Here is a 128,866-nt window from a genome sequence, read left to right as displayed (position 1 = left end):
AAGTAGCTAGTTTATCACAGTGTGTTGTAGGGGGTGGGTGCGCTTACACACTAATCCTCACTATTGTTTTGGGGCAAAGAAATGTCCATCATATTACAAAACCAGAAAGTCTACCTCCCTGCCGGGGGATAACTAATAGCAATGGGAGGAAGCTAGCAAAGAAAAACATAGTTGAGACATCAGGAAATGCTTTCTAGTGAGACCTGTCCGACTGTGGCATAGCCTCCTAGGGGACATGGTGGCAACTCCACCATGTGGGACATTTAAACTTAGACTGGGCAGAGTACTGGAGCGTATAGCGTGCACAGTGATCCTGCTCTGAACACAGTGCAAACATAAATGTGTGAGGGGTGAATTTCAGTGGAGGAGCCAATAGGATTTTCACACCTTTAACATTATGATGCTACAGGGCACAGGGGGATGGGGAACATTAAGGGGATTGCTTGGAAATGTGCAATGGACAAATTCTACCCTAGCATAGAATCCTCCCTCCCATCTCCAGCAGGCTCTGGGGAAGCTGTATTTCTATTCCACAAATAGAGGAGGAAGGCACAGTGCAGTCAGGGCGCCCTTGTCTACTCTGGGAGCAGGTCTTCTGTTTGGACTTATGTGATGGGGTATACAAACCCCACACTGGAGAGCAGGGGGTTAAGGAACAGCTCTGGGCTCAGGCTGCCCCGCCCAGACACACCTGCAAAGCCTGCACAAGCTGGAGCAGGGTTTTAAAAAGAAGAGCAAAGCAGCTCAAAGGACAGACAGTGGAAGTGAGAAGACAGCTCCTCTAAGGGGATAGTGCTGCCTAGGAGCTCATTGCCTAGGACCTGACAACAAAGACTTGTGCAAACCCATAAGAGAGAAGCATGGGACAGAGTGTGCCACTCAGAGACCTGATCAGAGTGACGTACTCTGGGAAGTTAGAGGAGGCTGGGGTAGGAAGTGGTCTCCAGGGCAGTGGCTTTAGCACTCCAAGGTGCTGATTGGAGCTGCCCACCATTTAGGTCCTGGACTAGAGCCTGGCAAACAGGGAGGGCCTGAGCTCCCCTACCCATTCTGATACTGATAACACTACAACAAGAGCCTTCATCTCCAGTGATAGGCCAGCTGGAAAAGACTAACTGTCCAAGGGTCCAGCCCACAAAGCCCCTGTGCAAAAGGGAAGGACTGGAAACTATTGGGGGGTGATAGCTGAAAGATAGGGATATGCTTCAGCAGGGAGATGTCCCACCAACCAGTGCCTGACCATGAGGTAGCACTGTCAGTGGTTGTGCACCTTCTATAATCCATGTTACAGCAGCAGTACTGCTGGTGCCAACGAAGTTAGCTGGCAGCTACACAGCAGGCACAGCAATGGAAGGAATGCCGCCCCCTTCCGCCCCCCAGGAAACACAACACCATGTTCAACTTTTATAGTTCTCTGCAAACACACAGGGGTTTCATCCAGTACAGAAAGAAAAAAATACCCTTGCTCATGTATTTGAAGTGCACTGATAGTAGAGTCACTCCTGAAGTTACACAGTGGGAGCAGTTACTCTCTCCATGATTCCAGAGCCAATATGCTGCAAAAAGATGTTTGCTCTAGTGATCACTACTGCAAACCGCACTCAGGCTTTGAGGATCCAGCTGGGCTCTTCCAGTCCCTTACAACAGCAGCAATAGTCAGGGTTGTAACATCATCTTCTGTCATCCTATAGTGTCAACAGAGCTCTGGGATAGCAAACTGGATCCTATTCTATCCTCTGCATCAGTAACACAATCATTAGCTGTGCTCCAGTGGGAGAATTCTCACAGTTGTCAGGAAGCAGTCACTTTTCACGGCCAGATGCATCCTTTGCGATCAGAATATGGATGCAAAGGACGACAGTATGAAGTCAGCCTGCATAGGCCAATGGAATAGGCCTTTGCGTAAGATAAGGTTACAAGGGTGGTTGTGTTTCAGGACAAACTTACAGCACTCATGTCTATCATACCATTCCCACTGGCACTAGTCACTTAAAGAGACATGAGCATCTCCTCTACTAATACTGTGCTCTGAATTAACACACTCCGCACTAGAAAGGGCTAGCGTGAGACTTGAAGACACCTTTAAAAAAGGAGATGGAAAGTGTCAATCAATCACCCTCCCTGGGTGATTTTGTCCCTAGGAAGACTGCCTCCATGTGGAACACTCATTAGTACCAAAGTAAGCAATCCCAGAGCCCGGGTCACCTTTGGCAGCTTACTGTAAGGTGAAGAAGCGGTACAAATTCACCCTACAGTAAGCTGCCAAAGGCACATACACCAGGAGAGAGTAATTTGAAAAACCACTTTCATCACAGTCTGTTTGGGGGTGAAACAGGTTAAAGACACTTAGATTAGATTCCCAGCAAACACAGAGCTGTTCTCCACTCCCCCCGACCTCCCCACAACACACCCAAGCAACTCCTACTGTCTTGACGGGGAGTTATTTGTAGGCTGTAGCGGTTAGCTTCCAGTTCTCCCTAAGAGACATAAATGGAGGATACTCATCTTCCTTTTTCACTCTTTCTTGGCCTTCACAAAGGAGAAAAGGATGATCCTATGGGTAGGAATATGCACCAGGATATTCAAGTTCTATTGGTGGTTTGCCACTACCTCACTGTGACTCTGAGCAAGTAATTTCCCTTTTGGGTCTTTCTTTGCCCCGCAATACAATGAGGATATTATTTACCTTCCCGACAGAGCAGGTTAAGGTTTAATTACAGTACATAAAGTGCTTAAGATTCTTTGGTAGAGGTGGCTATAAGTTTACTGTATGCTTTCTACTAGAAAACAAAACCCTCAAAACACAGGCTAACAACAGAAACCACCAATAGAGACAGAAGTTTCTGGGAAGTGAGAGTGCACTGGGATTACTTCCAGTGTCTTGTTTCTGATGACTGCATGATGCTCAGTCTTTTGGATCAGCTTCAGGACAGAAGGGCTCTGACAAACGTGAAGGGCCCACTCTAGAGATGCTGTAGAGAACGAGTTCTCTCACTGAACCCATAGCTGTTAGAAGGGAGATCTGCTTCTCTACCTGCCTCTTCCCTAGCTTCCATTTTTAAGGTCCCTTACTTGTAAACAGACTCAACTCCCAGCTTGCACAAGCACCACTCAAAATTAAATTGTCAGTTTTTGTGCCAGCCAAAGGGTTTTGAATAACATCCGAGAAACTGACAAATGTCTTGTTAATTTCACCATGCTGCAAGCTTTGGAAAGCCCTGAGCCAGTAGATATAGTGAAACATGGGTGAAGATTCGGGAGGACAAAGGTAGCATTGTATCAGTTAACTGTGAGCGTATCTGAGCATCCATGAGGGCTATAAACTTATTTTTAGAAGCGTGTTGACTTAAGCCTCCCCACCTTGACATGGAAAGTTCCTAACTTTCCACAAGCTAGTGGATTTTTCAAGCAATGGTACAGAATTGCCAATGATTATTAAAATTGTTTCAGGAGATGTGGACAGCACAACATTAAGAGCAGCAGAATATGCTTCAATCTTAAGGGAAGTTCCTTGCAAAGAGCAACAGGTTTACAGGAGTGGATGCTCTGTCTTATCTGAGATACCGGTTATCCCTGCATAATAGGCAACAGCTACAAGCTTCAGCATCTCTGCTTTTGTTCACAATAGGATCTCTTATTGCTAGCATGATTTCCCCATCCACAGCAGTAAAGAGAAAAATGTCACTAGAAACCAGCATATTTTAATATGATTACAGCTATCACGGTTCTTATTCCAATGTGGACAGGGAAAGGAAAGGAGGAGAGCCATTAACCAATTGCTGCCCAATATACTACAGAAAAGGGTTTCGGTTAGAAGATGGGGGGATGTTTGCTTTAAAAATAAAACAGGGAATGAGCATTTTTAAATCCTTTATTAAGAGGAAAATATATCTCTATCAGCCAGTCAAGATCAGATAATGGAGGTGCCGCAGAGGCAATATACATATTTTTTTTATTAGAAATTCTTTATAAATAGATTTCTCATAAGTTTGTTCTTTGAAGTAGCTTACAGAAATAACTTAAAATTGTTCAGCCACCCGAGAAACCAGTCACCCAACAGCAAATCACCTAGAAGAAAAAGAATATTTCAAATAAGAGACAAGACTTCTACTAGACGTGACTAATAACAGTTCAATAGCTTCCAGTCATAAAGTCACTATGTGCAGCAATTTAAACACTAAACTAGTGACAGTCATTTACAGAGTTTCTCTGTTGTAGGAACTCTAAGAATACAATATGGTGTCTTTGTAATGATGGTGACACAACATAAGATGAAAGAAGGAAAGCTGAACTCCATATTTAAAGAAGGCACTGTCATTTTTCATCATTTAATACCCTCTCAAACTCCCCATTTATAACTCCCTCCAAATCTATGACAGGACATCTGTTCATAAGGGTTGGATTGTGCTTTGTCACTGTAGAATTACTTAACATAGATGCAGACTCCTAGCAGTTCTTTCACCACTGCAAATGCTCTGATATAGTGCCTTTTCAAACTGCGGGTCGCAACCCGGTACTGGGCTGTGGAATGTAAAACACTGGATCGTGGGAACTCTGGTCAGCATCACCAACCGGGCCATTAAAACTCCCATCAGCGATGCTGCCTGACTAAGGAAGGCTAGTCCCTACCTGTTCTGACATGGCGCTGCACCCCAGAAGCAGCCAGCAGCAGGTCTGGCTCCTAGGCCGAGGCATGCAAATGACTCCATGCAGCTCTTGCCCACAGGCACCACCCCCCCCGTCTCCCACTGGCCAGTTCCCAGCCAATGGGGCGGGGGTGGGGGGGGGGAGAGAAAGGGTGCCTGCAGGCAAGAGCTGCACAGAGTCACTTGTGTGACTCCGCCTAGGAGCCGGACCTGCTGCTGGATGCTTCTGGGGTGCAGCACGGTCCGCGGTGCCAGGACAGGCAGAAAGCCTGCCTTAACACTCTCACTGGGCTGTAGACCAGGAGCTGTCCGAGGTAAGCCCATGCTCCAATCCCCTGCCCTGAGCCCCCTCCTGCACCCCAAACCCCTCATCCCTGGCCCCACCCCATAGCTTGCACCCCCCAGCCCAGATCCCCCTGCACTCCAATCCCCTGCCCCAGCCCTGAGCCCCCAAAAACCCTTCAGCCCCAGCCCAGAGCCTGCACCTGCAGCCTAGAGCCCTGACCCCCTCCTGTACCCCAACCTCTGCCCCAGCTCTGAGCCCCACCAAACCCAGAGGCCCCTCCTGCACCCCAAACTCCTCATCCCCAGCCCCACCCTGCAGCCCTCATCCCAACTCTCTGCCCCAGCCCTGAGCCCCTCCCACAGCCCAAGCCCTTCATCCCCAGCTCCATTGGGTCGCAGGCATCAACAATTTTCATCAACTGGGTCACCAGAAAAAATGTTTGAAAACTACTGTTCTAAGAGGCTAGCAGCAGATACCTTGAGCCAGTGAGGCCAGCAGCAGATACCTGCCTTCTCTTCTTCATCCTAAAGCACCACCTTTCACATCTAAGGAGGTGTTGTGCTGGTAGTCCAGGCCTAGTAGTGACATCTACTGAGTTCTCAGGGCCACTGCAGAGGCAGAGACCAAGTGATGAACATGGCCCCACAGTCTATACTCACCATGCTGCTCATCTCGCTCATACTTTAAACCCCAAGGCTCTCATGCACTCCTTGTGAGCCTCAATAAGGGGCCCGCAGTGCTCCTCCCCTTTCTCAATGATGCTGCAAGGCAAAGAGATTTCCCTGGTTAGCTAGCAAAACGGACACCATGTAATCCTCAGATTTGCAGGACCAAGGGACTCTCACAGGTGAAGGGAAGAAATTGTATAACAGATTTCATAGTAAGCAGGCCGTAAAATAATCTGATTTAATATTCGGCTGCCCTTAAACTCAGCTGATTTGTTTGACTTTCCCTGCTTGTTTTTAAATATTTTAAATTGAAAAAGACAGTAGTTTCAAATTAATTTGCTGTACAGTTTACCTCAGAGAGAATTAACTGGCTTATTTCAGAGAGCTTATCCTCATCTAGTCACTGCATGTGGAAATGAGAGGACACCTAGTAAAGATATTGACTGTCTCCCATCCTTCCCCATAGGAATGAAGCCACAGGCTCCTCTCAGATAAGATGGCTGTCATTTCCCTATAGCCTTTTCAAGTGGAAGAGAGGCTACTCTAAGTAAAGAAGGCCATTGTCTCTCACAGCTTGCAATGGAAGCCAAGCTGACTTTGAGGAAGATAGCCGCCAGCTGGGCTCTATGCTCAGAGAACCTGGACAATACAAGGAGACAACAAGGGAATGTTAACATTACAGGCATACTCATTAATCTTTTCATTTTTGCTGCACAGTTCCAAACTCACTTGATACCAATGAGTTAAACTTTTGCCTGTGTTATACCCAAGGCAGTACTTTTTTTTTTTCCAGGAGTCTGTGCTATTTTTTTTTTTTTTTAAATGAAAAGAGGTTCTGAAAAAAGGTAAAACTTCAAATCGGGTTGAGGGGAGTGAAGGCGGTTTTGAAAACTTGAGCTTAACAATGAGGGGGACACACGCTTTGTAGCTTGTGTAGGCCACATGCATTGTACCCATCAGGGGCTCCTTGAATCCCCTCACAACCTCCCTGTGTGCCCCTCTATTTACTTCGTGCAACTCTCCCACAGCTCCACCACATGCCAGGGTATCATTTTCTAGGTCCCCGCATTCCTCATCAACACTCCCCATGTGTCCATTCTCTTGCAGGTCCCTACTTCACTCCCCTGCCCCCACAATCACAAAGTAGATTCTCCCTGTCCCCAGTCTTCTCTGGGTCCTGGCTTCTCCCTGACCACAGTCCTCTCTGGGTCCCTGCTTCCTCGCAGCTCCACCTCTACTTTTCTCTTCCACTCTGGGTTGCTGTTTCCCACACCCCCACTGCTCCACTCCCCCCATGTCCTCACTATCACTGGTCCCCATTCACTGCACACACTCCAAACCCTCCCTGTAAGGCTCTTATTTTTGTAGAATCCAGGCTACAGACAACTCCCTGTGCCGATAGTTAAGCTGCATAATCTGACAAGTGTAGGCAGCAGCAAGGGGTGGCAGAGAAATCCTTTCGCCTGCAGTACCAGGCAGTTTGGGGGCCCTGATTTTTCTGTGAGTTAGGCTTTTCCAGTGCCTGAGTTGCATCAAAATCTTTTGGGCCCATTGATACCTAGAACATCCCTGAAATTTTGGAATTGATCAAATATAGCATTCCAAAGTTATCACGTTACTGACAATCAGAAATGCCACTGAGTTGATCTGAGCGTTAAACCTTGAGTCACTTGGCCAACTACAGAACTTCAGAACACAAGACTACATTAGAAAATTAAAACATATTCAGATATATACTTTTACTTTCCTCCAAAAGTATTCAAGTTTGTCACCTTCCAGGTCTGTGCAAAGTTCCCATTAAATGGAAAATCCTGGAAGAATTTTGAACAATGGAGCTACTTTTGGCATCTCCCTGTTAGGGTAGAACATTTGTAGCTGTAAGGGGTGGTAACAGCAGCTACATGGCCATAAATATGATTAAGAATAGTTATCAAGTTGAAACCTAAAGAGACTTCAAGTAATACATTGTGTTATTTGGGAAAAATGTGTGGGTTAATGATTCCAGTGATGTAGAACAAGCACACCTCATGTTCATGTTTGCACCAAAGTACTTTACACACACAAAAAATAGTTCTCTAACTCACAGCATGATGTTAGGTAAGTCATTTAGGTCATAATTTTTAGTCACTACACACCTGTGCCTTAATTTGTCCTCTAAAATATAGGTCTGATACTGAAACACCTCAGTGGAGGACTACGAGTAAGGATATGATTAGTCACAGAGATCACACATTCCGTGACCTCACCGGACCTCGGTGACTTCTTCGGCTTCAGCCCCTGCCACAGCAGTTGCGGCTGCCCACTGCCAGAGCTGTCACCCCATCCCATGGCAGTGGCCAGAGCTATCATCAGCCAGAGCTGTCTATCCATGACCCCTCTCCAATGGCTAGGGCAGAAGCTCTCCCCCATTCTTTCCCATATGGCCAGGGATGGAGTTGAAGCTGTCTCCTTCTCCTTGCAGTGGCAGGGGCTGTCAGTCCCATCCCCCCAGTCCCCTGGGCAGTCACACACATACACCCCAGGTTATTTTTAGTAAAAGTCACAGACAAGTCACAGGCTTCTGTGAATTTTTGTTTATTGGCCGTAACCCATTCGTGACTTTTACTAAAAATAATTGTGACAAAATCTTAACCTTAGCTATGAGACTTTAATTAGGGCCCGTAAAATGCTAAGAAGTGGCAAGTGTAAGACAGGAACCTAGTCTGTTGCAGAGCTTGCTTTGATTTTCTAACACCACCATTTTCCCACAGGAAGATGAAGGGTATTTCCTGCTACAGCTGTTCCACTCATAATCCTGAGAAAATTAAGATTTGATGCTAATTTATCAGACAGTGTTAGGCTCAGAAAACAGGATTCGGAGCACAAGAGTTCCCCATTAAAGAAGCAACACATCTCAAAGTAAAGCATAAAGCCGAATGCTACATAAATTCTCCCGAGGGCAAAGTGCAAAGAAACTCAGAATTCCATCACCAATACATGATGAATTAGCCATTATAAGACAAGTGGGAGACATTATCCTATTGCCTCTGAATTGGCTTATTTCCATTCTTTCAGCATTTTATTATCACAGAAATTGGAAATGGAAGAACCCTATTAAGTATGAGATCCTCTCTCCTCCATCCTTGTCCAGGGCAGAATTATGTCATGCAGTGCAGTGCTTTGTCTAGAGAGGACCCCAAACCTAAAAATTACGGGGAAGTTCAGAAATGAACTCCACATATCAGGTCCTTCTCTAGACTGGAATAACCCAACCATAATGAAAGTTTAAATTCCTTCAGTTAGTGACTGGGTTATGTCCTTAAGCAGTAGGTTTTATATTCATTCTACAAAATAAACTTTTTATACTGTCTAATGTAACAGAGGATGGTCTCATTATCTACATTAAATGCCTAAACTTTTTTCATATCCTAAGAACGTATTCTCAAGGATATCTAGTGGCAGTTAGTGCTACTCGATAATTATCTGTTGTGTAAAACAGCCTAGTTTTAAAATATCTAATGGAAGGGAGTACCTGCCTTTTCCCTTGAGGAAGTATTCCATGGCCTACCATGCCCCACAATAAGGAAGTTATCTTGATGTTTAGGCTATACTGTCATTATTTTAATTTTTAACTACCCAGGACAGAAAACCAAGTAACATATACCACTTAGTATCACCCTAAATAATTCCTGTCTCCAACTGTGGGGTTTATATTTTGTGACCATAGATTGTTATTATTCATTTAAGAGCCACTGATTTACTGACTTGCAAACCAACAGAGTCCCTGCCCCAAAGAGGACCAGCAAGCTCTCCATGGACCATTAGAGACCTACTTCACTATAGCATTTTCACTCAACTCAAAAAATGTTGAAATGATGAAAAGTAAATTGGTTTCTGAAATTCTACTGCAATAATCTAAAGTGCTATTAGTAACAATTAAAGACATTAAAATGGGTATATATTATTTTTAACCCATGTATCTAATTATTGTTGCTATTCTCTCCCCTCTAAAGGGGAGAATGCCACTTAGTGAGATACAACTTCCCCAGTGAGGCCAAGGTTCATTATGAGATGCTAAACATCATTCCACTCTACAAGTATGCAGACAAATAGTAGTAAAAACTTCACAAATTAGGATTTAACTTGTACTAAAAGTCTTTAAAGTCTGAAGCAACGAGAGTCTGTTGCATGGGTCATAAGAACGTGTAGAGAGCTAGTCAGTTTAAGTTAATAGTTTCTGATACTGTGTGTGTCCTGAAACCACTTACCAATTTTGGTGTTTTAAAAAAGGTAAATTAAGTGTTTTTCTGACTCACCACTATGTGCAAATCCCAAAAGCAACAAGAGAAACTGATGATACAGAAAGTGCAGTGAAAGACACGCTACAGAAGACAGAAGACAACTATAGGGAACTGACTATACGGGAAGGGTTGTCATATGCGTAAATAAAACATAACATTGAGACGTGTTCCTCTCTGTTACTTGTAATGACAGTAGAAAAACAATTTTCAGGTGGAAGTGAGATTTTTAATTTGGTATATGCATTTAATATCCCCACCCAAACACAAACTTCCTTATCTTGTGAACTTGCAGTGTCACAAGAGTCTAGGTGTATTATTTCTCAAGAGGGAGTGCTAGGAGGCTGGTAGCTGGCTACACAGAAAGGAGATACTTGTAGATGATTTGCACTCACAAGTGAAAACACTGAGGGGAAAAAAAAGGAAACGTGTAGGGAGGTCCAAAGTGATAATTAACAGGATAAAACTTAATTAAGAAAAATTAGGATGCATATTAAGAAGAGTCCTTTAGCAGCGTGAGCTATTAAGGTTTGTCTACACTTACCGGAGGATCGATGCTGTGACAGGTCCTGCTAAATCGACTGCCGATTGCTCTCCCGTTGACTCCCTTACTCTTCTCAATCAGGTGGAGTACAGGAGTCGACGGGAGAGCATCTCCCATCAACGTTGTGCAGTGTGGACCCCGGCGTAAGTAGATCTAAGCTATGTCGATTTGAGTTATGCTATTCACGTAAATTGAATTGTGTAGCTTAGATCTATTTTTCCCTTTAGTGTAGGCAAGACCTGAGACCATGGATTACTCTCTTAAGGGAAGTAAAGCAAGTCCCAGCACCTGAGACATGTCAACTAGAAAGGGCGAAACATACTACAGTGTACCATCCTGTGACAGTTGAGAAGATTAACTAATTCTGACCTAACAGGTAACTCCCTCCACCTCCAACCCAGTACGAATTTCTGATGGTACTGGTATATAAAAACTAAACAAATGCTTAGCAGACTGGGCCTTTTAGCTTTGCTCTCTGAAACTCCCTCCCCCATAAGATATTTATTTGGCTGGAGTACCTCAAAAGGCAGAAAGCTAATTTATAATCACACTAAGACAATATATTAAGAAAAATAAGAGTAATTATTAGACCCCATAGACCTGAACACACACTGGATTTTTCTGGAGAGTTATTTCTGCATCACCACCGGTGATGGCATTTTAAACATCAACACAATGGACTAAAGTAGTTTCCTAATAATTTAAAGATAACTCATATCATTTTTATCAATTGGTGATGCTGCCAAAACAAATCCCAAACAGTAAGTAATCACTGCCTGAAAAAGGCAGGTGATCCCCTGGGAACTAAAATATCATCTACAGGGAAGTTAGTTATTTGTTTTTGAGAGACTGGACTAATGTATAATTAAAATGGAGAAAAGTTTCAGACAGAGTTCTGGCAACTGAAAACCCTTACAAGGCAAAGGCAATAAAGGCAATGACTGAGGACGCTCCCCCAGCACCACTGCAAGTCCTTGGCTGCATCCCAGAAGCATTCCAGGCTGGATGAGGGGATGGATCAGTTCATAATTGCCCTGTTTGTTCCCTCTGAAGCAACTGGCACCAGCCACCGCTGGACAACAGGCTATTGGGCTAGACAGTCCATTGGCTGTACTGGATGAGACTATTCTTATAAGGCTCAATTTCCATTCCCTATCAGTCACTAGCCTACACCTAGGCTAGGAGAGGGAACTGATTAGTGGGCGTTATAATGGTGATTTTGGCAGGGGGTCATCTGTCCCCTGGGAACCAGCCTGAGGCTCCAGCTACACTTAAAACTGGTATGGGCAACGCTATGTTGGTCAGGGTGTGGGGCCAGAGAAAGCCACATCGGGGTGACACAGCCATGCTGACAACACCCCTGATGAAAGAAGAAGGCGTCTTGTGACACAGTCCCGCTCTACACTTCCCGTTTAGCCGGACCCAGCTGTGTCACTCAGAGGCGTGAGCAAAGTCACAGCCCCGAGGGCTGCAGTGACGCCGACCTGACCTAGCGCCCCCCGTACACACAACCAGGCTGACGGAGGAATGTATCTGGGGGCTCGGGGAGGCGGAGTCACTGCAGCCTGCGCCAGGGCAAAGCCCGTGTGCTGCCGCAGGAAGCGTCACCCTCCCGGGCCCGCCCGCCCGCGCCAGGCCCGAGCAGCCCGGTTACTGGGCCCCGCGGGGGGGGCGGCGCCCGCCGGTTACCAGGCATCTCGCGCCTTCTTGGTCTCGGGGCAGGCGCAACAGGGCTTCAGCGGCTTCTTCTCCTGCGGCTCCGCGCCCGGGGGCTCGCAGCTGGCGGACCCCAGGCTCGACATCTTCAGCGGCGGCGGCTTGGCAGGATCCCTGCGGACACACGAGGCCGGTCAGAGCCCGGCCGGTGCACCCGCCCCCGCGGGAGCCTCGGCACAGACCGACCCCTCCGCCCAGCTCACATGCGCAACCCTCCCACGCTCCTACCAGGGTCCGCGCACGGATCGTCAATGCGCATGCGCCGGCCGGGACGGGACTTCTTCCTGGCAGCGGTCCCCCCGTGACCCGACACTTACTGCGCCTGCGCGCCCATTCAGGGGCACGCCGGGAAATGGAGTTCTGCGTAGACACCCGCCATTGCCGCCTGCTTTTGCTCGCCCCACGCGTGTTCCCCTTACCGACTCGTGTCCATTCCCCCCTCTCCCCGTGCCCGCCCCCACTTGCCCCTCCCATCCCCCGTTGCTCTGCACCCCCCAGCCCGCCCCTCAGGCTGGGGGGGTGCAGGAGCCCCATGGCGTAGCGAGGCTGCTGGCCTCCGAGGAAACGCGCTTCACTGTGTGTTTGGTAGCGCGGCCGCCCTCAGGCGGGAGCAGTGGAGGGTGGAACACGCCCCATACTGTGTGATCCACCCTTACAGACCCTTCAGCTACCAAGGCCAAGGGGAGGAGTGGGACTGCTACGACCTGCCCCTTACAGACCCATCTCCTACTAGGGCCGAGTGCAGGGCACTGCAGCCTCTTCCTATGGCTGAGCCTGAGCAGAGAGCAGATATCTCTTCCTTGCATCTGCCCCAACAACTTGTTCTGGGAGCAGGTAGCAGTGTCTGGGTGAGGAAGAGGGAGGCTGACCTTGACAAGCTGCTGGGGCTACCCCGCGCTGTGAGACAGTGTTAGCCCTTTCAACCTCAGCAAGTGGGAGCTTGGCTGCAATGAAGCAGTGTGACAAGTCCCTGACTCTACCTTGCCAGCAAACTGCTCAGGGGTTTCCCAGCCCCAGCCTTGCTTAGCAGGTAACAATCAGTGAACTCCAGCCCCGAAGCTTTTCAGAGATGGCTTTCTGCAATGCACGGCCTATCACTGTACATTCACAGAAAATATTAAATTTGCTGTTCCTTTACAGAGACAAAAACAGCAACTTGTTATCTTGACTGGAGTTAACAGGCACCTCAGTTCAATCAAAACACTGGATTGGTTTAGATCAAAAGTAAAACTAGGTTAATTCAATCAACAATGGGTTTTAAGTGAGTTCAACTATAAACAATACAAGATGGAAGGTTATAAACAAACTGAAGTAAAAATATGCTTTCTAATGGCTAAGGCTTAACTTAACAAGTTACAGTCTTTGTTCAAGGTAGTTTTCTCACCAATCTTTGTTTTCCAGCAATGACAGACTAGCTCTTAGTCAGGATCCCCATAGAGTCCATGATGCTGATTTTCCTTGTCTCCCCAGGTGACAGGATAACTTAGGTGTTCTTTGCCCCTCTCTTTATAATTCAGTAAGCTTTTGAAATGTATTCTGAAATGTAGCCCCAGATAAAGTTCCTAATGCCAGAAAACTTCCCCCAAACAAGTGTTATTGGACCTAAGAACCTGCGAAAACTGTCCCGAAAAAGCATGCAACGAGGGCTGCATTTGGGTATCATGATGCTGGGTGGGATTTGCATCATGAAACTGGTGGCATTTGCAGCAAAATGTCCTGATGTTGGGCGGGATTTGAGGCAAAAAATGCAGGGGGGCACCGTTCAAGAAAAAGGAAAGAGGACCTGAGAGACACGTTTACCTACATGCCATGACTGACTGAAAACAGCCACCCAATGCCACACAAACAAGCAAAAGTAGCTTATAATAAGCTGAAGTGGGCTGTGATCTCTTCCTGCAACCTCTGATACAAATGAATATCCCATTGAATTTGGCCAAACCTGGTTTAAGGTGTTGGCTTCTTTCCTTTGTCTGAAGAAAACCTACTTATCAATTCCCTGACAGGCCTGGTTTAAACACATTTTAGTTATAATTGCAGCCAGGGGCAGCTCTAGACATTTCGCCGCCCCAAGCACAGCGGCATGTCGCAGGGAGCGTTCTGCTAATCGCTGGTACCGCGGCTCTGGTGGAGGGTCCGCTGGTCCCGCGGCTTCAGTGGACCTCCCACAGGTGTGCCGCCGAAGGCAGCCTGCTTGCCGCCCTCCCGGCGACCGGCAGAGCTCCCCCCGCGGCATGCTGCCCCAAGCACACGCTTGGTGTGCTGGAGCCTGGAGCTGCCCCTGATTGCAGCACATCTGTATAAGCTTTTGTGGGTTGACCATACATCATGCTAGATTATTTATGATCAGTAACTTTTCCAATGACATATTGTATGACATCTTTTAGATACAGATTATAACGATAATGAGTTGGGGTCAGGCCAGCTGAAACTCTCTGCTAGATACCAGGGAGCCCCTTGCCTTCGGGCATAGGGATGCTCTTTTAGTGTCACTCTGCTATACACTGGCATCCACCCTTACAAAGGAGCCCACATATACTCTCCTAGTTGGGTTTTGTGTACCGCTCTCTTCACACCACCACTACAATGCATTTAAGCCTCATAAATTACACTGCTCCTCGTATATAACCATACAGTCCAACACCTTTCAGAAGAGTAAACTCCACAGTTTATGGCTGTCTGGTTGTACTCTGCTATTGGTTCACATCTCGTGTACTGTCTAGTATACTCTCAGCATAGTGGAGTCCTAAATTTGTTGTACAAGTAAATGGAGTCTCAATCTGGTGATATTCTGACAAACACACATCAAGAGATAAATAGTGAGTAGGGAAATGACTTTGCCCAAAGTCATCCATAGAATCAGGAACAGAACTCATGTCTCCTGACTCCCACATTAGGACCCTATCAACTAGACTCTGCTGGTTTTGGATTATAGTTTGTCTTTTTCCTCCCTATGTGATTGCAGGAAATTCTGTGTTGTCTTCATGTTTGGGGTCAGTGTACTTACCCTTTTCACCATTCCCATTGACCTAGCTTTTGGAGAGGAACTAAACAATCTATATGGGATGTTTATTTTCAGTCTGGTCTCAAATGAACTCTTTCTCATCGACCTTATCTTGAATTTCAGATTAGGAGTTATTACTGGAGAAAGCAAGGTAAGAGAAAGCACTGGGGATAGGGACAAGGACTTACTGATACCTAGCAAATGCCTTACACTATCCTGTAAGTTTGAGAAAATGCTTATATTCTTAGGGATTTCTTTCATCAGTATTTTCTCTCCATTTTATGACTAGCTAGCAAGCTTGGATCTAAAATTTATTCGGAAGGCCTACCTCACATCCTGATTTGTCCCGGACTTTCTCTCTGCGCTTCCTACAGATCTCATTATAATCATCTTAAAGGTAAAAGACAGAGAGAAGTTCCTCCTTTCCCCTCTCCCATATATCTCTGCTTTTGAAGAAACAGCATAATAGAAGGTAACATAAGACACACCTGCGCTCCACTTCATTGTCTTTCCATTCATTTTCAGGTGGTATTTGAATATAGAACTTCATTCCCTTGTCTATGTCATTTACTTTTTTCCTCCCTCGTGTTTAATTTTTATTCCACAAAGCATTTCAGAAAACACTTTCTGTGAAAGACTGCAAAATAAATACAATAGGTTTTCACAAGGAAATTTATTATAGCAGGTATGTGTCTACAAGATACTGGTACATTAGGTAAAGTTGTATTACACTTACATATTATTAACTATTTTTATGGACTGATCATTGCTATATTGGCATTCCATTGTGCATGTTCATTGTGGCTCCATTATACTTTATTTATGCACAGTACTGTACCCTTTATTCTTTCATTTGTGGGTTTTTGTAAATCTGGAAAACTTTGCAAATAAATACAGAGGGAAAATGGGGAAAAGAAAAACACCTTCCAATTACTAACCACCACTTTTTTTTTAACCTACCCTCATATGTCTGGCTTTGCTAAAAAAACAAGTGCTCAGATACTACTCAGATGGCCACAGTATGACAGTGTGGATAGATTATACTGTGTTTGTTTGAGTTGAACAATACATAGCAAACTATCCTTCTCACAAGAAAGTTGCATGATCAGTTGCATATCTTTTGTTACCAGTTGTCTGGACATCAAGATCAGTTCAACAGGAAAAAGAGTTTTTAGTGGTCAGCCAGATATGGACAAGAATTTTAATATAAAGATTAGTATTACAGCTTTGTCACTTCCATCATCCTGTTACATGTTTGTCCTGAGGTAGAGTTCAACAATTCAGCATAACTATGACAGACAAGTTATAATGAAAGTGATTCAAGTTGTCTTAATTGCCCGTGTTCTGAAACTCTTGCCGTTGTAAGAATGAAGAGGTACATTGAAGAGTGGGATCAGGTCAGTGTACTTGCCAACTTATCAGCATTTTTGTGAGATTTCTGATTATGAGGGCAACAAAAATTATTAGGGGTATGGAACAGCTTCCATATGAGGAGAGATCAGTAAGGCTGGGACTTTTGAGCTTGGAAAAGAGACGACTAAGGGGGGGATATGAAAGCAGTCTATAAAATTATGATTGGTATTGAGAAAGTAAATAAGGAAGTGTTATTTACTCCTTCTCATAACACAAGAACTAGGGGGTCACCAAGTGAAATTAATAGGCAGCAGGTTTAAAACAAATAAAAGGAAGTATTTCTTCACATAACGAACAGTCAACCTATGGAACTCTTTGCCAGAGGATGTTGTGAAGGCCAAGACTATAACAGGGTTTTTTAAAAAAGTCTAGGTAAATTAATAGTGGATAGGTCCATCAATGGCTAGATAGGTTGGGCAGGGATGGTGTCCCTGGCCTCTGTTTGCCAAAAGCTGGGAATGGGTGACAGGAGATGGATCATTTGATGACTACCTGTTCTGTTCATTCCCCCGGGGCACCTGGCATTGGCGACTGTCGGAAGACAGGATACTGGGCTCTGTGGACCTTTGGTCTGACCCAGTATGGCCATTTTTATGTTCTTAAAGTCAGGTCCCCAAAACTTTGCCCAGCTGATAGCCACATTTGGTAACAGGAACCAGTTTCAAGTTGTCCTCATTTTAATATAGCTTTGTGATCATTCAGGACCAAAGATCCCAGCAGACTATACTCCATGTGAAAATGGAGATCAAGAGCATCATATACTGGGACCTGTAGCCTCTGTTGTGTTGAAGATGAGCAGGGTTTCTGGAAGCATTATAGAACACCATGTGCTGTACTTTGACTATTCCAGAATACAATAAAGGAGGAGTCAAAAAAACTTAGGTAGTCCAGTAACATCAGATTCCTTTCTTTTTATCATTCTATCCATATTTTGTTCCTACAGTTTGACAGTTTAATGTCTGATGAAAATAACTGGCTACCACTGATATGCAAGAGCATAGGAATGGTCATACTGGATCCTTTCTTTGGACATATAGCTTCAACAGTGGCACCTCTTCAGTAACCACTCCAGGGTGCCTGAAAGAATTAAGCAATTCAGCCCCATGGGCTGGATGTATGGAGATCTGAAGATCATTTTCAGGGGTTAGAGTTCTTTGATCCTTGTTGTGTTGAGCTTGGGACATCATGATGGGAAGAGAGCATCCAGACAAAAACTGGATGATACTCATCCCGTCTGGGATCTCATCTTGGGAACATATGCCATCAGCTGCCAGGGATTCTGCTCTTCACTGTTCAGTCCAAGAACAGCAATTTAATAAATTAATAAATCACCATCCATGATTTGCTTATATAACTGAGACCTGGCTGGATAATGCTGCAGGGCCCTTAGCCTGAAGCATTTTCAGTCAAGTATTTGGTTTAGCATGAGCAGAGAAAGGCTATTGTAGTTGTGTTGCTAGCATCTGATGTCAAATGTATGAAGTGCCTGACTCAAAACATTGATTTGTTTGGTGATTGTCATAAACAGATTGCTAAGGGTTAATGTTTCTTTCACCTGTAAAGGGTTAACAAAGAGAACCAAACACCTGACCAGAGGACCAATCAGGAAACCGGATTTTTCAAAGCTTAAGGGAGGGAATTTGGGGGTTTTTCCTGGTCTTGGGTTTTTGTCTGTTCTGTGCTCTCTCAGCTATGAAGGATCTATTTCCAATCATTCTTGATCTGCGTTCCCAGTTGTAAGTACAAGGTAGCAAAGTATAGTCTTTAATTGTTTTGCTGTATTGCACTGTGTATCTGCTGTGGAAGTCTATGTGTAGTTTGGCTATAAGTACTTTAAATTGTATTGTTTTGGTTAAGGCGTGTTATCCTTTCCTATTGTTTACATTTCTATAAGGAGCCCTGTATCTAACATCTAGGTACAAGAATTGTCTATTCTTTCTTTCTTCTTTTTTTATGAAAAGTTTGCTTTTAAGACCTTTGAGTTTTTTGTTTCTAGTTGACGCCACCAGGAAATGGTGGGAGAACGAGAAGACAGGGGGTGGAGGGGAAAAGCTGCTCTGTGTTTTAATTCTCCTAGTGTCCCAGGGCGGAAGTAAGCTACGGGGGAAGAGAGATAGAATCGTTTCTGTTTCCTTGTCTTGGGTTTGTTCTTTGTGGAAGAGAGGAGAACACACTCTTGTGATTGTTGATGTAAAGAGGTTGCATCAGTCATCCTAGTAGCCCAGAGGGAAATTCTGGGTGGAGAGAGTGGGGGGGGAAGGTTTATTTCCTTTGTGGTAAGATCAAGCCTCGGTCTTGGGGTCCCCCAGGGAAAGTTTCGGGGAGACCAGAGTGAGCCAAGACACTGGAAATTCTTGGCTGGTGGCAGCGAGATCAGATCTAAGCTGGTAAAAGCTTAGAGGGGTTCATGCTAGCTTCTCAGTTTTTGAACGCTAAGGTTCAAATCTGAGTAGGAAGCTATGATAGTGATATTCACCTGTGATTAAATTAGGAATAGCTATGATGTACAGGCTTTTGCACTTCTACACTTCAGACTCCCAAATGCATTGATCAAATATTTATCTGGTTTGGCCTTGGGTTGACACGCTTCTTATCTTCAGTGACTTCTGTGTCCACATGGATAATGGTGCTTCAGAGTTAGCTCATGAGCTCATGGCTGCCTTGACAATCATGAGCCTGTGGTGATTTCTGACTCAATGCATGTGGGAGAACACATTTTGGATCTTGATTTTGAACTGGGATGAATGATTTGGGGTGGACAGTATACCTTGTTCTGATTGTTACCTTCTTCTGTTTGAAGACAGGGCTCAATGTACTTTATGTGGGGTTTGTAGACCTATTTTATTGGTGACTGGCCAAGACCAGGGTTTGACGGGGATGAGTAAATTGCAGCTAAATCCAGGTAAGATGGAAGTGATACTAGCTGTTTGGGGAAAGCATCACAAAAATATGGCAGGTTAGCATCAGCCCCTAATACTGAGCTTGCTCTTGTCCTCCTGTAAACTTGTAGCTTCCATAGAAGGAAGTATAACCATTGGCATTTGCTCCTTTAGTTAACAGATCTGATAGAGAACACTTGCTAGATCATTTTTGAGATTGTTCTCCAGTTTGGAATACTCTATATGGTAGTTCACTGGAACGCCTGCATCCAGTTCTACACTGAGAACTTACTTCAATTTCCAGTTAACTCTTGGGTTTACCAGCAGAACTTCACGGTAAGTAGAAACCAGGGACAGGAGAAGCTCAGAGATTTATAAATGCTTTCACACATTTTATAATGTTTTTATGTAATAGGTTTTGGCCTGTAATCACACCATCTTGTTCTGGGATTCCATCAGCTCTCACCAGGTCAAGTGGGGTGTTACACCAATTTTTCTATTGTCTATAAAGAAATTATAAAATAAATACATAAAAATTAAGTGCTTAGAAAGCTAGTAGAATGTCAGCTAAGTAACATTTAATCCCCTCTGTTTGTGTTTGATATTAGAATGCCTGGTGGCTGGAACAGTATTCCTTTAGCGTATTCCGTGCCCTGTCACACATCTTTAGCATAGGTTATGGCTCTGCTAACCTGCCTTCAGGTAACCATTCTGATATTTCTTGAGGTCTGTTGATGGTATTGTTATAGCCCAGATAATTATTTTTCTGGTTTTACTTTGTTCCATTTGAACACTGTGATAGTGACAACTCTTGTACAGTATTCAGGCCTGCAAGGGACAGGTACTCTTTTGACAATCCTAGTGGTAGTAATAATTCCAGCAATAGCTCTCAGTTGCTTTGTCCAGCAACAACTTTAAATGATGCCGGTGTGACAGGTTGGATCACAGAACCCACCTTGGGATCTTCCACCCGATGTGCCAAGACTACTTCTGCCCCTGCTTTCCCTGCCAGCTCAAGACCCCAGCACTCTGTCTTGCTGAGCCAGACACGCCCGTCTGCTCCAGCACAGACCCAGGGTCTGAATTACTTGCCCTAAAGCTTCAGGCTTGACTGAAAACAGTTTACAGAAGTGTTCTTATCTCTAACACTCAGATGCCCAACTCTCAATGGGGTCTAAACCCAAATAAATCTGTTTTACCCTGTATAAAGCTTATACAGGTTAAACTCATAAATTGTTTGCCCTCTATAATACTGATAGAGAGATATGCACAGCTGTTTGCCCACCCAGGTATTAACACATGCAAATCTATGTCTAATCAAACTGAATACAGATAATCTCACCTTTAGAGATGCTTCAGTAAGTTTTTTCCTCAGACTGGACACCTTGCAGGCCTGGGCACAATTCTTTCCCCTGGTACAGCTCTTGTTCCAGCTCAGGTGGTAGCTAAGGGATTCTTCATGATGGTCCTCCCCTTTGTTTTGTTCTACCCCTTTATATATTTTTTGCATAAGGCGGGAATCCTTTGTCCCTCTCTGGGTTCCCACCCCCTCCTTCTCAATGGAAAGACACCAAGTTAAAGATGGATTCCAGTTCAGGTGACATGATCACATGTCACTGCAAGACTTCATTGCCCGCTTGCCAGCACACACATATACTGGAAGACTTACAGGTAAAACACACCCGTCTGCAGATAATTGTCCTGATTGATGGGAGTCGTCAAGATTCCAAACCACCATTAATAGCCCACTCTTTGCATAATTACAATAGGCCCTCAGAGTTATATTTCATATTTCTAGGTTCAGATACAAGAGTGGTACATTTATACAAATAGGATGATCACACTCAATAGATTATAAGCTTACAAGATACCTTACAAGAGACCTTTTGCATAAAACATATTCCAGTTACATTAGCATATTTTCAAAAAATCATATCGAGTGCAATGTCACAGCCAGGGCTAAGGCTGGCCTATGAATCGAGGAGCTGTAACCAACTACCTAGTCGCCTTCCTTTCTCTCCTGTACTGAGCCTCTTGAATCTTGCCTCTAGTTTTTGGATCAATTGTGCAAATTATAGATAGCAATAGAAATGAATTATCAGAGGAGAGAAAATATGTACATATGCAGTCAGATACTATGGTGATATGGACCATTTAGGTACATTGTAGATTTAAGGCATTGCAAGCATTGGTGTGTTGGTGAGTAGGGCTGCATGCTGGCAGGCACAACACCTCTGAGAGCTCTGGGGAGAAGGAAAGAGAGTGCACACTGTGACAGCATCTGCTATATCTTTTAACAAGATTTAACCAGATTTAAAGAGGGATTAGACATTTATAAGAATAATAAAACACTCAGAATTATAATAATTAGTGCTAAAAAGAGTTTTAGAAGGGATAACAAGCCTCACGCATCAGGGTTTAAGCCAATTTCTAACTAGGGGTTAGGACAAAGGTGGGCAAACTATGGTCCGCGGGCCACATCCGGCCCGTGGGACCCTCCTGTCCAGCCCCTGAGCTCGTGGCCTGGGAAACTAGCCCCTGGTCCCTTCCCCGCTGTTCTCCTTCCCCCTCAACCTCAGCTTGCCCCACTGCTGGCACAATGCTTTGGGTGCTGTAGCACTGGCAGCCACTGGTGCTTCAGGCAGCACGGTAAGGGGGCAGGGAGTGGGGAGGGGAGATTGGAGAAAGGGCAGGGGAGTTCAGGTGGGTGGTCAGGGGGCGGGGTGGTCAGAGAGCGGGGAACAGGGGGTTGAATGGGGGCAGGGGTCCCAGGGGGCGCAGTCAGGAAGGAGGGGGCTTGGATGGGGAAGGGGTCTCACAGTGGAGGATCTCTGGGGACTAAGCAGGGAGTAGGGCTGTCAACTGCCCGCCCTCGTCCGATGCTGGCGTTCGCGGAGCATGGCTCTAAATACTAGCAGGAGGGGCACGAGATCTACAATCCTCTGAAGTCAAGCGAGCTGTCAGGCCGATCACACTTAACTATCTTTTCGCGAACATATCCTCGCAAGTATGCCAGACGCATCTCGCGAGCTTGGTCCATAAATTTGCTGAACTCATCCGGATACACATAGACGTAAATTCTAGCGGCATTTAATCACACGGCCGCTCGTCTCTCCGAATCTCGCCGGTATCGGGCAGCCGGCCTGCCGCTAAATGCTCGTATCAGTAGCACACATCGGCAATTTAGCCTGGAACGAGTTGATGTGTTAGAAGTCCCAGGAGGCAGTCAGGAAGAGGGAGGTCTGGATGGGTGGAGGGTCAGTCAGAGCTGGGAGAAGAGAGGTGGTGATGGAAAGAGTCTCGGTGGGCAGTCAGGAAGGTGTGGGGATTTGGACTGGGGCTGGCTGGGGGCAGGCAGGGGCAGCCTTCCTGGGAAGTTGGGACAGGACAAAGAAGGACTGGCTGGACGGGGCGGGACTCCGAGGGGGCCATCAGACAATGAGAGGAGGGGTTGGATGGGGTGGCAGGCGAGGGAGGCAGGACAGGAAAACAGGGTGGTGATGCAGTGGGGCTAGGAGTCCGGGGGGGGTGTGTCAAGGAAAGGGGGGGTTGGATGGGGCAGGAGTCCTGGAAGAGGCATGTCCCCCTTCCCCTAACCAGCCCTCCATACATTTACGAAACCAATGCAGCCCTCAGGCCAAAAAAGTTTTGCATCCCCCGCTTAGTATGAGAGCTTCACAGAAGGCTGTTTATTCTACAACGGCTATACAGTGGGTTGTTAGCGTTGCACACTCCATATGCTTTATGATGATATGCTGTATGATGTGAATATGATGTAACTGAAATATGCTTTAGCAGAAGGTCTTTGTATCATTACAAAGCTTATAATCTACTGAGTGCTGTTCGTCCTATTTGTATGACACAATGTATACGTTTTAATATCTGAAAATAGAATATGAAGAATAACTATCTGAGTCCTATTGTAATTATGCAAAGTGTGGCATTAATGGTGGTTTAGATCCTCTTGATGACTTCCATTGACTAGGACAATTGGTTGTGGATGGTTTATTAACCTGTAAGTCTTCCTGTGGTTCTGCCAGCCCGTGGTAATGATAGTGAAATCCATCTTAAATCTGTTTACTTTTCCATTAAAGAAGGAGGTGGGGGGACCCAGAGAGAAGACAAAAGATTCCGGCTTGTGCCAAAGCTATAAAAGGGGTGGCAGCAGGATAAAAGGTGCTGCAGTCATGGAAGGGGAAAGCCCCTGCTTTTCCACCTTAAATGTCTGCAGGGAACTAATAAGGACTGTACCAGGGGAACGCATGGCCCGATAGGAAGGAGTCTAGTCTGTGAAGAAGCTTATTGGTAACTCTTGAGGTGAGATTTTACCTGTAATAATCAGTTTCTTAATGTATTAGGCTTAGACTTGTGTGTTTTTGCTTTATTTTGCTTGGTGACTTACTTTGTTCTGTCTGTTATTACTTGGAACCACTTAAATTCTACTTTTTATACTTAATAAAATCACTTTTGTTTATTAATGAACCCAGAGTAACTGATTAATATTTGGGGGAGCAAACAGCTGTGCATATCTCTCTATCAGTGTTACAGAGGGCGGACAATTTATGAGTTTACCTTGTATAAGCCTTATACAGAGTAAAACGGATTTATTTAGGGTTTGGATCCCATTGGGACCTGGGTGTCAGGGTGCTGGAGGCAGGTAACCTGCTAAGCTGTTTTCAGTTAAGTCTGCAGCTTTGGAGGCGTGGCTCAGACCCTGAGTCAGTGTTGCAGCAGGCTAGCATGTCTGGCTTAACAAGGCAAGGTTCTGGAGTCCCAAGCTGGCAGGGAAAACGGGCTCAGAGGTAATTCCAGCACATCAGGTGATAGTCCCAACAGGGTCTCTGTGACCAAACCCATCACAGGGGTTCCTTGCATCTCCCTCACAGATGGATACTGGACTAGATGGGTATGATCCAGTATAGCAGTTCTTATGTAAGGTGTAGCATGCTGGCACAAGGGAAGACAAGAACACCCCTCCAGCCTCCCATAGGGTTTCTAAAGCCATCATTGGCATTAGAGTCCCTGAGTCCTTGCCTGCTGAAAGTGCAAGGACACTGACTGTGTATGGCCACTGCACAGACTTGAAGGTTTTGTGTGACCTCTTCTCCAATCTCTGCACACACCCAGGCAGAGGTAGGCACAATCTAACCCACAATTTATTTAATAATTATTTATTTAACTTGCTAGAAATGTGTATTAAAAGAATTCATCAGTACAGTTTTCTTTTTTAACTTTTCAGGAGTTGCAGAAGTGTGGCTTACAATCACCAGTGCGGATTCTGGATATTTGCTGTATATGTCTGTAATAGCAAATGCAGCTGCCCCGATATCCAGTGCTGACCCAACAGCAAATGCCTACAGGGATAAGGTATTTTTATAGTGAGATATAAACCAACATGTTTTTATCCCATTTGATTTGTGATTAAAAATCCATTAACAGTGCCTGCTATAAAAGAGGTTACCTACTCTCAGTATCAGAGAAGCAGCCAAAGCAGGGACTGCTGCACTGGGGGGAGGGTATAAAATGGGGCCCAGCTGGAAGCACCCCTCCTCCCATCACCTCTTGGGAGCCAGAGCTGTACAGGGGCACTAGGGACCCAGGTGTTGTCTCCCCTCCCCCTGCCATACCTATGTAGACACAGCGCAGGTGGAACTGGGAATGAAATGCTTCTTCCCTACTTTAAAACATCCAGTATATCATGCACTAGATAAGATTCAACTGAGCAGCTTGGATCATGCTGCAGATGTTGAGCTTATGGCTCTGGTGGCACAAAGGGGACTGAAAGCTGCTCTAAAAAGGAAGCTGGGTTGGGTATTCCCCTGGCATAGAGGAGACCTCAAGTGACATAAAGCCAGCATAGCCAATGCTACACCACCAACTACCATAACACTGTCAGTGTCCATTGTTTGTTCATATCACCGCTCTCCAGCAATGCATTATAATTAGGTTTTAAAAATATATCTACTGTGACAGACCCAGAGCAGTGGGGTACAGGAATCTGGTGGAGGGCAAATATACTGGTCACTGGATGAGTAGTTTTCTGTTCCCTGAGTGACCAGTGCAGGGGCTGCACTAGAGTAATCAGGAACCTGCTAGAACCAATTAAGGCAGACAGGCTGATTAGATCACCCTGCAGCCAGTCAAGGCAGGCTAATTCAGCGGTACCTGGCTTTAAAAAGAAGCTCACTCCAGTCAGAGTGAGGAGGAGCCAGGAGAGAGGTAATGTGTGTGAGGAGCTGGGAGCAAAGAGGCACAAGGAGCTGAGAGTGAGAGGGTGTGCTGGCTGGAGGAGCTAAGGAGTACACGCTATTAATCAGACTCCAGGAGTGAGGTCCGTGTGGTGAGGATAAAGAAGTGTTTTGCAGCACGAGCCATGGGGAAGTACGCCAGGGTGTAGCTGTCATGGCAGCTGGTTACAAAAGCCACTATAGACAGCTGCCAATCTACCAAGGCCCTGGCTGTAACCCAGAGTGAGGGGCGAGCCGGGTTTCCCACAAACCTGCCAAGCCTGATCCAGACACAGGAGGAGTTGACCCAGACTGTGGGGAAGATCACTGAGGTGAGCAAATCTGCCAATAAGCACAGGACCCACCAAGGTAGAGGAGGAACTTTGTCACACTACTTAAATGTTTTACATTTCAAACTACCTGGATTTTTTTCTCTTCCTGGAGTTTTGGACCATAGGCGTGCACAGCACATTTCATTACGGAATTTTTTTTTTTAAAGGCAAACATTTATTGAATACTCAATCATAAAGGACATTATTTTTATTCATCAAACAAACTAAAGAAACTAAAACTTAACTAAACTTAATTTTTTTTAAATTAACAACTAAACTTTACTTACATTAAAACACAAAGCCACTTGTCTTTTTTGGAGACATTAGGGTGTGGGCACACCTGGCACACCCCATATGCATGCCTATATCTTAGACTCCACTAAAGTGCTTTTACTGACCCTACCTCAGGGCCTCCCGCACAAGAGCTTGAACCTACTCCCTGAGGGTCCTCCATCCTGCATGAGCATCCTGCCTTCTCTGCAGTCTCTCCCTCACTGAGTTCCCCACTACTCTGTTTGTATAATCTTTTCCTAACACTTTCACAGCTGGGATCACTAATTATCATTAAGTTGCCATGTCACCTCAGCTGGGGCTAGCTGCTAGATCACAGGCAAGATTGAGCCTAGTTTACCTTAGAGGGCTAGCCAGCCTGTGACAGAGGTGTAAAACATTTGTTCCATTTTGTATGAAAACTGCATTCTGCTTTAATGGTATTCTATCATTCGCTGCCTGTCTTTTCTATAATGGCAGATAAATGACATGCAGGAATATATACAAGTACCAGTTGTTAACTTTAGAAGCCAGTGTAGAACTGGTTCCTAAAGGGGCGGGTGGGCAAACTCTGGTCCGCGGGCCATATATGGGACCGTCCTGTCTGGCCCACCTGAGCTCCCAGCTGGGGAGGCTCCCCCAGCCCCTCCCCCACTCGGAGCCCTGGGGGAAGTGGCGGGATTCCAGTGGCTATTTAAAGGACCGGGATGGCAGAGGCAGCTAGAGCCCCAGCCCTTTAAATAGCCCCTGGACTCCACACTACTGCAGGGCTCTGGGCCCATACTTACCGCACAGTTCCCTACCAGTTCTTTGGTGGCACTTTGGCGGCAGGCCCTCCACTTGCTCCGGGTGAAGGACCTACCACCAAAATGCCGCAGAAAACCCGGAGCAAGTGAAGATCCCCCTGCCGCCGAAGTGCCGCCAAGGACCTGGTAGGGAACCCGTTCCTAGGATTTTGGGAGCTCATCACTGGCCACAGGTATTTCTCAAGTCTCCCCATTACAGTCCCAGTTAAAATTGTGACCAAAAGAATAAAGACAGGAAGCCAATCCTATGCCTGTCCATTTTTCTGTCTTCCTCCACCCTTTAACCAAGTCCCTCCCCATTTGTCTGGCCCATTGTCTTCATGCCCCTGGCCAGCCTCTTTCCATTTGCCACTCTGAAACGTGTCCCCAGGTGCAGGTTCCAAAGCTGGGCCCAGAGGCAGAAGGCCATGGAGAGGCTTTCGCTAGGGCAAGCCAGCGGGGGTGTCCTTGCAAGGTTATTATCTCTCTGGAGGTGAAAATCAGCAGTGTGGGATGTGAACAGAAATTTTCCTAGAAGAAGAATGCAAGGCATGTGCTGGTCAGACCAGGCATTTCTTTGTCCCGCATTCAAAAGGGGTCACCCTCCCCATTGGGAAATTGAACCCCAGTCTCCCGTGTGACAGGCGGGGATACTCACCACTATACTAAAGAAGAAAGGGGTATGCTGAGTGCACACAGCTCCAAGAGACCACCTATGATCAGCGTACACCATAGCATGGGCCCCACCAGGCAACACCACCCCTTGCCCTCTTCTGCTTCCTAAAGGCTTTGGCTGCAGCAACAGCCCTGGCCCTCCTCACATGCCCTTGCCCAGCATGCCACCTTTTGGGGGCTACACAGCTCCTCACACAACACCCACCTGGGACTTTGCCTTCACCTACCAGCTGATCAGCACCTTTTTCCTCTCAAAACCGGGTCTTTCGACCCTCCCCCTTCCACACTTCAGACTCACGCCCCACAGACTCATACCATCACAAACTCACCCATGGTCCCTTTGGCTTTTGAAGCGCCTCTGGAGAGACGCAGCTTCCCAAGCACACAGATCCTTCCTTTCACCGTGCATTGGACAGATGTTCGAAACACAGCGGTTTCCAGGAAGAAATGCGCTGCTTTTGGACCCTGGCACCCAGGAAGAATTCCTCTTCATCTTTTTCTGATGGATGGACCCTTCTGACTTTCCTTTACCAAGCACAAACTAGAGACTAGCTGCCGGCTCTCTTTGCAAATGGACACAATCAGCCTGAGCCACTAGGCGTGTGGCAGGATATACCCTCACCAAAAAACGATGCCAGGACCCCAATTCAAACCGAGGTTGCTGCAGCCATGGCGCAGAGTACTAACCACTATATGATCATGGCCAGTTGTTTGTGGAGGCAACAGCTGAGTGGAAAATGCTCAGCTCTGCGCTCTCGGGGCGGCCACTTACCTCACCGGCGGCCACGGGTATTTCTCAAGTCTCCCCATTACAGTCCCAGTTAAAAATCATGACCAAAGGAAAAAAGACAGGAAGCCAATCCCATGCCTGTCTGTTTTTCTGTCTTCCTCCACCCCTTGACCAAGTCTCTCCCCGTTTGTCTGGGCCATTGTCCTCATGCCCCTGGCTGGTGTCTTTCCCTTTGTGACTCTGAAGCGTTCCCCCAGATGCAGGTTCCGAAGCTGGGCCCAGAGGCAGAAGGCCATGGAGAGGCTTTCGCTAGGGCAAGCAGGTGGGAGTGCCCTTACGAGGTAATTGCCTCTCTGGAGGTGAAAATCAGCAGTGCAGGGTGTGAACAGAAGTTGCCCTAGAAGGAGAATGCAAGGCATGTGCTGGTCAGGCCAGGCCTTTCTTTGTCCCCCATTTGAAAGGGGTCATTCTCCTCATCAGGGAATCGAACCTCGGTCTCCCGCATGAGAGGCAGGGTTACTCACCACGATACTAATGAGGAAATGGACTTGCTGACTGCACACATCTCCAAGAGACCAGCTATGGTCATCGTACACCAGAGCATGGGCCCCACCATATTGGGACAGAGGTGTACACACACACACACACACACACACACACACACACACACCCCTTACCTGAGCTGAGACCAGCCATACCTCGCGGTGTATTCCAGTATCTTAAACAGAACATATCTTGTGTATCTCTCTGGGATGGAAGCTCTGTAGCCAGTCTATATCTAGTGCAAGAGCCTGACCAGCTAGTAGCAGTCCTGCAACCTATATGTACATGGTGTCAGAAGTAAAGGCAGCCTAACTTGTGCGAGAGGAGAACAGAAACAGAAAGAAGATAGCAAGAAAGATTGCAAGCAGAAGGGGGTTTAAAAAAAGCAAGAAAGGCTGCAGAATGGGTCACATCAACATGCCTCTCTTCAGTGCCCCAGAGAACTTCAGACTGGAAGCAAGAGTTTGCATTGCTATTAAACTCCACGAGGAAACTGGAGATATAAAGCTATCATCTTTTATTTATGCTATGGGGAAGCAGGCAGAGCATATCTTTAAATCCTTTGCCTTTACTGACAACAGTCACTAATATAACTGTGATAGAGTTCTGGCTATGTTTGATGCATACTTTATATCTCAGAGAAATATGGTTTATGAAAAGGCCATTTCACCAGAAAATTCAGGAAACAAGGAAACCTGTTTGAATCTTTTGTCAGGGCTTTGAAGGCATTGGCAGAAAACTGATTTTGGAACTGCAAAACATTTAAATATGAAAATAGATTGACTATTGGCCATGTAGCCAAAAGTCACTCACAGCAGCTCCAGTTAAAAACAGACTTAACCCACACACAGCTATTCAAATAACAAATCAGTCTGAACTTATGAAACAGCAAAACAAACTCAACAAACCTGAAAAACCATCTGTAAACAGGCACAGCATGAATTCTAAAAGTTATTATACCACCCGCGAGGCAAGGAGAGAGAACTCTCAGGTTAACCGCAAAGGCTTTCAGACTAAATGCCCAAGAGATGTATGTGCAGCCAAAGGTGCAAGATGTAATAAATACACAAACTATGGACATTTTGCAGCTGTTTCTCACATTAAGGTAGCCAAGGATCCATTGTTTCTGGGACCTGTCATGTGTGATAATGCAGAGCCTGCCTGGAGTCTTTCAAGGAAAGACTATTGACTTTAAAATTGACTCAGGAGCAGACTCAGAAGGGAGTTACAATCACCTTCAACCCTTCCCAGAGCTGAAATCACTAGACACAGCCCTGACTAGCCCTGGAGGTATTCTGAACTGCATGAGCCTGTTCACCACAGAAACGACCTACACAGACAAAATCTTTGCACTCAGGGTGTATGTGACGTGGAAACAGGGTTAAAGGATTTAAATATAGGCCTCTCAGTTGTAAGAAACAAAGTAATGTCATGTTAAGTCTTAGCCTAATATCGCAGGACCTGTAGAAGCAGGGCTCACATCAGAAGCGGGTGGAAAAACAGCAGAGTCAAGTCAGCGTGACCCAGCCTTGAGATAGCAATGTTTTAAAACAAAAGTAAAAAAATACAGAAATGGGCAGGACATAAGATTAACAAATTGCAGATGTTTTTAATTAATGCATGCCATTAAAATGTATAAATGCTTATGTAATATTGTTTGTACTTTGAAGAAACTAAGGCAGAGATGCTCTCTGTCAGCTGTGTTCTTTCCTTGCAGTTGCATGTCCTGAATAAAGCTGTCCCTGATTTTGTTGCTTCCAACCTAAGAGTGGAGTTTCTTTCTTCCATAGTGATCAAAGGATCAAAACCCCACACCTTCACGGCTGCAACTTGACAGCCACGATGGGCCTAGTGAGAAAGATGGAAGAATTCGATGAAGCAGTTGATGATATTGAGCTATTGAAAGGAGATCCATTACAAATAACCTTAAGGGACAATGCTGAACTATACAGTGTACATATATCTGGCAGGATTCTGATCCTGTTGCTTCGTAAAGTGGAAACTGAGTTAAAGAGAATGGAACAGATTGGCATAACCAAGATCATCTCTGAGCCAGCAGCATGGTGGGCCCCATTAGTACTCATACAGAAAAATATGAATCTGTGTGGATCTTAAAAGACTTAATGAAGCAGTTATGAGAGAAAAATATATCCTCCCAATACTGAATGACTTCATCCACAACGAGAAAGGAGCTACAGCATTTTCCAAGATGGATGCTTCAAGCAGATTCTGGCAAATTCCTGTAGCCAAAGAGAGTGCTAAACTGATTACGTTTCTTTGGGAGATTTTGCTTTTAAAGATTACCTTTCAGGATTAACAGTGCACCTGGATACTGTCCAAAGAAAGATGGCAGAACTGTTAATGAACATAAATGCAGTTGTTGTCTTCATGGATGATATTTTGATATATCCAGCCAATGAGGTTCTAAGTGTATCAGTCAGTCTAGGCCAGGGGTGAGCAAACTATGGCCCGGGGGCCGCATCTGGTCTGTCAGACCTTTTAATCTGGCCCTCGAGCTCCATTGCCCCACTCCGGCTGGAGAGTGCGGTCAGGGGCTTGTGTGACAGGCGTGAGGGCACACATGTTACTCCGGCTGCACAACCCGAACTTACCTCACGCGCCATCAGAGCCTGGAACGTGCAATCCCATGTGCCTGCTACTTGTTGGTTTAGGTGACTCAGACATTTTAGTAGTGTTCATTTTCCATTGTTGAGGATGAAACAAGGAGTAGTTGGCCAGGGAATGCTCAATGGCAGTTTTCAAAGTTGTGGGCTGTTGAGACCTACGTGGGAGAAGATTTCTGAGAGCAGTGGGCTGATGAATCTCAATTAATTCCAATGACTGGAAGCTGACACTTGACAAATCCAGGCTAGAGAGAAAGGGCGTGGAAAGGGGGTAAGTTTGGTTTAATTATTGTAATACATTGTTATGATGGTATATTTTCACTTGTAAGTATGGTTTTATGTTTATTTCCACTAAAATGTATCTTTGTTAAATAAACTTTATTTAATAATCTCTGAAATGTTAATTTTGTGAGCATTCATGTCCCGTCATACAATTTCCATACCCAGATGTGGGCCTCATGCCAAAAACTTTGCCCACCCCCAGTCTAGAATGAAGCTAAACAGGAAAGAACATTTTCCACCTACCACAAATAGTGTTTGGGACTGACAAGAAACAAAGATGGAATCAATCCTAGCCCTGAGAAAGTAAAACTAATTTGAGAATTGAATGCACCAACTAATGTACCAAAACTGAGACATATATTGAGGATGGTAAATTACCTTGGTTGAAACCTACAAGACACTTTTACAGTGACAAAAAATACTGAATAAACTATTAAAGTCCAACAGATTGTGGCTATAGGGACCAAATCAAGAAATTGCCTTCAGAAAGATAAATGAAATTATCTCAACAGCTCCAGTTCTCAAGTACTATGATGTGAACAAACTACAATGGTGAGTGTGGATGCAAGCAGCTTTGCCTAGGTGGTGTATGGTTACAACAACACAGCTCTGAGTGGAAGCCCAGTTGCATTTTGCTCTCGCACACTCACAGAAGCAGAAAAATGACATGCACAGATTGAAAAGGAGTGCCTGGCAAGCGTATGGGCATGTGAGAACTTTTACAGATATCTGTGATTCTTTTACACTGATAACAGACCATAAACAGCTTGTGACTCTCATCGGTAGAAAAGACCTGGATGAAGCACCGCCCAGATGCCAGTGTCTATTGATAAGGTTAATGCAATTCAACCCAATTGTTAAATGTGTTCCTGGGAAAATCTGGTAGTAGCAGATACTGTCATGAATCCCAGCATCATACTTGACTACCCATGAGCTCAAAGATGATGTACAGGCATATGTGGATGCTGTGGACATATAGAGACCAGTGTCAGAAAGGAGACTACTCCAACTACTAAAAGCAACCTTGATAGACACACAGAACATTTTGAAGTTAAGTTACATAGGGCTGGCTGGCCCAAGTATCTAAAGGACACAAAAGAAGTGAAGAGAGATTACTTTGCGGTATGTGGATAATTAAGTGAGTCAAATGGGCTCATAATTAAAGATGATTGCATCATAATTTCAAATGAAACGAGAGGAGAAATCCTAATCCTCATCCATGAAGGATATTAAGGATTAACTAAGGCCATGGCTACACTAGCAATTATGTAGGCAATACTTTTGTCACTCAGGGGTGTGGGGAAAAAAACACCTCGAGCAACGTAAGTTTTGCTGGCATAAGCCCTCGTGTGCACAGCGCTATGTCAGTGGGAGAGCTCTCTCCTGTCAGCATAATGCAGCTACACTAGCACTGTATGGGTACAGCTGTGCCACTTTAAGCTTGTAAATATAGACATTGCTGTAATGTCATGAACAGGCCACCCAGTCAGAGTAGTGGCCAGGTATCAGCAAGGACTTAAAGAACAAAGTGTCTGCATAGAACATTGCAGAGCTAACAGACCAACACTATGCAAAGAACCTGTAATAACAATAACCTCCACCAGACAGACCTTGGAAGAGATTAGCTGCAGGTTTATGCAAATTTAGAGGACATCATTATCTGGCTGTAGTGACCTATTTTTCCAAGTATATAGCAATAGTGAACTTAAAAGACATAATATGTTGCAGTATTATTGAGAAAATGAAGTACACTTTTTAAAGTTTCAGTATTCCAGAACTGGTGACACATAACAGTGGAAATTGTCATTCTGAGCAAAATATGATTTTGACCATATTACTAGCAGCCCACATTACCCACAAATGAGTATAGATGTTGAGAGAACTATATAAACAGCCAAGAAACTCCTACAGAAGGAAGAGCCATTCCTTGCTCTTCTGAGCTATGGATCAACAGCAATGGGGAGCTATTGGATGTAGTCCAGCATAACTCCTGATGGTTACTACTGTCCTGACTTTGGAAACTGCCAGATATGGTGTCTCTAAAGTGGCCAGACATGAAGTGAGTAGCCAAATCTGATAAAAAGGCAAAAAGAGCTTACAGATATTTTTGTAACAAATGTCACTCAGTTAAAGAATTGACGATTCAGAACCTGGTGACCATCTTTGTGTCAAACTGGATGGAGAAAAAGAAGGGACAGATCCAGCTGTTGCAAAGAAAAATAATTCATTGTCCCGATCATATGTGAGTGAGACTGATAGTGGAGAGTTCAACAGAAATTGTCAACATCTACAGTTTGTTCCTCAGAAGGAAAAAGCAATGAAGCAAACTCTACAGATGGTGGATGCAAAATGAGAAGAAGGTGCAAGGATTCCAAATGACCAGAGACAGCGAGACAAGCAAGTTTTTATGTGCTGGGTTGTGTAATTAGAAAACTAGTATGATTTAGAGACACTTAACGGAGTAATATGTACTGAACTTTAAAGATAATGTACATTTTGAAAACTTTTGGGGGGAGATGTAAAGGAATGCTAAACTGTATTATGCTGTCCAGCCACTAGGAGGTGTTGTGTGTAACATACCCTACCTGAGCTGAGAACAGTCATTCCTGGTAGTATCTTAAAGTGAACATGTCTCTTGTATCTCTCTGGGATGAAAGCTCTGTAGCTAGTCCATATCTAGGACAAGGGCCTGACCTACTAATAGCAGCCCTGCAACCTACCATGTACAAGGAGTATATGACAAGTGGGGCTTTTACAACCTACAGCTTCCTACATCTGCAGGTTTGGCAGCATTTTCTGAATCAGCCCTAGCATGAATATAGTTACTTCTATGAAACCAGAAGTTCTCAACCTTTCTAGACTGTTGTACTCCTTTCAGGAGTCTGATTTGTTTTGCACACCTCAGCTTTCACCTCACTTAAAAACGACTTGCTTACAAAATCAGACATAAAAATAAAGTGTCACAGTACATTATTACTGAAATTGCTTACTTTCTCCTTCTTACTATGTAATCCTAAAATAAATTGGAATATAAATATTATACTTACATTTCAATGTACCCGAAGCCCAAGCTCTGCCAACCAGGGCTGTAGCATGTAACTTAGCTTCATGGGGCCTCCTGTGGCTGCCCTGGGCAATAACTTTACTTGCCACTCCCTAATATCGGCTCTGCACTTGTGACCCCCCGCCAAACCCAACCTGCAACCCCCCTGGGGGTCGTGACTCTCAGGTTGAGAAACACTGAACTAGGCAAATATATAGATGAGTTGATGTACTCCCTGGAAGACCTCTGCATACCCCCAGGGATACACATACCTCTGGTTGAGAACCACTGCATTAAACCCTTCAGTAAACGTCTTTTTGTCTGAATGGAGATGTATGTAAAGTATAGTCAAGTAATCAGACTGACAATCAGGGTTCATTCACCTCAAGGGGAGGACAGAAGGTTTAAATCCCCCAAACGAGCAGTTGAACCAATTCATTGCAGTCTAATAGCCTAAATAATAAATAGCCTAAATAATAAGTAATATACTATATTCCAAACCATAAAAAAACAGTTAAAATACTTACAAAAAGGCTAAAGTCAGGGGTGCTTAGATCCATATTGGTCACCGCTAACTGGGTCAGACAGGTGTTAGCAATGAACCCTCCAAGAATTCACCGTTTTATACCCTTTAACAAACAGGTGATGTTATTGCCTCTTACTAACTTAGCTAACTAAACAGGTTTTGGCTGGTTTGGGAACATTGCTGGTTCATGGTGCACAATCCTTTCTCATTATTAACTACCCCTGACAATTGGGGATGCTTCTTCCTTCTATTTTATCAATTACCTTTCAGGTTCAGCATTCCCAATTAAGCCATTTTCTTTCAAGGCCTTCCCATGACTGCTAACAGACCCACACTCAGGGTCATCCTTACCCATACGCAAAGTACACAGCTGCATAGGGCACCAGGGAATTTGGGGCACTACATTTCCTGGTGCCCTGCGCAGCTGCGTACTGCTCCAGCCCCTGCCTCTTCCCCATGGCCCCACCCCCACTCCACCCCTTCCCCAAAGCCTCTGCCCTGCTCCGCCCTTGCCCCACCTTGCCTCTTCCTGCCCCTTCTCCACCCCAGCCCTGCCTCCACTCCCCTGAGGACTGCTGCAGGGGATGGGCCTGCACTCACCGTATGGTAAGTAATGTGACCCGCCCCAGCCTGCTCCACTCCCCTGGCTCCCAGTTGCACCACTGGTGAATGCTGCGGGGCAATTCCCCTCTTCCCCCCAAGACTGGGAGCCAGGGAGTAAAGTGGAGCAGGTTGGGGCCAGGGGGGCGGTTTTCCCCTTGCCCCCCAGCCCTCTTTCCGCAAAGACCTGGGGCCAGCCTACCCCCCCCCCCAACAGAGGCTTGGGGCCAGCCCTTCATGGAGGCCTGGGGCCCCCCACAGTCCCCCTACTGGGGGCTGCATAGGGCCCCAAAATGGCTAGGGACAGCTCTGCCTGCACTTTACATGGCCTTACAGAAACATGCATTTTTTACATTTCAAACTAACTTAACCCTTTATTTCCTACACTATCTGACCATTTGCTTTTGCATTATCTATTCAGGAGGTGAAGCACCATCTCTGTGCCAGGCTGGTAAAGAAAGTGCCACTGTTCCATCACTGTGATCTGAACTTCCTGAATGCAGTGATTATGCATCTCAGTATTGAACTGTTCCAGCCTAGAGAGGTTATCATAGCAGAGGGCTCCTGTGGAGGTAGGATAAACTTCCTTGAATATGAGAGAGTCCTCATAGAGAGCAAGTCCATGACAAAAGAATTGAAGGCTGGAGATTACTTTGGAGGTTTTTCTGCCTGTTTTGATAATAGTTTTCCTAGCATTAGTCTAGAGCAAACGAGACATCCAAATTCTGCCCAGTCATTGGCCATGTTTTCAATTTATCAGAAGCCCAAGGGAAGCAGCTAATATGCAGGTGCACCTTCATTTTAAAATAGAGATGCTGCCCTCCAAGATTTCTGCCTATAATATTCCATTTCGAACAGAAAGGCTTTACTCTTGGATCATGGTGCATTGCAATGCTGGGACCAGTATTCTGAGGTCTACAACCCCCCACATGAGGACGTCTTTGGGCCATAATGTAGGTCTCCTCATCTGCCTTTGCCCTGCAATGGGGCAGAGACTGCTTGGCCTCATTACTTATTGACCCTAGAATCCTAAATAGATGCACATAAGTCACTACATTGCTCTAGACAGAGAAAACAGTCTTGAGCTTAAAGGGGCAATGCCAACTGAAATCTAGTAAATTACAAAATAATTAGTTAGAGGGAGTTTTAGGTTTTATTCCTGTCCCTGAATCCCTTGGTCAATTATTGTGATTTTTTTTAGTTTCAGCAAAAATGGTTCAGCTATTCCACAAATGGGATTTGGGAAAATATGTTGCTTTGACCATGTTAACAAAACCATTGTAAGAACCCTTTTTTTTTTTAAGACACTCTAACATCTTCATGCTTTGGAGCAGGGACTTGAAATTTGGCAAGAGAGGTCACCCTAGTGTTAGAGATGTGCCTTTGCTGGACCCATGAAAACTGATACAAATTTGGCCAAGTTTTGAGCCTTCTGAAAAATTGCAATTTGCATATGCTCAATAGAGACTTGTTAGAGTTTGGCTGCTACATTGATTCCTTCTCCACTGAGCTGCTTCAGCCTCTCACAGCCCCTAGTGCCTACCAGACTGCACATGCACCATCCCCACAATGCTACTCAGCATGCACCATCCCAGGGCTGCACATGTGGGCTGAGCAGGACTTTCCCTGTAGTTACTGCTCCAGATTGCTGTTGTGCCAGGTACAGAACTGAGAACAGGGAGAACCTTAACTCCTTCCTCACATCTTTCTGTGCAGAGCTCTTCCTGTTTAAGGAGTGTGCGCGGAGTATGACTGTCACAGCTCTCACCATGTGCCGTTTGTTCTCACTGTCTGGTGATGAATTGAAGGAGTTGCTGGAGACATATCCAGAGATAGGAGAGGAGATTACAAAGTGCACCATCCATAACTGTGAAAGCCTGATTGGTGAGTCTTGTGTCTGAGCTCCCTGTCAATAGAAACGGGGAGGAAATAGTGTTAGGGCCCATCTGTCTGTCGCCCCCCACCTTTTTGGTGGGGAGTAACTCCTTAAGGGTGCTAGATTCCAATAAGTCAATACTTTTTACAAGGCTGAGCTGTGTAGCTTTCCCACTCCAACACTGGGCCTTCAGGCTCCAGCACCTCTCACCGTGAGCTCTCACAGCATGTCCATCTTAGGCCATCTCTACACTACCATTTATGTTGGCAAAACGTATGTTGTTCAGGGGGTTGAAAAAACACCCCTGAGTGACATAAATTTTGCTGGCCACTCATTGAGGTGGTTTTATGATGTCAACGGGAGAGATTTCTCGCATCGGCACAGAGCAACTACACGAGCAATCTTACAGCAGCGCAGCTACATCAGTTTGCTCAGTACAGAACTACCACTCCCATCAGCCCAGTTCCCACTGCCCTTCCCTTTCCTCTGGGCAGGTAAGGGGAAAGGTCCTGAGCCAGAAGTGGCCAGGCTCTGTTTGGAAGGGTAGCGCATGGCAAGGGGAGCTGCAGGGAAGCTGAAGCAGCAATCGCATGGGATCAGGAGAGAGCAGGGGCAGCTCCAGGCCCCAGCATGCCATGCGCATGCTTGGGGCAGCAAGCCGCGGGGGGCGCTCTGCCGGCGCCGTGACAGCAGCAGGCAGGCTGCCTCCGGCGGTTTGCCTGTGGAGGGTCCGCTGGTCCCGCAGCTTTGGCAGACCTCCCGCAGGCATGCCTGCGGGAGGTCCTCTGAAGCCGCGGGACCAGCGGACCCTCTACAGGCAAACTGCCGGAGGCAGCCTGCCTGCCCTGCTTGGGGTGGCAAAATCCCTAGAGCCTCCCCTGGGAGAGAGGCTTGATACAGGAATGAATGCAGAGCAACGTGGGAAACAGGTTGTGACTGCTAGACATCACAGCTAGGTGCAGCTCAGTATGGGATTTATGGGGGAGCAGCAGCAGCTGGTCAGGGAACCGCCGCAGTGGGGCCTGGTGAAAGGTACTAACTGAGCCTGGTTTGGAAATCTGCAAAACTCCAATTTGCTTTGAACAGAGACTAGACTCGATAGGGCACCCTGGGCAGTAGCCCTGAACAGCCCTGACTCTCAGTCAGACTGCCACAGGGATCCAAACAGGAACCACTGTTGCACATTTAGAACAGTAACTGTTCAAGCCGCTGTACCTAAGGTATTTGTAACCTTTCCCTTAGCCATGTCTCAGAGTGGCTATTGGGACCCACCAGCCTACAAGGCCTAGCTGCCGAAGCATCTACAGTGCTTGCCTCTGAGTTGCAGTACACCTGGCAAGCTATTGGCACCCTAAGGATTTGGTGTACTCAGGCACAGAACCTCAGCAGTAAGTACACATGCTCCTGAGAGAGGCTTTACCTTCTCTGGGACCAATGCAACCCAGCAAGTATCTGCAGCAACACAGATACCTTTTCAAAACAAGGCAGCATTTATTAGTCAACTGGAAATCAGCACCAGAGAAAACTTTAGGTTTGCATGGAGAAGCAAAGGTTAAGACAGAGTGCATGCTGGCAGACGCAATTGCCTCCTTATTCCACATCTTCCTCAAATCCATCCTGTCTCCCTGGCTCTATGGGCTACGGGTGCTACAGCGGCACAGCTGCAGTGCTTCAATTATGCCGTTGTGGTACTGTAGTGTAGTACCACATCAATGGAAGGGGTCTTTCCGTTGTAGGTAATCCACCTCCCCAAGTGGCAGTAGCTAGGTCAACAGAAGAATGTTTCCCTCAACCTAGCTACCTTCACTTGGGGAGGTAGAGCTTCTACACTGACGGAAACACCCTTCTGTCTCTGTACTCTGCACTTACACAGTGGAGGTGACAGTGGCATAGCTATGCGGCTGTAGCCTCTGTCGAGTGTAGAAGTGGTCTGAGGCAGACACATGGATTCTAAATGTACTACTAAAATTCCCACATTCATCATTTCATCCAGGCTAAAGGTACAACTATGTTCAGTAACCAGTGTGTGACACACTCATTTGAGCCAGGTTCAACAAACACAGCTGAATTTTGCCCACACAGCAGCTTTTTCACAACACAAACATGTGCCAGACAACTTTGTGCATCCCGCCAACCATGGTGCCAGGCCACATTTCTTTTAGTGCATTCTGGGATATCTGGGCAGCTAGCATATAGTGCCTTGCCAGGGGATAGAGTTACCAGAGGACGTGCTTGCAGAGCAGAACCAACATCACAGACTGCTAGAAGGGGGGAAGGCTGGGGGTCCCATCTACACTACAACCAGCTGAACTGGTTACATCCAGACAGCTGTGTATCCTCCTAGGTTACTAACATGGTGAAACACTGAGCTCCTATGTTTACTGAGTATTAACTCTGTTGTGTGACAGAGCTGAGTGGTTACAACTTCTGTTAAAAGCTATCATGCCAAAAGGGGCCTTGTGTTTTTAACTGAAGGTATTGCATGTGACTGCCCTGGAAGCAGCTGGCTGTACAGAGGAAAGTTTTGCTGTCATCAGTAGTTTCTATGACTTGGCATTGGCTAAGTCAGCACACGGTTCACAGTTCCTCTGAAATAGAGAAGTGGACACAGGAAATCTGTTGGTTTTCCCCCTTTAGTATCTTGAAAGAATAAGAGTTTCAGGCTACTGCAACTCTTCTGGTAAGGGCAGGAGCTGTGAAGTGAATTAACCACAAAATGATCAGACAGCTGTGGTGCCTATTAATTTTACCATTGCATTATATGAGCATGTACACCAAAAGACTGCTTTTCCCCCAGGTACTGTACTAACTCAGCAACATTTCTTCCTCTGGACTCAACACTAATTCTTGCCTTGTAAGATAAGCAGAGTCACACCTGGTCAGTTTTTAAAAGGGAGACTTCCATATAAAACCCCAGGTAACACAAAAATTATTGTTGGTGATGCCAGGGATGGCAACCTTCCCCCTGAGTACTAATCTAATGGTCCTAACTGATGATCTTTGATTAGAGGTCCCACAGACGGCAAAAGGTCCCTGCCAATAAAATAGGGAATGGTCCTTTCAGAACCTAAACTCATGGTTCCTGGGTAAAGATCACCAGAGTTAAGTATCTAATCCCATTTTATAGCATGTGATACCATTTGTGTCCATGTCCATTTTTAACTTAAATCTTAATTAGATGCATTCTGCTGTAAACCAGGCAGTGCTTTTATAGAACTGTGATCTAAAGTGGCTCTGAGGGTTATGGTTCAAGGTTGCCATCTGCCAGCTGAAAAGAGGGATAATTCCAGGTCCTGTTCTTTATTGTTCTTGTTAGATTTATCTGTTTTCCCATTATGGATTCCACACCAGATGATTTTATTCTACCAGTTACAATATCATGGCTAGTAGCAATCTTGGGGCTGGTGTCATGGCTAGTAGCAATCTTGGCATGTGTACGTGAAGGGTGTCAAACCAGATTGATTTGATGCACGTTATTTAACACACACCAAGTAACCTGCACTAATAGCATGCACGTGGGATAGCTATGCCTCTTTCAGTTTGCATTGTTGTGTTCACATGGTAGCAGCTTGCTGCTTAGAGAGTATCCTGTGGTCCTTTGCTTCACTGCTGCGCACTGTGCATTCTGGGATTTTTCTCACTTTGCGTTGTGGAATGCATAGCAGAAGCCAGGAGTGTTCACATTTTTAAAAATCCCAGGTTTCCGCTGTCTCCACCCCATGCTTCCTTTCTAGGCAGACTAATAACATTTTTGAATTGCTGTTGGTCAGCATGGACCCAGCAGTGCCCCACGGCACTGTGCTGACAACCATAAATACACAGAGACTTTCAACACTCAAAGTCGGATGAAATTCAGCATTGGACTTCACCCAACACACCACCAAGCAGATGACATTATAGTAGGGTGACCAAATAGCAAGTGTGAAAAATCAGGACAGGGGTTTGTGGGGGGAAAATAGACACCTATATAAGAAAAAGCCCCAATATCGGGACTATCCCTATAAAATCGGGACATCTGGTCACCCTACATTGTCATGGCAGCCACTCTTCCAGCAGCTTCAGCAGCAGTGGAAGGACAAGGACAAGGAAGAAGAGGAGAACACCAAGCAACTGATACTAGAGGAGCGGTTCCTGGATGAACTACATGGTGTTCAGTGTTGTTCTTCTTCAAGTGATTACACATATCTGTTCCACTGTCAATGCGTGCTCGCCTAGTGCGGTTATTAGATATTTTTCCCTCAGCAGTACCCATCAGGGCAGCGTGAGTGTCCTCTACTGCCTCACACCACTGCATGCAGATATAAAGGCAGAGTCACCCCGTTCCCCCTCAGTTCCTTTCTACCACCCATGATGTTGGAGCTGCTTTCCTTGCATTTGCAGTCCCACCCTCTTTGGTGTAGTACCTGTTCTATTAGTTTTAGCCTCTGTGACAAAGTTCCTCCTCTGCCTTGGTGGGTCCTGCACTTATTGGTGGATTTGCTTGCCTCAGAGATTCACGGCAGCCCTCAGTTTGGCCACTCTTGCCATTGGCTCAAACCTGCCATTCACTCAGTTAACCTCATCACTGGCCAGCATGGGGAAAAGGAAGAGAACAGTCTCTGCAGACCCCCCTAGTGGGTCGGGGGACAGGCCAGAGACCTTCCCCTCTGTTGGGACCCACAGTTCAGGTCAACTCCTCTTATATCCAATGGAGGGGGGGGTGTGGGATGGGGGGAATCCAGGCCTGCCCTCTACTCTGGGTTCCAGCCCAGGGCCCTGTGGATTGCAGCTGTCTACAGTGTCTCCTGTAACAGCTGTGTGACAGCTACACTTTCCTGGGCTACTTCTCCATGGCCTCCTCCCAACACCTTCTTTATCCTCACCACAGGACCTTCCTCCTGGTGTCTGATAACGCTTGTACTCCTCAGTCCTCCAGCCCTATGCCTTCTCACTCTCAGCTCCTTGCATGCCTCTTGCTCCCAGCTCCTCACATGCACCTTACTAACAGGTTGAGGTCCTTTTTAAACCAGGTGCCCTGATTAGCCTGCCTGTCTTAATTGATTCTAGCATCTTCTTAATTGGATCCAGGTGTCCTAATTAGCCTGTGTGCCATAATTGGTTCCAGCAACTTCCTGATTGTTCTGGAACAGACCATTATCTTACTCAGGGAAAAGGGACCTGCTTAATCTGGGGCTAATATATCTACCTTCTATCACTCTTCTGTAGCCAACTAGCCTGACCCTGTCACACCTTGTTTAGAGTTTCTGTGCATAATTTAAGATATAAGATCAAGTTTAAATTAGTATTTAGTAGCATTGATTTGCCAGTTCCCATTTTGGGTACCAGTACCAAACTCATGCCTCGTTCTCCAGGCTTCAAGTCTTGTCACTCATGTAACAAGTCCATGCCAGTGAGCGACCCACACCCCAGCTGCCTAAGTGTGAGGCAGATCTGAGTGACAAACGTCACATTTGTAGGGGATTCAAACCTCTCTCAAAGACAGTGCAATCATACTGAAGTGTCTGCTGATGGAGTCTGTGCTCCTCCCACCATCACAGCCTTCCCATTTAGAGCAGATACCGACGACGTCCACGGCTGTTAGGAGTGCTCCTCCTGATCTGACGGAGCTGAGAGGCAGATCTTCATCGCCAGAACTGAAGAAAAAGCAACATAACTCTCCTAAAACTGAGTACTGGAGTCTTTGAAATCTGTGGTGAGAACACCAAGTGGAGACAAGGACACAAAGTGCGCTCAACGAAGAGGCACTCCCAGGCACCATGCTTAAAAGCCAAGGGGGGTGGTTGATTCTGGAGCCTAGGACGGGCCCATTGACACCGATCCCTGAAATACCTATTGCATCAGCAGCAGCACAGCTTTCGGTACCGCAGAGCCAAGAGCCTTTTCCAGTACCGTCTATGCCCAAAGCTTATGAAGCAGCTCAGGTATTGTTGAAACTGTCGGTATCATTTTCCCCAGCTATTCAAGACTCTTACCCAGTACTGGGGTCTAATATACATGTTTCAACTTTTCTAGCCCCAGCCTTGATGTACCATTCGGTGTTGGCAGCAGTACCGTTACTGCACCTCTCAAAACGTCTCCCTTTAGATGGAAGCTAGCAATGATCTTGCTGGTACCTCCATCTCCAGGCTCAGAACTGATCTGACAGAGTCAGCTCTCCCTTCATTAGAGGAGGCAGATCTTGGGGGTGGGTGAAGCTTTGCCTCAGGAAGGCTAGCTCCCTGTCCCGCCTCTTCTGCCCATGGCCCCACCCACACTCCATCCCTGCTCCACCTGTCCCTCCTCTCCTCCACACCCCTTCTTCCTCTTGTTGCCAGCACAAAGTGCCAGAGGCTAAGCAACAGTGGTTTGTGGCCCGGAGTGCATAGCGCCAATGACCACACCAGGGTGAAGAAGCAAAACACAAGTTTATTTGAGCTCAAATAAGGTGCGAGGGAGAATGCAATCTCAAATCCTGCACCCCTAAAACAAGCAGTTTCTTCCTTTTATATCCCAGTTGTTTACTACAAAACTTTTTCTTGCTGACTAACTGATCTTTCACTCCCCCCTCCTTTCCCATCCAGCTGCAGTATCTTTTCTCACTCAATCTTTTTGTCTTCCCCCTCCCTCTCCCCTTTCTGCTGCAGAGACATGTATGCTATATCTAAGAGTGGCCTTGAAACTTGCTTCAATTTAGCTCCAGTGTATTACAGCAGGGAACTGGCTGTTACAATCAGAAAACTAACTACTGACATTACATTTTACAGCTATTAACACATTGGGTTACACTAGGTTACACAAAGTGTTAAACATGGAGGAACAATGGTTCATTGAGGCCTGAGCAGGAGGGCTTCATCGGCACTTGTGATCTTCCACCCTCCTGAGCTACCTAGATTTATGCCTAGTGACACCAACACTCTGAGTCTCTGCCACCTGCTGGGATGCAGTGAGCAGCTGGCAGAAGTGGGGGTTCCTGGGGGAGGGGGTGGAGGAGAGGAGGTACATGGTGGGCGGGGCAGCCTTGGGGGATGGAAGAGAGGAGGGATGTGGGCAGCGAAGGCCTCACGAGGAGGGGGGTTGAGTGGAGGAAAGCAAGGACTTAGCAAGGCAGCGGGGGGTGGTGGAGGCCTCAGGGAAGGGGAAGAGCAGGAAAGAGAAGAGACAGAATGCAGGCGGGGCCACCATGTTCCAGGTGTCTGGCAGCAGGTCGGAAGCAGCAGTGAGTGGCCTGTTATACTCACCGCCCCTGATAAGATTTCAGGTTTGACCATGATAAGTTCAACAGACCTTGTCATGTTCTTTTGTACCAGAAATGGACTGGCTAAAGAACTTGCTTACTAATGTGTACCCGCTGCCTAGGCGTACATCATTAGATCCTTTAATGCTCTGCTGGGCATAGCTGAGGTTGTTAAAGAAGGTATTTTGCACTCAGTGCCACCTCGTGGCTGAACAATGTAATGCAGTTTATCGTTCCATTACAGCCCCCCGGGGTGCCTGTCCACTGTGGTACCAGCCACAGACTCAGAATTCCAAAGACCAATGGCCCGGCATAACTGAGGCCCACCATTATATCAATGGCCCTTTTGGAATCCATGGGGTTTCCCTCCACCATTTAAAGCATCTCCGCTCCCTTCCCACCCTTCTACTTCAGCTAGGTGTTGGGAGCATTTACAACAGGGTCACTATCTGCCCACCCCTGGTACTGGAACTGGTCCTGTGCACAGGTGGGGTTGTGCTCTGTATTCTCCTGTGGAGAAATTGGAGGAGGGTCCACCTCAAACAGCCCCTTTTCTGCTTCATTCCCTGACGATGACGATGATTATAGAGCTCATCAGGACTTGTTGATCAGGGTGGCTACAGCTCTGGATATCCACGTGGAAAAGGTGCAGGAAAAGTCACACAGACTGGTGAACATTTTGGCTTCAGTGAGACTCTTTAGGGTAGCCCTCCCTATTAATGAGGCTATCCTAGAGCCTGTCAGTGCCCCATGGCAGACTCCATCTTCCCTGCTTCCCACTGCACAAACAGTAGAGAGAAATATTGCGTCCCTTCGCAAACATTCAGACATTTTTATAACTCTCCTCCTCCAGGCTTCCTGGTAGTCTCTGCTACTAACGAAAAGGAGAGGGAAGGACACCAAGCCTCAACACCAAAACAGAAGGAAGCAAAGAAGCTGGACCTATTCCAAAGGAGGCTTTATTCTACAGGAGGTTTACAGGTTAGAATCATGAACCTCCAGACTCCATTGTTGGTACAGTTTTAGCCTGTGGGATAATGTCTTGAAACTTAAGGACAGGCTTCCAGATGAGGTAAAGTAGGAGTGCACTTCTTTGGTGGAGGAGGACAAATTAGTTGCCAGAATGGCCTTGCAGGCAAGTCTAGATAAAGTGAACTGTGTTTCTTAACCTCTGACTTCCGCCATCACTATGCAGTACTCCTCCTGGCTGCAGTTGTCAGATCTTCCCCCTGAGGTTCAACAAACCATCCAAGAGTTCCCATTTGAAGGCCCCTCAATCTTTTCTGAAAAGGCTGATGAGAGGCTACATAGTCTTAAGGATTCAAGGGCAACCCTTAAGTCTCTGGGGATTTATATATCAGCAGCAAAAAGAAAACTTTCCACCCGTAGCAGTGCCAGCAGTTTTCACCTTTCATGCCTCGTACCCAGGACCTGTGCAGAAACAGGAGAAGTTATAAGAGGCATCCTCCTCATCTTCTGCAGCTGCCAGTTCATCTAGGGAAGTTGGGCTCTCTAAACAAATATTTGGACCTGTTCATCAAGAGCAGCCTACCTCTCCCCAGGGTAACGTCTTTCTCCACCCCACTATTTGCTGTCCAACTGTCTCACTTCCTAAGTGTTTGGTCCTGCATCACCATGGATCAGTGGGTCTTAAGCATGGTGGAATTGGGATAGACTCTTCAATTTGTTTCTATCCGTCTTCCCCATCCCTTTTTAGGGACCACTTTCAAAAACAGGTTATGAGGCAAGCAATGTTGTTTTTCCATCGATGCTGTTTTGATGAGATGTGAGTTAGTTCAGTCTATGGTTTGTGTTCAGGCAAAGCTGCTGCACACTGCTTTAGCAGTTCTCCAACTGCTATCCCACACAGCTTTGCAGCCAGCCATTAGTGACCTGTCTATTTACCTGCATGCCCTCAACTGCTCTGATATCAAGTTGACTGGAAGTCCCCTCCCCCATTTAAAAACTGCAGTGCAGCCAAAACTGGCCCATTGCTCCTGGATTTGAGTATTTCAGCATTGCTGCAATAGTACTCCAGAAGCCAACATACCTCAAGCAGCCCCTTGGAGCCATCCTGAGACCCCAGATCTTCATCATCATCTGCTGAGAAGCAGCAGTGCAGGAAGCTCTTGTGGCCAGACAATGGAATAAAGTTATTTTGTGAACATTGTTAAGCAGAGGTCTACAAGGGTAGCCACAGCCAGGATGCTGACCAATGCAGGATAAAGAGCAAACAGCTTGTGAGAATGTACATTGAAACCTAGGAAAAATAGAAATGGGAGATGCAGACGCAACTCCTGGAGACAATACAAAGCCGGAATGCTCTGCTCAGGCCAGTGAGAACAACTGCACCTGGGACCCCAGCTCTTTTCAGCCATCTAATGTCTCTGATAACTTTGAGCCTCGCCAGTCAACACCAGAAGGCCTAAGAACACGAAGAGGCAGTATCTAGGCATATACTCACCTGTGACTTGAATCCCCCCCTCCTCTTGTTGTGTTCTACCCTCCACTGCTCTGTGTCACTTTGAATTTTTGCTTCATTATTGTTTTAATTAAAGGATTCTTTCTGACAACTACATAATTGACCATTTAATAGAAACAATTAAAAATTCTTTCATAGTCATCAATGCATTTTACACAGAAAATTTATAAATTTTAAATAATTCAGAGGGTTTTACAAAAGCATCTAGGCAGGACACAAGGTAAAATAAGGACTGACACAATGTTCCACTCCCTCCACCCAGGAACAAGACTTCACTGCTAATAATCCATCCCAACTCTCCTGCATGGTTTAAAAGCAGGATGTCCAGCTGCATATTTTCAGGCCTGGTGTAATAAACAGATAAGAAAAGTTAATAGCAAAGAAGTGCTTTATATCTCTTTGACTATAAAGGGTTAACAAGTTCAGTAAGCCTGGCTGTCACCTGATCAGAGAACCAATCAGGAGACAGTTAAGAATACTTCAATATATTTTTGGGAAGGTTGTTCTGGTGCTAGTTAGTTTGTAGATTGTCACTCTGAGGCTCAGGGTACCCACGGCAACCGGTTCTCTCATATCTCCTGATACAGGCTCTTATAAGTTCAACATAGTGAGTATAGATAGATAAAGCGAGTTAGGCTTATGTTTTTTTCTTTATTTGCAAATGTGCATTTGTCGTGTCATAAAACATCGCTTGCCTCATACCTAGTCGTGCAGAACGCAATGCATCCAGCCTCAGAAACACTGCTGACATTATAATCAACAGAGGGATAAAGGAGTGCTGTCATGTCATCAGATAGAGACAGGTTAGACTACCAAAAGGAGGCTGCCAGCAACTCTCCAAGTACCAAAATTCTCACGCACTTCCCTCAGATTCCACTGGGAATACACCTAAGAACTGCACCATCTACTCAGAGACACTCCCTATAACCGAATACCAGAAAAATCAACATACCCTCAGAGCCCGACCAGGGTATTCCTATCTAACTAACGCAAGATCCAAACACCAGAAATCCTGGACGACCCGCTCAATCTCGGGCATTGGCATTCTCACTGAAGGACTGTTAGATTGTGGTCTCTCTGCTCAACCCTTGCCACCCCACTCCAGTATCTCTGTGACACCATGATTCTCCTAGGACAACTACAGCATTGGTACCTCAGAAAACACTGTCTAGACCAATGGATGTAGAGCTCGCTACAAAACATCCACACCAGAATGGAATACAAGCGTCAGAAATATCCCTGATGATTGCCACAGCACAACTGTTGCTGAGCTCTGGCCTTTATCCTCCCAACAAATATTTTGAATATGATGACCATTATATCTCAGATCAGCAAAAAAATGACAACGCTATAGACCGCATGGCCCCACAATATGCCAACATTTCTATGACTGACCCTGAACCTAACGCTTCCTCACTCTCGTCCACTCACGCCTTCTCTACCTACGGCTACATGATTACATCTTCATCATCTGGACCCATGGGAAGGAGACTCTAAATTTCATCACATTTCAACAGCTCCAACCCACCGTCAGCCTCAGCCTAGACAATCTACACGGGAGGTCACTTCTTAACCCACTGTACAAAATAAAATTGATGTCACCATTAACACCACCCTATACCGAAAACCTACGAGCCGCTATGCCTACCTCATGCCTTTTCCCGGGGGCTTTTTTTTCCCATTTTTTTTTTTTTCCCCCCCGGGGGGCCAAACAAAAAAACCCCCCCCCAAAAACACGACTCCATTGTCTACAGCCAACACTGAGTACAACCCATCTCTCTAACCCCCAGACAGAGATCAACCTCCTACAAAATCGCCACCAAGCATCTTCAAAACTACAATCCCGCACGAAGAAATAAGAAACAGATCAACAGAGCCAGACGTGTACCCAGAAGCCTCCTACTGCAAGACAAACTCAAGAAAGAAACCAAACAGACTCCACTGTCCATCACATACAAGTCCCCAGCGAAAAACCCTCCAATGCAGTCCTTGCAGGATCTACAACTCATCCTGGCAATATCCCACACTTACACAGCCTGTGGCAGGCAGTCTCGCCCACAGAACAATCTGCCAAACTTGAAGCATTTCTCACCAGTAACTGCACAACCGCACCATAGTAACTCTAACTCAGAAACCAATCATGCAACAAACCCGATGCCAACTCTGCCCACATATCTACACCACGACACCATCTACAGGACCTAACCCGATTCTGCCACACCATCACCGGTTCATTCACCTGCACGGGTCCACCCAATGTAATTCGCATTCATGTGCAGCAATCCCCTCTGCTATGTACATCGCCAAACTGGACAGTCTCTACAGAAAAGGATAAATGGGACACAATCAATATAAGAACGGCAAATACAAAACCTGTAGGAGAAACACTTCAGCCTCCCTGCCCCTATAGCAGATCTTAGGTGCCATCCTGCAGCAAAACACTTCAGGACCCAGACTTCAAGAGAAACTGCTGAGCTTCAGTTCATCTGCAAATTTGACACCATCAGCTCAGGATAAACAAAGACTGTAATGGCTTGCCAACTACAAAACCAGTTCCCTCCTTGTTTTTACCACCTCGCTGCTAGAAGAGGGCCTCATCCTCCCTGATTGAACTAACCTCGTTATCTCCAGCCTGCTTCTTGCTTGCATATATATATCTGCCCCTGGAATTTCCACTACATGCATCCGACTAAGTGGGTATTCACCCACGAAAGCTCATGCTCCAAAACTTCTGTTAGTCTATAAGGTGCCACAGGACTCTTTGCTGCTTTCGTCAAATTTAGTTCACTTTGAAACAGGATTCCAGAGTTCATGATAAATATGGAGTTAATGTACCAGAATAAATTGTATTATGTGTAAGCAAGCGTTAGCATAGTTATTAGTCCAGTCAACTTAGTCTAGTTTAAACACCCTGTGTAGACAAACTCTTGGTTTGCTTGAGTGTCTTAAAATCTCTCTTGATCATGTTTTGCAGAACTTAAAGTTATGCAACAGAATAAAATGTAACAGCCACGACAAACTGTAGGAGCTGAAGATGAAACCATTCCACTGCTGATATGTCACAGATTTCAGCTGCTGGGATGTGTGAAGGAATGAACCAGTGCGTCTCACGTCTCAAAGGTTTTTGAGATTTAGTCAGTCTCTGGAAAGAATTCTCTTCTGAGTTCAGCTCTGCAAGCTGATTATCCTCATGCATCTCTGTTGCCTTTCTGCGTTTGTTCAGCACATGCAGATGTGTTATCCACTGAGCAATTTGGAGAGGAGAATTAAGCAATGGAGCAGAAAACAGAGCTCTTTTTAGGCAGTTTCTTTCAGCTCAAGTCAGGTCAGGTTCTAACTTACTATCTTCAAAATACCTAATCACTTTGCCTTTGTCTTCCCTACTGACATTTATATAGATAGACCCTATCATCCTTTCAGTACTGAACTAAGGATACAATTTTCAGAAGTACCTAAGGGAGTTGGGGAGCCTAACTCCCATTTTCAAAAGTGATGTATGTGTTTGAAAGTCAATGGGACTTAAGTTCCTAAGGGCCAGAGTTTTATAGGTATTTAGGCATCTAAAGATACAGATGGGTGCTTCTCAGGGAGTTAGGTGCCTCAGCACTTGTGAAAATCCCACTAAATGTCTATCTGTATCTTTAGGTGCCTGAATGCCTTTACAAAGCTGGTCTTGACTCACTTTTGAAAAATGTACCCTAAAATCATAGAATCATAGAATATCAGGGTTGGAAGGGACCTCAGGAGGTCATCTAGTCCAACACTCTGCTCAAAGCAGGACCTAATCCCCAACTAAATCATCCCAGCCAAGGCTTTGTCAAGCCTGACCTTAAAAACCTCTAAGGAAGGAGATTCCACCATCTCCCTAGGTAACCCAGTCCAGTGCTTCACCACCCTCCTAGTGAAAAAGTTTTTCCTAATATCCAACCTAAACGTCCCCCACTGCAACTTGAGACCATTACTCCTTGTTCTGACATCAGGTACCACTGAGAACAGTCTAGATCCATCCTTTTGGAACCCCCTTTCAGGTAGTTGAAAGCAGCTCTCAAAATCCCCCCCTCATTCTTTTCTTCTGCAGACTAAACAATCCCAGTTCCCTCCGCCTTTCAACATAAGTCATGTGCTCCAGCCCCCTAATCATTTTTGTTGCCCTCCGCTGGACTCTTTCCAATTTTTCCACATCCTTCTTGTAGTGTGGGGCCCAAAATTGGACACAGTACACCAGATGAGGCCTCACCAATGTCGAATAGAGAGGAATGATCACGTCCCTCAATCTGCTGGCAATGCGCCTACTTATACAGCCCAAAATGCAGTTAGCCTTCTTGGCAACAGGGCACACTGTTGACTCATATCCAGCTTCTCGTCCACTGTAACCCCTAGGTCCTTTTCTGCAGAACTGCTTCCTAGCCATTCGGTTCCTAGTCTGTAAGAATGATTGGGATTCTTCTGTCCTAAGTGCAGGACTCTGCACTTGTCCTTGTTGAACCTCATCAGGTTTGTTTTGGCCCAGTCCTCTAATTTGTCTAGGTCCCTCTGTATCCTATCCTTACCCTCCAGCATATCTACCACTCCTCTCAGTTTAGTGTCATCTGCAAACTTGCCGAGGGTGCAGTCAAAGCCATCCTCCAGATCATTCATGAAGATATTGAACAAAACCAGCCCCAGGATCAACCCTTGGGGCACCCCGCTTGAAATCAGTTGCCAACTAGACATGGAGCCATTGATCACTACCCGTTGAGCCCGACGATCTAGCCAGCTTTCTATCCACCTTATAGTCCATTCATCTAGCCCATACTTTAACTTGCTGGGAAGAATACTGTGGGAGACCATATCAAAAGCTTTGCTAAAGTCAAGGAATAACACATCCACTGTTTTCCCGTCTTCCACAGACCCAGTTATCTCCTCATAGAAGGCAATTAAGTTACTCAGGCATGATTTGCCCTTGGTGAATCCATGCTGACTATTCCTGGTCACTTTCCTCTCCTCTAAGTGCTTCAGAATTGATTCCTTGAGGACCTGCTCCATGATTTTTCCAGGGACTGAGGTGAGGCCGACTGGCCTGTAGTTCCCTGGATCCTCCTCCTTCCCTTTTTTAAAGATGGGCACTACATTAGCCTTTTTCCAGTCACCCAGGACCTCCCCTGATTGCCACGAGTTTTCAAAGATAATGGCCAGTGGCTCTGCAATCACGTCTACTAACTCCTTTAGCACCCTCGATTGCAGCACATCCAGCCCCATGGACTTGTGCTCGTCCAGTTTTTCTAAATAGTCCCGAACCACTTCTTTCTCTACAGAGGGCTGGTCACCTCCTCCCCATATTGTGCTGCCCCATGCAGTAGTCTGGGAGCTGACCTTTTTCATGAAGACAGAGGCAAAAAAATCATTGAGCACATTAACTTTTTCAACATCCTCTGTCACTAGGTTGCCTCCATCATTCAGTAAGGGGCCCACACTTTCCTTGACTTTCTTCTTGTTGCTAACATACCTGAAGAAACCCTTCTTGTTACTCTTTGTCTCTTGCGTAGCTGCAAATTTCCAAGGTGATTTGGCCTCCTGATTTCACTCCTGCATGCCTGAGCATATATTTTTATACTCCTCCTGGTATTTGTCCAATCTATCCACTTCTTGTAAGCTTCTTTTTGCATTTAAGAATCAGCAAGGATTCATGTTAAGCAAGCTGGCTGCCTGCATATTACTGTTCTTTCTATACATCAAGGATGTTTCTTCCTGCAACCTCAATAAGGATCTTTAAAATATAGTCGCTCTCCTGAACTCCTTTCACGCTCATGTTATTTTCCCAGGCGGATCCTGCCATCAGTTACCTGAGGGAGTCAAGGTCTGCTTTTCTGAGAGTCCAGGGTCCGTATTCTGCTGCTCACTCCTTCTCTTCATGTTCAGGCAGGGGCGGCTCCAGCCCAGCATTGCCAAGCGCAGCGCTTGGGGTGGCAAGCTGCAGGGAGCAACTCTGCGGCGCGCCAAGGGCGCAGGCAGGCTCCCTCGGTGGCTGCCTGCAGAAGGTGCTGGTCCCGCGGCTTCGGTGGACCTCCCACCGATAGCTGCCTGCAGAGGGTCCGCTGGTCCTCAGCTCTCGAGTAGCGCCGAGCTAGCGGACCCTCTGCAGGCACGCCTGCAGGAGATCCACCGAAGCGTGGGACTAGCGTACTCTCCGCAGGCAAACAGCCGAAGGAGCCTGCTTGGGGCGGCAAAAGCGCCTAGAGCCGCCTGGTGTCAGGATCCTGAACTCGACCATCTCATGGTCACTGCCTCCCAGGTTCCCATCCACTTTTGCTTCCCTACTAAACTTCTCTGTTGTGAGCAGCAGGTCAAGAGAGCTCTGCCCTAGTTGGTTCCTCCAGCACTTGCACCAGGAAATTGTCCCCTACACTTCCCAAAAACTTCCTGGATTGTCTGTGCACTGCTGTATTGCTCTCCCAGCAGATATGCAGGTGGATAAATCTCCCATGAGAACCAGGGCCTGCGATCTAGTAACTTCTGCTAATTGCCGGAAGAAAGCCTCATCCACTTTATCCCCCAGGTCTGGTGGTCTATAGCAGATTCCCACTACAACATCACCCTTGTTGCTCACACTTTTAAACTTAATCCAGAGACTCTCAGGTTTTTCTGCAGTTTCATACCAGAGCTTTGAGCAGTCATGCTGCTCTCTTACATACAATGCAACTCCCCCACCTTTTCTGCCCTGCCTGTCCTTCCTGAATAGTTTATGTCCATCCATGACAGTGCTCCAGTCATGTGAGTTATCCCACCAAGTCTCTGTTATTCCAATCACATCATAGTTCTTTGACTGTGCCAGGATTTCCAGTTCTCCCTGCTTGTTTCCCATGCTTCTTGCATTTGTGTATAGGCACTTAAGATAACTCGCTGATTGTCCCGCTTTCTCAGTCTGATACAGGAGTCCTACCCTCTTGCACTCTCCTTCAACTCAGGCCCGTACCCAGATTATTTTGTGTTGGATTTTAAATACCAGTGCCCAGTGTACTATTTCCTCCAATTACTGAAAACTTGTTGAATTCGTTTTTTCCTATATGTGGTTAACTCCTCAAAGTTCATGAATGCAGGGGGAAAATCCTTTAGTCAAATTCTGCTGTATGGACCAGAGAACACTGAATTTTGCCTGGAATTTGTGTGAAGCTCTCAGAGCCACAGAAAGAACTCCAAACTTTGCAGCGCGGTGGCCAGAGAGTGAGAATGCTCATTGTCTCTGTGTGGTGGAAGGTGATGTGACTGAGATTCGTGAAGCTTCTGAAATGGATGTTTCACAGCATGTTCTGTGTTATTGTATCTATGGTGTTACTAGAAACAAAAATATTTTTGTATTGACTATAACTAATTCAAATAAAATATAAGGTTTAAGTAAATATCAGAGTCCATCTAGATCCCTGAAAGATCAACAGTAAAAATTAGCTCTTTGTAACATATCAGAAAAAGTAACTAGATGAATGAAAAGTGATGGGATGCAGGGTTGGGGGGCAGGGTTGTGTCTATCTGAAGCTGTTCCATACACCTAATAATTTTTGTTTCCCCTTCTCTGTACCTTTCCAATTCTACCATATCCTTTTTGAGATGGGGTAAATTGCAATGACTGGGCTCTGGGAGGTCAGGCTTGGTGGTCAGAGCTGGAGACAGCTCCTAGTGCCAAGCCAGGGATCAGAGTCAGAGACAGCATCAGGGCAAAGGCATCGGAGTGGAGACCTGGAGTAAGCCAGGCAAGCAGGAACTGGGAATAGATGGGGGTCTGATAGAAAGAAGCTAGGAACCAGGCTCAGGAGCCAGGTAACTGGTACATAATAGCAGCCAACCAGGTGCTCAGACAGATTCCTGTGTTACTTCATGCCCATGACTGCTTAGTTTGCTGAACAGCCTTTGATGAGAGACATTGTCAAAAGCTTTCGGAAAGTCCAAGAGCATGATTTCCACTGGCTCACCCTTTTCCGCATACTTGTTGATCCCCCTCAGAGAATTCTAATAGATTGGCGAAGCCATGTTGATTCTTCCACAACATAATGTGTTCATCTATAGGTATGTCTACACTACGGGATTATTCCGATTTGAAAGAAACCGATTTTTGGAAACAGATTGTACACAGTCGAGTGCATGCAGCCACATTAAGCACATTAATTCGGCAGTGTGCCTCCATGTACCGAGGCTAGCGTCAACTTCCAGAGCATTGCACTGTGGGTAGCTATCCCATAGCTATCCCATAGTTCTCACAGTCTCCCCCGCCCATTGGAATTCTCCCCATACAGAAATCAGATCCAGTATCTCCCGTACGGCCCATGCTGGAGCTTTTTTTTGATTCTGGGACTGCATGGTCTCCTGTGCTGATCATCACTCCACACTGGGCAAACATGAAATGAAATTCAAAAGTTCACGGAGCTTTTCCTGTCTACCTGGCCAGTGCATCCGAGTTCAGATTACTTTCCAGAGCGGTCACAGTGGTGTACTGTGGGATAGCTCCCGGAGGCCAATACCATCAAATTTCGGCCACACTAACCCTAATTCGAAATGGCAATGTCGATTTCAGCACTACTCCCCTCATGGAGGAGGAGTACAGAAATCAATTTTAAGAGCCCTTTATATCAAAGTAAAGGGCTTCGTTGTGTGGATGGGTGCAGGGTTAATTCAATTTAACGCTGTTAAATTTGAGATAAACTCATAGTGTAGAGCAGGCCTTTGTATCTGATAATTTTGTTCTTTACTCAGGGGTGAAAGTAGAAATAGGGACTTACCAGTACAGGGCTGGGTTAGGGCCGGCTCTGGCCCCTGGAAGGGGTGGGGTCTTGGGCAGAAGGGGTGGGGATGTGGGGGTCAGAGCCAGCCCCGGCCTGCCCCATACCGGTAAGTGCCCTCCCCCTCTCCCGCTGAGGTAGCAGCGGCAGCCAGGGATTCCAGCAGCAGTTTAAAGGACACAGGGCTCAGGCAATGCTACCACCCCAGGCCCTTTAAACCATTGCTGGAGCCCCCAGCTGCCATTGCCACTCCAGGGGCTATTTAAAGGGCCTGGGGCTCCAGGGCTATTTAAAGGGCCTGGGGCTCTATCATAAGCATTCCCTAATCTGGACCTTAGCGTCCAGAAATCTGGGTGCCTGCATGAACCCCTCTAAACTTAATTACCAGCTCAGATTTGATCTCGCTGCCACCAGCCAAAACCAGGGTTTGGCTCCCTCTGGGTCTCCCCCAAACCTTCCCTGGGAACCCAAGACACAGAAGCCCACTGAGGTCGTACCACAAGGGAATACCCACTTCCTTCTCCCCTCTCTCTCCACCCAGACTTTCCTCTCTGGGCTACTTGAGAGTTACTGATGCAATCTCTTTACATCACAATACCAAGAAGATGTCTCTCATTCCACAAGAGACAAACCAAATACAAGGAAAAGAAAAGATTCTCCTCTCTTCCCCCTTAGCTTCTCCTCCACCAAATTTCCTGGTACTGCAGAGATTTAACCGTCCGGTAGATCTAACACAAAGAGAACTTCCCTCCCCTTCGTCCTGAGCCTACTCAGAGGGAAAAAAACTCACAAGTCTTAAAAAGAAACTTTATATAAAAAAAGAAAGCAAAAGAATGAATATTAATCTCTGCATTAAGGTGACAATACACAGGGCTATTTCTTAAAGAAACATATGAATAAAGCTTATTCAAAAAGAGATGACAATTAAACATTCTAGGCCAAACTACACACATGTAAATACAAAAAAAAACAATAAGGCCTATTGTTTTCTACCTTTGTACTTACAACTGAACTGAGATAGAAAGCTTACAGATAGAAAAAGATCCCCTCTCATAGCTGAGAGCCATGCAAAGACAAAGTACCAAACATCTCCTCCCCTGCAGCTTTTAAAAAATCCGGTTTCCTGATTGGTCCTCTGGTCAGGTGTTTGGTTCTCTTTGTTAACCCTTTACAGGTGAAAGAAACATTAACCCTTAGCTATCTATTTATGACAGGGTCCCCTGCTTCTACCACCCTAGGCCCTTTAAATAGCCCCCAGAGCGCTGCTGCTGCTTCTCCAGGGCTCTAGCAGTGGGGCTTTGGCGGCAGTTTAAAGGGCCAGGGGCTCCAGCTGCTGCTGGGAGCCCCAGACCCTTTAAATTGCTGCCTGGGGAAGCTGGGCAGCCCAGGTATGGTGCACTGGCTCTTGCCGGTACCGGGGCGTACCAGCTTACTTTCACCTCTGTCTAATTTCAACCAGTTTGCCTGGTACTGAAGTTAGGCTTATTGGCCTATAATTGCCAGGATTGCCTCCAAAGCATTTTTAAAAATCTGCCTTACATTAGCTACCGTCCAGTCATCTGGTATAGAGGCTGATGTAACAGGTGAGTAGTATCACCTGTTAGTAGTTCTGCAATTTCATATCTGAGTTCCTTCCGAACTTTTGGATGAATACCATCTGGTCCTAGGGTCTTATTACTGTCTAATTTATCAATTTGTTCTAAAACCTCCTCTACTGACACCTCAATCTGGGACAGTTCCTCAGATTTGTCACCAAAAAGAATGACTTGGGTGTGGGAATCTCCCCCACATCCTTTGTAGTGAAGACCAATGCAAAGAATTAATTTAGCTTATTTGCAACCGCCTTTTCTTCCTTGAGTGCTCCTTTAGCACCTCCGTCGTCCAGTGGTCCACTGACTGTTTGGCAGCTTCCTGATTCTCATATTGCTATTAGTTTTTGTGTCTTTAGCTAGTTGCTCTTCAAATTCTTTCTTGTCCTGCCTTATTATACTTTTACCTTGACTTGCTAGAGTTTATGTTCCTTTCTAATTTTCCACACTAGGATTTGACTTCCTGTTTTTTTTAAAGGATGCCTTTTTGCCTCTGCTACTTTTACTCTGCTGTTTAATCCTGGTGGCATTATTATTTTTATTTTTATTTTTTGGTCGTCTTAATTTTTTTGTAATTTGGAGTATAAATTTGTTTTGATCCTCTCTTTTGGTGTTTTTAAATAGTTTACATGCACTTTACAGGAATTTCCCCCTTGTGACTGCATTTTAACTTCCATTTAACTAGCTTCCTCATTTTTGTGTACTTCTACTTTTTGAGGTTAAATGCAAGTGTGGTGGGTTTCTTTGGCATTTTCTCCCTGATGGGGATGTCAAATTTAATTATATTATGATCTCTATTACCGAGTGGTTCAGTCATGTGCACAGCTTGGACCAGATCCTGTTCTCCACTTAGGACTAAATCAAGAATTGCCTCTCCCAATTCCAGGACAAGCTGTTCCAAGAAGCCGTATTTTACGGTGTCTAGAAATTTTATTCATAAAAAGTCTACAGTACATTTTAATTCATTTAAGATGTTCACTTTCTTTGACTCTGTGCTTTCTTTCACATACAGTACTACTACTCCAACGTGACCTACTCTGTCATTCCTATTTATTTTGTACCCGGGTACTACATTGATTCCACCTAGCTTCCACCGTGCCTATTATATCGATGTCCTCATTTAATGCCAGCCACCATAGTTCACCCCTCTTAGTAAGTAGACTTCTAGCATTTTGAAATAAGCATTTGTACAATTTGTCAATATTCAGTTGCCTGCCTTCATGAGTTACATTTATAGGGGACTCTATTTCGTTTGACTATTCCTCTGTAGCTCCTCCCTGCACTTTACCAACTTCGTTCCTATCTTCTTTCCTAGAATATAGAGTCCCCTTTAATAAATTCATCCCTAAGGGATGTCTGTCCCCAAACCATGTGCTTCTCCACACCTGTTGTCTTTTTCCCAGTCCTTAGTTTAAAAAAAATCTTCTACAACCTTTTTAATTTTATATGTCACCAGTCTGATTCTGTTTTGGTTTAGGTGGAGCCCATCCTTCCCGTATGGAATACTCATTTCCCAAGAGGTTCTCCAGCTCCTAATAAACCTAAAGCCCTCGTCCTTACACCATCGTGTCATCAACCAATTGAGACCCTGCAGTTCTGCCTGTCTTTCTGGCCCTGAATGTGGAACTGGAAATATTCCAGAGAATGTTACCATGGAAATCCTGGACTTTAATCTTTTCCCTTGCAAGCTAAATTTTACCTCCAGGCAAGACCGGTGCCAGGGTTTCTCGCGCCCTAGGTGCACGGCCATTTTGCCACCCCACGCACCACTCCCGTGGCTCCAGTGGAGCTGCCACAGCCATTTCTGCAGAATGTCTGTTGGTCCGTGGCTCCGGTGGAGCTGCCGCAGCCGTGCCTGCGGCAGGTTCACCCGAGCCACGCAGGACCAGTGGACCATCCGCAGGCATGCCTGCGGCAGCTCCCCCAGAGCCACGGACCAATGGACCCTCCGTAGACATGACTGCAGCAGGTCCACCAGAACCGCCTGCCGCCCCTTCCGAAAAAATGCCACCCCCTAATAATGCTGACGCCCTAGGCGATTGCCTAAGCCGCCTAAATGCAAGCACCAGCCTTGCCTCTAGGACCTCTCACCTACCATTCAGCAGTAGGGTGGCCTCTGCTTTATTTAAGCAAAGTAAGCTGTCATGAGATAAAAGGGAAAGTCCTCTCAGGGACTGGTAACTGGTTAAAAGATAGGAAACAAATAGTAGGAATAAATGGTCAGCTTTCAGAATGGAGAGAGGTAAATAATGGTGTCTGCCAGGGGTCTGTACTGGGACCTGCACATTCAACATATTCATAAAAGATCTGGAAAAAACGTAAACAGTGAGATGGCAAAATTTGCAGATGATACAGAATTACTCAAAATCATTAATCCAAAGCAGACTGCAAAGAGCTACAAAGGGATCTCACAAAACTGGGTGACTGGGCAGCAAAATGGCAGATGAAATTCAGTGTTGATAAATGAAGTAATCATAAATGAAGTGAACATAGTCCCAACTATACATATAAAAAATGGGGTCTAAATTAGCTGTTACCACTCAAAAGAGAGATCTTGGAGTCATTGTGGATAGTTCTCTGAAAACATCCACTCAATGTGCAGCGGCAGTCAAAAAAGCTAACAGAATATTGGGAATCATCAAGAAAGGGGTAGATAATAAGACAGAACATATCATATTACCTCTATATAAATCCATGGTATGCCCACATCTTGAATACTGCATGCAGATGTGGTCACCCTGTCTCAAAAAAGATATATTGGACCTGGAAAAGTTTTCAGAAAAAGTCAACAAAAATGATTTGGGGTATGGAACAGCTGTCTGAGAAGAGATTAATAAAATTGGGACTTTTCATCTTAGAAAAGAGACAACTAAGGGGGATATGACAGAGGTCTATACAATCATGACGAATGTGGAGAAAGTAAATAAGGAAGTGGTGGGATCTCTGCTCCACTGGGCCAGGACCACAGCTCCCCTACATCTTGCATCCAGGTGTCCTGAGCCCGTTGGCCATGCAGGGAGCCCTCTGCAGCCCCGTTGTCAGTACAGGAAACCCCTTCAGCCCTGCTGACTGCACTGCCCTAACCCTAACCCCATTAGTTTCCTGCACCTGTAAAAATTAACATAATTAAAAACCTGAAAAAAAATCTATATTAATCATCAAAATTGTGAAAAAATAAAACTCAAATTTTGCCAAACCTAGCTATATGTAACATATCTAGGAACAAATAATGAAGGCCATAGAGAGAGAGAAAGACAGAGAGAGAAAAGAATAAATATAACAGGGAAAGAAAAGGATAAAGTCTCACATCCCAGGTGGTGGTTGGCATTTAGCCAGAGGTTGTGGTGTCATATATATTTATTATAAAGTTTAAGGCTAGAAGGGACCATTTGATCATCTAGTCTCACCTCCTGTGTAACACAGGCCACAGAATTTCATTCAAGTTTGCCAGGTCTCAGAGTGGCTGATAAGACCAGGTGCTGTGGCTGTATTTTTCATCCATTTTCTGCTGTATTGAGCCTAATGCCTTGTGTTTGACTAAAGTATCTTCCAGGAATACATCTAGTCTTGATGAGTTCAAGAGAGAAGGAATCTGCATCACTCTCACTGACTGATTCCCAGTGCTTACTACCAACTACAGGGGGCATAATTCAGGTTGTGTTGTGGGGGCAGCATGTACCTTAACTTTGCATTTCCTAGTTTTCAGAGAAATATGGGGCTGGAAGGTCCCTAAAGGAGTCTGTTCCATTCCCCCAGACTGAAGCAGGATGAAGCCTACCTAGACCAGCCTTGACAGCTGTTTGGCTAACCTGTTCTTAAAAACCTCCAGTGACGGGGATTCTGCAGCTTCCCCTAACATGTTGCTATGCTTAGCTATCCTTGCAGTTAGAAAGCTTTTTTCTAATATGCAACCTAAATCTCCCTTGCTGCAGATTAAACTAGTTACTACTTGCCCTACTGTCTGTGGGCATGGAGAACAATTGGTCACCATCCTTTTTATAACCTTTTACATATTTGAAGGCTGTTATCCTGTGTCCACTAAGTCTTCTCTTGTCTAGACTAAATATGCCCAAATCTTTAAACCTTTCTTCATAGTTCATGTTTTCTAAACTTCTTGACATTTTTGTTGGTGTCCTTGGGAAGTTCTCCAATTTGTCCATGTTTTTCTTAAAAGTGTAGCACCCAAAACTGGACACACTGCTGCAGTTGAAGCCTCTAGTGCACAGTAAAACAGAACAGTGCGTGCTTCTGTGTACGCATACACATATGGAGTGTTGGTAAGGATGTGGTGCATGTTTGGTGTTTGTGTTCATGTAAGAAGTACATGTGTGATGCACGCGTTGCGTCCATGGCTGCATGAGTGAAGTGTGTGTGATGTCTGTGTGGAAGGGTGTGTGCATGAGTCTAAGTTCCAGTCATACAGTTTTGCAGTAAACTGCCAGCAGGAAGCAAACGCAATGAGGTAACAAGACCTAGAGATCAGCTCAGAAATATTTGCTTCTCCCTGTCTCTGCTGCGCATGTATCTGCTTCCCACATAGAGCAGGAAACAGTTGCTTCACGCTGACTCAGGACAAGTCTATACTACAAAGTTAAGTCGACCTAAGTTACGTCAACAACAGCCAACACAGTAATTATATTGCTTTTGCATGTCCACACTATGCTCATGTCGATGGTGCGCACCCTTGCCAGGAACGCTTGTACTAACTTAACTGCCAGTGTGGGGCATTGTGGGATGGCTTCTGAAAGGCAACAACAGTCGATGTAAGCAACACAGTGTCTGCACCAGTCTACACTGACACTGCGTCAACCTAACTACATCAACTAGGGTTGCCAACCCTCCCACTTTTCCAGGAGTCTCCTGTATCTCCCGGAGGCTACTGAAGCCAAATCAGGAGATTTTTAGGTCCTAAAAGTCCGGTGGCGCAGCATGGCTAAGGCAGGCTCCCTGCTTGCCCCGGCTCCGTGCCTCTCCCGGAAGTGGCCGGCACATCCCTGAGGCCTCTAGGTGTGTGGGGGGGGGGCGGGTCTCTGCATGCTGCCCCTGCCCTGTGCACCAACTCTGCAGCTCCCATTGGCCAGGAACTTCAGCCAATGGGAGCTGCAGGGACGGCTGCATGCGTGGGCAGCACGGAACCCCCTGTTCCCCCAGTGGCTGCAAGGACATGCCAGCCACTTCCAGGAGTGGCGTGGGGCCAGGGCAGGTAGGCAAGGAGTCTGCCTTAGCCACACTGCACAGCCAACTGGGAGCCACCTGAGATAAGCACCTCCCAGCCAGAGTCTGCAGCCTTCACCCTCTCCTGCACCCCAACCCCCTACCTCAGCCCTGAGCCCCTTCCTGCACCCAAACTCCCTCCCAGAGCTTGCATCCCACAGCCTCTCCTGCACCCAACCCCCTGCCTCATGCTCAGCCCAGAGCCCCCTCCCACATTCCAAACCCTTTGGCCTCAGCCCAGAGCCTGCACCCCCTCCTACACCAGAACCCCCCTGCCCCAGCCCGGTAAAAGTGAGTGATGGAGACCATGGAGTATTCCTTCTTGTCTGAAAACCCCAAGATCCAAATTTAGAGAGCAAGCGACTGATGGAAGAGGAATGGAGTGAGCAGGGCGGGGCCTCTGGCAAGGGTTGTGGCAGGAGGCGGGGCGAGGGTGTTTGGGTTTGTGTGATTAGACAGTTGGCAACCCTAACATTGACCTAATCACTACGCCTCTCCTGGAAGTAGAGTTATTAAGTCAGTGTAGCGGGCAAGTTACATCAGTGGGAGCTACATTTTAGTGTAGACACTTACAGAGTTCGGTCAACGTAAGCTGCCTTATTTCGACCTAACTCGGTAGTACAGATCAAGCCTCAGTCTCCTTTCCTGGTCAGAAATAGGGCATATGATATGTCTGCAGGCTCTGCTTGGCTGATGGGAAGTCCTGAGAGCCCACTAACCAGGCCAAGCAGCAGGAATGGCCAATGGCAGCTGCAATCCAAATTGCACTGCTGAACCTTTCACCCCTCCAATATTGCCCAGTACTACTAGGGTGACCAGACAGCAAAAATCAGGATGGGGGGTGAGGGGTAATAGGCACCTATATAAGACAAAACCCCAAATATCGAGACTGTCTATATAAAATCGGGACATCTGGTCACCCTACCCAGTACACCTCTGGGAAATGAGACTCATTATATTCAGTAGCTGGCAGAGCTACAGAAGAGTAGACTGTGAATAGAAGTAGCACTGAGCTTCCATCCTAGGCCAAATTCACCCTGATGTAACTTAACTGACTGCAGTGGAGTTACACCAAGGTTGAATTGGCCCCAGAACATGTTTTTCTGTCTTATCACTGCAGGCTCCTGTTGCTGTAATGGCCCTAGTTGAAAAATGGGTAGAACGACTGAGACACACAGTGGCAAGACTGGAATATGACAAGTTCCTTCTGCCTTTCCTATGTTATGGTTCTATTCGTAGTGTACTGATTTTACACAATGGTATTTAGCATTTGTATAGCACCTTAAATACTACTAATCACAAAAAAAATATGTTAGGCTGCTGATGCATGGATCCCACTTCCTTTCACGCTAATACTGTCTCATTGTTTCCTTATACACCCCTATCTGTATCTGTTGTCTCATTTTATATTTAGATGTGAGCTCCTTGGGGCAGAGACTGTCTTTTTAGTCTGCTTGTACAGTCCTGGTCCACGACTGGGGCTAATAATGTTAAAAGAACACTATTAAGGCTGCAAAGTCAGGCACCCAATGGCTAGGAAATGCCAGACGTAAGGTTGCCTGTCCATCCTCATTGAGCCTCGATCTCAGAAATGATTAAGCCAGGACTGAGGCAGACATCTGACATGTAAAATTTCAGCTCAAATGGCTAAAGTTTGTCAAAATTATAACCAGCTGAAAAGAGGGTCTTACGGTGGGAAGTGTTGTACAACCTTAGTAACAGGCAGCACTATCAGCCCCAGCTTAAGAGTGATAGGGACTTTACATTAGATTAGCTCTGTGTGGTGAGTGACAGACGACCTGGTGATCTTCAAAGAACTTCGCTAATTAATCCTCACAAATACCACCTGAGAACTGAGTAATAACGATGGGTAACAAACTAATGAGGTTTACAGATTACATTATAAACTCTTTGGAGTAGGTAGGGGCTGTGTCTATTTCAACTGAATGTAAACCACTTTGCACACATTGAGGCACTATAAATTAATAAATTATAATAATAAAGTCAATCTTTAATATTTAAGTCAATAAAGTAAATAATAATAAAGTTAATAAGCGATGTACTTGGATACCTGCCGCGCAGGGAGCTAGGTCTCAGCCCTATCCCCAGTGCTGCAGCAGGCGCATAGCACTGCACTTAAGGCTGCCCTGTCCCGTTTCGGCTGCTCCCAAGTCCCACTCCCTTCCTGCTGCAGGGGAGGGGAAGGATCCTCAATATAATGTATCTTGGGGGGGCAGAATGCGGAGCGGTGCTGGAGTAGACGGGGGAAAGGGCTGCAGGGTAAAGAGCAGGGAGGGAGGGATGTAGTGGGGGCAGGGTGAGAAGCGCCCGCTGCCTCGCCCGCTGCACGTGCGCAGAGCGAGCCCCGCCCCCTGCGTCCTAGCCCCGCCCCTCAGGCTGGAAGCCCCGCCTGGCCCCGTTGCCATGGGAACAGCGCCCAGCGCGCGGGCGCAGCGGTCGGGATGAGCAGCTACGCGGCGATCGGGACGGTGCAAGCCCCGCCGGGCGGCGGCGGCCCGAGCCCCGGGGGCCGGTACCGCTCGGGCATGGCCCCCAGCAGAGCCTTCGATTTCCTATACGGTACCGGCGAGCGGCCCGCAGCCGGCTGGGCCCAGAGACCGCGCGGGGGCGGTGCCAACCCCCAGGCCCCGCCCGGGCCGCAGCAGAGGGGGCGGGTTGGCGACAAGGCCCCGCAACCCCTGATAGGCCGGGCGGGCTCCTGGGGATCCGCCCCCTGCGCACGCACCCCGCGTGCGGCTCGCGGGTTTGGCATGGCCCGGCCTGGCGCGAGTCGCTCTAGCTGTGCGACAGGGGCTGGCGCCACCGCAGGTCCAGCGCCCCGCGCGGTGGGATGCAGCTCGGCCGGGCCCCGCGTGGTGCGATGCAGCCGGCGGACGCAGGAGGAGCCGCTGAGCCATCCTGGGCCGTGCTGCGGAGCCGTCAGTCGGTGCTGGGAGCCTAGGCTAGGAAAGCGGATCTGGAAGAGGAAAGGGGGGGGGGGCTGCTCCGAGTACGCGGGTGTGGGGGAAGAGCTGACATTAAAAGGCTGAAAGCAGCTTTAGGGGAAAAGGCGTGGGCAGAGCATGGAGTCACCTGCGGATGTGCAAGGCCATGCCTGGCGCTTCATTGCGTGGGGAAGCAGCAAACGCTGGCTGCCGCTGCTTCCATTCACCGCCGTGTACTTTAAAAATTATGAGCCTTTAATTTCTCCCCACCAGAGCCTCTGCTACTCAGTACAGCAGCAGCATGGAGGCTGACTTGGGGGTGGGGGCTCAGATGTGTATAAGGGTACTTGCTCGTTTTTATTTGTCTTGTTTATTCTGTGAAGTAGGAAAACTGTCTCCTTGTCAAGAGGAGCCTGGCCAATATTCCCTTCATTTTCTTTGAATCCATGTGATTGCTTATATTTCAGATCCCATGTATGAGTTATCAAGTGAGAAGGACCATGCAAAGGCAAATGTCCAGGCTCATCTCATGTCTGACAAGATGGTAGGTTGTTTCAGCCTAAGACATCTTCAGGAGAGGATTTTCCCACATTCTTCCTTATATTAAAGGAATATGACTATATATTGTGATAGACTCTGGCCAATTGGGTACAACAAAGTAGTAGAAGGCAGATATACTGGTCACTGGATTAGCAGTTTTCTGTTCCCTGACTGACCAGAGCAGGAGCTGCTATAAGACTGATGAGAACACCTGACTCCAATTAACCTGCAAAGAGTCAGGCGAGTCCATTAAGGTAATGTGAACACCTGACCTTAGTTAAGGCCCGTTTGATACTATAAAAGGGCTCACTCCAGTCAGTCTGGGGAGAGCCAGAGGAGAGGAAGTGGGGTTGAAGGGCTGGTTAATGAAGACACCCTCAAACCATTGTTAAGGGAGCTCTAAGGTAAGGGAGAAGCAGGAGAGCTGTGGGAAAGTAGCCCAGGGAAATGTAGCAACTCTGGCAGTGAAAGGTTGGCTGTCAACAGCTGCTACCGTTAGGGTCCCTGGGTCAGAACCCAGAATAGAGGGCGGGCCTGGGTTCCCCCCGAACTGCCACTACAGAAACACCTCCTGGGAAGGGAAGACAGGCCCCTATCAGGACAGGAGGCTAAACTGTTCTGAAATAAGCCCTAGAGACAACAGAAACTGTTGGAGTTTGCTCACCAACCTCCTTGCTGGCTTATGATGAAAAGGGCTCAGTAGACTGTAAGCCTGGCCCTAGAGAGAGAAGGGCTCTGTGGAGGGTCGCAGTGAGCCACTGAGGCTAGCATAAACCTCCTAGAAGGGTGGGACCCACAGGGACAAGGTCAGAGCTCTGCCACAATATGTAAAAAATGTGATTGCACTTGAGCAATCTTAACGTCCTTAGACCAGCACAAGCTCTGTAAAGCAAGGAAAACATTTATACCTAACACAAGAATAGTTTAATAACTGATGACCACCGCTGTCTTGGGTTGACTTTATACCAGTAGTCTAGAAACAAACAGTTCTCTGTTCTGTTCCTAAACCCCTAAGTCATGTATCAGTGTTTGAGAATGGGACACCGCTGGATACCTCTGACAACTAGTCTATGGCTCATTAAGGAAAGTTTTAGACACAATAGAAGAATTGGGTTATTGTGCTGTTTTTTTTTTTTAACAGAGCACTTGAACTGTAAGTAGTGTTTCACACAATGCCTCTTGCTTATCTTGATAGCTGCAGGTGAGCCATTTAGGCAGAATGCAAAAGAAAAAGGGATGTGATATAACTCCAGGGGTTGACAAACAAGGATCTTTGGTTTTGTCCTCCTGGGTTTATTCAGACTTTTTCTGAATGAGTAGGTTGGGAGGCATTAAACTCTTGATGCACAGCCCTTCTAAAGCAAGCTGATGCCTTCAGTGCAATGGAGCCAATAAAAATGTATTATTTAAAGCCTGTTTCCTGTCTCCTCCCTCCCACTTATCCTAAATGCTTTTTCTGTGAAGTTTTTCGATGTCCTCTATGGCTATGTCTACAGTACTAGCTAGCGGTGGGATTCTAGGGTTGACAGTTTTGGTTGGATGGATTCCTGGAGGTTTCATCACATGACATAATCTTTAATTCCTGGAGACTCCAGGACAATCCTAGAGGCAACTCTATGGGATTCCCACCTTGCCTACGTGTACTCACAGTACCTCTGGGGGTGGGATTCTCAGGTTGCCTAGATGTACTTACAGTAGCTTAATGAGACCTACTGGGAGTATAAATAGTTTACCTACAGTAGCGCAGGTACCACTGGCAGCACAGCTAAGCCATGCCGAGTATGTACCTACGGAGTTCAGCTGGGTTTGTACTCAACACAGCTAAGCTGTGCTGCTGCCCATGCTACCATGACTACACTAATATTTATATTCAGGCTAGCTCTAATTGATCTAGTGTGTGTCTGCCCCCATTACTATAGTATCTGTAAAAGCAGCAAAGAGTCCTGTGGCATCTTATAGACTAACAGAAGTTTTGGAGCATGAGCTTTCGTGGGTGAATACATGCATGCATCCGACGAAGTGAGTATTCACCCACGAAAGCTCATGCTCCAAAACTTCTGTTAGTCTATAAGATGCCACAGGACTCTTTGCTGCTTTTACAGGTCCGGACTCAGACGGCTATCCCTCTGATACTATAGTATCTGAGAGTCACATAATCTGTATTTATCCCCACAAACCCCTAATGAGGCAGGGAAACACTAGTATCCCCATTTTACAGATGGGCAGCTAAGGCATACAGAGAGTGATGTGACTTGCGCAAGGTCACGGATGTGTTTTCACTCAAGCTTTGTCTATCCTAGCACTTTTGTCAGGCAGGGATGTGAAAAAAACAAACCCTGACTAACATAATTTTCACTGACAAAAGTGCCAACATAGCTACTGCTGCTTGTTGGGGTGGTTTAGTTAAGCTGGTGGGAGAGCTCTCTCCTGCTGGTATAGAGTGGCTACGTGGGAGACCTTACAGCAGTGGCGCAGCTGCAGTGGTACAGTTGTGCTGGTGTAATGTATGTAGTGTAGACATTGCCTCAATCCCTGTAGGTCAAGGGGGTAAATGGCATGATAAGAATCTACGAGTTACACTGAGTTGTTGACCCTGTTGGACTCTGTTGTCACTATGGTTTCTGATATGGCTTCCGTGCCGGTAGCAGAGAGCATAGAAATACCCACAAGTCTTTCTGTCACTCCTAGCTCTGAGCGCATTTTTTTGTTCAAAATGTCTGATGATGCACCAGAAACACCAGATTTCTGAAAGGGAGCCCTTGTATATTGGCTGCTACATATCCAGCCTATGTATGGGGTATTCCCTCTTGTCTGAAAACCCCAGAATCCAATTTAGGCCCAAAGTGCATCACTTACTTGAAAATCTCCCCTTCATGTCAAAATCCCTGTTTAGCCAAATAAATTCCATGTTCCACCATCCTATTTATTTTTTCCTTTTGATTTGTTTAAAATGTGCTTATCCACAGCTCTGACCATCTGAATAAGCTGCTGTCTGGTATATAATACAAAACAAGATGGCTTTGAATTCTGGGGCTATAATGTCGTCTGATGGGATGAGGGTGATTGGGAAATGCTGTCATAAAGTTATCACAAGCTTTGAAAGTTGAGTCCTCCTTCAGGAAAATGAGACACATGGTGCCACCGTTCAACCTTGCCATCTATCGTTAAAGGCTTAGTCATAATGAGCCATCATATAGAGTAGATTGTGTAGATCTTCATAGTATGACACTTCCTTTCATACATACTTTTGATGAATAGTGAAATACAGATGCTCCCTGGGTTACGCAAGACCTGACGATGCAAATTCGCACTTACGGAAAAAGTTCCGTAAACCAGAAATAGGATTTTCGAGTTGTGGACATTTTTGCGTAATGTACAAGTATACGTTTTCGACTTGCGCAAAATTCGAGTTACACAAGGCTTTCCAGAACAGAACAATTGCATAAGTCAGGGGACCGTCTGTAGCACAATGTTGACATTTAGGCTACGTCTACACTACCCGCCGTATCGGCGGGTTACAATCGATTGCTCAGGGATCGATATATCGCTTCTCATCTAGACGCAATATATCGATCCCCGAGTGCGCTTATATCAATTCCGGAACTCCGCCAACCCCAACGGAGTTGCGGAATCGATAGGGGGAACTGGGGAGATCGATCCCGCGCGGTGAGGACAGGTGAGTAATCCGATCTTAGATATTTGACTTCAGCTACGTTATTCACGTAGCTGAAGTTGCGTATCTAAGATCGATTTTCCCCCGTAGTCTAGACCAGCCTTTAGCGTATGTCTGTACCGCAGTTGAGAAGTGTGATTCCCAGCATGAGTATAGAGCAGGGGTCAGCAACCTTTCAGAACTGGTGTGCCGAGTCTTCATTTATTCACTCTAATTTAAGGTTTTGCGTGCCAGTAATACATTTTAACGTTTTTAGGAGGTCTCTTTCTATAAGTCTAGAATATATAACTAAACTATTGTTGTATGTAAAGTAAATAAGGTTTTAAAAATGTTTAAGAAGCTTCATTTAAAATTAAATTAAAATGCAGAGCCCCCCGGCCCAGTGGCCAGGACCTGGGCAGTGTTAGTACCACTGAAAACCGGCTTGTGTGCCGCCTTCAGCACACATGCCGTAAGTTGCCTGCACCTGGTATAAAGACTTGTGCTATCTCTGCTTGAGCTAGCATGCTGAAAATAGCAGCGTGGATGTTGCAACACAGGCAGGAGTTCGGGCTAGTCTCCTGAGCTCAGACTCCAGTAGTCAGGTGGGCTTCGACTCTAGCAGCTAGCCAGGCCCACAGGGTCTGTTTACCTGCACTGGAAATCACACCTTCTAGCTGCAATGTAAGCATACCCTTACAATGCATTAATTAGGCTCCTAAGTTAGCACCCACTGAAATAAATGGGGCAATTCATATCTTAAAGCTGATTTCAGGCTTTCTGCCAACTAAAACAAATGTAGCTGCATCAGTTATACTTAGGCCACATTTTCAAGGATTTCTTTGCAGCTGCATAGGTTGATACTTAGCCTCTCAATGCTCCTACCTTTTAGTCCTGTATGTTCCTCATTTTGGGAAGCACTCTTTACTGATTGATGTCATTAGAGCTTGTCATCACCTCTACCACCCAGATTTATAGCTCTGTAATTCACAGTAACTTGTCTAATCTCTATATATTTCTCATGCCTTGTTTACATATAGACTCAAAAACACTAGTTGAAGCGATGATCTCTTTAGTGTTTCATGGAATTGCTAAATAACAGCTGCCATTTCTCTTGTCTACATATTAAAATTAGAAAAAGATGCCGATTTTTAAAACCATGTTTAGCAGCCTGATGCATTATCCCTGGTATAATCTGCGTTTGGAGGAAAGAAATCCTGTGCCCCCATTTATTGACCAAAGGTGGAGAGGCAGGGCCCAGCAGCGCCTAGAGGTTCTTCAGCAGCTTTCTAGGTAAGTGTCCTACCATTGGACTATATTTTAAATATATAATTTTTTTTAAAGCTCTTGTTTTCAATGTGAGCTGTAAAAACTTCAGTGATCCAGGCTGGAGCTACTTAAGTGATAGTCTTTATCCTTTGTCCCTCCCAGGCTGAAGCTGACTGGATTGTCCTTGCTGTGCAGCCCAAGGGTTTATTTGGACTGGACTAGGGCAGGGCAGGGCCACCCAGAGGTGGGGACAAGTGGGGCAATTTGCCCCGGGCCCTGCAGGGGCTCCCATGAGAGTTTTTTCGGGGCCTCTGGAGCGAGGTCCTTCACTCGCTCCGAGGGCCCTGGAAAACTCACATGGGGCCCAGGCTTCCAGAGCTTCTTCCGCTCCAGGTCTTCAGCAGCAATTCGGCGGTGGGGAGTCCTTCCGCTCCAGCACCTGCCACCGAAGTGCCCCAAAGACCCACAGTGGGGGGTCCTTCTACCCCGGGCCCGCCGCCAAAGTGCTGGGTCTTCGGCGGCAATTTAGTGGCGGGGGGAGCCAGGCCCCCTGAATCCTCTGGGCGGCCCTGGGGCAGGGTCTTCTTAGTGCAGGAGACCTGTTTGAGGAACTGTCTCCTGGAATATGTCCATTAGGATCCCAGTTCAGCAAAGTACTTCAGCATGTGTTTTAGTGAATCAAGGGCTGGAGTCCCTCTGTAACTATATTCAAGATTCTGTGTGAGGCCTTCCTATTTAGGTCAGCATCTGACCATTTACCCTCCCTTTTTCAGATGCCCCATCTTGTTTGGTCTCTTTTCCTTAGCCTGCCTTATTTGTTTTGACTAGAGTTGCTGATTACCTGCTCCATTTGGACTAGAGTTGTTTAAATACAGTTTTGTTGTTTTTTCCCTTGTGTGAATCTGGGACATTGTACAACAGGTAGTATATCAGTTAACGAAATAATACAATATTATTTTGAATAACATGTTGCATCTAAACTTACTTCCCAAACCACTTCAGAGAATTAAGGTACAGAGGAAGAGGGAGCTGAGGATAGAGAGAGTGTTCCAGTCAGACAATATGAACTGCAGAAGAAGGAGATTCTGCACCAGCTCACATGGAGGAATAGAAAAGAGGATAGTGCTAGGCATACAGAAAGAGTAGGGAAAGGAAGACAAGGTTTGAAAAGTACAGTAGGCTGTGTCACGTCTGTGGAGGGGTTTAAAATCAAAGAGGGCAATTTTGAATTGGATCCTGAAATGAATTGAGAGCCAGTGGAGTAAAGTAATGTAAGGAGACACTTGAGCTTGTCAGAAAATGGGCAGCACTATGGAAAGAGCTGGGACTCAGAAAGGCTATTTGGAAGGGCTAGACAGTAGCCGGACAAGGAGGGATGTTGGCCTGGAGGAAGACTTCACAGGTTTTTTTTTTAAGCATACAAGAACTAATTCTTTACTCTATTGAGTCTTTGTTTATACTTTCAAGTTTTAAATATCACTGCCGTGCTCTTTTCCTCTCAGCTTATTTTGATCAGAAGTTGAAGCTTGCCAGATTCAGATTTAAGAAATAAGATGTACATTTTTAACAATTGGAACAACTTACCAAGGCCCATGGTGGAGTCTCCATCACTGTCTGACAACTTTTAAATCAAGATTAGATGCTTTTCTAAAATAGATGTGCTAGTTTAAACAGGAATTAATTTGAAGGAACTCCTATACCCTGTGTTATACAGGAGATCACTCTAGATCATCGCAGTGGTGCTTTTGGAGCTTATCATCTTTGTATCAGCATGAAAGTATTAGGTGACAACAGCACTGGCTGTTCTCACATTTACTTCTTGCACTAACTCTGTCAACAAGCTGCATCTAGACTCTGACCTGGTGTTGTCATGCATCTCCTTATGGTTGAAAGTGATTGAGCTTTAAAATATAATTAACAGTAGTGAAACAGTGACTGTCAGAGTGACATGCAGGTTTCCATACCTATTCTTGTTTAGTGATTCCCAAAGTATATCTCATCATTTTACAAACTAAAAGGTGATTTTGTTTTTCTAACGTTGAGTACCTCAAACTGCACCCAGGACTTGAAAATCTAACTGGGCTTTTTCTGCCTTTTATACTTCCATTAGTAGTAGTTTTGCAACAGGAAGTTAATTGACAGTAGAACTGTTTGAAATTTGTTGAAATTTGAACAGATTTCTTAAAATAAAACGTTAAAGAAATTAATGAAAAATGTCCAGCATCCCCATCATCAGCTCTAGTTCATAGTGTTGCTGATGCAAGAGACAGAATGTAACCCAGGTTGTTCGCCAGTAGCTGTGTTGGTTTTGCACGCCTAACAGGAGTAAATGCTTGTTTGTGTCAGTAAAGTCAGCAGATGTAACTCAGAGATACACAAGGAGCAGATCTGTGGAGTAAGAAGGGGCTATTTGCCCAGTCGCTATTATGGCTATAACTGTACTATAACGAGATGAGTAGCTTATGCTAAAACAGTTAGATCATGAAAATAAGTGCCTGCATGTGCTGAATGAAATAAGAATCAGGATGGAGAAGCACTCTGATATGTGGAGACAATGCCAGTAGCAAAAGCCATCAGCTCAATTAACCAATTTGAACAGTAAGCAAAATTTTGCAATTAGAGGTTTGTCAGAGCCAAGAAAGCATTTCAGGTTCAGATACTAGCATCTTGACCCGAATATTATTTTGTTGCAATACATCGGGGCAGGTGCCGGGAAAGGATGATTTTAAACAACCTCGGCAATGTATTGTACGCCAGAGAAGGATGATGAAGTCTCATTCTGTCCAGTGTTTGTGGTAGTGGTTGGCTAAACTGTGGGTCTCTGAGTTCCAGAATGCAACTCTTGAGCCTGTGATATGAGGTTCTTGGACTCAGCAGATCACAGCAGGCAGTGCTCCGTTCAATCCAAATAGTCAAACCGCATTTCCTACCGGTAATCTGTCTGTGTAAGCCACACCTCTGGATTTAAAATTAGGGCAACAACAAACTGCTTCATTTTATATAAATTAGTTTCAGGCTTCTGGTAAGTTGCCAAAGATGGTCTTAAAAATGGCGAAGTGTGACCTTTTTGAGCTTGTGGAATGACTTATCTAGGGTTCTTAGCTGGTGCTGTCGTGTGAGGTTTTTCAGGGAACTCTTATTTCCTGTCTGTAACCTCTTTCATTCATGGCCTCTTGAGCTCTCTAAGTAATGTACAACCTCTAAGAAGACATGGACAGGAAATTATAGACGGTCTGTTTCCCTACTTCAAACTCAGTGTAGGGTTCTCCAGGATGGGAAATTGCGGTGGTGGGGGGGGAAGTATTGGCTATTTTTACAAAGGCTGTATTCCAGCCAGTACACTCCTTAAGCCAACCGCAAGATCAGCCTAATTCTTTACTGGTGGAGAATGCGGAATGAAAATTTTAGAGCCAGCCTGTCATTTCCAGGTTTGATCAAAATTTGTGTAACCATTTTTAGTTAGAGAGGGAGACTCTTCTCCTTATTTGCTTCATCTCCTCCCTTGTGTTTTGTACCATACAAATATATTCAGATTCTTTTGCATTGCCCACACATACAAATAAAAATAAGAGAATTTTACAAATTCAGATTTTCCAGGGGATTAATCTTCTTTGAGCAATAGTCTCCAGTCCCAAATTTTATTTTAACAGAAGTAATAAATGACTGACTTTATATATTCACAGTGTGAAATTTCCATTAAGTTTAGAGCTGCAGTGTTATATTACAGACTATAGAGTAATGTAAATTCATAATCTCGATCTTACTTATGCAGATATAGGTGTTCGCTGCTACTTCATTATAGAGTTTGAGGTGTGTACGTTTTGATGATGCATTGAAGTATAGTTAAAACAGTATCTTAAAAAAAAAATCAGAACTGCTCTGAACATACTCTCTGAAAATATTTTGATCTGTTTTTATCTTTTTCGGCTTTTTAGATCTCAACCTTCTCTTCAGATTCCTCAGATTGTGTATGAAGATCCTGAAATTAGTGGAAGGAATCGCTACAAGTATTTTGAACGGTAAGGAATGAATTAATGACTACCATATATGGAATAGGCCAAATTCCAATCTGTCACTTTGCCTCTGATAGTGGAGTAACTTCAGTGACATCATTGGAGTTGCTCTGGAACACTGCCGCCATTGAGATTAGAATCTAGCCTGTTGTGTGACCAAGCACTGAAAAAATGTGAAATACTTAACTTGTGTAGGCAAGTGCAACAGCCAGTCTGTGGTTAGTAGTTGCTTACGCGTAGCCTTTGGCATTAGACCCCGTCATACCAAGGGAGAGATGCAGCTGACCCAGCTATTGTGGTTTTCCAGTCTCTTGGAAATATAAAAGAGGGATTTTTAACTTCAGTTTTGCTACCACTGAAACAGGCAGAGGGAACTACAATTTAACTTTTCGTCATAAGAATGACTCCTCTTTCAGAACCACCCCTCCCCTAGAATTATACTGGAGCCCTGGCATTGGTCTCAATTAGTATAGGACTTGAAACGACTGCTAAATGCCACGATACAAGAGTTTCCAATTTGGCGCACATTCATTGCTCGTGTGCAGGCTCAACTGCCTTTACTTCTGGGGACTTGTGTTATGCTGTTAATGAACTTAGCCCCTTTTAAATCCAGCACATTTTGCTAGTCTGGTAAAAATTAATCAAAGATGTTTAGAGTTATTTTAGCAACAGGAAGACACAGACTGGCTTGTTCACTGCCACAATTTTAACTTAAACTTTAAAAGCCTCTTAAAGAGGCTATTAGGAATGCTTGGTAATGAAGTTTGGTTAATATTTAGTCTCCTCTGACATGGAAATTCCTAGTGTATGTTTCTAAGAAGGAATTATTAATCATAGAATATCAGGGTTGGAAGGGACTTCCAGTCCAACCCCCTGCTCAAAGCAGGACCAATCCCCAGACAGATTTTTGCCCCAGATAACTAAGGGGCCCCCTCAAGGATTGAACTCGCAAGCCTGGGTTTAGCAGGCCAATGCTCAAACCACTGAACTACCCCCCCCCCAATAATAATAATAATAATAATAATTAATAATACTTAGGACTTAAGCACATTTCACTTTAAAACTATCTTACTGCACTGAAGGAAACAATCATATTAGATAAACTTAAAATATGGTTGACCTTTAAAGCTGATTTATGTCATGGGATTCCACTTCCAGATTCCCACAAGGTTTAAAGAAACCCAAACATACATACAATGCCGAGAATACACTCAATAGTAACCTTATTTTGGTAACTCTTTCTGTTCAACCTCAACTTGAATTACAACATGATTTTAGCAGCTGCTATCTTGAGACCTTCTAGCACTCAAAATTTATTATATATTATCCCAGAAATTAGAACTTGAGGACACCTATCTGGCCATGCTGTCCCACTACCCCAGCTTAGTGCTTGAAGAGTTTACTGGCCTAGTTTAGCAGCCATTGTCTCTGAATTTTTTAGCATTAACAACTAATACTTTAATTCTTTGGCAGATAGAATTCAAAGCTGTTTTTAGGTGGGAGAAATATATTTTTTGGTGGGGGAGAGAGCTAGAAAGATCAGATTAGCTAAAGAGGGGAGACTTGTATATACAATACTGAACATCACAATAAACCAGTGCATAACTTTATAAATAGTGAATGTGAATTGGACTATGTCATCACACACACCTCATATTATGTGAAGGTTTTCAAGGCGAGTGCTTTTTTGGGGGGGAGAAAAATATGTAGGAATGGACATTGGGAGAACTTTGTAGTGGGACAGTGTAGTACCAGACCCACATCTGAGCCAACCAGTCTTCATATTGTCTCTCTCAGTCCTAACTAAAATATATGAACTAAACCATTAACAATGTTGGTCCTAATTCTCCTCTTCTCACCTCAGTGTAAATCAGTGGTGAGTCCCTTTAAATTAATGGTGTTGGGACAATGTAGGAAGTTGTGTAAATTAAAAGCAAAGTGGGCTCTTTGAATGAGGAAGAATTTTTCCACTTGGATAGAACAACAGTTCTCACATGTTGGTTAAGAAATACTGGCAGAGTTTCTATAAGAGATTAAAGAACTCCTAACTAATAGGTGTTCTTAAACGTGCAGAAACAGATCCTCAGCTGTTGTAAATCAGTACTGAAGTCAGTGGCGCTACACTGTTTTACAACATCTGAGGATCTGGTCCACAGTTTTGCTAAGTTGTAATATTGTGTTATTGTGCATCTTACTCCCGTGGCTGTTGTCTTAAATGTGTTTTCTCTCTTTGCAGACCTTTCATCCCCTTTCATAAGCCATTTCCACTAAATGTTGCTTATGCAGTGGCAAAGTAAGTGGTGAGGTTTAGAAAAATGGTTACAACAGGTCAATCTTTAGCCACAAATGACTACAGGAGACTATTATTTTTAATAGCGAAGCAATAGTGAGAACTCATTAAAAGTTCAGAAAGAATCTGTCCACCAATAGGAAATCACAGAAAGAGCAAGTTAGGGCCAGATGCCTACAACTTAGTTCAGACAGTGTTTGGGATCTGTAAGCAGCACGACATGGTGCAAGAAACAGAGAGACAAATGTCTGAGTCTTAGAGGAGAGGAAATGTATGATATAGCCACACTTTGAGATGTTTGTTGCTGATTTTATCAAATGGTGTTGCACTACTGTTTGTTTGCATACAATATCCTTATAGTAGGATATCCTTGGTATTCCCAGGGGTGGGGAGGGGAAGCAGGGGGGGATGATGACACACCAAATTCAGATGTGACATAAACGAGTACAGCTCCCAGTGAAGTCACTGGAATTGTGCTTACGTATGGAGGAATTGAATTATTTCCTGTTTCTGTTGAAAAGGCACAGGGATAAGTTAAAATACAGCAGTCCTGCTTTATCTTGTATTCTTCTGTTAATTGTTTTTGAAGCTACACCCCTTTCCAATAGATTTATTTTGCCTACCCACTGAATGTCAGATCAGTGCAAGTTGTTACACTAGACATGAAACTTACATCATTGTTTATCTCACTGTTGAATTTGGCCCAAATGCTTCCATCAAGTTGCAGCTACTTACATCAGGCTACATTTGGCCCTTAATCCTTAAATACAATGCTGTAATATACATATATGTTAGATACTTGCATATAACAGTTTAAGCTTCGTGATGCAGAAGGGTCATGGTTTAGGTTCACGTAGGGAGCGATTTTCAGAAGTGCTCAGCAAAGGCCTAACTGCTCTCACTCAAGTCAACTCCATTGATTTCAGTGGGAGCAGAGTTAAGCTAAAGCTGAGCACTTTTGAAAATCACATCTGTAATGAATATTATCTCAAGTTTTAAAACATTAATGTGACAACATATACAAAAACATGTTCTGGCTCATGTTTGTTTTGTAGAACAGAGCCATATGTTTACCCCTCCATCACCAGTGACAGATCACGCTCCCCCACATCACGAACTCTGGGTACACAGACGGATTACCGGGATGGTGAAGCTCAGACTGACCCGTATTCCCCAGAATATGTAGTACCTCTGGGTTCAATCCCTGAACTGCTGACACTTGCCACTCTCACTTGGGGTGAGTTGGAAGAACCAGAAACATTTCTTTACAATAATTGTGCTCTCTTCCCTTGAGAATGGCAGAATTGCTGTTTCTCTCTGTCAAATGTCAGTTCTCTCAGCTTTGACATTGCCTTGCTATGTTTCATTGGGATATATCAGTTTATCTAGCTTTAAGATGGGTGTAATAAAAATATTTACCTACACAACAGGCCAGTTGTGAGGCATTTTGTAAGATGTTTTGAGATCATTTAGTTAAATGGCAATAGATATTGTAAGTGCAAATTATTGTGATGATTTTCATTTTTCTTTCCACTACTATGAATGCCACCTGCCTCCAACAGTGGTGAATGCTGGATGCTTCAAAGTAAGGTGTCTATCCTCAAAATGCTTCTAAATATGTAATGCTGTTCCATGGAAGGGAAGTTTTTCTTACCTTTCCCCACCCCCAAATGGATCTCTTTATGCCCAGGAGCAAGAGAAATTACAACCCCCTTTTTAATGTTACTATAACCATGGTAACTGCAGGCTATTCACATTTTAAAAACTCACTAATTGCCTTAGATTTGTTAACTTCCATCTTTCAAGTATTTGGTCTCTATTTACTGTAGGGTTTTCTACTGTGCTCATCGCTATAATAGCTTTATATGTTACTCATGGATATTGCCCTGCCCCACAGTCTTTCTAAAGAACTACTGATTCTTTTCCCTGTAAGGGCGGGGTCTTCCAGCAGGACAAGCTGAGGTCGAGATGATTGAACGTGCCCGGGAGAAACGTGCCTGGGAAGCAACTCTACCACCACTTAGTGATCTCTCACAAACTGAGAAGAGGAGGAAGATGATGGATGACATGGAGAGGAAGGAGTGGACTTTTAGAGAACAGGAAATAGAAAAGTAGGTACAAATTATATGCAGTGTTGCTCTTTCAGTTGTAAGGAACCTAGGTGGAATTTGAAATCAGGTAGGTCAGGGGATCAGCAGTAGGATGCATGAACTTTTATCTCTAGGTTGCATATTCATTAGTGATTGAAGGTCATCATTTTTTGTAATTTGAGTCCAGTTCCTCAGTTCATCCAAAAACCCACCACCACAAATGGCAATCTTGTTGGTATATTCAGAATAGAGGTAATTCTGAATGGGCATGGAGGAACCAAACTGAAATTGAAGTATACTGATTTTGGGGGACTTTTTGGTGAAAGAAGCTATTACCCAACACCTGGCACCAGGAATAAACTCACTTTTAAAAATGAAAAGACTAAAATGTTGTATTTGCAGTCTGGCTGTATTTTACAGATAGGTCAATAGGTAAGTTGTGTTTAAATATAGCAGTGCGGTTTGGGAGCTCTGTGAGCACCTCCCCATTTATATCATGCCTCTTTTTCTCTTGAAGATTGCAAGATGTTCGACTGGAAGTTTTAAAGAAGCTTTTGAGGAGACGAGAGGAGGATCAGAATGAAGTGGATGTCAATCGCTTGGACACCCACTGGTTTAACCGTCAGCAAGACAAAGAAGAGAGAGTGAGAAAAATTAAACATGAACATATAAAAGGTAATTTGGAGGATAAGGAAAATATTATAAGGGGGACTTAGTTTCCATACCAAGCTATCTCCCTCCACTCCATTTTTACAAGGCTGAAGCTATGTATTCAAGATGAGGGCATCCACAGACCACACTGTAAAACTCCTTGGGCCATATTTAGTCTGTCGGCCATACTTCTTATTAGAGGAATGACAGCCTGACTGAATTTCTTAGGCAATGACTCTTTCAGAACTGTACGTGTCACGGAATGTCTCATGGCTGCAATTCCTTTTCAGCAATGAGAAAGCTGATAGCTAAAGGGAAGAATGTGGAGGGGAAGTTGGAGAGACGAGATGTCATCAGGGACTACACTGATTATGCGTCACAGCCCTATGGACCTCTGTCCAGAATTGGTTACTTTCCGGACAACCATTCTGAACGTTATGTAGTAAAAAACCACTTTCTTAACACCTATGAGGGTAAGGCAACTTGGAAAATCTTAAATTAGATATTATTGGCTAAAAATGTTGGCATAAGCATGTACAACAATTCAAATATCTCTCTTCTTCCGCCTTGTCTCATACTCCCACTCCCCCTTTTCTAGGATTGCTTGAACTGGAGGCATCTCTCCCACATTCTGTCACTCAGCCCCAGACCAAAGCGCCGAAACCCAAGACCACCACCACTAAGGAAGGATTTATTAAGCGGACTTCTAGGCTAGATATGGAACTGGCACAGGTTCACCAGGTATGGTGCTGCAGCCAAGAGCAAGCAAATTCTTTCTAGATTTGAGATGCACCTTACATGGAAATGCAATTGGGAATGCACATCTGTCAACTATCTCCAAATTCACTTCCTAAATTCCCCTCTTAATGCTTTTAATAAAGACTGAAATAAGGCCATCTTCAGGGAGAGAACATATCAAACATTAATAACTAGCGGGTTTTCATTTGGCATGATGAGTACAGTTCTGAATTCAACTAGTCTCCCTTTTTCTCTCTTTTCCGCCTTTTCCCTCTTCTATGCCTACCCTGTGGAAAAGCTTCCTAGTTTGGTGAAAGGAGTAGCTTGCTTTCTTTCCCATCCCCAGTCGTTCACGGACATCCATTTTTCCTCCTATTTGTTTCTTTGGCCCTATGAAAATGTGATAGGATTGTGAAATCTGATGTAAATCAGCAATTCTCCTCCCCATGCTTGCCTTCCTTTCCCCCATCCCTTTAAAATATTTAAAAAATATGGCAAACCTATTGGTTAAAATGTCAAATTATTATTATTTAAATAAAACAATGCAGGATCAGAAGTTTCAAAATTCTGCACATCTGAAGTAAAGTAGGTCAATTGTCCCAACTTATCCAAATTGGATTAGAACAGAGGAAGCAGATCGCTGCAGTTACCTAACAACTTAGATAAGTATTGTGTGATTTCTCTGAATATATAAAATGCATATGCCGTCACTACAACTATGCAAGCAGATCTGTTGTCCACACGTGTAAATGACCAGTGTCAATTTACATTTGAAATTAGGTGAACTGTAAGGCATGCATCTTGTGTTGCAATTACAGACTTGTGTTTTTGAAAATCAGGCCTATTGGATAAAGTATTCCTAAAGTAAATAATATTTATTATATACACAGTTTTGTCAGTTTTATTAGATTTATCTTCAAATCCAGTTGATAAGAAATATTTAGTCATGCATAGTGTGTGTGTGTGTGTGTGTGTGTGTGATTTTTTTCTTGTTTTAGTGTAGCACAATAATATATTTAATACAGGCAGTAACTTTCTGTTAATAGAACTGAAATCTTGCATTGAAATAACTACCATACTACCTCAAATTCAGTCATCTAATCTTATGAAAGACAGTGTTGGATTTGGTTGCTACTTGGAGGGAAAATTTTCAAGGGAAAAACTTGAGATGTGTAGGAAGTGCTAAGGAGTTGTCTTTTATGGAGTCAGTACTGAACGAATGCCCCCTATGGTTGTAGACTGTATGCCAGGGGTGGGCAAACTTTTTGGCCTGAGGGCCTCATCTGGGTATGGAAATTGTATGGTGGACCAATGAATGCTCATGAAATTAACACATCAGAGATATTCAAATAAACTTTAATAAAGATACACTTTAGTGGAAATAAACATAAAACCTTACTTACTATTATAAATATACCATCATAATGTATTACAGTAATTAAACCAAACTTACCCCCTTTCCACGCCCTCTCTCTCTAGCCTGGATTTGTTGGGCATCAGCTTCCAGTCATTGGAATTGAGATTCACCAGCCCCCTGTTCTCAGAAATCTCCTCTCACGTAGGTCCTGACAGCCTACAACTTTGAAAACTGTCACTGAGCACTCTCTGGCCAACTACTCTTCGTTTTATCTTCAACAATGGAAAATTAACACTACTAAAACATCAGAGTCACCTAAGCGAACAAGTAGCAGGCAAGAGGGCTTGCACGTTCCAGGCTCTGATGGCACGGGAGGCATGTTTGGGTTGTGCAGCCAGAGTAATATGCGTGCCCTCACACCCGTCACGCAAGCACCTGACCTCAGCCAGAGCGGGGCAAGCCCTCGACTCCGTTTCCCAGCTGGAGTCCTGGTGAAGAGCAGTGGAGCTTGAGGGCCAGATGAAAAGGTCTGACGGGCTGGATGCAGCCTGCGGGCCATAGTTGCCTACCCCTACTCTATGCTATTGGAGGTGTCATGTGTCTTCTGCATAAAACCAAGGGCTTGACCACCTGTGGTCATGATCAGATGGCAAGAGACTCCTGGCATTCTTCCAAGAGTTAGAGATGTTAGCTCATGGTTTTCTGGCTAAATTCCAATTTCAGCAATTGCATTGTGTCTGTCTGTCTAAAGGACTTCTCATGTTTTTTGACAGACTATAGTGAAGATTCTCAAACTGTAGTCATGGATTACAAGTGATCCCCAGAGTTGGCTGGTTAGTAATGATGGCTCTTGTCCTTGGTGTCAGCTGAGAGAATAGATGGAGAAGGGGAGACTTAATTCAGAGTGAAAACAGAGACAGTGGGCCAGATTCTTACCTGGTATAAATCAGCATAGCTCCAGTGACTTCAATGGAGCATCACTGATTTACACCAGCTATGGGTCAGGTCTGCTGTGATGGACTTTTCAAAAACATCTATTTATTGCATTAAAAACACCTAAAATACACATTCTTTTTTCTGAGAAAATCTGCAAATCTATTACAATGGGTCCTACCTGTGGTTACTTGGAGGCAGAGCCAGACCTGTCAATCAAGGCAGGATGGGGATGGCCACACCCCTGAAGACCCTGCTAGTCAGCTTGAACTGGCTCCATCAACGGCAGGGAGACTTAAGGTTTTTCTGCTCCAAGGAACAAGGAAAAAAAAGAATCCTTTTCTGATTGTTTTAATCTTAATAGTCAGCTTATTGGATTCTAAGCATTGTTAGGCTGTTGTTTAGCTGGGGGGGGGGGCGGGGCTCTGCATCAAGATTGCGGGAAACTCCTTTCTGATATTGAGGTAGCTGGCTGCAGCAGCTTCTAGTGTAGCATGTCTGGGCAGGCTGTTCTGTCAAGAACACCTCACAGGCAGCCAGAGAGAGAAGTTGGCAGAAAAGGGTGCAAAAATCCATGGACTAACATAACCCTACTTGCTGTGGGTTGACCAAGCCCTACCGCTTTCTTACTCTCATCCACACAGCCAGCCCTGGAGGGATGATAGAGAGAGCAACCCAAACATGAAGAAAGCAGGCAGTAAAAGGCCTCTTGGCTTACCACTTATTTTTGACTGTTTACCTTGCTTTCTTTAGCAAGGTATGAGTCAGCCCTTTTAGAGCTATTTCTGCAGGATTCGGTGAATCAACATGGCTGTGCCATGCGAAATCTTCCTCTGGCCTTTCCTCAGAAAGGGGTTTAGAGAGCAGCTATAAAGTTCAAGGAAACCACTTAGGGATCATCTTAAGAGTGATCTTTTCAAGTGTTACCCTTACTTCTCTAGCACAGCAGCAGTACAGTCCTCCCTTCAGATCCCCTCTTTAGTGGTAGTCTCCTTCTGTCCTACAAATAATAGGAGGAGGGAACCTTGTAAAATCAGAATATGCTCAGTGGTTGGGCCCTGAGAGGCTAATTAATCTTGTTTTCCTCCCTGTAAATCTGAGAAGCAGTGAAGGAAAGGTTAAAGGCATCAGGAAGGAAGCTTCAGATTCTGAGCACAGGAGTCACTCCTCTACAAAGGAAATTTCTAAGGCTCGGTTTTCCCAGTAAAAGATGAGCAAGCCATTCAAGGACTCTCTGTTTTTCCATCTCTTCCATTTCTAGTTTACCACAATACAAATTTTCCCATGGTAAAGGCTCTAAAGGGACAAAAAAGAGGCCCAGGAAATTCAGAGGAAACTCATTTGTCTTTCTGAGAGCATAAGCAGCTTTTTCCAGACTTGGAGCTAGATACCACACAGGAGGAAACTCAAAATCAGTTTTTTGAGAAGTAACCTGAAACCATTCTCCAGAGTATTAGGTGGACTTTGTATTCCTCCAGATACAAGTTCCTGTAAAAAAGGAAATCTGGGAAGAAATGGGAGAGAAGCTTGGCTTACATTTTAGAATTAAATGGCACTCTAAAACCAGGGTTATTGGCATCTCCCTCTTCCTCCAATTGAAGCCTTGGAGTATTAAGACTAAAACGCCATCTTCTTCAAACTAGGGTAATTGATTCCCAGGGAACAAGAAGGCTTAGGGCTCTAGTCAGTCCTCTTGCCAGTGTCCAAACATGCCAAAGTCTGAGGAGTGCTCAGCTGGAAATTCTTGAATAGATTCCTGTTGTCACCACAGTTCAGGATGGATACCCTGAATTCCAACATAGCAACAAGTTCTAAAGAAAAAAATCTATCACTAATTGATCTTAAGAACACCTATTTGCACTTATTACATAAGCCTGTCAGAGAAAATCTCTCAACTTCACATGCAACACATAATATTACCACTATGCTGGTTTGCTTTTGGCCTACCTGCCTCTAAGGATGTTTTCCAAAGTATTTTCTTTGGGGAAAAAAAGGGTTTGTATATACCTGTGCTAAGACGACTGTTCATTGGAGCACACTTTCTGAAAAAGGCCCATAAGGGAGCCATCACACAGTCCAGATTGTATTCCGGAATAACATGAATTTGTCAACACTGCCAACAGCTAAATGATGTCACACAGTCTGTCACTTCTGGACATAGTCACAGATGTCAAATTATCACATCTGACAGGTCTCTGATGTCTTGGATAAGAATGAAGGTCTCTCACACCAACATACCATGGTGAGAGATTCCAGTTGTCTTCTCCAGAAGTTGCTTAATCTCTCAGGGTCCATCATCCCTGTCCTCCTTTGTGCTGTTGCCTGGGGATCTCAGAAGGCCACAGTTCATTGGAATCAGGGTTAATTGGTAAATTGATGCCTGCTTCAAGAACAGGGAAAATCATTCATGGAACAACTTAATCCAAAGTTAATGACAAAAGATTAGAGTGATTAAATAGGTCCTAAGAGCTAAACCTCCAGTCCTTGTCAGCCAAGATGTATCAGTGATGTCATACAGTATCCGTAGCTACAGTCATGCATTTTCTCTAATGGCCAAGAGCATAGCTATCCTTTTCTGTTCAGTGTTCTCCAGGACAATTAAAAAGGGGCACAAGTGATCTGGGTGGTCCCATATTGTCCAGGGAGGTCCTGGTTCTTGTATCTAATCAGCTGGCACGCACCACTCAGTTCTGTCTCCTCTACAAGAAGGATCTACTCTCAAGGAAAATATTTTGCACCCAAGTTCAGAAAAATTGTCTAACAACTTAATATGTGAGAAGTATTAATTAAAATGGGATATTCAGATGTTTACACTTTTTACCCTGTTTGTGGAATACTTTCTCAAGGTTATCTTAGGCCTGGTCTACACTACGCATTTAAATCGATTTAAAGAGCGTTAAATCGATTTAACGCTGTACCCGTCCACACTACAACGCCCTTTATATCGATATAAAGGGCTCTTTAAATCGATTTCTGTACTCCTCCCCGACGAGAGGAGTAGCGCTAAATTCGATATTAAGCCAGAGACTCAAATGGACGCTCATGGATGGAGGGGGTACTGAGGACTCCAGCTATCCCACAGTCCACAGCAGTCTCTGAAAAGTATTTGCATTCTTGGCTGAGCTCCCAATGTCTGTAGGTTCAAACACAGTGTCTGGCGTGGTTCAGGGAATAGCTCCTCAGATTTTTCCCCCCCACCACCACGTGAAAGAAAAGGGAAAGAAATCATTTCTTGACTTCTTTCAATGTCACCCTATGTGTACTGAATGCTGCTGGTAGACGCGATGCTGCAGCAGTGAAGAGCAGTATCCGCTCTCTCCTCCCCTCCCGGTGGTAGACGGTACAATATGACTGATATCCGTCGTCGCCATCAGCCCGTGAGTGCTCCTGGCTGGCCTCAGGTGAGGCTGGCCGGGGGCGCCTGGGTAAAAATGGGAATGACTCCCAGTTACTCCCAGTAGATGGTACAGAACGGCTGGTAACTGTCTTCATCATAGCAACTGGGGGCTGAGCTTCATCAGCCCCCCCTTTCCTGTGTAAAGAAAAGATTCTGTACTGCCTGGACTGTCATAGCAGCAGCATGCTGGGCCCCTCTCCCCACACCGCTTAATGTCCTGCCTGGACTGTCATAGCCCCGGGAGGCTGCCTCCCCTCATTTTATCTCACTAACAAGTCTCTGTTTCTTATTCCTGCATTCTTTATAACTTTCATGACACAAATGGGGGGGGACACTGCCACGGTAGCCCAGGAAGGTTGGGGGAGGAGGGAAGCAACGGGTGGGGTTGTTGCAGGGGCACCCCCTGTGAATACTGACACGGAGCAGCTGTGCTCTGATACACTGGTCCTCTAATACACTTGCCCCTTATTCTAGGCAGGACTGACTCTATTTTAGAAACCATAAGGGAGGGATTGACTCAGTCCCAAGTGAGTCAATCCCAATTTTGCTTTTGCGTTGCGCCCCGGCCGATTTCAGCCAGGGGCACTCATGATAGCAGCGGACAGTACAGAGGGGAGAGATAACCGTCATTTCATTGCCAGTTTTCTCCGGCAGTAGACGGTACAGAACGACCGGTAACCATCTCTGCTATCATTGCAAAAGCAAGTGAATGCTGCTGTGTAGCGCTGGAGTATCGCCTCTCTCTCCGCGGCATCCAGTACACATACGGTGCCGGAAAAAAAAAAAAGCTGAACGGGCTCCATGGTTGCCGTGCTATGGCGTCTGCCAGGGCCCAGGGGCGGGGGAGACTGCGGGAACTATGGGATAGCTACGGAAGAGCTACCCACAATGCAACGCTTCAGAAATCGACGTTAGCCTCGGACCATGGTCGCACAACGCCGAATTACTGTGCCTAGTGTGGCCGCATGAAATCGAATTTATAATATCAGTTTTATAAAACCGATTTTAGCTAATTCGATATTATCCCGTAGTGTAGACGTGGCCTTAAAGGGCCTTGTGTATATGTTCTTCAATCCAGTCCACTTTCCTAACTAAATTCCCTTAATTTTTGCCTTTGTTTTCCTTCTCTAGGGACAAATAGAATCCTACTGAAGGTCACCTAAGCCTCCATTTCCTTAATTCAATGGTTCTCAAACAGGGGTATGCAGAGGTCTTCCAGGGGGTGCATCAACTTATCTAGATATTTGGCTAGTTTTACAACAGGCTACATAAAAAGCACTAGCAAAGTCAGTACAAACTAAGATTTCATATAGACAATTACTTGTTTATATGGCTCTGTATAGTATACACTGAAATGTATGTACAATATTTATATTCCCATTGATTTATTTTGTAATTGAATGGTAAATATGAGAAAGTAAGCAATTTTTCAGTAATAGTGTGCTGTGACAGTTCTTTGTATATTACTGTTTGCTTTTGTAAGCAAGTGATTTTTAAGTGAGGTGAAACCTGGGGGTACGCAAGAGAAATCAGACTCCTGAAAAGAGTACAGTAGTCTGGAAAGGCTGAGAGCTTTTTTGCTGGTTCCTTGTGCTGTTTTCTGTTTTCTTCACGCAACATCTTTGTATTCTCTGGCTCTGAATAAAAAAGTGCGAACATCTGAGGGGAAAACAACTTCTATCTTCAAAAGTTTCTGAAATGTACCAGTTTAGTTATCTAATAACTGAAGCTATAACAGCAGTATTTTTAAAATATTATATGGATTATAACCAACAGAACTAGATATTTTCTGAAGTGTACCCTCCATTCAATATTGATGTTTAGAGCCTTCCGGGTGTCAAGAGTATACAGTTGTGAATCGGAGGGGAAGTATTCTGAAACTTTATATAAGAGGAGATGTGTACATGAGACTCTAAGATTTGATTTAGACTGAAGAAATTTGCAAATCTGTGACAGGATTCCTGGGTACAGCCTGGAACTGTGGGACCGCTGTGCCCCCTTAACTCTCCAGCTGGGGCTGTCTCTCATGTTGCTTTGCCAGTGACAAGTAGCAAACCCCTCCAGGTGCTGTCCACCAACATGCAGAGGTACACCCAGCTAAATTGCATGAATGATCTCCAACTCACTCTTGAGCTATACACAGGGAAACTCCAGCAAATCTCCCAAGCCCTCAGCCTTGCACCACAGAAATATACCTTCTTACACTGCTCAAGACCTTCTCTTGAACAATTCAAGCTCATTAATTAGTTTGCCACTCTGTTAAAGGATAGTGGACATGCACCAGCATTTGTAATCTGAGCAGATTCCCCAAGCACTTTAGACAATCTCACTGGTAAGGATAAAACATTAAAATAAGTTTAACTACAGAAAGATAGATTTTAAGTGGAAGGCATAAAGGTCAGAGATAGTTACCTTAAGAAAATAAAAAGTAAACATGCATTCTAAATCCTAAACCTTTAGACTAAGCAAGAGTTGAATCAAACAGCTTTTCTCACTGGATGTTGCAGGTAGGTTACAGTTCTTAATACACAGGCTGAATTTCCTTCTTAGCCTGGGACCAATCTCCTCAGTTGAAAGTGTTTGTTTTCCCAGCATTCTTTTTGCCTTCAGTTTAGGTAGGGGAGAAGAAAAGTAGCCTCCCTTATTTTTTACTCTCAATTAATATCCCAGGGAAGATACTGGCCTAGACATGTCCTTGTTGAGTCACAGAGTTCAGCGATCCCCATTGTTTGAACAACTGAGTCATAGAGTTGAGCAGTCTTCATTGTGTGGTGCTTGCACAACTGTCTCTTATTGAATTGCAGATCTCTTGTTTACAATTCTCCTGATGGTCAATGGTCATTTAAGACCTGCCTGAGTCACCTCCTTTATTGGGAAATAGCAGTGGGTGACTTTGAAACCGACAACGTATTTCAATAACAACCGTATAGCAAAATCTCATAACTTCATACACACTAACAATAATATATATTGACAGAACAATGAGTTTCCCTGCAGATCATGACCTTTTATAGCTTACATGGCATGCTTGGTATGAAGTATCACAACCATATACGAATGATGAATATAGGGGGTTACAAGGTGCTACTTTGAGGTACGGTGTGTCACAGACCCCCTGAAATGTCATTTTTCACTTTGTCCTCAAACACTGTATTTGTGACGTTTTGTGCTCTCTAACATCTGGCACTTTTAACAAATATGCCTAGAGAGGGGGCCATATTCCAGTTATGGAAGTATGTTTATGACTGGTTTATAAAGGCTGTTAACTGCTTTCAGTTTGCAAAGAAAGTTGCCTCTGTACTTGATACTAAGTAATAACTTAAAGTGCAAAAATAATTCATAGGTAATTGATTCAGCAGAATTTCCATTTTTTAGAAATGTAAACTCATTCTCCAGCTGCGCTTTTCCAGAATGTAGTATATTAGGGGTTAAGATCAAACACCTTCTGGACTCATTTCCAGGGAGTGAGTGTCAGTCTATGCACTTGCCAGCAAGATACTGTAAATATACACTTATCCCCCTGCCTTACTTGAAACTCCATCATGGTCTTCTGACCACCTTATTTAACAATAATGTACAACACCTGACTTTTGAGCTGAGATGGAAGGAGTAGGTAAGACAATTAAAGGTACAGTTGTGCAAGGTGCTGAATGCCCTCAACTCTCATTGTAATTCCGTAACAGCAAGACTGGGCCTAGTATCGTGTGCTATCTAGTACAGTTTTCGAACCCTGTATGGAAAGAGCCTAAGTTGTATGACTTTTTCAGGCACTGCTAGAGAAGAAGAATAAAGTTAAGGAGCCAAAGAAGCCCCTTCATTTCCTTCAGAAGATAACAAAACCTGTTCCTCGGCCCCTAACTCCAATACTGCTAAGACCGTCAACTGTAAGTTGGATATTTTTAGAAGTTTTTACTGTAAATCCTGTATTAGTCACTATCAAGTTACTCAAGGAGTGTCCAGGAAAATATGGGAGCTAGTTAGTTTTGTCTTCTGTACAGTATTTTTTACTTAAAAATAAAACTGATAGGCAGCATAGCATTAGACTTTCACCTAATTACTGCACTATGAGAACCTTGATAGGTACATGCACGCATCTGACGAAGTGAGTATTCACCCACAAAAGCTCATGCTCCAAAACGTCTGTTAGTCTATAAGGTGCCACAAGATGCTTTGCTGCTTTTACAGATCAAGACTAACACAGCTACCCCTCTGATACTTGATAGGTACAGAGAATCAGTTTTAAGTAGCACAACATTCTCCAACATTAGGCTATAATATTAGTCCAAAATAAATTAGTGTTTGGTGGGTCTTCTTACACCCCCGTACCTTGTCCCTTCTTGGTGAGCTGTTCAGAGTCTTTCTTCCTTAACCCAAGAAATACTCCCTAAGAGTTGTTGGGTTTTTTGTTTTTTTTTTTAAAGCAGGTTCCAAAGTACTTTTTTTCCATGATAAACATTTTTCCAAACACCAGTCATTCTTGATTGTCTATTTAGATATTGTGTGGCTTCATTATGATAGATCCAATACCACTGAATTTCACCCAAATAAATCCTACCAGCTTCCTGTCCAGTTCTTCAGTTGAAGTCTTACTGTAGAACCATACAAAAATGTGGATCCTTATCTAATCCGCAAAGATGGTAAACAAGGCATTTGCAGATATCCGCAGATTTGCAGGGCTCTGTTCAAATGGCCTTAGATAGGTAACACCTCAGGCTAGCTTCAGCTTCTGATGTTTTCACATCCTCTGCAGGACTGCTGAGTGTCTTGCATCAGGCATTACACTCATGCATGCAGCAGTCTCATCAAGCCTCCCCCGCTAGAATCTCTCATTATGCAGGGACTGAGTAGGGCTTCTTCTGCAATTACCCCTCTTGGATGCCAGGGCTTTCTGTGAACAAGATGATACTTCTGTCACAACCATCATGGAGGTATTGGCTGAGAGATGAGCATCTCAGGAGGCCATATGCGGCAAGCTGGAGTGACAGGGATAGAAGGGAATGTGATAGAAGACTGACAGAATGGAAGAGACTAATCCAGGCCTCCACAACTCTTCCCCTTCCCTCACAACAGCCTGGCAAAGAACTGAAAACTGTATCAAATGGCCACTCTGATGTAGGGAGAGAGGTCATTCTCACCCAAGTCAAGAACTGATGTGAGACTGTGACCCAGAGTTATGGGCCCCAAGAAAGGATCTGAAGTACTTGAAACCTACCAGGGTCTCCCTATGGGAGATGGGTGATACCTGGTAAGGCACTCAGGCATATAAACGGTTAGTTGTTTTCAGGATATGATTTCTCTGATACTTTTGTTCTAAGTCCCAGGTCTAGAAGAAGTAGATTGCAGGATACTGCCCCAAGAAAGGTGACAGCTAGAGACTTAAGTGGATGTGCCCACAAGGCCATAAAAGCATCAGAGGTGCACTTATCTCAGGAATTGTGACACTCACAACCTCAGAGGCTGTCCTTTGCTCACTCCAATACCCTACGCAGTCCCCACTGTCTTCTCTAGGCTCCTCTAATCCTCATTCTGCCTGTAGATCCCCCGCCCCCTCCTGGTTCTGCAGGGTGCATGTGATAGGTTTCTGCATCCCCTCAGGAGTTCTGCTGGGAAGAGAAAAGCAGTGACGTTTTCCTCACTATCAAGAAAAATCATTCATGGAGTTGCACAAAACTTGCCAGCTGTACAGCTCCAAATACAGGAAGTAGCTCTGCATCTGCCGTCCCACAAGAATGTAAATAAACCCTATAGGGGGTTGTTTTTACTTCTCTAGCACTTGGTGTATGTTTGTCATAATTGGACCTATAAATTTATTCTAATTGTGAGCTCAACTGTAAAAAGTGAGCACAAATGTGTAAAGTGTCACAATTACCTGTAACAGTAAATGTTGATGGGAGAAAAAGTATAACAGTCAGACAGAATGAATCAGTCAAAACGAAAAGGCCTAGTGCTGTAATTCACGGACTGTGCTAAGGCCATTCCAGGTAAACAAGAAAAGTAGGAGACTGGAAATCAGTGAACCAAAATTGATGTGTGAGAAACTGGGCCTGACTCGTGGACAAAATAATGAGGGGATGGGCTACTCCATCCATCAGTCTCTTTTGGTGTCCTGAAAAAGAGACTGGAGAAAGCTGACTACTATGTCTCTGGCTGACTGAAAGATGGCAGCCATTGTGGCTGCCATCCCCCACTGACTCCTGGGACTCTGAATCTTCTTCATCCTAATCCTGACCACAGAGAGGGAGCCAAATGATATTGCCACCTCCACTGGCTCTGGCTCAGTCACAGCCGCCACCTGGGATATAAGACTGTCACACACATCCCCTGCCCCTTTGTGTGTTCTTCCCCTTCTCCACCTAATTTCTTCTCTCTCCTTTTTCCTTCTCTCTAATAAGAGTCTGGCTTAGGCAGCCAAGACTATTTTGCAGTACTGCTGTAAGCCTGTGACCAGAGAGAAGCAGCTAAATGCAGTGCCCTAAACAGCCCAATTTTGGTACAAGTTTGCCGGGTCTCAGAGTGGCTGATAAGATCATTGCTGTGTCTGTGTTTCTCTGGGGATGAAGTGCAAGTGAGACCTAACGTCAGAGATGGAAACTGTATTGTCTATCTCTGCTATTCTTTTCTCTCTGTTTTGTGTGTGTTCATCTTGTTTTGTCTTTTAGAAAACAGGATTGGACTTTAAAAACTCCAGCAGCTCCAGTCTGTCTTAACTAACTCTCCCCCCCACCCTTCCCCCAAATAAGGACAGTTATTATCGTATGTACTGTACATACCATACATTACTGTTAAATGAGGGGGCTTCTTTCTAACAAGTCTCTCCAGCTAAAGGGAGAGGGAATAAGGAGTGCTATTAAAATGAAAACCTTAATACTTTACATTTCAAATGCTGTTTTTCTCTCTCTTCTGTATCTTTAATCTAAAATTAAAAAGAATTTTTAAGGGTATTTGCCATGGTGCTAAACCAGCTGCGCTCTCTCTATACCAGACCCCGAACCTTATTTAAAATGGTTTAATATAGGGTAGTTCCAGGCCCATGTTAACACCTTTGACTCTTTGGACTATATATTCCATCCTAATTAATACAACACGTGGCAGCTGTCTTAGTTTCCTCTCTGGTTCACAGTCTCCCTCTGCCAGTAAGGCATTTTATGCCTCAGTTTCTCCTCTGAATGGCTGGGTGATTTGCAATGGTTTAGCTTTCCAGCCAAACGATAAAATTCTTTCTTTCTGGAGTAACAACACAGTCTGTTTGGGTTTTCCCTCATGATACAAGGAAGGGAAGGGGCTTTTCGGAAGCTCCAGGCTGGGAGAGACCCTTAAGTGAGAGCAGTTGCGTGCACCAGGCCCCAAGCCCACTCCACTTCTCTCATCCCAGGCCCTTTCCTTCTGCATTCCCCACAAGTCTGATTCTTTGCCCCACAGTGCAGGGCTCACAAGCTCTTTTTCTACTCCACTGAACAACCTCTCTGGGAGTCCATCCCCCTCTCCTCTCCAGGCTTCCTTTGCCCCAGCCCTCACCCAGCACTTTCACAGGCTTTCTCCCAGACCTTCTAGCTCCTAAGCTGTCCCATCCTGGCCCTTTCCAGGGACCTCAGCAAGAGGAACCATGCCCTGATAACTCTAAACTGAACATAAGAGTTTGCCTTACATAGTCCTGCCCCATTTCCCACTATGCATAGGTGCCGATTCCATGGGTGCTCTGGGGCTGGAACACCCACAGGGAAAAATTGGTGGGTGCTTTGCACTCACCGGCAGCTGCATGCCTCGGTTCACCTCCACCCCGCTGCCTCCCTTGAGCACACCACATCCCTGCTTCTCCCCCTAGCTCCCAGCACTTCCCGCCACAAAACAGCGGTTTCGTGGCAGCAAGCGCTGGGAGGGAGGCAGGAGGAGGGGGAATGCGGCATGCTTGGGGAAGAGGCGGGGCCAGTGTGGGGATTTGGGGAAGGAGTGCAATAGGAGCAGGGAGGGGGCGGAGTTGGGATGGGGACTTTGGGGAAAGGGTTGGAATGGGAGCGAGGGAGGGGTGGGGCAGGGTTGGAGGAGAGGGGGTGAGCACCAAGAAAAGTTGGCTCCTGTACCACTATGCCTTATTATCCTAGCCTCTGTTCTGAGCTGAAATCAAGAACAAGCTACGGTAGGCCTGTAGCCTTCCTTAAAGGGACAGCACACCCTGTTACAAACCCCAAAATAATACACCTTGTTTACTTCAAAATTGTCATTCACTGGGTCTTCAAACTCACTATGCTACACTAATAAGCTTTACCAGGAGAATGAAACTCAGGGGAAATTTCCTAAATGTTCCCCTTCCTTAGTGTTTAGAACTGTTAATACATGTGAATGTGAATGATAATTGTGTTCCCATTTTAGTCACTAGTTAGTCAAACTACGTTTATATATATATATTAGTTCTTTTAATCCAGATTGTAATTCTTGCCATTCCTCCATATCATTTATGTTACTCTTCACGGAACTCCCTTTCAGAATCCCCAGTGTAAATCTTTGTATAGTCTGTCTGTCCCATATTTTGTAAAATATAGACATTTATATTTTTCTGACTCTTCTTCCATTCTCTGGAAATCGGAAGAGTGATGATTAAAACCCATGAGAAACTAGGTATATTAATTGTATTCTGAGAAAGCTAGTTAGATGGATGGCTCATTCAGTTTTCCTTCTACTTCCTCCCTAAAATAAATACATAATTGTAACTGGATTATTGTTGTGTGTTGGCAGAGAGAAGAGGAGCTAGAGCTGGCAGTGATCTTTTTGCAGAAGTTAATCCGAGGCAGAGCTATTCAGAACATGGTATTCTGTGTCCCTTTGACTATTTCTGTCTTCAAAATACTGAAAGGAGTTATCGAGGGTATATTAAAAAATCTGTTCCTAATAGCGCTGAACTAATCCAGGCCTGAGGTGGTTGAGCAACATGTCCTCGTATCCATATCCTTCCAAGGCTGAAGTCTTTGCTTTCCATCTCAAATTTCTGACAGGAACTTCTAGGTTCCTATGTGAGGGACGCTCCCTGAGAATATCCGCTGATATCCTTTTATGGCTGTATTCAGGACTTGGTGTTGGGCCTTTCTTGTACAGGTCTGGTCACTTTTGATCATTTTGCATATCTTGGGGGGAGGGATGTCTGTTTTATAAACCTGCTGCTTCTCTCTGTACCATTGGGATTAGCTGTTTTACTGATGATTGTTTTAGTTTTTATACAGCGCACAGGTGAGAGATAATAGGCTCTGTGACAGTAAGTAATGCAGTTTTGAAAATGGTTTGATATGAAAATTGGGTTTCTTGAGTCTTTCCCCAATCCGAAGTGGCCTGATAGGAATGATGTCTTTGACTCCATTGTAGAGATGTTGACTCTCACAAAAATCTTGAGAGCCTCTCCGCCAAGGCTTCCCATAATTTGTAGAGGCTTCTCACCAGCAACTGTGGTCCAGTTCAGAAATTTCTGTCTGACTTGGGTGTGATGCTTTTGGACACGTGGGCTGGTGACTCAGACTGTGTTTCCTACCTATCACCCCAGAGTGCACCACTCCCTCCCACAGAGCCTCCACTCCCCACCACTGCACACGCACAGCAGGGCAGCAGTCACTGCATCAAGCAGGGAAAACTGAAGGGATTGGTTCTGGGGACACCGCAGAAGGCAAGAGCAGTAGCAACACCCTCCCCACAACCTTACTGCTGCACTGAATGGTGCTAAACAATCTGAACAGTCCCTGAGGGAGGTGAGGAAGAGGCACCCTATCTGTTCGTCTGTCCTTCTATTGCTGGGCTTATGTATGAGGAAGGGCAGCAGGCAATGGATACTGGAACAAGGGAGAAAAGAAAAGGACATGGTCTAGGGGAGGAGATGGGGGCAAGGGGCATCATGGGGAAAGAGCTGAGGAGTGTCCAAGAGGGTGCATGGTGGAGCTGGCAGAGGAGGGATGAGGAAAAGAGCCATTCCTATTAGTCAAGGGGAAGAGAAGATTTGCTTGCCCCAGATTTCTTATGGTATTCAGTGCATACTTGAGGTTGAATTTTCTGCCTGAAACAAGACCCACCTTCTCCCCCTCCCCACAGGGGAGGGAAGAGTGTCTTTCTCAAAACTCAAAAATCAGTAGACTGACTAAAGAAATGAGATTTCACTTTTAAACATTATAAAGAAATCTTTTTGAGGGGGAGGTGGGGAACATCTGATTTTTTTAATTGATATGGCTGGCAATTCTGCCCGCAATTTAAAGTCCAGTCCAGAATGTGTTTAACGCTAACCCTTTCTGGGTATACAGAGATCTATCTGCAAAGTCTGTTTGTCATGCCCTCCAGTGGCTAGAAGGCTGGGTGAGTCTTAATGCAACTGAAAGATAATGGAGGCTCTCCTTTGAGTAAGTAATAGAGACCTGTCTGTTCTTTGGAGCAGAAGGGCCTGAGTTCTGCCCTTCATCCAGCACATGTGGGGTTTAGCTGACAGCAATGGTGTGTGTCTGGATATGGCCTTGGATTCATTACAGGCAGTTTGGTTTCCTGTCAGTAGCACCAGGGATTTTCCTGAAAGGTTCATGTGCTACAGATAGAGAATTTGGTATCGGAAACAGATGACTCTAACTTTGGAGGAAAAGGATATTTTCTGTTTGCAAAACTCTCAGATTTTATCTTCTGTTTAATTGCCATGGCTGTTAATTTTATTTGAAAGATGTTTGAAGGGAAGGAGAAGCGATTGGAACTGATCCGGGAACTGCGCACCACTCATGCGCTTCAGGAGGATGGGAAGCTGCTTAAGAAGGCAGAGAAGCAAGTAACACTGGCTTTACAGCGACAACGCGACTTGCATGAGCACAAGGTTTGGCTATTAACATAAAGAGGCTAACACACACCCCACTCATCCATTCCTCCATCCCTTTTTAAATTTTCTGTTTGTTTGTTGTAATGATATCAACATATTTATAGAAATTGAATGTGTTGTCCACGTTGCAGAATCCATCACAGGTGACAAAAACTGGCTTCCTTGCTGAGAGCAAGGACTGAATGGACATGGGCACTGAAGTGTTCTGTCATTGCTATAATGGGTCCCATCCTGAGAAGCTTGCATAGCTGCCCCCCATGCTGTACCTGCTTTGTGGCTAAACAGAGGACTTCAATTTCCAGGGCTCTCAATGAATGAAAAATGTGCCTCATCATGAAAGCCTCAGTCCATTCAGATTATGATCAGCATGGTTGATGTCAGCTGACTCCTCTGCAGTTGATAACGACCTTTCCTTCAGCTGGCATAGTGAGGCATGCATGTCACCCCCTCAGTAAGCCATTTTGCTGAATAGATTGTGTCTCGTTGTACTTAGGGTACATCTACAGGTGGAGCTGGGGTGTGATTCCCAGCTTGAGGAAGCACACTTGTGCTAGTTCTGATTGAGCTAGCATGCTAAAAGTAGAATGGAGCCATGGCAACATGAGTGGCAGGAGGAGCTAGCTGCCCTGAGTGCTTGCCCATCAGAGAGGCTAGCTATGTACTTGGGGAAGCTAGTCCCTTTTGCAGCTTGTGCTACCATGGCCACATTCTATTTTTAGTATGTTAGATTGATCAGAGCTAGCACAGGTATGTCTCCTCAACTTGCGATTCACTTCCCCAGCTTCAAGTGTAGACATACCCTTACCCCTGGTCTACACTTGGGGGTGGGAATTGATCTAAGTTATACAGCTTCAGTTACGTGAATAACGTAGCTGAAGTGGACGTACTTAGATCGACTTATCATGGTGTCTTCACTATGGTGCATCAACTGCTCGCTCCCCCGTCAACTCTGCCTGCGCCTCTCACCAAGCTGGAGGACAGGAGTCAACAGGAGAGCACTCAAGGATCGATTTATCGTGTCTAGACTACATGCAATAAATCGATCCCCGGTGGATCGATCGCTGGCCGCCGATAGTGAAGACATACCCTTAGTTATAGGCATCGCATCCCCTTGCAACTTCACGCCCTCTCAGCTGCTTCTGCTGTGCAGAAATAGCCATGAAAGAGTTTACTTACCAACTAATACTAGGTGAATGGCCTGTGGTACCCCAGCAGTGGAGTCAATTTGCTAAAGCAGTCGCTGTCCCCCTTCCCCAGAGAGAAATAGGCCTTAACCTCTCCAGCTGGTCAGAATCTATTTGAGATTTTACACATTCATCTCTTTCTGTTCACTTCCAAGCTCTTAGCAGAGCAGTGACATTCTAAGGTTTCAATATTTCTAGATGCTGCTTCATGAGTAGAGGGCAGAAGTGTAAGACTCTAGGCATAACACACACACAATACCACGGGGGGTGTAGGGGAACAATCCCTTTTATTGAACTAAGGAAAAATGAAATTTAAAAGCCCTGAGATTTGGAGACTTGAGATGTCTCTTCATCAAGCCCTGGGAAAGCAGAGCCAAGGCAGAGGGGAGATACCAGCAGTGGGTCAATTCAGTCTCCATAATGACATTCGGAGAGAAAGAGATCAAAGGGTGAAGATAGTGATCTGTTTGATCTTATATCTCAGAATCTCATTGTGGAATCTGAACTGACCCTGCTGGCATGTCCTCCACCCCTTGCTTTGCTTTCCCAGGGCCCGAGGAAGAGAGACTACAATTCTCCCAGTCTCCGGGCATTTAACTTTAATTAACACATGCAAAGTGTTCACCTACAACTTTGTAGTAAGTTTCATGTACTTTTCTTTATGGGAAAATAGAACAAATGTACATGGATTAAAAAAAAAATCTCTGAGATGTGTATTATGCAGTTCAGTTAATGACAGCAGTACTGTTTTGTGAATGTCCTTCTTACTAAAGTATACCTTCTTAAAAGGAAAACTCCCAACTGACCTAAAAGCCTGTTAAATATTTTTATATTTGTGTGCATATTTCAGAAACCTCTTAGTAACTCTCATTTTTAGGAGACTGTTGTGGCCGTTTTATATGTCAGCAGATTGTGGTTTAAAACTGACTTTGTCAGGTAGTACTTCCCTACGTAGAATGCCTTGGGAGAATAAAACTACTAGTGATTCTGCAGCTAGAAGGACTGTAATCAGTTTGGACAGAGGAGCATGATCAGAAATCACATATGTTTTGGGGGAATGTTGACTTAAGGCAAAATTCTGATAGAACATTAATCTTGGATTGTCTTCAGCAGTATCTCTCTCCTGATCCGGAAATCCTTATACATGGCTAAAACCAAGCATTAAAGAGAAGTGGTTCAGGGTAGTCCCATATCACCTGCTGGTATAATGGGACGATTAAATCCTCTTCCCTCAATCATCCTCACAGCCTCTGGGGCATGAGAGGAACACTTTCAGTTCCAGCCCTGTGTTACAGTGACTTTTTCACATTCTGTTGGATGCTGATTTGGAAATGTGTAGTGTCTTGGAAGCTGGTATAAAACACAGGAAAGCCTGTTTATTACTGGCTGTTAGGGTTGTTTTGTTTTGTTTACTTGAGTTTATAACAGGCACATTCCACTGCCTGCTGAGCCATTGCAACAATGGCACAATATCTGAACCAGCTTCAGAAAATACTTTTTGCCTAGGCTTATTGCCATGTAGTCCATATGAGAGATAATGAACTGACACAATATCATTACATTTCCAGAGCACAAACATACTCACAAATCCCATAAAACAATGTGATTAGGATTAGAGGGGTGGAAGGTGGTTAAGGAGACTTGGGCTCTATTCCCGGCTCTGTCACAAATTCCCTGGATCTGGTTTCCACTACCATGAATCATGTGGTGTTTGCTTCAGAGGTGAAGTGAGTGTAAATCACTAGCATTTGGATCTGCAAGCATGTTACACTTGTATAAATGACAACACAATATATAAAACAGTAGAGAATCAGGCTCCCTGTATGACCTCAGCAAGTCTTTGTGCCTCAGTTTCCCCATTTGTAAAATGGGGATAAGACCTACCTCACTTAAAGGGGCATTGTGAGGTTTTATTAATTAATGTTTATAAAGTGTTGTGAGCTCCTTGGATGGAAGTTGCCAGCCAGGCAAAGTATAGTAGTTATATCTTGCTACACTTCAGTGCTCAGAGGAGGGAGGAGAGGTCGTTGTCCGTCCCCACAGATGGTCCCAGCAAGAAAATAGTATGGTTGGTTCCCCATGAGGTGTCACTGGGCACTGGGGTACCACTGAGCCCTTTCACACTGTGGGGCTGTGATAAGATGCCAAATTCTCCAAGCTTACTCTGTCACCAGCATACACACAGAGAGGGGCACGCCCTGCTGCAGCTTCACAGACACATGCTCAGATCAGCTCTGCATGGGAAGGCAACCTCCCAGTTGCTAAGGCATGCCCCCCCACCGGAGTGTAAACCCAAAATTGTATCATCTTGCGCTGCACAGGGAATTGTTCAGCCTAAGCTCATAAAATTTTTCCCGTCCCTCAAGAGATATGCAACAGCATATTTTTCCCGTCCCTGGAGAGAGATATGCAACAGCATTCTGCCGCAAGTTAAAATTTCCACACACAAGTTGTAGACAAAACAAGTATAAAACAACAAAACAAAAGATAGATTTTAAGTGATTATAAGATATAGCAAACTTATCAAAGCAGGTTTCAGAGTGGTAGCCGTGTTAATCTACTCCTTGTTTTTGCTGACACAGACTACCTTAGTATATAAACAAAACCACAAACTGAGCTTAACACACTAGTTGGTAGGATATAAATTAGCAAATTCTCACCCTGAGTGATAAACAGGCTGGCAGATTCTTAAGGCACAGTTTGCCTTGACTTTCCCAGGTTTTCATATACAGGCAAAACATCCCTCTAGCCTGGGACCATCACTTCCCACAGTTCAGTCCTCGCCCCTCAAGTGTTTTCAGGTGTGGTGTTGTAGCAAAAGTGACATACCATCATGATGCTGTTGCCCCCTTTTATATCTTCTTCCCACTTGCTAGAAAGCTCTTTTGCTATGACCTGGGTCAAACAGTTCCCATTGTGTAGTGTTATTGCTGAGAGGTTTCTATTGCAAACAGTTCCTGGGGTAAACCTTGTGTGCATTTTGTCAATGAGCCATTAACATTGTTTGGCCTTTTCACTGTTGTACCTGAAAGGCTGCCTGTGGGTGTTTTCAACCTCACAACATGTTTCAGTAACACATACACAGCCAAACTCCATAACTTCACATTCAACGATGGCACATACAATCCAATGAGAGATTATTGTCTAGCAGATTACAACTTTTAGAATGATACCTCACAAGGCATAGTTTGTACAAAACATATCCTAATTACATGACAGTGGTGAATACTGGGGTGTCAGGATGTCACACATCGTACAAAACAATAAACATTTTGTATCCTCTGAAGAGTTAGAAATTTATTTGCGCTTGTGATTATGCAGCCCTCTAAACAATTTATTCTAGCACACATCTGACGTATAAAGGCGTAGATTTGACTTTTTGAATCCCAGGTAGAAGCTGTATTTGCAACTACTGACCCTCATTCTTCATTTTGGCTCAGCTAAACTCAGCACAGAAATGAAGGGGAAGCACTGCTGAAGGTGATTTTATGTCACTTTTGTATCTCCCACATTCTGGGTCTGAGAACTGGAGCAATCCCCAGTCTAAGTGAAAGTAGCCTTGCTGTGATCTACTCTCTGCTGCAATGGCAATCTATGCATTGACTCAGCAGCCCAGAATAGCTGGCATACAATGCACGCTGGCCACCTCTCTAGACCAAGAGCTGCAAAGGGGGCAGCATAGGACTGTTCCTGTGGTCCTTCGGCAACAGTGAATTCTCCGGAAGTATTCCCAGCTGATTAGTTCTGCAGAGCTTGCATACAGAGGCCATGGCAGAGCTCAGAATCAAGTCCACTGTTTTTAAAAGAAAAATGCAGAACACATAAATTAGCCTTATGCCTTGTGTATGGGGGTGGGGGTTGTGCTTTTTCATGTGCCTGTGGCAGTTCTGTGAGAAAGGGACTTGCATTCTTCACGGTATTTAATACAGTTCTTGTTTGTTTTTGTTTTAAGCTGTCACTGGTTGAGAACCACTTGGCTCGGATAGAAGGGAGGGCATTGGTGAACATGTTCGATTTCCTGTCCAAAGAGCTGGTGAGGCTTCAGGAAGAAAGGAGGATCCATGCTTTTGCTATGCTGGCTGAGAGGCAACGGCGCATCCAGGAAGCAGAGGAGAGTGGACGTCGCCAGGTAGAAGAGAGGCGACGGCGGGAAGAGGATGAGATCTTCAAACAGGCAAGTGGAGGAGACAGAATAATTCTATTGACCTAGTTACTGCCTCTTGGGGAGCTGGATTACCTATACCAATGGGAGAAGGCCTCTCGTCATCATAGCTAGTGTCTACACTGTAACATTTTACATGTAGACAAGCCTTCAGTCTTTTGACTTTGCCATGAATTTAATCTAGGTCTCTAGACCCCTGTAACACATATAGCTCCTCTATCCTCCTCCCAGCTGTGGGTGTGCCTGGATCATCTCCAAGGCTAATGCTCTGTCATAAGTCATCCTGCAGGGTCAAAGCATTGGGTCTATTTGTTGTCAGGATGTTTTCAACCAGAGGTTCACTTTTGAGTGCTCATGCACATATCCATTCCACTGTAAGTGTGTGTGCCTTCAGTATACTCAGGTCAGAGACTTTTGGTTGCAGTACTGGTGGGGTGCAGGTGTGCCCTGCGTATCCTTGTGCTGAGACCCAAGGGTGTAAAGGGCAGAGCTGCTCCACCTCCCTCTCAGATCCTTCTTATCATCCATGGCAAAAATTGGAGCTCCCCATTTCTCCTTAGAAACTTATTTTATCTTCACAAAGTGTTTTTCACTAGCTTTTTGTAAATAGTCATAGTTGTTAGTAGTAGTAATGTCATGGTATAATTCCCCACTCTGAACCTTAGCGTCCAAAAGATGGGGTACCAGCATGAATTCCTCTGAGCTCAATTACCAGCCCAATACTTGTAGCGCTGCCACCAACCAGGAATTCCAGTGCCTGGTACACTCTGGTCCCCCCAAAACCTTGCCCGGGGACCCCCAAGACCCAGACCCTCTGGATCTTAACACAAGGAAAGTAAACCCTTTCCCCCACCGTTGCCTCTCCCAGGCTTCCCCTCCCTGGGTTACCCTGGAAGATCACTGTGATTCAAACTCCTTGAATCACAAAACAGAGAGGAAATGCAGGCCCCCCCCCGTCTCTTCCCCCCTCCCAGACTGTCCCTGAGAGAGACAGTAATCCAACAAGAAAACTGCCTCTCTTTCCCTTCCCTCCTTTTCCCCGCCAATTCCTGTGAATCCAGACCCCATCCCTGGGGCTCACACCAGATAAAAAAATCAGTTCTTAAACAGAAACTTTAATATAAGAGAGAAAACAGTGAAATATCTTGTAAATTAAGTGAATAGTAGTCGGTCTTTCAGCTATAGACACTGGGAATACCTCCCAGCCTAAGTATACAGTACAAATTAAAATCCTTCAGCAAAATACACATTGAACTCCTCCAGCCAAATGCACATTTGCAATAAAGAAACAAACATAAGCCTAACTCGCCTTATCTACTAGTACTTCTATCTGACTGAATAAGAGCCTGTATCAGGAGATTGGAGAGAACCTGGTTGCACTCTGGTCCTCTCAGCACCAGAGAGAACAACCAAATCTAACCACAACACACAAACTTCCCTCCCTCAAGATTTAAAAGTATCCTGTCCCTACTGTCGTCCTGCAGGTGACAGCAGGCTTACTGAACGTAACCCTTACAGTTAAAAGATATAAATACTTCTGTTCTATTACTGTCCTATCGTTTATGACAAGTACCATCCCCTTAAGGGAATTTTTTTTATTGTTCTTTTTGTCTGAATTAATTATGCAGAAATGTCCTGGATTCCGTGTAGCACTTGTAAAGTGACTGTGCCTGCTAAGGACAGACATTCTAGCTGCTTGTTTTGTTTGGGAGAGGGGCATTCCAATACAAGTGCTCTATCTGCTTATCCTTCCCCTCCTAAACAAAGAAACGGAGTGTGTTGCCTGAGGGAGCACCATCTTAAGTAGGTGATGAGACTTTCCTCAGCATCTGAGAACTCAGCTGCTTAGAAATCTGAGATACCTTCAACCACAACTGCTCTTCCTTTTCAGCCTAAAACGTCTCACAAAAGCTTTAGTGAGAAGAAATGTTTATTTCCTTCCCCAGATCGGTTGGGTTAAAGGGTTTTTCAGAAGACAAAAAATCCTCCCTTCATCACCTGAAAGACTTGGGAATCATGGTGAATAATTAGCTGAACATGAGCTCCCAGTGCAATGCTGAGGTCAAAAAAGCTAATGCAATCCTTATATGCATGAACAGGGGCATCTTGAGCAGGAGCAGAGAGGTTATTTTACCTCTGTTTGGCAGTGCTGCAGCGGGAATACTGTGTCAAATTCAGGAATGATGTTGATAAATTGGAGAGAGTTCAGAGAAGAGCTACAAGAATGACTAAAGGGTTAGAGAACGTGCCTTAGGGCTTGGCAACACTGGTGGCTTTACAGCCCTGCAACTCACTCATCGTCCGCACTTGAAAGGCACATACAGCGCTGTATCTCCCTGGCTACAGTGCTGGTTGTACTCCACCTCGACCTGGGGAATAATGACCATAGCGCTGCTGATGCGGCGCTGCTTCGCCAGTGTGGCCACCAAAAGCACTGTTACTGGCCTCCAGAGGTATTCGGAGGTCTCCCAGAATGTCTGTTCAGCCACTCTGCTCATCAATTCAAATTCTACTGCCCTGGCCTCAGGTGACGAAGCGTCAGACCTGCCCTTTAAATGCCCCGGGAATTTGAAAAATCCCCTTCCTGTTTGTTCAGCCCGGTGTAGAGTGCAATCAGTGAATCTTTCCAGGTGACCATGCCTCCATGTGAGAAATGAGCCTCAGCATGGAGCAGTGACGAATTGCTGGACGTCATCAGTGTTTGGGGGGAGGAAGCTGTGCAGTCCCAGCTGCGCTCCAGCTGTAGGAATTACGATAACAATGGGCAGATATCAAGGGCCATGCTGGAAAGGGGCCATGACCAGGACACACTGGAGTGCAGGGTTAAAGTGAAGGAGCTGCGGAGTGCCTACTGCAAAGCCCGTGAGGGAAACCGCCGCTCTGGCACTGCCCCCACGGCCTGCCGTTTTTACAAAGAGCTGGACGCGATACTTGGAAGTGACCCCACCTCCACACCGAGGACCACAATGGACACTTCAGAGCCAGGGGAGGAGGAGGAGGAAAGCGAAAGTGAAGGTACTGGGGATGGGGGAGACACCCCAGAGTCCCTGGAGGCATGCAGCCAGGAGCTCTTGTCAAGCCAGGAGGAAGGTAGCCAGTCACAGCAGCCGGTACTTGGTGGAGGACAAACACAGGAGCGGGTTCCCGGTAAGCGGCTTTTATTTTCAGGATTGAAATTTTTTGGGAGAGGGAGGGAGGGTTAGGGCTGCATGCATGCGTGCCTAGATGCGGAACAGTGCATTGATGTGGTCTATCACATCGCGGTAATTGGCCTCGGTAATCTCTTCAAAAGTTTTAGCCAGAGCGTGGGCAATGCGTTTGCGCAGGTTTCTTGGGAGAGTCACTGTGGTACTTGTCCCAGTCAGGCTAACATGTCCCCGCCACTGTGCCATGAGGGGTGGGAGAACCATTGCAAGACACAGGCAAGCTGCATGGGGGCCAGGGCGGAATCCACATTGCAGTAGAAGACCCTCCCGTGCTTTCCAGGTGACCTGCAGCAGCGAGATATCTTCCACTCCTGTGGAAAATGTTGGGATAGTGTTTGGGGTACGTGCCCTCTGCAGCTGTTTGTTTCAGGACTGTACTGTCCTCAAGGTTTCTATGCGTTGGGGAAAGCAGTCCCCCTTACTCACCATTTCAGGGCTCCCATGGGTTATGTGCGCTTTCTTTGGGATGGGAAAATTATGCTATTGGGAAGACTGTTACCCTCCTTAACTGCAGGGGAATAACTGTCTGGTATAAACAATACTTTCTCTGTTAAGTTGCATTTTTGCCTTTACAGATGCAACCTGGAGAGCTCGGCTGCCCATGTTATCAATGGCTGAGAGACTACAAAACGTCCGGAAGAAGCCACAAAAAAGCAAAGAAGACATGCTGCAAGCAGTTATGCAGCACTCTGTCACAGAGAATCAAAAAGTGCAGGACCGGAGGGAAAGGGAAAGCAGGATCTGCCAGAGAAATGCAGCAGACAGGAACAAAAGCACAAAGCAGCTGATAAGCATCCTGGAACGCCAAGCAGACTCTATCCAGGTGCTTGTAGCCATGCAGGCGGAGCATAGCCATGCCCACCCCTCCCCTTCTTCCCCCCCCCGCTGCCCTTGTCCCAAAGCTCTTTCCCTTGTGTCCCCATGTCAGCTCAAAACCCCCTTCCCCAGCATCCAGGTTCTTACCACCACCACCACCTGCCTCCAACACCTGTGTGTTCACCAAGCAGCCCTGAGAACTATGACTCTTACCCTCTGCACTAAACCCCCATCACCATGCAGTATAGCCATCCTGAAGTGCAGCAGTCATTGCACAGCACTCCAGACAGGACATATTCAAACCTGTGACTGTACAGTTCACCACCCCACCCCCCTGCCCTTTTAGGTTCCCAAAAAGTTGTATGTCTGTCAGTTAAGTTATTTTCTTTTCAATAAATGAATTCTTGGCTTTGAAAAGAGTCTTTATTACTGCAGAAAGACCTTAGCCCAGGAAAGAAACAGGCACTGCAAAATCAGCTTAGCAAACACAGATTCCTACTAACATTGTAACTACTGCACCAAACATTACTGTTGGTTTTCAGCCTCAAATTCCTCCCTCAAGGCATCCCTAATCCTTGCAGCCCTGTGCTGGGCCTTTCCAGTAGCCCTGCTTTCTGGCTGTGCAAATTCAGCCTCAGGTGTTGAACCTCAGAGGTCCATGCCTGAGTGAATCTTTCACCCTTCCCTCCACAAATATTATGGCGGGTACAGCACGCAGATAACACCGCAGGGATGCTGCTTTCCCCCAAGTCCAGCTTCCCCTACAGAGATTGCCAGTGCCCCTTTAAATGGCCAAAAGCACACTCCAAAGTCATTCAGCACCGGCTCAGCCTGTAGTTGAACTGGTCCTTGTTGCTGTCAAGGCTCCCTGTGTACGGTTTCATGAGCCACGGCGTTAACGGGTAAGCAGGGTCTCCAAGGATCACAATGGGCATTTCAACGTCCCCTACTGTGATCTTCCGGTCTGGGAAAGAAGTCCCGGCCTGCAGCTTCCTGAACAGGCCAGTGTTCCTTCCGAAAGATGCGCGCGTCATGCACCTTTCCGGGCCAGCCTGTTAATGTCAATGGAACGCCCATGGTGATCCACAAGCGCCTGGAGAACCATAGAGAAATACCCCTTCCAATTAACATACTCTGATGCTAGGTGGGGTGGTGCCAGAATAGGAATATGCGTCCCATCTATCACCCCTCCACAGTTAGGGAAACCCATTTGTGAAAAGCCATCCACAATGTCCTGCATGTTCCCCAGAGTCAACGGTTCTTCTTAGCAGGATGCGATTAATAGCCCTGAAAACTTGCATCAACACGATTCCAGTGGTCGACTTTCCCACTCCAAACTGGTTCCCAACTGATCGGTAGCTGTCTGGAGTTCCTGGCTTCCAGATTGCAATAGCCACCTGCTTCTCTACCAGCAGGGCAGCTCTCAATCTCATGTCCTTACGCCACAGGGTGGGGGCGAGCTCAGCACATGACCCATGAAAGTGGCTTTTCTCATCCGAAAGTTCTGCAGCCACTGCTTGTTATCCCAGACTTCCCATCCCACCACTCAGTGCTTGTTTCCCAAGCCCAAAAGCGGCGTTCCAGGGTGCTGAGCATGTCCGTGAATGCCACAAGCAAGTTCATGTCAGATGCATTACGCAACTCGCATCATCGTCGGACTCCTTAGTGTCACTTTGGATGTTAAGAAATAGCTCACCTGCCAAATGTGATGTGCTGGCGAGACTCATCAGCATACTCCCCAGCAGTTCGGGCTTCATTTCCCACAGAAATTGCGCTGCACAGAAACTGTTGAAAGAGGCAAGATGGCGCCAAAGGTGGACTGAAAAACAAGGATTGCTAGGATGTGAAACGATGCATCACAGGGCATTGGGACAGGAAGCAGAATGACCCGCCCCCTTCCCACAACCCACAGCGCCAGAATGGGAAGAGGTGCTCTGTGGGAAGCTGCCCATAATGCACCACTCCCAAGACCGCTGCAGATGTGGTCACACTGCAGCGCTTTCCCTACACAGCTGTACGAAGACAGCTTTAACTCCCAGCGCTGCACACCTGCAAGTGTAGCCAAACTCTTATAGACTATTTAGCTTAACAAAGACCGTCTGTAATACCTACCTGGGGAACAAATATTTAATAATGGGCACTTCAGTCTAACGGAGAAAAGTATAACAATCCAATGGCTGGAAGATGAAGCTAGACAAATTCAGCCTGAAAAGAATGTGTAATTTTTAAACTGTGAGCGTCATTAACCATTGGAACAATTTACCAAGGGTCGTGGTGGATTCTCAATCACTGGAAACTTAAATCAGGACAATGTTTTTTTCCTAAAAGATCTGCTCCAGCAGTTATTTTGGGGCAGTTCTATGTCCTGTATTATACAGGAAGTCAGACTAGATGATCTCAGTGGTCCCTTCTGGCCTTGGAATCATCTCTGATTCTTCGACCCTGAAGCACAAGCATAAGTCCTCCAGTACCAAGTCAACAAGCTGCAAGGGGCAATCCCCAGTACCATATGAGACAGTGCTGTTGATTCTGATACTGATAGTCTCAGTATCATTGAGATTGCACCTTCTGCATTGTCTCCTGAGGCATCAGCTGAAATGTTGCCTCCACTCTCGGTGCCTGACATGTTGCAGGCCTTTACAGCTGCAAAGGACCTCTTATGTCCCCTGGTACTGGACTCATCACTGTTGGAGCAACTGGAACCATCTGTTTAGTCCCAGCCTATACATTCAGTACCCACTTCCAAAGAAGCCACTGGTACTGCCATCTTCATTGATTCCTACCTCAGTAGTGATAGTGCCATATGAATCTACAGCTATTCATCACCACCTGCTTGGGTACCATTTGTGGTATGGCTTTAGGACATAAGACTGTCTGTGACCTGAATACCATCATCACTATAGCTGTCGTCTTCAACTTCAGTACTACCTGCCTCTACAACTTCATTGCTACCAACAACGGTGTCTCCTTCAATGCTGACAGGATTTCATTGTCCACATTTGTACCCTTTCCTTGAGAAGCTCTCTAATTCGTACTGGACTGGCTTCATGTTTCCCAAAAGAGGGTTTTTATATCTCTTCTTTGGATTTAGATGATGGACACCAAATTTGAAGGCATTCTGAGTAACAATGTGAATTTTAGAGCACTTAGAGTCAAGCAGTAGATAGAGAGCTAATGTAGACCTTAACTATAGTAGACTTAATGTTCCATTACAATACTGAAAGGGGGAACTTTTTAGTAAGGTTAGGGGAAGAATGGAGGAAAGGGACTCTACATGTCCAGCTGCAGCACATGGGAATCCAAGGCATGTGAAGTGGCCCATTCATCTCAATGAGGTGTTCTCAGCTGACTGTGAACAGCCTATGCAAATGAATAGAACCTGAAACAATAGCTCTGAGATGAATGACCTGCTCCATTCATGTCAAAGAACCTATGCTATGCATCAAACATGCCCATGCTCAACTCTTCTCCTCTGTGGTAGCAGTGTATTCTTGGTGCATGCCACCAGTATGTCTGTTCCAGCTTCATACTTGGGGCGCAGGGATTCCACATATCCTTGTTCATATGGTGGGGGTCAGTGAGAGGACCTCAGACTTGATAAGTCCACCAGAATCCAGCTCACATGAGGGGAGCCTGAATGGGCTGGAAATCAGACTCCCCTAGAGGAGTTGGATCCCCTAGATGCTAGTGCACACACACAGGTATGGAGAGAGGCTTAGACTCACTACCCTAAGAGGGGCATCCCCCCAGGATCATGGCACACACACTGGAGGAGAACATGGGGTTCAGAGGCGCCCCTGCTCCTGTTCTCACCTAGTCTCCCTGTCACTCACCTCATGTCACTCTTCCCAGTGAGCTCAAAATGATGAAAGCCAACACCATATGATAAACCATCTCTCTGCAGACCACTACCAAGTGCTGGGCAGATCGTGGTCTGGGAACATCTAAACTAAATGCATTATAGAAATCCAGTGTGTTCATCCTGCTTCTGTTCCACATTACTTTGATACAGTATTTTGCTTCAGAATTCAAGTGACTACAAGAAAATTAATTTATTGAAGCTGTGGTAGTTTTAATCACATCTAAACTGCCCTGATGCTGTAAGGTGTTATTTGGCAGCTGTTCAGAGGACTATGTGAAATGAATTGGTGTTTGGCATTCAGTTAATGGAGCTAGCACATTGTACAGGAGATAGGAGAGTGTGTCCACAAACATAAAAGATCAGAGTTTTGCCTTGGGCACAGGTCATTTTCTGTACTTGTTTCTGTACAACTAGTTCCTCAGGAAAAGGCCATTAGAGAAGGAATTCTCATATGACTGGATGCCTGAGGTGCAGCCTGGGACTGTGGGACCACTGTGCCCCCCTAACTCTCCAGCCTGGGCTGTCTCTCACAATGCTTTGCCAGTGACAAGCAGCAAACCCTTCCATGCGCTGTTATCACTCAGCACAACCGCATGTGGAGCCCCACACCCAGGTAGATTGCATGAATGCTCCCAGAACCACTCATGGACACAGAGAAAGGCAGTAGCCAAATTCCCCAGCTCCCAGCCTAGTACCTCAGGAATATACCATCATGCACTGCTCAAGATCATTTCTTGAGCAATGCAAGTTTATTAATTGATTCACCTTCATCAATGGAAAGTGCATGTACACCAGCCTTTGTAAACCTGAGCCAATTTACCAAGCACTTCAAGCAAACTCACTGGTAAAGATAAACAGTAAAACAAGTTTATTGATTACAAAATATAGTTTAGAAGTGACAGGCTAAACATCAGAGGTAGCTACCAAAGATAATAAAATATAAGCACGCAGTCTAAACTTTCAACCCTGTTAGACTGGGCCACATCTAGATTGATCTGTTTGTCTCACCCCACTGGATATTGCAATTCATAGTACGTGGGTTTCACCCTCGAAACCTGAGCCAGTCTACTCTGTTGGAGTCTTCAGTCTCCTGAGTGACCTTGTTGCCTGCAGCATAGGTGTGGGGAGGAGAAAGTCCAAGCATGGGGCCACTGCGTTCTGTTTTATACCTTTCGTCCATGTGCTTGGAGAACACAAGTCCAGGCATGTCTGGTGGGCATTACTGAGTCACCATCAGGCAAGGTTGAGCAATTCAACTGGTGTGGCGTTGGGCAAGTGAGTCATTGCATTGTTACGTAGCTCCCTTGCTGGACAATGGCTGTTGATGTTTGTTCAACACCCACCTAGGCATTGGTTCTCCCTCTGGTTACTGTCTTTGGGGATCTAGTATCTGGGCGGTTCCCCAACCCACAGCATATTTTAGTGACAACCATATAACACAATTCTCATAACTACATATGCATTCATTATATTTATATAATTTATATATTTATTTAGATGGAACAGTGGGTTTCAGCAGATCATAACTTTTCCCGTGATATCTTTCAAGGCAGGCTTTGTATGCAATATCACAATGATAGACAAGTGATGAATAGGGGGGTTACAGGGTGCTCCCCTGGGGTGTGGAGAGTCACACCTCACACTGGATTCAGCTACACTGCAGCTGGAAGCATGCTCAAGCTAGTGTGCTAAAAATGGCAGCTTCACAATTTGATAGTGTGGTTTAGGCAAATTGCCTGAGTTCCGTATCCTGGGGGACTGGGCAGGTTTGTACTCAGGTGGCTAGCCTGAGCCACTACCTGAGCTACCCCGGCTACACTGCTATTTCTAGCATGCTGGCTTGAGCAGAACAAGTGTGTGTCTGTCGGTCTGAGCTGGAAAGCACGCTTCCAGGTGCAGTGTAGAAATGTAAGACAACTTCTCATAGACTGCACCTGCCCTCTACATCAATTGCCCTCAGATAGCTCAGATTAAGTGGTGTGTCTCAGCTGACACACCATGGTCTTTGCCTCTCTCCACAGACGATCCCAGCAAGTGGGTACTACACAGCAATGAATATTTTGTATCTTGCATCAGAGAGATATCTTGATGCTTGTTTCAGGTGGTTAAAGTGCACCAGAGTACTGTTGATTCTTACCTGGAAGATGTTATCCTGAACAGCATGGAGAGCACAGCTGAAGAACAAGCCAGGGAAGAGATTCAGAAGGTGGCTGTGGAAATCAATGACATTGCTTATGAAATGGAAAGCCGGTATGTCCTGGAGTGGACAAAGTACAGTTAGCCACTGCTTTGCACAATTCAGACCCTGGCTGGCTAGCTACATTTATAGTCTAGGGCCAGCACTGAGGGTGTGGCAATACTGTTCATAACACTACATAGACATGCTGCAGTTTTCATCCACTAGGGAAGCACAGCCAAGTGTGTAACAACAACTCCTAAAAATCTGCAGATACGGTGGTTCCCAGTCAAGCTCAGATATGGCAAGGTAGGCCCTATTCCCGGCAGCTGTGCTAATGCCTCACCATAAGATGAGAGTTTCCCAATGTCCCCCCACAAAGCCTTTACTCTAGGATTTTCAAAGGCATGCAAGGGCGTTAGACACCCACGCCTCATTGAGATTTAATGGAAGCTGTCCACCTAACTTCCTTATACGCCTTTGAAAACCCCAGCCATAGAAAACAGCTAACATGCAGGTGTCGTTTAATCTGGAAACTGGTCTGTCCTCTAAGGCTTAAAAGTGTTTTTAGAGCAGATAGGCTTTGAAGGAAATACAACAGATATAGGAGCCTCCTAGAAATAAACCCACCTTTCATTCAGAAGTCAGAAGAAGTTTTTTTTTAAAAGAAACTGCTAATCTAAATGAGGTCGGCCATATTGGCTGCTCCTTATGTAGTTCTGAGCTGAGTTCATCATGTTTCTGAAAACCTCAGTATGGTGTTCAGCTGTGCCTCAGAAGTAGGGTGACCAGATGTCCCGATTTTGGGGGCTTTTTCTTATATAGGCTCCTATTACCCCCCGCCCATCCCTGTCCCAATTTTTTACACTTGCTATCTGGTCACCCTACTCAGAAGTGACTGTCATTTAGGAGCTGCAGTGCCTCCAGTTCAGTCTTTCTGACCCCTATTGGCATTTAGCCTTAAAAACACAGTGACACAGAACCCATCTTCATGGCAAAGCAGCTGTGCATTGTGTAGCCACATGAGTTTTCCCCAGGTCTTTAACATTCTGCTAGGGCAAATAATGCGTTCAGCCTCTGGACTGGTTGGTAGCCCCCCAAGGAGGAACTCTGACCTGAGATGTGGCATGGAAGATGGCACTGGGATTAGCCAAAAATGAAGTTACAAAAGGGAAGAAATTGGCCAATTCAGCAAGGACCCAAAGCCTAAACTGACAGACTTAGCGATCCTCTCACTGCAGAGAGAGTCTCTCCAGTGCAGAAGTAACACACATCAACACGTCAGTATAGGGGTCTATAACCAGGGCTGTTGTGTCTCTTTGGGGGGTCAACCCAGACCAATAAGGGTTGTGTCACCACCTGCCCTGCAATTCTGGGTGCCTTAAATGCTGTGGTGCTATGGCGCACAGCCCAGATGCCAACAGCCAGCCTACAAGCATGCAGGTCACATCCTTGCTTCCACTCTTTTCAGAGTGATCCCAACCCCCAAATTTCCCTAAAACTGTCTCCCTGCTGTGTCCATGTCAGCCCTCTCCTGGAATACTAACCTCTGATTGTTGCTTTAAAGAGACAGAAACAGCAGATGTTACCTTAGCTGAGTTAACACTCACTTCAATTCCGTCGAAGCACTGGTTTTGTATAGGTCAGTGGTTCTCAAACGGGGGGTCACAAGGGCTGGCTTAGACTTGCTGGGGACCGGGGCCAAAGCCCAAGCCTCAGAGCTTTAGCCCTGGGCGGCGAGGCTCAGGTTATAGGCCACCTGCCTGGGGCTGAAGCCCTAGGTCTTCAGTTTTGGCATCCACCAGGGTGGCAGAGCTCAAGCGGGCTCAGGCGTCAGTCCCCACTCCTGGGGTTGTGTAGTAATTTTTGTTGTCAGAAAGGGGATGCGGTGCAATGAAATTTGAGAACCACTTGTGCAGATAAAAAGTAAAACAAGTGTATTCAATCAAAAAAGAGAGGTTGTGAGTGAGTTCAGATATAAAGGATAAATATAGAAACATTGCAAACAAATAGGGGTGCCGAGTTATATGGGACCGTGGTGCCCAGGCTCCAGCAAATTCAAGGCCCAGGGTCTCTCCTCTGGCCTTGCCTGCTACCCCCTGCACCTCCCCCAGGAGCAACCCCCGTCCCCTCCTGATGCCCCCACGTGCCTTCCCCAGAGTGTCCCTTCCTGCGCCCGGGGCAGCAGGCCGTTGCCCTGCTGTGCTGCCTCACCGGCCGCTGCCAGCTACAAAAGGAAGCAGCGTCAGCGGCAGGCTGAGGCAGTGGCACAGCCACCGCCTGCGGAGGGAGGAGGCGCATGCATGATGGCAGCCCTCCCCCCCTCTGGCCCCACAGGGGAGGTGAGGGGGCTTCCTGGACCTGAGAGGGACTTAGCCCCTAGGAGCATGTGCCGTGACAGTGCTGGGTGTGTGTGCTGCCAGGAGGGGAAAGGGGGATCCCTTCCCTGGAGCTTGCTGCTGCAGGCAGGGAGAGGGCTGGGGGGGGGCTGTGGAGTCCTCTTTGACCCCAGCCCTGGGACAGCCTGCCTGCACCCCAAATTTCTCCTCCCCAGCCCTGCCCCACCCCAGAGCCCTCCCCCCCCGCACCTCAACCCTCTGCCCTAGCCCTGAACCCCCTCCTGCACCATGAATCCCTCATCTTCAGCCCCACCCCAGAGCCCTCACCCCTAGTCAGAGCCCTCATCCCCCTACACGGCCCCACATTATGCAATATAGGGAAACTGTTAAACGCTTACTGTTTCCAGTCCATTTTTACATTATTTTAAATATATATATATATTGGCTTACATGGCAGGTGGGGGAGGCCAGGACTTGGACCTGTTCTGGGCACCACCAAAAATTATACAAACCTGCCTCCCCTGCAAACAAACTAGTAAAAATATGCTCTCTGATGGCTAAGCCCTAACATAACAAGCTACAGTCTTTGTTTAAAGGTAGTTTCTTCACCAATGTTCCTTTTCTAACAATGACTGACTAGCTCTTAGTCAGGATACTCACAGAGTCCAAGGTGCTGGTTTTCCTTGTCTCCTCAGGGGAGAGATAACTTTAGGGGTTCTTTGCCTCTCTCTCCAGTAAACCTTAGAAAAGTATGTATCTCACAGTTCATGGACCCTGCCTTAAGAGGCAGGAAGGCTTCCTGGGAGTGCAGTCTCCATCCCCTGTTGACATTGTTAAATGAACGCTGTTTCCCCATTTGATCTCCTAACGGCTGTGTTTACCAGGAATGCAAATGTGCTTTTCTTTGCCTTTGGTCACACTTTGCACAATTTAAAGGGGAAATGTATTCCAGCAGGTAGAACCACATTCCTCTGGAAAAAAGTGTTTAACAACGCCTGGTTTAAACACATTTTAGTCATAATTCCAGTATATAGCTGTATAATCTTTTGTGGGTTGACCGTAGCTGCATCATGCAAGAATATTAATGATCAGCAAGTTACTCGTTTTCTGGTGACATGTTACATGACGCCTTTTAGATACAGATTATAACAATAATGAGTTGTGGCACACTGAGCTGGTCAGGCCAGCTGAAATTCAGAGCTAGATACCAGGGAGTCCCTTGGCTTCTGGCATAGAGATGCTCTTAGGGTCCTGGCTGTGTATCAATTTTTGTGGATAAATGGAGGCCTTCACTTTCCCTGGCTGACAATTGCTTTCACCAGCACTAAAGTCACTTCAGAATAGTTAAACAATTTTTTAAAATGTTGCGGGGGGAGTAAAGTAATAAATGTTAATTTCACTCTCGTGTTGGTTCTGTAGCCGAACTTGTCTACAATCAGAAGAGATTGTAGCAGAGCTGGTTTATGGTTTCCTGATCCCAGAATTACAGAAAATCTCTGTCAAGGAGAAAGGTAAGGAGGCCAATAGCTTTGTTCTCTTCTTAAACCATGATTTGTTGGCTGAAAGGCCCATCTGCCAGGGGTTTCAGTAGAGTCTGAGAATATGTCAACACAGCAATAAAAGCCCCATGACAGCTAGTGTAAGAGCCCAGGTAAACTGACTTGGGCTCGTGGGGCCCACACTGAGGTCTAACAATAGCAGTGTAGTTGTGCAGGGGTCTGGGCTCTGAAACCTGGCAAGGGGGGAAGAGTCTTGGAGCCCAGGTTCCAGGCTGAGCTTGAAAAATTACACTGCTATTTATGTGTTCTAATCTTTTTAGGCACAGTGGCTCAAATTCAACTCTAGTGTAAGCAGGTATAACCCCATTGAAATCAGTGGAGCTGCACCTACTTATGCTAGAGCCAAAATAGTCCATTGTTTCTTGAATAGACTGAAACAAGTGTTTGAATAGCACTGAATTAATCTGAATTACTGAGTATGGAACAATTTCCCACTGACTGCAAAAGTTCCTAATATGTATTTAATTTATGCAAATAGGAAACGTACAAGGAAACTTATATTGTTTTTCTTTTTCTTTGTTCCTTTCTAATTTACCCAGAACTAGGAACAGATATAATGTCTTATGGTTGATTCTGCAACATCATTTTTCCAGTGGAAAATCTTATGCTATTGTAGGGAGGGCATTGTTTTAATCAAGTCTGAATATTATGGCTCCATAGTTCAGAGAATGGAAGGACATTAGAAATCCATGTGTCATGATGATGAGCAGGATAGAACCGGGGTCGGCAACCTTTCAGAAGTGGTGTGCCGAGTCTTCATTTATTCACTCTGATTGAAGGTTTTGTGTGCCAGTAATACACTTTAATGTTTTTAGAAGGTCTCTTTCTATAAGTCTATAATATATAACTAAACTATTGTTGTATATAAAGTAAATAAGGCTTTTAAAATGTTTAAGCTTCATTTAAAATTAAATTAAAATGCAGAGCCCCCGGACCGGTGGCCAGGACCCGGGCAGTGTGAGTGCCACTGAAAATCAGCGTGCGTGCCACCTTCGGCACAGGTGCCATAGGTTACCTACCCCTGACCATTCTTGATCAGGAGACTTCTCTTGCCCGGTCCATTCAGAAGATTGCAGACATGCTCCCCATAAAGTGTGTATTGACTTTGAAAAGCAAATGTAAAAAATAGCATAATAGGGGTTTGTGTTTTATTGTCTCTTTCTGACTCCAGAGCAAGTGTGCTCACAGTTTACTGATTAAAAATATAAATATTTGCTAACTACAAGCCCTGCAAACACATTCTGGGCTTTAAGAATCATGCTAGCTTCTTCCTGGCTTGTGTATCACCAACAACAACAATCAAGCACCTAGCAAACAATTCTGTTGATGGTGCATGAGCTAGAATAGCTCCCTCTCTTAACTGTGCAGGCTCTGCAGGGCTAACAGAGTAGTCAGTACAAACCAATTATGGTCACTGAAGTCTGCAGCTACATCCAGGGATCAGATATGACCACTTTTATATAGCCACTTTTCAGAGTAGATCTGTGCATTAGAGAGTTACAATTAGCAAATGTATTGCAGTGAGTTATTTTTTGGACTTAAATACAAAAAAGCCTTCTTTCCATTGATATATTTCAGCAACGTGCATTTAATTTAGAACACAAGAGGTAACCACTCAGGAAAAAGATAAGGATGTCATTGTAAATAACTCAATGAAAACCTGTGCTCCATATTGAGCAGAGGCAAAAAAGAAACAAAATAATAGGATGCATATTGTTGCCCCTTTTCAACCTGCCTGGCAAGTTTAAGTTCAGAATCCTGGGGATGTTCCAGTTGGGAGTAGAAGTTGATGGAGTCTGTGTAGGGATATTAAAGAAGGTTTATATTAGACATGGTTTATATGAAAAATTATTTATTGTTATGTAGGGATATTAAAGAAGGGTTATATTAGATATGGTTTATATGAAAAATGATCTATTGTTAAAAATAATTTATTGTTAGAAATGATTTATTGTTAATTGATACTTTATAACTAAAGGGTTATATTAGCAATTAATTTGATTCCCGAGATTTAACCTCTAACCTGCAAGCCACCAGCTGTGTCTGTGTGAAGCCTGCTCAAAGAAATACTTTGTATAAAACTTGTTAAACGTTAATTGACTCTAAGTGCCCGTTCTCTAAGTGACACTTCGTAGTCACTACTTTACTTTGTAACGGCCGCTGTGAGCTGTTAATTGGTTAATTGACTCAGCACCCGAGCCGTCAATTGACTCTGTGCCTCAGGCAAAACTGTGTAATTACTACTGTGTAATCACCGCGGTGAGCCAAAACAGTAGCTATTATAGTACATAGATAGAGACCCCTGACCCTCTGTAAGTTTTCATCTCACTTTATTTTTAAATGATAAAAGACAGGGAGTCTCACATAAATTGGTAACACCCCGAAAGGTAAAGAGACAGTGAAATAGATGGGATTAAGATAGAGAATGTATGTGAATGAGTGCCTGATTTAAATAATGAAAGAATGGTTAGGGAGTTACCAGCCTGAAAAATTCAGTATCTATACAGAACTTGTATGAATGATTGTGCGAATGAGTGTATATATATATATAAAGTGTATAAGAAATAAGTAAGTAGTAATAGGAATAAGTAGTCAAACAACATTGTTTACTGTTATCTTTTGTTTTATTATGGTATTTACAATAAATGTGACAAATGTCTTGTGCCCTTTAATAAGATCCTGCTGGTTTTTATTGGTCTAATATAATTGGTATAACATCTGGAATTCTTTTTGGAATGATGGTCTCTATGTGAATTCCAAATGTGGGTTCACATGCGTGCCATGCACCCCAGCCAGAATTGTTCATAGTAGTGTTCGTTGACCCACATATGCTTTGGCTGCGTGGTACATCCTGAGGCTTTAAGTCTCGACACCATTCCAGTTCCCTCTTACTGCCGTGTGGCCAGAGTTTGAATCCCTTGTTCCTCAGTGCTCTGAACCTGCTAAGAGAACCTTTTGTCTGTTTTTTTTCCTTTAAATAGTTTCTTTTAGTTGTATATAGTTGTCCGCTATTGTTAGTTAGGTCTCCTCTTTTTCCCTTCATGGGGTGCTCCCCACCCCAAGGCTATGCCCCGGCAAGCTGGCTTTAAAAGCTGTGCTTCGTTCCCATGTTCTTTCTCTGTGAGCGATGAACACCTGTGCTGTCTCTGTTGACTCAGCGAAGCTCACATCGTCACCCAAAGCGCTATCTGCTGCTCCTTCCCATCTCGAACTCGGGAAGCTGAAGAATTTCACCTCTGCAGACACCTCATGGAGGAGAATATGCAGCCCTGTGAGCAATTGGTTCCTGCATCAACAGATCCACCAGAGCACTGGCTGTCGCCGACGGTGAGTGCTTCTCCGGGCCCTTCCCGTGCAGCCTCAGTGGTACTGCTGAAGCCTCATTGTGTGCATAGGAAACACTGACATGGGTGCAGGGGTGACTCCCCGATGGGAAGCACCTCCAAATGCAGCATTGCCTCCCTGAGCTCTGCCGGTTGTCTGTTGAGCCAGCCGCTCCACCTCCAAAGACGTCTTGCATAGAATGTAAGTCCACACATCACTGCATCCTGCCAGCGCCACTTCCAGCCGTGGTGCATTGCCCACTGCCTTCACCCCTAGAACTGTCAACATGGCCAGGACCATCCGGACTTTCACGCCTGGTCCCACGCACACTGGGATGCTTGTCCTCTTTGATGCCAGCGGCTGAGCCAATTCTGCCGTACGCTGGTTCCCCTCAGTGCTCTGGATCTCCAGCTGCTGTGAGGCTTCCATCTATGGTGGATGAACCTCTCCTTGTCTGGCAGCATCCTGCTCCGCTCTGCCTGTCTCTGCTGGCTCTGTCGACCACTGAACCTCTCCTGCTCCTGGACTGCCATGCCTCGCACCACGACAGCCCTGCCTCTGCCGGACCTGTCTTCTGGTTTGGAGAGATCCTCTGAGCCAGAACATCCCTTCTCACCTTTGTGTTCCTATAGCCTGAACCCTCAGTGCCAGCTCTACCCACTTGTGTACGGTCCCTCTGCCGAGACATGGTTCTGTAACACTTGGAGACTGCTGATGCCTGCAGATCTGTATGACTGGCCCTCCTGAGACCCTTACCGGGACTGCGGGGTACCATCTCTGCCACATCACCGACCCACACTGCCCCTCCCTGTGTCTACACAGACTGGGGAATTGTCACCCAAGCAAAGGATGGGAGTGTTTGATTGGAGGAAAACTATAAAATGTACAGTAAGGAATTGTCCTGCATTGTCCCAGGGAGATAAACTCGGTGACTTATTGGGTCTGCTCTGTCTCCAGTTTCAGGTATTCTTTGACTCAGCGCTCATCAGCAAACTTACAATAACAAAGCAGGAGCCTACAGTGAACTCAGCTCAGCGCTCATAAGGAATCATGTAATAACAACGGTTTAAAAAGCCAGTGTGTGCACCAGCGCTAGAGTAAAAATCCTATGGTTTAGAGGACGGATTTCAGATGCACTCTTTCAAAGATTTGTTTCAATAAACAAATGGTGATGGGGAAATGATTTTAAAACACAAGAGTATTTGCCCTGAGCAGGAAAGAAACTCACTTGGCAGTTCTGTCCATTTCCACAGCTTGTCTTCAAAGCAAAATACAAGGTTTCTTGCTGCTATTAGATGGCAGTAGAACCCTATCAGCCCAAACCAGAAAGGTATGACTTTTCCTGAGACAGGCTTTTTCATAGCTCCTGTAAACTAAGAGCTGCCTGTTGGGGAGGGTGGGTGTCCATGTAGAAAATTCATGCAATATGGCTCCGAGTGAAAATCCTCTCTTCTTTGTGTACAGTGAGGCAGTCCCAGCGGAAACACATCAATGCTGCTCATCAGATCATCCACAGAAGCACGGACATAGCAGTGGCTCAGAACTCTTCAGTGGTGGGACAGCAGTCGCTGGGTGATGGAGAATCTGTGACTAAGATACCAGGGAGTCCTCCTCCTGTGGCAGCCAGTTCTGCTCTCAGCGCAACAGCTGCTGAACAGAGTGCGGCAGAGGTTATAGAGAGCCCTTATGCTGTCCTAGCCAGCCAAGCATTGTATGATGCACTGCATGACGAGACCAAGCAGGGAGGGTTGGTGGTGAGCCATTCTGCTACATCAGACAGGCAATCGCAGGCTGATATAGCCCCTGCAAAAAGAGAAGATGAGTCAGGTGAGTTTGAGATCTGTTTTCCCTGCCTTAGTCATTGGGGCTTGGTCCCTGGGGGAGGGAAGGAAGCTGCACCCACTTTGTTCAGGGCACCATCCCGACTACACAGGATGGAGAAGCACCCCTCTCTCCATCAGACTGTCCCTCAGAGGCAGCAGCATCTTGATCTCTTGCAGACTGCCAGCATTGTTGCCCGGAAGCAGTAATGAGAGTATTATGCCATAGGAGCCCCTGTCCAAAGGAGTCTGGCACTGTATTTGGTTTCACTCGCAGAGGTTTTTACCCTAACCCTAAGATGTCATTTAACTATTGAACAGTGAAATTCCATTGATGGTTGTCAAGGGATGGGAGGGTCAGTTCAGGGAACTGGGAGTTTGCAGTACGTACATCTCTTCCTTATTCTGCCACTGTCTATAGCATATGGAGGCTGGGGTTGGGCTCTCAAGCTGAGGGACTCCCTGAGCTGCAGCGTCTACACTGCTATTTTTAGCACACTAGCTCAAACTGAGCTAGCACATGCCTGTCTGTCTCGGGTGAGAGGCTCACTCCCAGCTTCCTTGTGTTAATAACCCCATGCTCATAGGAGTGGTCCCATTAGCTGCAGTTGGACTGTTCACATGAGCAAGTTAAGCAGCATCTGGCCCTAATGTACTGGGGCTGTGCTAGCAGAAATATGACTATGGCTGATGAGACACATTCATTCAAAGACCACATATTAAGTGCTTATAACTTTCCTGAAACGTTACCATTTGGTCTGACTTTCCTGGTGAATGTTTTTGGAAAGAGCATGAATTACATTTGTTGGTGTGTTGACTTTGCCTTGATTGCAAGTGTGTGATTGCTCAAGCTCAGAATGTTTGGAAGCAACATCCTGCAAATGTGTGCAGTGCATTTATTTGATGATTGATCTGCAAGAGACTCACTGAGCTGTTGGATCTCTCCTTTTCAAATTCCTGATTTTTGTAGGTTTAGAATCTCAAACAAACTCAAATAAATGCCCACCCTAAATGCATCCAGCTTCTTCGTGGAAACATAGCATAGCCACACTAGGCATCAGAAGTGCTTATGCATGTTGAAAGAAAGAAAGCCACGCCAAGCTCTAGCTATTTGTTTACAAATTGATTTACTGCACCATAGTATAATGAACTTATAATATCACTGTGTACTTCCCCTTTCCATCCCTTACCTGTATAACTATCATAAGCTTTTCCAAATCTGGACCTTAGTGTCCAGAAATCTGGGTGCCTGCATGAACCCCTCTAAACTTAATTACCAGCTCAGATTTGATCTCGCTGCCACCAGCCAGGAATTTCCAGGGCCTGACTCCCTCTCTGGTCTCCAACACCTTCCTCTGGGGCAACCCAAGACTCAGAAAACCCTGAGTCTACACCAAAGGAAAACAACTCCTACCCTTGTTCTCTTTCTCCACCTAGACTTCCTCTCTGGGCTAACCTGAGAGTTACTGATGCAATCTTTTACATCCATACCAAGACCAGTGCATCCTCTCATTCCACAAAGAGACAACACAATCAAGGGAACAGAATGATTCTCTCTCTCCTTCCCTTCTCCCACAATTCCCTAGCCTTAACCAGAGAAAAAACTCAAACAGGTTTTAAAAAGAAAGCTTCATATAAAAAGAAAGAAAAGACTAAAAATATCTTCTGGTATTCAAGGCTGACAATTTATCAGAGTTCAATTGCTTAAAAGAGCAAAATATGAATAACAGCCTTATTTCAAACAAGACGATTACACATTTAAACCTTTCCAGCACACACACACTGTACAATACAAAACTCAAAACATATAAAAGCCTATTGTTTTGCACCTTTGTACTATACAATGATTGGAAGAGTGAGAAGCTTACAGATAGAAAAAGATCCCCTCTCATAGCTGAGAGCCAGACAAAGACAAAAAACCAAAAAAATTCCCTCCCCTGAGCTTTGAAAAATCCGATTTCCTGATTGGTCCTCTGGTCAGGTGTTTGGTTCCCTTTGTTAACCCTTTACAGGTAAAAGAAACATTAACCCTTAGCTATCTGTTTATGACAATAACCACCTGGCCATTCTGTGTACCAGGTTATATTATTTGCGTGTAGAACATCAGGTATCCTGTGAATGAGGCATTGTCTACGCTACCACTTAAGTTGATGTAAGTTATGTCACTCAGGAGTATGAAAATCCCCCTGAATGATGTAAGTTACACTGACGTAAAGCGGTGTCTACACCGCACTATGTCGGTGGGAGACACTCTACTGCCAGCATAGCTTCCACCTGTTGTTGAGGTGGAGTAGTTACACCGATGGGAGAGTGCTGTCCTGGCAACATAATTCGTCTCCACCAGATGTGCTAAATTGGTGCTGCTGGATTGAAGGCAGCAGCACCAATTTAGCACAGTAACGAAGACAAGCCCTGAGTAACTGCTACCACAGTGTGTAATTCTATCCTTTTGAAATACAAATAACACATTGTATAGAAACTCAACCGTGCATTACTATATACTAAATTTCCTTTGTTTTGTTTTTTTTAGGGAGAGAATAAAACAAATGAAAGAACGGTGAGTGAATACACTGTATGTATTCCTGTGAGCCATGAGTCAGATGGGGGCTCGGGAGAGGAAACAAACAAAAAACAAAGCCATGTGACTACACACTGAAATAATCACTGCGCTGCAGGTGCTATGGCTATATATGTATGCTGGCCAAAAGGATAGCTGGGTTTTATTGCAGCATTAGAGGGGTTCAGAGGAGGATGATGAGAATGATTGAAGACAAGGAAAATTTCTCCTATGGAGTAAGATGAAAAAGATTAGGGTTTACCTTAGAAAGGAGGTGAAAAAGAGAGGACATGATAAAAGTAAACATAAAATAATGCCTGGTCTAGAGAAGGTAGAGCAGGAGTTTCTGTTCTCCCTGTCTCACAACATGAACAGATAGTCAAAGAAATTTGAAAAATAGTGAATGCAAATCCGATAGAAACACATAATTAGAATGTGGAGCTCACTGACACAGGTTGTCTTTGAGGCCAAAAAATTAGCAAGAGTCAAAGAGCGATTGGACACTTGCATGGATAATAAAAACAGTCAGACTTTCAAAAGTTAGTGTTAGCAAAAAATCGGAAGAGAGATAAAACCTGGTGCTTCAGGGTTTATATCACTCTCTTAACTATTAGGGATTAAAATGAGGCCTTCCTGGAGGGAAGATTATCCCACAGCTACCTACAATAGGGTTTCCTTCACCCTCCCCTGAAGCTTCTGGTGCTGATCAGTATCAGACAGGAGCCTGGACTAGATGGATCTTGGATATGATCCAGTCTTAATTCTTGTTCCTAAAATCACGCGTTGAAATAAACATGATGCCTGCATTTATTTCACTGTGTGATATGGGTTTTAATGGACAAAATGTTCAAGAACTTGTTCTGATCATAAAGGCATCCTTCTCTGTTCTCTGCTATGTATATGCAGTAGGGAGTAGAATCCAGGAGTGTAAGAACCCTAATCTTTAAACATCCCAAATGTTAAGGGACACTCTCAGAGTAGTGCAGCATTTTGCACTGATTTTTATGTATCATGTAAGCTAGGTCTGTGGACGGATGTGTGGTGGAAATATCATTTTATTGATGGAGATTCCACTGCCAGTGCTTTAGAAATTGCTTTCAGTTGTCATGTGTGGTTTCTTTGTCAGATTTGGCTAAATGTGCTTTGAAGAAAGAAAAAAGCTCAGCGACAAGAGGCATGAGAATACTCCATTCCCTCTCCTAGCAGGGAAAGAGAAGTCTTCAGGAGTGATTTTTGTATCTGAAATATGCACAATGGATTCCTCTGGGTCTGCAGTAATAAAGATTGGGAACATTCTCTCTTGTTTGCTGCTGTTTTTACAAACTTGCCACGGTAATTGACACTGTCTGTACTGTATGGGCAGGTTCTGGATTTTGATTGCTATGACGATCTGTTGACTTGGTGAAATATGGCCCCTGGGCTTGATGCAATAATGGGAGGCTAGGAGTCTCATTCCTGAAACCCAGGCTTTTAACAGGCCTGAGGCTTTAATGCAAACTATTTAAAACCTTGTCTGCCTTAGAAAGGGTTTGCCAGTATAGCTATATGGGCAAACTCTCCTAGTGGGAACACAGGCACATGAGTTCTTTTGCTGACTTACCTTATACCGGTTTCCTAAACAAAATAAGTTATACCCCTAAAGCACATTTTATGAGGGTAGAACTGCATCTGCACTAAAGCTTTTGCCAGGATAGAAATTTCATAAAAACACACATCCCTGTGTGCCACTTTCTGTGCAATGCCATTCTCTACAGCTGCCCACACAAATGCTGTGAGCATGTCTGCCACCGCTGCGCCAAATTAATTCCTTTATAACATTGCCGAAGCCAGTGATGAATTTATCCCTAGAGTTATCCACAAGGGCAGAACTTGGCCTCCTGTCCAAGTTTGCAATCTCCAAAGGCTATTAGCCAGGTCCTAGCTGCACTGTTACCAATTTCCTTCTCCTAGTAGCCTTGGCACTGGCCTGCTCTCTAGTCAGTAGATGATTTTGAACCTCCTTTCACTCAGCTTCCCCAAGCAGCCACACCTTTTTGGAGGGGGTGTCAGTATTTTCTTCCTCACACATGCTGAAGCTGGGGTAAGCCACTCAAGAAGAGCTGCTCATCCCTAGTTTGTTTTCTCTAGGGTCCTGTCTATACTTGGAAAATGAGCTGATGCAACCCTCCCCTAACCACACATACAGACATGGGAGGGGTGGAGATGAGGAGCCTTTTTTTACACACATCAAAATCAGTTCATTTCTCTGGCTTAGACCCAAGCATTGGGCCTCATTCCAATGTAACGGCATCTAACCCCTGCCATTATTGCTGATTTCCTCCAGCACAAAGTCGGTCAGATTCTGGCCTCATGCACTTCTCTGACACTCAAAGAGAAGCAGCATTCGCCAGTAACTGAAAAAGCACCATCCAAATGAGCACATCAGCCTTTTTTCTGACAACTGCAGTGTATGAGAGGGACAGAAGGAGACCACCACCAGGGCAATGGGGAAATGAGACCTGACTAAGGTGACTGCACAGGAAGGCTGAGGGATCACACCAGCCATGAGAGAAACTACCTTAGGGTACATCTATACTACTCGCCGGATCGGCGGGTAATGTTTGATGTATCTGGGATTGATCTATCGCGTCTCGTCTAGATGCGTTAAATCAATCCGCTAATCGACGCCTGTACTCCACCTCGACAGGAGGAGTAAGCGGAGTTGACGGGGAAGCCGTGGCAGTCGACTCGCTGCCATGAGGACGGCCAGGCAAGTCGAACTAAGATACTTTGACTTCAGCTACGCAAATAGCATAGCTGAAGTTGCGTATCTTAGTTGGAACCCCTCCGCCTCCGTTACTGTAGTCCAGGCCTTAGCCACATGCGCACCACAAACAGGAATGCAGCCCTGTGACGGGGAAACTGTGGGGATGAGGGTCCTTGAGGTAAGCAGGAAACAGGCCTGCAGGCCATTCCTCCCCCCAAAAGAGTTTGGTAGAAGGATAGGAAATTACTGACCCCTCTGCCCCTTGGAGATTTGAGCAGGGGGTGGGAACAGAAGACTTCTAGGTTCAGCTAAATGTAAACTTTTGATGCTTCTGTGCCATCCAAACCTTTGCTTGAAAAGGGGCCGGGCGAGAGAACGACATCCAACACTAGCATGTGGCACCTTTGTAAGAGGCGCTGAGGCTGGGCAGCCCCTTTGCTCAGGCAGAAGTGAAAAACAGCAGGAGGGAGTGAAGGCAACTCAGCTCCACACTTCATCTTGGCTGTCATTTCCTACTGTGCTCTCTGCAACCCATCCCTGCCCCGCGCACACATGTGAGCCTGACATTCCTTTCATTTCCTCACTGTCAGTTGGTTCCCTTCAGCCTGGGCACCCTCCCTCTCCTCCAAATCAATACTGTGAATTCATGTAGTGCTTAAAACCCCCCCCCCCCCCCCGACAAAAACACATTTATTCCTGTACATCTCTCCTTTACCAAAGGGCAGGGTCCCTTCCCAAGGGAGCAAACCTTGCAGGCTGCCATGGACAGCTCTCTCTGTCTGTTGGTTCCTATAGAATGGCTCCTTAGCATCCAACCCTCACAACTACCTACCAGCTCTGCAACAGTGATTCCTGTTACTCCCCTGCACATCAGGTCAACTACAACTACTGTATGTTATCACAGCACCGCCTGGCAGCTGACCCAAAGCTGTTTGGTAACAGATGAACTGCAAAGCCCAGCGACCACCTGCTGAACTTTTACCAGGAGTAAGTTCTTCCACTGACAGTGCATTTTGATACGAATGCTGAGCCCCTTACCCAGAATGGAGCCTCATGGAGGATGCTCTCTGGCAGCTTCAATAACTGAGGTGGTTTGCTGTGAGTAGGGACCATAACCCATGCCTCCATGATGGATGTTGAAAGCTCACCGTGCTAACTGCACTGAGATAATTGCAGTTACAATGGAAGGAGCAGACACTATTGATGTTGGTGACAACATTGGCACTG

The 128,866-nt window shown here is 45.3% G+C and overlaps 2 protein-coding genes across 2 annotated transcripts; one reads left to right on the top strand and one right to left on the bottom strand.

Annotated features, from left to right (window-relative positions):
- Positions 1-3,853: 3,853 nt before the first annotated feature.
- On the bottom strand, positions 3,854-12,411 carry COX17 (cytochrome c oxidase copper chaperone COX17). The gene is made up of 4 exons (XM_032799912.2): positions 12,341-12,411; positions 12,111-12,251; positions 5,592-5,693; positions 3,854-4,068 (listed from the first exon to the last, which is right to left on the bottom strand). Exons 1-3 carry the CDS (start codon positions 12,394-12,396, stop codon positions 5,609-5,611), a joined length of 282 nt encoding a protein of 93 aa, XP_032655803.1. The 5' UTR covers positions 12,397-12,411; the 3' UTR covers positions 3,854-4,068; positions 5,592-5,608.
- A 53,239-nt stretch (positions 12,412-65,650) lies between these two features.
- CFAP91 (cilia and flagella associated protein 91) lies at positions 65,651-126,189 on the top strand. Its single transcript, XM_075071887.1, has 19 exons — positions 65,651-65,768; positions 66,601-66,677; positions 71,461-71,618; positions 75,530-75,613; positions 77,844-77,900; positions 78,953-79,134; positions 79,831-80,008; positions 80,505-80,662; positions 80,929-81,111; positions 81,237-81,379; positions 90,831-90,947; positions 95,794-95,865; positions 97,739-97,885; positions 103,025-103,246; positions 113,220-113,368; positions 117,053-117,144; positions 121,981-122,347; positions 124,871-124,893; positions 126,020-126,189. Exons 1-18 carry the CDS (start codon positions 65,651-65,653, stop codon positions 124,875-124,877), a joined length of 2,511 nt encoding a protein of 836 aa, XP_074927988.1. The 3' UTR covers positions 124,878-124,893; positions 126,020-126,189.
- The last annotated feature ends 2,677 nt before the right edge of the window (positions 126,190-128,866 follow it).

This window comes from Chelonoidis abingdonii, chromosome 1, assembly GCF_003597395.2.
Source record: "Chelonoidis abingdonii isolate Lonesome George chromosome 1, CheloAbing_2.0, whole genome shotgun sequence".
In the NCBI taxonomy this organism is placed as follows: Eukaryota; Metazoa; Chordata; order Testudines; family Testudinidae; genus Chelonoidis; species Chelonoidis abingdonii.
Note: the sequence above shows the minus strand (reverse complement) of the source record. Positions and strands in the feature narration are given on the sequence as shown.

Coding starts and splice junctions, on each gene's coding strand:
- COX17 (XM_032799912.2), bottom strand. CDS start 12,396: ATGCGCATTGACGATCCGTGCGCGGACCCTGGTAGGAGCGTGGGAGGG. Junction 12,252..12,340: donor AGCGTGGGAGGGTTGCGCAT/GTGAGCTGGGCG, acceptor GTGTGTCCGCAG/GGATCCTGCCAAGCCGCCGC. Junction 5,694..12,110: donor AAGAAGGCGCGAGATGCCTG/GTAACCGGCGGG, acceptor TTTGCCTTGCAG/CATCATTGAGAAAGGGGAGG.
- CFAP91 (XM_075071887.1), top strand. CDS start 65,651: ATGAGCAGCTACGCGGCGATCGGGACGGTGCAAGCCCCGCCGGGCGGC. Junction 77,901..78,952: donor GTTGCTTATGCAGTGGCAAA/GTAAGTGGTGAG, acceptor TTTGTTTTGTAG/AACAGAGCCATATGTTTACC. Junction 103,247..113,219: donor AGGATGAGATCTTCAAACAG/GCAAGTGGAGGA, acceptor TGCTTGTTTCAG/GTGGTTAAAGTGCACCAGAG.